The sequence below is a fragment of the Parasteatoda tepidariorum genome, chromosome 2 (genome assembly GCF_982258835.1).
Source record: "Parasteatoda tepidariorum strain Cologne lab strain chromosome 2, Ptep-v5.0, whole genome shotgun sequence".
NCBI lineage: Eukaryota > Metazoa > Arthropoda > Arachnida > Araneae > Theridiidae > Parasteatoda > Parasteatoda tepidariorum.
In genome coordinates, this window is record NC_141756.1 from 32496507 (window position 1) to 32624158 (window position 127652).

The 127652-nt window shown below is 29.0% G+C and overlaps 4 protein-coding genes across 7 annotated transcripts; 1 reads left to right on the top strand and 3 right to left on the bottom strand.

Annotated features, from left to right (window-relative positions):
• Positions 1–289: 289 nt before the first annotated feature.
• Positions 290–15755, bottom strand: Pstk (Phosphoseryl tRNA kinase). Its single transcript, XM_016065213.4, has 6 exons — positions 15482–15755; positions 13022–13271; positions 11593–11794; positions 9687–9756; positions 4885–4978; positions 290–3527 (listed from the first exon to the last, which is right to left on the bottom strand). Exons 1-6 carry the CDS (start codon positions 15656–15658, stop codon positions 3226–3228), a joined length of 1095 nt encoding a protein of 364 aa, XP_015920699.3. The 5' UTR covers positions 15659–15755; the 3' UTR covers positions 290–3225.
• A 6-nt stretch (positions 15756–15761) lies between these two features.
• Positions 15762–34942, top strand: Gpat4 (Glycerol-3-phosphate acyltransferase 4). The gene is made up of 15 exons (XM_016065212.4): positions 15762–16219; positions 18122–18206; positions 19783–19922; positions 20817–20859; positions 20972–21026; positions 22170–22235; positions 22310–22384; positions 24154–24243; positions 24327–24420; positions 26825–26940; positions 28474–28529; positions 30333–30418; positions 31351–31479; positions 31944–32023; positions 34599–34942. The coding sequence occupies exons 1-15, from the start codon at positions 16121–16123 to the stop codon at positions 34684–34686; spliced, it is 1302 nt and encodes a 433-aa protein (XP_015920698.2). The 5' UTR covers positions 15762–16120; the 3' UTR covers positions 34687–34942.
• Positions 34943–42520: 7578 nt separating this feature from the next.
• Positions 42521–111592, bottom strand: LOC107449610 (uncharacterized). Of its 4 annotated transcripts, none has more exons than XM_087157171.1 (25): positions 111466–111586; positions 108370–108425; positions 105494–105559; positions 100836–100899; positions 98791–98882; positions 97191–97308; positions 96305–96398; positions 92196–92242; positions 91894–91990; positions 87917–87954; positions 87469–87589; positions 81968–82055; positions 80287–80410; positions 75729–75785; positions 75166–75351; positions 71249–71362; positions 69397–69559; positions 66468–66552; positions 64396–64584; positions 54954–58374; positions 51809–51941; positions 49910–50032; positions 47951–48112; positions 44510–44630; positions 42521–42792 (listed from the first exon to the last, which is right to left on the bottom strand). In XM_087157171.1, exons 2-25 carry the CDS (start codon positions 108372–108374, stop codon positions 42750–42752), a joined length of 5751 nt encoding a protein of 1916 aa, XP_087013297.1. In that variant the 5' UTR covers positions 108375–108425; positions 111466–111586; the 3' UTR covers positions 42521–42749. The 4 variants fall into 4 exon arrangements, with proteins under 4 accessions (XP_087013297.1, XP_087013296.1, XP_087013299.1 ...); XM_087157170.1 differs by having other exon boundaries at positions 80287–80413; positions 111466–111578; XM_087157173.1 differs by lacking the exon at positions 108370–108425 and having other exon boundaries at positions 111466–111592.
• An 8673-nt stretch (positions 111593–120265) lies between these two features.
• LOC147814918 (uncharacterized) lies at positions 120266–125572 on the bottom strand. The gene is made up of 2 exons (XM_087156538.1): positions 124585–125572; positions 120266–124347 (listed from the first exon to the last, which is right to left on the bottom strand). Exons 1-2 carry the CDS (start codon positions 125570–125572, stop codon positions 120266–120268), a joined length of 5070 nt encoding a protein of 1689 aa, XP_087012664.1.
• Positions 125573–127652: the final 2080 nt, after the last annotated feature.

Below are 127652 nucleotides of genomic sequence, written 5' to 3' on the forward strand. Positions count from 1 at the left end.
TTCTTAATTACTTTTCATACATTTTTAAGTTATATAATACTTTATGTTGACCCAAATTCATCGTTTTCCCCCTTATCTAGCAATCGTATGAACTGGCCCCATGAAAAACAATTAATCGATTTCCTATTGTGCATATAATTTACTGCATTTTAAATTTTATAACAGATCACTGTTATTTTTATTAAGCTATGAAATTAAGTTACTATTTGTAGATACAAAAATAGAATTCATTGAGGTCTGTTATCCCCCCCTCTTCAAAAAAGATTTCTCTCTATTTAGCAAAAGGAGATTTTTTTGTAATTTTGAATTTTTATTAATATTATCAATTCCTTAGAATAACAGACAAGAAAATAGTAATTTAAATAGCATACTAACATGTACTAAAAATGTAACTCCATTCTTTTATGAATTATAACAACTTTTTATGAATTATAAAATTGTTTAACAATGATCATAATATAAACAACATTCATATGAAGTATTTTCCTTCTACATCAGAAAAATATTTTCATGGAATTTTACAAATATTTCCATTCACTAAAATGACATTTTTAAATATGAAGTCATTTATTAGCAGGACAACATTTATCGCAAGACACATTAAAAATACAATACAATTTTTTTTATTTACCTTGAAAATAATTTAATAATTACAGTCAACACTGAAATTACATATTTTATTTAGATATGATTTTCAATAATAATATGTGATACACATTCATGTGAAACTGAAAGAAAAAAAAAAAGACATCTCTTAAAGAGAATATCTTCATAAATATGACAAATAAATAAATATATTTTTTTAACAGGAAATTAAAAATAGTAATTTTTAGATTTGGGGTACATTACAGTACTGAACTTAATAGTTTCTGATGATGTTGTCACTATACACTGTCTCTATTTAAATCATATTGAAACTAGATACAAAAAATTTTCGTAAGCTCATATATTTTCAAAAAATAGATCACTATTTTTTAAAATTATTATATTATATTCATTAAATGCAATAAGAAAAACGAAATAAAGTAACAATGACATACATTAATTCAACAAGGAAAGAAGTAATTTTAATAACATTCTAAAAAAAAAAGGGGGCAACTCCTATTATTTACTTAAAAAAAATATGTTATCATCAGCCCACCTTTCTACAGTTACAAGTATTTATGAGTATTGTCTAACTCTATTTCTATATAACTGAACAGTGAAATATTTAAATACATAAGATGAGATACGTCAAAAATAAAGGAAATAAAACAAAACAAATTGGAAAAAAACAGAACAGAATGAGAGACAGAAGAGCTTACCCATGTACAGAAAAAGGCTAGATAGTAAAAACTTTATCCCCAATCGAAATTCCAAAAACTTTCTGATTAGCTAGAAAACTCACATTTCAACTGGAGCTCTGTGATTGGTGCAGAAGTAAGTTAAAATTGCTTCCTAAATAGTACCAAATTTTTAACTTCGTAAAAAAAATTTGTAAAAAATTATACACTAATTAAAGTAACAGTTTTAAAAGATACAACAGCAGTATGAACTGTGAGAATTTTGAAAAGATGGTATTTCCAGAATTTTCAGGAAATATATATATACTTTAAGCAAATAGTAAGTACAAGTTCAATCAATTAAAATGATTTCTTTTTCTCAACTTGCTGATGCATTTTTTTTTTCATTCAGCACGTAACAAGTTGCGCATGTTTAGCAGAACTACAAATTTGAGCAGTTTTGACAAATATCTGTTAAAATTTCTTTGTAGGTCAAAGCATGATCTTTTCTACAGCTACATTATTGATTGCAGACATGTGTGTTTTATTAACATATAAAATTATAATTAGTAATTTAAAAGTAAAAAATAACCCTCTAAGTATAGTTTTAATTCATAAAACTAAATGATTGAAGATAGAGTTTGATAATACAAGAAACGTTAAATGTTATGCTGTTCTAAATCTAAACAACATTACTCATTTACATTTCATGTAAACTTTATTAAATAGGGTTTGAATTAAATTTGATGGGGGGAAAAACAAAGAACTATCTATTGGGTAGCCTAAAAGAGGACAAACTGCTTGAAAAATTACTTGCAATTGTAAATGCAATTTTTACTGGTTTAATAAAATACAATTCAGTCTTTTGTAGTTGAGGCACAAATTCCTAGAGCTTTGATAATTAATTTACTCAACTTATTATTCACACAACATTAAATCCACAAGTCTGCCTATTTGTCACAGAGCTGAGGCTATTGTTTGCTTCAAACATATGTCAGTGTTCTCCCTAAGTGTTGTTTGAAGGGCTTCCTCCACTGCCTGCCCCTTAATCCTATAAATGTGCCCTCTTTGTAAAAAAAGGCACCATTATTTTTACAATGAATATTTATTCATAATCCATTTAAAAAAATTAATTCACTTCTTAAATAATAATTACACACTGGTAAAATTAGCTATGTTCATAGGTTTAATTTTGATAACTGTTACAAATATTTACTTTGATAGGATTATTCTCAACAAGTTAAATTTTTATAAGTTTCACTTTTTTCAGAAGAGGGATGTATGAATAAATTTTGCAAGAGTTTTTAAATTTTAAAATAATTTTTAAATAAATACCTTTTCTAAAAAAAAATCGCCTTTAAATGTTCAGTATGTTATAATTTTCTGATATAGAAAAAAGTTGCTTATTAATTAATCATTCTTTGTTTACTTTTTTTAAAAAAATCTTTAGACACAGAGATTGTCTTATAGCATGTATTCAATTATTTTTTAAAAACTACAAATATTTCTCTCAATGAATGAGGTTTACGTTTTGAAATATACACATAAAACAGTATAAGATGGTAATTAAAAAATTGTTGAGGATCAAATTCAGTTATTGCATAGTATTACACATTTTGATAAATTTTACGGTGGTTAAGTGAGTGCCTTTTCAAAATTTAAACTGCCTTTTTCTGTGAGAAGCACCCTGCCCTTATTAATACCTAGAGAGAACTCTGTGTATGCAAAGATATTTATTTATATGTAAGCATTTTTTTAATGAAATACTACATAGCTTTAAATTTAACCAAGTCAACACATTGTTCACATCATTTCAAAAACATGCATCTGTCTATTTGCACTTTTGTCATATTCATGCTTTTGATACGGCCCAGAGGATTGTAGTTTTTTTAAAGGTTGACAAGATATATATATATGTATAAACATAATTTTTTGTCTAGATATATATAAGAAGAATATTCACTCATCTGTTGGATGAATCATCAAGATTTAATGCTTTTAGAGTCCACAAAATATGGGATTCCTTGTCTTTGGGTGGAAAAAGAACCCCACAATCGAACAACTTTTCATTCATCACTTCTTCAAACTTTTCAGTGACAGTTTTCTCAAACTCTTCTTGAACCTTCTCTATTCCGTGTGATTTCAAATTGACCAACAGTGCTCCAGAAAATTCTATCTCACCATTTTTAATTAACGACAGCACAGTGTGGCGAACACCAGCAATGAAAGATGTGAAATTGGCCAGGTTTTCTTCTGGTATTTGGTCTACGAAAGAGAAGTTATATTTAAGAGTAAACTATCATATTAAGAAATTATACAAATAGGAAAAAATAGTCATTTTACGAAGTTTAGTAGTAGGCAAACACAATTTCAGTGATAAAAATAAATGAAATGAAAAGATACAAATAGGCTAAAGAAAAGATAAGATATAAATATGTTTATATTACCTCTATTTAATATGAAGTATTTTGTATCAAGACACAGATCCCATGCAAATTATTTTCATTTTTAAATAGTTCATTATATGATAAAATTCTATAGATAATGCAAGGTTTCATAACACCAGGCTCTATTTACTTTCAGATGAGAATTCCACAAAAGTTAAAAATGTAAAATAAGCAGAATTAAAAAAAAAAACTTTTTAAGGATCTTAATAACATTTCAAAAATTAAAAATTATTTAATGCTTTTTACGGGGAACTATAAAATTGTTCGGTATTATTAGTCGAGCAACAATGACACAGTGATTAAAGCACTAAGCGGTCATTGTGAAAGAATAAGGCTCTATTACCAGAGATGGTTCGAAGCCCAAACTTTTTACATAAATGGACACTAATTAGTCTGGGAAATAAAAGCGACCGGTTAGCAATGTTGAACCCATTACCACCAATGTCTTTGGTCTTTAAATTCTGGAGATTTAATTTCCTATGAATATTATGAGAATTTGGAAAACCAAGGACTATTACAGGAGTGCTATACTTATTGTATTGATAATATACTTAATTAGATCTGTTCACAATATTTTACAACAAATTACATTTCATCACTATTTTTTAAAGGGAGAATTAATTGGAGAAAACAAAATATTCCTAATAAAAGTTTTTAATATCATTACAGCAGCTTCACTCTTAAAGTAATGTTGAAATAAATTATTAGCGAAATATAAGTATATTTAAAGGCATCAAAACTATTGTAAAAAAAAATTAAACGATTTTTTTACATATCTAATTCTTTTGTTAACAAAAAAGCTACTAAAGAGTTAATGAAATCGTTGTAAAACCTTTGCATTAATTTAATAAACACTGTGTAATTAATAACTATTGAAAATTTCTTTTTTTAACTAAACAAATTGTTTTTTTTTCTAAACTAATATATAGAGTAATAGGTAGAGGATAAAGAACAATAACTTTTTATGTTTTAAATCTTTAAAAACCTACAGATATTTTAAATTGTATTTAAAGCAATTCTATCAGGATATGGGAGTCAAAGAAAAAAAAAACTTTAAGTCAGAGGAAAAAAATAATCCATTGAAGTAAAACTCTATCAAAATTGTAATACAAAACTATTCAATACTGTTTAAATTTACAAAAAATTATTTACAAATAAATAAATAAAGGAATGACCTCGTTTTGAAAACACTACGTTCGAAACAGACTTTCGAAGAACTTTATCAGCTTGGTGAACAACATTTTTTGAACATATGGATCGGGCTTCAATCTAAACACAATAAAATAACTTATATTCATTAAAATTATTAAGTAACATGGTAATAAATTTCACATTCTTAAAAATTTAAAAACATGAAAAATAAAACTTCTAAAAAAGTTTAGAAGAAAATCCATAATAGACATGTAAAAAAAAGTTGGATTTACCATTACAAAAAAAATTAATGCCAACAAATTTAAATTCTTAATTTATATTACACATGGCAAGGTTTTATCTAGCAGTTTACAAAAACATTGCAACAAAATTATGGTCTCCAATTTAAATTTCGAAAGCAAAATATTGGAAAATAATAAGTTCAATATTAACTAAACATATGATAAACAAATTGACAAAGTTTAAATCATTTGAATCTGACGGGGGGGGGGGGGAATTAAAAGAAAGAAATCAAAATATAGGATATTTGTCCCTTTAATTTTTGAACCAATCTTTATAAATAGATTTTAAATCTTCCCAAGTTTTTTTACTGCACCTTACTATATCACATATTATGACACATTACTTTTTTATGTTACTTGCAAAACAAATAAAAATTTCTAATTTCTAAGAAATTAGATTTTTTACCTTCAGAAAAAAAAAAATCTTATTAGATTTTCTATTAACTCATTGAAATCTGAATGATAAGTTCCTAGAGTTCTGAGAATTCTTACGCATAGCCAAGAGAATTATTGAGAAACCACTTTTAGATTTTTTAATCCAAAAAAAGTCTAATACTATCAGAAAAAAATATTTGATTGCCCAAAAGAGTTTTGTCTAAAATTTGCACATCAATAAAGAATAAAAAGAAATTATATTCATGTGTCTTGAATCTCAAAAATAATGGCAATTCTAACACATGTTGCTAGGCAAACAATTGAAAAAATTCTGTACCAAATTTAGCTCAGTGAGCATGTCATTGCCCAAATGATTACAATATGTAGAAACTGATGGAAATGGGAAAAAAAAACAATTAAACCACCTCCATCTACATAAGCAACATGAAGTTCTCGGGGATATAACAAATATTTTGGAATTAATAAACATTTGTGATAACCTATTTCGTACAATGCACGTCATATGTTAATTGATGCATGTCAATTGACTAAAAATAAAAGAAAAGAAAATTACTTCCATCAGTTTAGTTAAAAGTTAGGTATTTTTAAACATTTTCTACTTTATTTTTGAACACAATAACTTGCATTTGTGATAACTTCACCCAACTATGATTTAATGAGCATCCTGACTTAACACAATAAAACTTACATTCCTGCTATAAATGTTTTCGACTGTATCAATTTTGCCAATTTACAATGATTTTTGTGAACTTTTGCAATTGTTGTTTAGTACTGCATATTCTTTACATTTACTATGATTTACATTCTTTTAGATTAGTATTTTTAAATCTATTTTAAAAAATGTATATGAATTTAAAGAACCAATTCAATACATTATTGCATAAAACTATAAAAATAACTATAGAAATTGAAAACTTATTTAGATTCTGAAATAAAAGCTAAATAATATTAAACTTTAAACTGAAATGATGATTCACAATTTTAAAGAATGATAAATATTATTTTCAAACAAAAGTAATCCAAACATATTCTGATTTAAGAGAAACTTTTAAAAAATACTCAACCTTTTGATAATTTTTTTCTTTTTGAATCAAAAATGATGACTTCATCTGATAAAAAAATATATGATGCCAGCTTTAAGACACATTATCAGATGGCAATATACATACTGTGTCTATAGAGACAAAACATGAATATGAGAATTAATATAGGTCTAAATGAAGAACAGGTAAGCTATTTTGTTATGTATGTGCAAAACAAGAAAAAAGCACAACCTTCCTTTTTGCCCTATTCATATTGTTTTGCTTTAGTCCATTAACATATACTTTACCTATGCATTGTATACAATGACAAATACTTTTCAGGAAAGAAAAGAGTGGCCACCGCAAAAAATCCCTCACGTTTCCAAACTAATTTTATCATATTTCCGTTTTCTATCACCAGTGATATAAATTTTATTAATTTTCAGCAATGCCTTAGTCTTATACATAATATGTATTACAAAACATTTATATTTGTTATTAAAATAAAAAATTAAAAAAAACATTTAAAATATAATTATTTTTGAATAAAATATAAGACAATTTAAATGAATTAAATTTCTCTCACTTTTGGGATAGTATAAAGTGTCACTTATAGTCAGGATAAGATACGATCAATCAATAAAGTGTTACTTATAGTCAGGAAATATTATTAAATATTTCCTGATATTTCCCTAATTTTTTTAGATTGATAAAGTTTTTAATTTTACTAATGAACTTGGTAGTATGACTTAACCCGGTTCTGCTCGTTCTGTGACCACCCTAAAAGAAGAATGAAAATCAAAGAGAACAGAACAGTGTACTACTTATTTATTTGCTTTCTTGCATTGAAAAAAGTATTACTGATTGATGTCCAAAAAAAGATTTGCTGTTAGCATTTTGTGGAAAGAGTGCTTGCGGCTAAAGAGTTTTTACTCAAAATTAAAAACATTTAAATTAGAAGATAAAATTAATTTACTAATGATCATCGCAGCCGAATTTTGGGAGTTGATTCTAAGCACCATCAATTTTCATAAATCCAAATTTGTCTGCAACATGAGACAAAGGTTATTAATGTAACTATACAGATTAATCTAAATAGTACCCAAGAACTTATGAGTGGGGTGTTGTTTGGGAAATTTTAAACAAAAACTGCCATTAGACAGGGATGTGTCATTTCTGTGCTTCTATTTATCATAACTTTAGACTGGGTTTCAAAGACCACAATGAATTCTGGAAAAAGAGGTAAACGATAGGATTTCAATAATTGCTTTGAAGACTTGGAGTTCACTGACAACATTGTTCCAATGTCGTCAAGATTTAAGGACCTTCAAGAAGAAACTAAAGATCTTGAAACAATTGCTAAGAAGATTGGTCTAAACATAAATGAACAAAAAAAAACAAACTAAGTTATGAAAATAAACAGTAAGACAAATGGTAAATTATTGGTCAATTCAAAGGAAATTGAAGAGACAAATACAATATTTTTAGATACCTTGGCACAATTGTTAGTACTCTTGGTAGCACTGAGGAGGGAATATTAAGGGATTAATAGATTAAAGATAGGACTAAAAGAAGGATTAAAAAGGCACTGGACCCATTCAGATAGCTTTTTTAAGTATAGAAATCACAATGTACACAAATATAAAATTAAAAATGCAAATATTCAACACAATAGTGAATTCTGTTCTGCTATATGGCAGTGAAATTTGGATGCCAAAAAGAATGCGAGAATAACATTGACCTGGTCACCAGTTGGAAAGAGGAGGAGAGGTCGACTAATTGGTCAATGAGAGAAAGCAGAGGATGAAGGGCCTTATGCACTTTTCAGTCTAAAGGTAATGCTTATTAATCTAACATGTAGCAAAATTTGCAAGTTTGAGGTCCTTATACTTGTTTAAATTTAAGTTTAATATTATACAATGACACTAAAAAAATTGAATAAATCCTTAAACAGTTAAGCCTGTAATCAAGTAACAAAAAAAAATCTTTACTTTTTGTTTTTGGCTAAGTTCTTTCAATTGAACTTTTAAAATTTTTATTAGAAACGTTTAACAAAGGGGTCACAGTCGTTTTTCACCATTTCTTTGTTTACTTTTAAAAAAAAAGATAAAAAAATAACTTGCAGATGCTATAATAATCTGCAGTGCCTGCTGTCATGCTGTAGGGTTTCTGCAGCTGAGCTAAGAAAGTCTCATGTAAGTCACAGTCGTATCCAATCATGAGAAAGAGAGATAACATTAAAATATGGTTCTCACTCCAAATTCTCTTTTCAGAAAAGTAAGAGAGAAAATATTTTTAACCCTCCCAAACATTGAGCCTTTGGGTCAAATTGTATGGAAATTTCTTTGCTACGCACTACTCTTCCATTGAATAACAGGGAGGAAACTGTACTTTTGATGCAGGAAAGCTTGATGCTAAAAGTTCGGAAAAGCCAGAACTAACGTTCAGAGGTATGAATGCCTAAACCTGTTGTACAATTTTTACTATTTTTAAGTCATAAACTGAATTTAAATGCTTAAGATTTTTGTTGGTCCAATAATATTTCAATATTGAGAATGTGAGTTAGAGTCCCCTTGCTGGCAGGCTAACCGTGGGAGGTTCTCGTGGTCTTCCTCTCCATGTAACACAAATGCAGATTAGTTCTATCAAAAAGTCCTCCACAAAGGCAAATTTCTCCCAATGCTTGATCCAGGAGTTCCCTTGTCTTCTGCATTGTGTTCAAAATTACAAGGCTACGGAGTTGAACATTAGTAGACGTAAACCTAAAAATTGGGTCGGCTGTTCAACAATGGTTATAAAATAAAATATTGAGAATTGACAGAATGTATGTAAAAATTACATACTTGTTATTTGCTTTTTCAAAAACGGTGAAAAACTTTAATTTTGATACAAAAAATACTTGCCAGAAATTTTATGATTTATAATACAGGCTTTGATAAATGCATTGGAGAGAGATTTTTACTGAAAGATGAGAGATTATTGAATATAGATAATTTTAGCTACACATTTATAATTTCAAAAATTATATTTCTCAAAAATAAATAAAATATTTTCTATATATTTCAATGTATGTTAAAAAAATGCAGTAACTAAAATAACAGTAAGCAATGGAAAATTTTTATTAACCTTATCAGACATTATCAGCATTTCAGCAGGATTTTTAGAAGCTTCCTCCATTATGGAAATTATTGGTTTCCTGCAAACATAAAATAAATAACATAAATACCTTAGAAAAAATTTATAAATATAACAGAAAAATTATCTTTCAATGACGAAAATCTTTTAGTTAAGTTTTATAAATTGTTTTTAGTTTGTGAATGTAGATCTTAGTGAATAAAATTAAAGCAAAGCAGACACAATAGGAATGATGTCACGGAAAACAGACAGGCTATTGTTTTAGTGCTATAACGATGAATCTTCTTTAGTGTGAAAACAAAAAATAAAAGAGCAACTCAGAAAAAATTACAAATAAGTTACAATTAAAAAGAGAGAGAGAGAGAGAGAGAAGAGATACAGAAGAAAATGGTTTTTCCAAATGTGATAGGTATCAACTAAATAATTAGAATTTCAAAGGATTTCCAGAAATCCTTAAGTGTTAATTAAATTCAGCAGAAAAAAAACTCAAAACTATAAACAGTAAAGCATCATAATTTTAAAACAGGTAATTTGAGTGAAAATTTAAGAGTACTACTTTTAGTTTATTCAGAATATGCAAGATCACACTAATACAAATTCTATAATTGAGGTATTTACCGAATTTCTCACCAGAGTGATCAGGCATACCATGCCTCTTGAATTTGTACTATAAGAAATATTCTCAGTGAAAAGCTCCTTTACGTTAAAGCTATAACTGTTGACCATGAGTCTAACATTATAGATTATATCTGCAGTAAATTAATCATGTAACTCAATACTCTCTTATTTGAATTTTAAATAATTTGATGGTGATACTATATTATCACAAAATAAGTCACAACAGTTTAAATAAATTTGACTAAATAAAAATAAACTAAACTTCAATGTAATTGAATATGATCTCCCACCTGCTAATCAAATTCTTTAACTACATAATACAGTGCATTCCTGAATTCATGGACCAAACTTCGAGGGGACAAAAGACAGAAAAATGTTACCATACGCTGCCAAAGGCACCTTCTAATTGTTAACTGGCAGTTCATGTTCACTTGACCTGGTACTTTTATTTATTTAAACTATTTAATTTTATATCTTCGAATGATTTGTTTCAAAATACAAAAATCCCTGCGTCTCATTATCATTTAATGATTGGGTGGCCAACTTAGAAAATTGGTTGGTACAACAGGCAGAGAATAGGCCATGGCCATCTCTAAAACATTTCTCTATGTCATTATTCTTTTGGACGGTTCAATACCCTGGTTGCTTTAAAATCTGATTTAACATAGTCCAGTCACTGAAAATTTGCACGTCCTTTAGCTCTACTACCAATTCGCCTGTGTTTGAATATTTAATGTGTGAGGGCTAATTACATTTAAACAGCAAATGTGTTTAACAAATTTCGTTCTGTTTAACTTTAGAAATTACATTATGTCAATGTCCTTATAAATTTTCTAATTTCTGTGTTTATTCTTTTTCTCAAGAGATTGTCCTCGTTGATTCAGTCAAAAATGGTTAGCAATGGTTTCTCAGACAGCAATATTAGCTCCTTCTTCTTTTGGCAGAGTCTAAGTTTCAGGTGCTTGGACCAACATAAATAGTTTTGTAAAGTAGTTAAACATTAATAAAACGAACTATTTTTATGGCTATTTAATTAAAATTCTTAAGTATAATCATTAGAAAGAAAAAAAACATAAAATGAAGAATCACATAAAATAAAGATAATTTACAAAAATATAAATATATATCAAATGAAAGTGAACGCCAGTCCATAATAGGAAGGCATCTCTAACTGCATTCAATAAAACTTCAGGTCTCTCTAATCTAACTGTTATGTGCTAAAATAAAATTAAATCAATAAAATTCATTAAACTGTTATACACAAAAGGGAAATATTTACAAAGATTCATTTTCTAGCTTGCCTGAAGAGTTGAAAGTTAAGGAAAATTTCTCCCATTTATATTTCTCAGGTTCAGGAAATTCCATAAATGTCAGCATTCTCTTTATTTTTTCCTCAGGAATACTGTATCCTCGGCTGGCATTCCTTGAAATTGCAACATCAAGAGGACAATCCAGAAATATCAGGCAGAACCCTACATTAGCTGAAAGGAAAAATTTCACATGTTTTGTTGAACATGTTAATAGTATATAAATCTATGTTTGGGAAAATTAGATAATGCAATATTTATTTTATCTCTTTTTAAACTTTTATAAAACAAACAATGAATTTTCAAAACAGGATTAAAGACATTTTACAATTAAGCATTTTTATATGGATGAAATTTAATGCAATGAACATGCATGACATAGAAATTGGATTTTTAATTTAGAAGTTGTCCAAAACTATAATTTAAATTTTCAAGAAAATGATGAGCTTTTTTGCATGCATAAATGGTTGCAATTTTTTTCTGATACAGTAAATGGACATTTTAGTTTCAGAAAGTTGAAAAGATATATTTCAGTTGAGCGCCCTAATAAACGCAGGTGACCTATGTAAGGCTCTTTAAAGTATGTACATTGTCACAAACAGTCACATACATTGTTAAACTTTTAAATTGATCAAATGCCAAGCTATCAAGGCCAAGGGTGGGCTTCTTGGTGAATGCAAACTTCCTCAATGATTCTGTATAAATAAAGACCAAGTAAGTATTCTTGCTTCCAATGTTGATTACTTTGTTAACAGACTAATAAACTTGATTTTAGATTCATACAGACTTCTAAAATTTCTATAAAACCAGGGGTGTGCTCAGACTTTTAACAAGGATGCTATATATGTTAGGGCCACAAGTCAATTTTTATAGAATAACAAAAAAGCATGACATAAAATAGAAATAAATAACATATGATTTAAAACAAAAAGAATCAGTTTTTAATAACAAAAAAGTCCTCATCTTATTTCCCAAAGATTAATTAGCAAAACTCTGGAAGAAATTTCAAACACATTTTTAGATATACATGGTATTACACCATGTCACATATTAAAAAATAATTAAAAAAAATTGATTCAATCAATTTAAGAGTTTTCAACCACCTCTAACTGTCCTTTAAAATATAAGTTTTGTACTTTATTTTTAAAAACCAATTTTTGCAATTTGTTTTTTCAATAAAAATGAACAAAAAGATTATCTGTAAAACTTAAACTGAAATGTGTGGTTAAATTCAATTTAAAACTTAATCTAAATTGGTAGAAATTAAAAATTTCATTAAACGTGCAACATTTTCAACCAAAGCTATGGGCAAATCATCCTCATATATATCCTAAAATTAAAATAATCACTTAAAAATGAATTTCATCAAATCTCAGAAGTAATTAAGAAATGCAAATAAACCTCTCCTGGATAGCTGGAACCATTCATACCGCATACTTCTGTAGTAAAAATTATCTTCCACAAGAAAAACAAAATTGCTATTTTTTGCTAAATTTTTATTCAAATTATTCAGCTTTTCAAGCAAAAGGTGGCTCCTTTCAGTCAAAGGCCCATGTATGATGAATTTTGAATTGAGTAATGAACTGATGAAATGTTCTGCTGCCATCAGGAGATCAGCTCTAAAGTACTTCCAACCTTTCAAAGATTTCATCTAAAATAAAAAAAAATATCTTAAACATTTTTCATTTAATACAAAACTTGTATTATAACAAAAAAGAGGAGAAAATCAACAGTCAAAATTCCCACATCCTATCCTGCGGTCAATTTCACAAAATTCGGATACAGCCGAAAATTTTGTAAATTAATAACTAATTTTATAGCTTCAAATGTAAAGAAATATATGCAGATATATTTAATACAGTGTTCTCCCTAAGCATTTTCAGAAGGGTGGTAGGCCCTGTCTGCCCTTTGATCTCTACAAATGCACCCTCTCTGACTTTTCTGTAAAAACAAGCTGGTAAAGCTTTAAAAAATTTTAACTTTTTTCCCTTTCAAAAAATATAGTGATTTTTGAGCAAATTTTGTCAGAATTAGGTGATTAGCGAGTTGAAACTAGCTACAATAGTCATTAAATTGCACGAAGAAAGTTTCTCAATTTATCTGCTGTTCATGTAAACTAAAGCCGCCAAAGCGTTGAAGCGTTTCTTTAAGTTGTAAATTTTTTTAAAAAAACATGTTGAAGTCTGTCTAGAGTTGTCTATAAGTTTTACCTTCTCAGTTAGTCCCCTTTCATGATTTTTTGTTCTTTTTAGCTTTTCGCACATCAGATGCTGAGAAAACATCAATTCGTAGCAATATTTTGACACAGGTACCAATTTGGAAATCTTAACATTAATTTAATTCTTGTTTCACTTCAAACAAACATTTTAAAAACTTTTACATGGTTATGCAAGTGTATAGCAATGGTGATTATCAAGTAACAAGGTTAAAAAAAAATAAAAAAAACAGTTAAGGATAGCTATGTATGTATATATATACATATAATATATTTTAAGGGTTCTTGCAACAATAATCAAAGGGGTTCACTTGTCTCTTTCTCTGGAACCCAAAAAAGATAAAAATTATAATTTGCTTTTAAATGTTATCATCGAATTTTTTAATGATGGACATTTCCATATAAATGCATACTCGCAACAAATGTAGCTGATTAATTGTCATTAATCAATAACAATATTGACACAAATTGAATAATTAAATTTTTGTTTAACATATACAGAGGTGATTGTGAGCCCAAGTCAAAATTCCGGAAAATTTCCAAGTTAAAAAAGAAAAAAATTTAAAGTGAAAAATTAGAAAAAAATTTAATCTAGGTTTTTCTAGGAGAAGTAACTAAAATTTACAAATATGTCTTACTTTCTTGAGTTTATGATTATAACTATTTACTGATAAAAAATGTATCTGGCTCTCCCTTACAAACAAAATAAACTGTGTTTTTAAGTTCCACTTTTGAAAATTTGATTTCCGGAAACTTCTGTGATCAATGATTTTTTGAAACGTCTGGACCTTCGATCTACGGAAACTTCCGGATCACTGTTAGCGAAAAATCCGGATTTTTTCCGGAGCACAATCAGCCCTGCATATAAAAAATTAACAAAAAACTAGTTTACAACATTTTCAATTTTCATAAATAACAAAATTTTGCTTAAGAATTTCGCATCAGTTCCTAAGCTAATATAATCACTATTTTTTGGCTTCTTCTGGGTAGTGACCTACAAGTAGAATCTAAAATAAAACAAGAATAGAGATGCTTGCAAATCCGTACCTGTTTGTGGAATTTAAAACTGCTATGGTGAAAAAATTTGGCAGAGGTAGTAATATGAAAATCTCGCAAACGTGAAGGGGGTACTTTAACACTCCTTAAGAAAATTTTTGTAAGTTAAAAATTCTTTCGTTTTTTTGGCAATTGTAGTTGGTCTGATTAGGTAGTGGATACTTAAGTATTGTGCCAATTGCCACTGAGCCATATGCATTTTAAACTGGCAACTTTTTACAGAATAATAGTTTCTCATTTTTGGCGATTTGAAATAAACAAATATAAATAAATCAAGAACCAATCACATAAAGGTAAGGTCATAACCCCAAGGTGATGTCATTGAAAGCAAAGACTGCAATCATGGTAACCAGAAATCGGATTTCAGCAAAACTGAACAAAAACTATCGCCAAATCAAGGGGCAAACGATTACACACTAGAGGCACTTACAACTTTTTTTTCCCCGAAATACTCTGAAGTTTAAACCAATTCTGGTATAAAGTAAGAAAAATCTATTTCGGAGGGTATAAGCCTTTAATTCTTTTTAACCTAATATGTCACTCTAACTGTAATTCAAAGTATCTTTCTATTAATGTCAAATAAATCTCACCATTTCTGCCTGTTCTTCAATCGGGCAAAGTTCATCCAGTATTATTCTACATAGTGATTTATTAACAGAAGCTATCGAATTCGATGTGTAAAGAGCATTTTTATTTTTCTCTATAAAAGAAATTAAAGTGCTTTTACCAAAGCCTATGCCTCCAGCAATTAACGTAACACAAGACATGACAAATATGTTTATTTAACTATCTCTAATGATTTTATTGACAGCATATAGATATTTATGTGTGACCGGGGATTACTTCTGCCCAACTAAATAATGATTTTTTATTGGAACAAAAATTTAAAAGTGCAAGCTTAGAGCTTTTTAAGAGGACTTATGTCATCCATGTTGGTATTTAATCGAAAGTATCGATATATAACTTTAATATAAATCGTAATTGTAACATTCATGTCTGATGTATCTAAATAACAATACGAAAACTGCATTTTGAATATTAATTAATATACGACGTAATGATTCCATTTGAATTTTCGTATCCAAGATTGAATTTCACAAACCTTGATATCACTTGCCTTTTGCTGAGTTTTCTACATTTTCAGACGATAAACGTGTAAATTTCAATGATATTAAGGAGATGATATGCAATAGTTTCCCAACTTGACAGACTTGATAAATAATCATACGATGGTAGTCGTTGTTATTTTCGCGTTATTCATCGCATCCCTTGGGAGATCTTTAGGTTTACATGACAGTTATGCTAAACTGTTGCTGAAATTATTTGAAGTATGTCTTATTATTTCCCCCCAAAAATAATAGTATTGTGTTTGTGTGCATAACAGTATCCGCGTACTTTATCCTCCAGTATTTTTTTAAAGTGTTGATTTTATTTTCATTTTACAGCATACTAAATTAATTTGCGAACCTTTTTTTTGGATGACATTGCTTTAATTGCACGAATACCACACTTACAGAGTGACAGACCGGCTAACTTGTTACGAGTTTATTTTTGTGTTTAGCAAAATTGAGAATATATTCAATGTAACACTAGGAATAAATTTCATTATTTTAATTACAATACCTTTTTGAATTTTGTGAAAAATAAAAACTAATGTTTTACGTACGCCTTTTTCTCGCCAATACTCACAGCCATAAAAATTTATCGCGATCTTATAATGTATCAAAAAAAATTCAGTAGGAACTTTTTTTTATTCAAAAATTTAGCTTTTATAAAAATAGCGGAACAAAATATCATTTAAAATAAATCTTATGGATGGTTTTAAACTTTAAATATGGAGTGCTTTTATGTTGTCACTTAACATTTTTAGCCTGAAAGCACTATAAATATATTATTACGCAGGGTTGGCATTTCGTGTAGAAGAAACCTATTTCTTCCAGGTCACTAAAAAGGTGACGGAAAAAAAAACTGAAATGAAATGATAGAAACTGAAATAATTGTTTGCTTACCAGTATTATGTATTAATTGTTGATCAATATTGTTTAAAAATAACTAACAAATGAATAGTTTAAATTTAAAACAAATTAAATGAATGGTTCAAAAGATAGAAAATTTTTTGCATTTAAGTTTTTTAACAATAAATTATTTGTATTTTATTGAGAATATTTGAAATCTTAAGCTTATATTTTGATTTATGTAATTTTATTTTTCGGAATATATATTCAATTCTAAATATGTACTTGTGTTGTTTACAATTTACTGAATATTCTAAGTAAAGGGAAGAATTCTGTATCGCTATCTACGCTAAAATAATTGCCAAGTCTTTGCAACTTCTATACAGTGGCCAGTAAGAAACTAAAAAAAAACGTCATAGAAGGGGACTAACTCAGTTTTTTTTTTAAAATTTGCAGGATTAAAATCTATTTGGAACCTTTGTGATTGTAGTTGATGTGACAAATCACTATCCAGAAATATCCAAATGGATAGAATTATCATTATATATATATACTTAATGAAATATTAATTCAAAAGTTATTTTGTTAAAATAGTTTTCAATTTATTGAATTGGTATTGCAAATTTTTTAAGACTTATATATTTTTTAGTAATTTCAGATATCAATTTTGTTTTTATTTATATATTATTAAAAAAAAAATGGTTTGTTTAATAATAAAGTTAAGCTTAGTTTTTCTCCCTAAGTTTATAATTTTAGTAAATCCTGAAGAAACTTCAGTAGTTATCAAATTGTTAAAAAAAGAAGTTTTATGTTTGATAATGTGTTGTGTAATATAGAGTTGTATACTAATGTTTGTGTTATGTTGTAATGTTATGTGTTATATTGTATATAACGTTTGTATTTAATTAAAAATTTGCCAGTATTCTTAAAATAAGGTTAGTTAATAAAAAGAAACATATATATGCAAAAAACAATTGTAGGAATTTAATGTGCACTTTTTTTTCTTTTTTTTTTTTTTTTTGTTATTTAAGATTTAAAATACGTTAAATCATCAAAATCTGAAAAAAGAGGGATGGGTCAAAATAAGAGGAGAACCCTTGATCTACTTTCAACAAAGTTATTCTTCTATTGTAATTTGATGTAGTTGATGTTTTGTAATTTGATTACCTTTTCTTAATCATGACCTTAAATTTTCCATTAATGTATTTTTCCCCCCTTCAACAAATGAATTTCGTCATGGATTATCTGTCCATTATCTATTTTATATTTTAACAGTTTTGTCAAAAGAAAATTGAAAAAGCTGAGAAAAGAAATTTGGATGATTCAGATGAAGAAGAGGATTCATCCAACGGCAATTCAGGTATCAATTATGTTGTGTCTTCTTTTCTCACTAAAATCCAGTAACTGATTATAGTATTTATTTAAATCCTTAAATTTCTAATCATGCTAATTCTTTGACCTTAATAGCCTTTTTTCCTATTCTCTGTCTGTTTACTTTTCTATCTATCTTTGCATCAGACATGGTTTCTAGCATCCATTTGATTGCATTGCAAGTGAATTCTGATTATTCTCTGTACCTTGAAGAAAAAATACAAATGTGTACATTTTTGTTGTATTCTGTTTGTTTTGAAACAATTAAGGAGAATCTGCTAATAGTGAACTTTATATTCAAGTTTCTAAAGAAACAGTGTACATATTAATGCAACTTTGTTGTACATATATTTTACTCTGATTATTTGTAATTAAATGGTAGCGTATTAAAGTCAGAGTTTAATATTAATTTATCAAAATAAATAAATTAATGTTATAAAAGAAATCATTACTAATGTAACTGCTATGTACTTATAATATAATTAGGTTATTATGTCCAGTTATGAAAGTTCATAATTTTAACTTTGTTTATGTGCAAGTATGCACTTTTATAAATATATATGTTAAATTGTTTTGAAAATGCAGATTTGAAGCTGCAAATAATTTACATTACAATTTTCCCATTTATGCTTAATTTAGTCAGTTACCAAAGTAAAAATGATTGAGTAAATGCCTGGAGGAATATATATGGGTTCCTCTATCCTGAAAAAGCTCAATGATTTTTATTTTACTCTTATTTTTTGTCTTCTTTAATTTGTTAATTTTGTTATTCAAAGATAAGTTACTTAGAGCTAGCACTTTTGTGATTAAATTCCATATTCAATCTGATCCTTTAAAGTTAAATTTTAAATATATACTTATATAAAATAAAAAATGAAAGGAAGTAATTAATTGGTAACCCAAAAATTATTTGCCTTCACTCTCAAACATCTTGTCCCTTTTTGTTATAAATGTCCTAAAGCTTTTTTGAATATAAATAATTTAAAACAATATTCTTGAAGTAGCTGCAAATTTAGTAATAAGTATAATTAATAAATTAAAATAGCTTTTCTATTCTTGAAGTAGCTACGAATGTTGAGGAAGAAAGAAATCATCTAAGTTGTTGTAATTTGTCTTGACCTTTATGTAATTTGTCTTGACCTTTAAAATGTTAGTTCCTGATTATTCTCTTAAAGTTTAAGCTTTTTCTTTTTACCGAGTAAAAAGTTTTTTCCTTATGCTATCAAAAGGTAAATTAACATGTAGCAAAGAAAATTATGTACTTTACCATGTCATCGATGCAAGTATTGTATAGAAAAATAGTCAGCTCTTTAAAAAGTTTTTTAAAAAAAATTTGCCTGAGTTATGGTGTTCAAAAGATTGTAAAATAACGAGACCGTAATATTATGATTTCTTACTTGGGTTTATGTTTTAAGAGAAAAATGGTTGCAATTTTTCTCTTAGAAATAAATTTTGTATTCTAGGTTATGAAAGTGTTATTTCTCTTAGTATGACATCTCAATTAAGAGAAATTTACTTTCTCATTTTGGTGTTTGAAAAAACTTATTATATGATATATTATTTAGTGATATCGAGAGAAGTAAAGTTGGTGCCGGAGCCTCACCCAGAGGGTAACAATGGTCATTTGGAGGATTCTAAGCTTCCGCTAAACAGGACAGAATTTCATCTTGAGCACATTTTTGATTTTATTAAAGCTGGTGTCGAGGTGAGGAATTTTTTTTTTTACTAAAGAAAGCAAGTGTATTTATGTTATTTCATTATATTTTATCTAATGTGGGTATTAAAATGTATTCTGCTTATTTTATTACTATTTATCTATTTAAACGATCTGATAAAAGATATTTGAGTTAAAAAAATCTGCCTTTCTTAAATGACACGTTTTAGTTTGAAACAGTTAATAAAATAACTATTCTTTCAATGAGAGTATTTGAATAAGTAATGCCATCATTAGAGGCAATTAGAATATTATTGTATCATATTTCGGATCCATCTCCCTTATCAGCAAAATTCCAAAACACAATACTCCAAAACGATGTACCAAAAACACAATATAACAAAAACACAATATAACAAAAACACAAACAATGTACCAAAAACACAATACTCCTCTTTGTTTTTTTGTACTATTACTGCAGTAATCTTATTTCAGGATGCAATTTGAATAAAAGATAAAGCTTTGCAGAAAACAAATATTATGCTCGAATCTGTTTTACAAAACTTTGAATAAAATATTGTTAAGGGATGTTTCTATTTTCCATTTGGTATACAAGCTTTTAAACCTTGAAACTATTGGATAAAATTTTCTTTCAATTCTTTTTTTCCTCAAAATTTTTTTCTGAATCTATTTTTTCCCCCTTCATTTTTAAAATAAAGGGATTTTACTATATTGCTTTACCCTTCCTCTCACGACTCAGATGTTCCAGTAATAAATGAATGGTTAGTTAAGCTCAAAAGATGGAAAGATTTAATGTCAGATTCAACTATCCCTCCTACCCTGTTTCATTATAAATTTAAAATTAGATCCTGCCAACTTGTCTTCTACTTCAATTTTTTAACAATAGATTAGTCTTGCTAATTAATTTTTTTTTCTTCCTATTAGTCTGTTATTGAAGATGAAGTCACTAGCAGATTTGCTGCAGAAGGTATTGAAATATTTTGTTTTAACATTATGAAATGTATCCTAGTTATAGTACAATAAATAATCTGCTTTGAATAATAAAATTTTGTTATTCATTAGTTCTTTTTAAATTTTAGAGCTACCTGTTTGGAACCTTTTAACTAGGACTAACAAAAACTATCAATATATAAGGTAAAGTTATATCATTGGTCTCTTATTCATTTAAATTCAGCTTTTTCAAAATTCAATTTTTGTTTATTACTAATTTATTATAAAGCATGGACTGTAGACTCTTGAGTTTGTATAAATTTTTTCTAGAATATACATACGTATATACAGTAGAATCCTGATTATCCGAGTTACTGTGAACCACAACTAACTTGAATAACAGAAAAACTCTATTAAAGCAAAGAGTATAGCAAAAAGGAGGGGGGGAAAAGTAGTTATAAATGTAATATTTTTAACAAATACAAATTTATACGAGTACAACCACATACAGTTCATATTATAATTAAGAAGCTTACTTGAAAATACTTAAAGAGCATTTTTTACTTAATAAAGTCCTTAATCGATTTTTGTTTTAAATTACTTTGGCACTTTTCTGCAGCAAAATTTGGCCATTTTTTTAGGGATAAAAAAAAGTCTGTCTCTTCTTGTTCTATATATTCAATAGTACTTTCGATAGCTTTTAGTCCAATCTGTATGAGATAATTTTATATGTTGATTTTCATTGTCTTCATCATCTTCGCTAGATTCATTTTCATTATTGACGATATTAACGATCATTTCATTGGATCAAGTTGTTCAATTTCATTTTCCTGAGATAAATTCAGGAAATAATTCTCTGGAAGATAAATTCAGTTTTTTTTTCACTGTCCGTAGTTTTAAAAATAAAAAATAAACAAGATCAAAAAAATCCTTGAAATATTTTATAGCTATCGGATGAAGCTGAAACTCGGATAATCGGGACTCTGTATATATGTATGTGTTAGTGTATCTTTATATGAATTTCTTTAAATCCTATTAAAGGCAAAATATGACTAATCCCCATGTTTTATGTACCCAGTGTTTACTCATCAGACCTTAAAAAAAGTTTAAAAAAATTTTTTCTTTACTTATTTAAGAAGTAGAATGACTATCAAATGCTGAATATTTTTTATAGCTTTGAAGTCTTTTATACAATAAATTTTTAAAATCATAATTTATACACATAGGTTTGTTTGTAGTTATGTAATTTTGTAATTATTAATAATTTATTTATGACATTATTTCTGATGTTTTTAACTGTGAAAAAATAGAATTTACCTAAAACTTTATTTACATTTTAATTTTTAGTGTTCGACTAACATGCATTTGGGGCATAGGATTCTTTTTGAGATATTGTATACTTTTTCCATTACGGTAAGTGTAGATAATGGATGAATATGTTTCAATTGATATGTTTCTTGTTTTTAAACTTCATTTTTCAATTTCAGGTGTCTCATAACACTTTTTGGTGTTTGCTGGCTTCTCACTTGTACAGCCATCATAGGGTCACTTCCAGAAGGAAGGTAAAAAGCATTTTGGGATAAAAAAATGTTTCTAAATGCATTAAATTTTCATTCAGCCTATGTGTTTAAATTCATTTATGTTTTATACTTAAGTGCAATATATTTTATTTTGTATTTTTAATTATTTCATGTTTCATACAAATTAATCTATTTTATGTTTTGTCTATTGATTTAAATATTTTAAATGTTCTCAATAGTTTTTTTTTTTTAATTTAAAAAAGTTAATATTTATTTCTTTCTGGACTTCTAATTAGTTCGGTAACATAAATAATAGAGAAATTAACAACCAAGAAAATTCAGTTTTAGTTCAAGAAATCAGAATATATAAGAAATTAGCATGGTTAAATTCAAATGAAGTATTATAGGAATTAATGTTTCATTCTTCTTCTTAAGCACTAAAGCCGGTTACCGGCTAAACCCATCTTTACCCCCTCTAGATCTATTCATTGCTATATTTCTCAATTTGTTTACTCCGAAGTCCTTTAATCAAAGAATGAAACTGATTTAAGCAAATTCAGAATAAGACAAAATAAGAAAATAACATTTAAAATAATAAGAATAACATTTAAAATAATAAGTCGAAATGGAAACACGCTAAAAGCAGCTAAAACCAATTTTGTCTTATTTTAACAATTTAGAAAGTTAGAAACACAAATCAAGCAAGATAAGAATTTCTATAGATATGTATGTTAGCAAAAACAGCACTTCATCTGGAGACACACTGTCGTCAGTGGTTAAACACAAAACTGACTGTGCCCGAGGCCCCATAATAGATGAAATAAATAAGAAGAAGCAATTAAAAATTCAAAAATTGAAATGTAAATGCAGTGAAAAATTTATGATACACAAACACAAGTCAAAAGTACACAGACTTTAACCAGAGCTCATTCTAGGTATTATTATTCGAAAAGGGCATATAAAACTATTTGTCTCTCTAGTGTCTTGTGCAACTGTATTTTTGTTTCACAACTTGTGTTTTTAGATTTGAACTGGTTTTTCAAACCAATCCATGATAACATTTGTAAGCAAAGTTGATTCTATTTTTTATTTCAATTTTTTTTCATTGTTTACTATTGTACCTAATGATTTAAATTGAGCCACTTGTTTAAACTCACATTCATAAATTTTCTGTTGTTGCAAATTTGTGATTCTATTTATTATTGCAATGGATTTAGTTTTTTCATTTTTGACTGACAATCCTATGTTTTTTGCTGCTACCTCAAAATGTTTAAAGATGTTCTTTGGAATTTTATTTCAATTATTAAATTACTTGAAGTTATCAAAAGTTAGTTTTTTTTCTTCCTTTAATGACTCGTATGTGTAATAAGATTTTTATTGCACTCATGTCTTCTATTTTCATTTTCTTTCTTTTCCAAGAGGTTAGTACTTGTGTGAGAATTTTTTAATCTTTAATTACGAAAATTCAAGACCTTTATACAGCCCTAATCTTCTATTTACTTTTTCCCAATTTATTGTATTCAAATGGAGGACTTATACTCTGTCATCTGCAAGTAATTATTTATTTCATTAAAAAAAATTCTTACTCTTTTTATCCTGTTTTATAGTTAGGGCTGAATATTTTATTAGAAAAAAATTCTTCCTGCAAAATCAAGCAAACTTTTAATACTTTCCTTCATCTATCAAAAGAGAAAATGGTGCTATTGCAATGACATCCTTTTTCAAAAAGAGCAGACTTCCATAATTTCTTTTTTAAAACAAAAATGGTTTGAAAATTTGATATATATCTTATAATAAATTTAATTTTACAGGTTCAAACGATGGATCTATTATCATACGAGCATTTTGTGCTTCAGAGTTTTTTCTTGCGCTTGTTCAGCTGTTGTTACTTATCATGATAGGTATAAAGCATCTAAAAACAATTTTTTTCTCTCTCTTTAAATTGTAATGTTTGTTTAATGAATCTCTTTTGTTGATTTTACAGAGAAAATAGAGCTGTAAATGGAGGTATATGCGTTGCTAACCATACTTCTCCAATCGATGTTGTAATTCTGCATAGTGATAATAGCTACGCATTGGTAAGTTGACCATATATTCCAGTGTATATGTATACTGCTGAAAATTCAAATATGAAAATTTCTAACATTAAAAAAAAACATACACAAAATTAAGGCTGCAAATTTTCTTAAGTTAAAAATATTTCACATTTTTTCTCTGGATATCATATATTTGTCCTCAGGTAAAAATACTATGAAGAATTTCAAATAAAGATAGCACCAAAGATACTAGACTTTTGGCAAAATGTGAATCAAATGTTTAAAATCTTTCAAAAAGAGTGGAATTTTGAATTCTCTAGATGTGGGAAAAGGATTTTTTGTAGGACTCGGCAGATGAAGAGGAAATAGAATCCATTGCTGAGTCCATTGCGGATACTTATGTCAACACTGCTAACATTTTTGAATCCGACACAGATGTTCTGGAATCGTAAAGTTTGTACAAAGAGAGAGAAAAAAAACTCTGGTAAAATTACCATACAGTGTGGTAAAAATATTTCTGATTAAAAAAAAGGATAATTCTGGTATAAAAATCAAAATATATGATATTTAAACTGTTCATGTGGTAGAGGTTTCCTGGAAACTCTGGTTTTAAAAATTATAGTTCTTATTACCACACATTCAATAAAAATGCAGATCATGTAAAAATTACCTAATTTTAACACATGTAAATAAATATTTTATTAATCTACCGAAATCATTAACAAAGGGCTGCAGTCAAAATTAACATGCTTTTTTTCTGTTCCATTAGTGCCAGAAACTTTGTAAATTTTACAATATTCTGGACCATACTTTCTTTCTAAGTGTAGCTTGATGGTATGTTTTAAAAGTTTTCAATGTGTTAAAGGTTTTGAAATATCTTTGAATAAATTATCTTAACTTTTTTATTCTTAATTTTTTGTTGAATATAATTTAGAATATTGCTTCTAAACAAACTTTTCTATGCAAAGGAAATATGAGAGAAAATAAAAAATTAATTATATATAACATATTAAAAATAATTTTAGAATCTGGTAAATTGATACAGAATTATTCATATCTATTTTGTTCATAGCACATTGATATTTTATATTCAAGGAATGTCCAATTTTATTATCAGTCTATAAGTGGATCTCATCTTTTTTTAACTTTGGAAGTTTGAAAAGTCTTACACCAGTATATACAGTAGGGAACCGATTATCCGGAACGATCGGGACCATCGCTATTCCGGATAACTGATTTTTCCGGTTTTCTGAATCGCTACAAAAAGCCGTTTTTTTATTGTTAAACCCAACTAAAAAAAAATTTGAAAATCTTAAAAAGAACAAAAAACGATGAAATAATACACTAATGATTATTTTTAAAATGATGGTGTGGTAAACATCTTTCAAAAAAAGAAAGAAAAATCCTAAAATCTTATGGGGAAAAAAACATTTTTTTTTTAAATGGCGGGAAAATTTATCGAACTTCGTTCCGGTTATTTGGTTTTCCGGTTTTCTGATTTCCGGATAACGGGTTCTGTACTGTATAATAGTAAAAATATGTGTTTCTTCTAAGTCTATGTTTAATGCTAAGATATATTTGGACAACTGCTAAAATCTTTGTCCATATAGTTTTATTGCACATGATATAAGTAGAAAAGCATGACTATTTGTATTAGATATAGTTTTTTATCTCTGTGCTCGATAATTTATACTTATTACAGTAAACGTTCTACTCTTCTGAGTGCTCAAAAATGAGCCAACTCTAGATTCTTGTGTACTAAAAATCTTTATTTTCTGTATAACCTTGTTTTCAGGGAAAAAAATTCCACATCTTAATTATAAAAATTTTATCGGAATAGACATTTATTAAAATAAATAATGATAATAAAAGGGATAAAAAAAGCTGTTGTCCATAATATTAGCAAAATTAAAATTTTATTTTGTAAGATGTAGAAACAGAAAATGTTAATTGTTTATCCTGCTGAAATTACCATCCATAAAAATCTTCATTAAGCACATTTAATATCAGTTGATTAAAATAAAATTTTGCATGATTAATTTAAATTTTTTTTTTGTGTAAAACCTTTAAATAGCTGGGCCATCAATTAAATTATTTTTTCTTATTTTGGTGTAAAGTATGCCTTATGCGTTATATAAATCCAGCAAAATAAGTTATCAATATCAGATGCAGTAATCACTTTAAAAGAGAGGTTTTCTCCATTAATTTCTAAATATTTTAATGAAAATTTTGAGGCATTTTTACTTCAGTCATATTTATTTCATGTAATAACTGTTTAAGTTAATTTATTTATCCAGCTTAAGGAAAAAATATGAAGGCTCTAAAATTATGTGAACCATAAAAAAAAGGTCATAGTTTGTGAATGACTTTTTGTTAAAAATTTTTTTATTATTTTTCAATAAGTTCTTATATATGATCTGTAGAAGTGATGCTTTAATTTTTCTAGGTTGGTCAAAGTCATGGTGGTTTTCTGGGAGTTCTGCAGAGTGGATTGGGAAGAGCCACATCACACATATGGTTTGAACGGGGAGAAGTGAAAGACAGAGAACTTGTACAAAGAAGGTTTGTACACCTTTTATATTTAAAAAAAACACTTGTTCAGTTTCTGATGACAAAAGAAGGTTATACTTTTATATTGTCTGGAGTGCAATACTTTCAAAATTATATACATTATTTATTGAATATAACGAATAACAGTTTCAAGTCTTGTGGCAAATTGTAATGCATTATATTAATTGTAAAAAAAAATCTAATTTTTTTATAAACTTTAAACTTGACTTCGTTTATCATAAGTTTGTGTATGGATTATATTTGGGTTTGAGGACAGGAATATTTAGGTGAGGTAATAATATTATATTCAAATAAATTGATTTTAAGAACCATGTTGTAATCTGCAACCATAACTGCTGAAAAAGCAAGTGATAATACCACAAGGATTTACAATGAATACTAATTCAGCCTGTTGAAAGGAGATTACTCTAATGTGTTTGTTGTAATACTATTTTAGTATTAAAATCATCAAGACTAAGGGGGGGGAGAAAAAAATCCCTAGATCAATTAATCAAAATCACTTGGATTTAAGATGAAATTGGTGTGAATGGAGCACCATGTTGAAAAGTAAGTACTCAAGTGAATAATTTGATTTCGCAAGTTCTAACAATAAAGTATTAAAAAATCGTAATTTTAAAAAATTTGTTAAAATTCTTACAGTAGTTTCCAAAATAAAAATAAAAAAATGGGTGAAAAACCATTAGGATTTACCATAAAATCAAATTTATAACTTAATAGGTCTAAAACTTTGACATCTTTATTGGCTTAAGTAACATCAGACATCTTGACTTTACAGGTTAAACAGTATGCTGGGTATTTATTTTTCATTTGTAGTAGTCGGGAATGTAGGCCATTTTAAACCATCCAAGTATCCATGCAACTTTTCCAAATTTCAGGAACCTTTATTATCAGGATATTTTTATGGTGTTTAAATGTCAGTCTGTAATTAGAATGAATTCATATTTTCCATCCTAATGTGTATGTGACATTCCCTTACAACTTTCCTATCTTGTTAGGATTATATTTCTAATCATAAAATGCTATGTGATTCTGGATTGTCTAGATGTAACCAACCTGTCATTGGAAATTCTGTGTTTTAACATTTTTGCAGCTTAAAAAGCATTTCATTATTTCTTAGCAGCAAAATAACTTAAATCCTCATTGGACTTTTATTCATGAATCTTCAGTCAATAAGAGCCAATATTTTTCCATTATTGGCTTTATATAAAATTGTTAGATTAACCTAATATTTCATATCCATTATTCAGCAAATGTCATTCCTAGATTGAATTGTCAATTTCCCCCTATATTTTACAGCTTTTTTTCATCCAATATCAGTCCTATATAGAATTGTTATTGCCCAATATTTAAAAGCCATTTCAGGACCAATATTAAAAAAATCTAGCTATCTTAATATTGGTCGCCCAGTGCATGTTCTTATTGCCAATTTTGAGCCTCACTGGCTCAAGGTAAGGATTTGTCGCTAGTGTTGTTTTGTGAAATATTTAATTTAATATTGACATTGTTTAATTATAATTTTCTTAGGTTACGAGAGCACGTCGAAGATGAAACTAAACTTCCTATTCTGATCTTCCCTGAAGGTTTGTAAGATTGATTAACATTATTTTCATTTACTGTGATTATTTTTAATATTCCTTTTTTGTATTTATTTAAAACATATTTCTTAAATCTTATCGATTTTGTGAACTACTAGGTGTGAAAGTTATTTTTAATAGGGTATATTTTAATAATGTTTCATCCTTTATTTTTTTTTTGTTGATATTTTTGGTTTTAATAATTAAAAAACAAATCATAATAATTGCTGATTTTCTTCACATTTTTATAAAATTATCAAATATTTAATTTTTAAATTTTTATGGCAAGGTTGTAATCTTAAATAAAACAAGAAGTTATGAAAATAGGGAATATTTTTCCTATTTTGTTATTGTTGCTCTTCCACAAAGACAAGCAGGGCTAAATGAGGTTCATGACTTTGTACACCCTAAAAATTCCAAAACCAGCAATGTATTGTGTTAAGGTCTTTATCTGAGGAGCCCTAGACTTTCAAGAATATGATCAGGTGAAACCTACCTGGTACAAGATTCAAGGAACTTAGTAACCCCAGTATGTATGGAAGATTTCAAAGGCCCACTGAAAAAGCAGTGAGGGTGGTTTGATCCTAAGTTCCAAAGAGCCTCCGAGATTATTTACTCTGATGCCAGCTGTGTGTTGGTGGAACAAGACAGTTAGTCTTATTCATGAGTTTACTTTTGGAAAAGGCTCCAAGTAAATGAGAAGTGTAAAAGATGCTGAGTCTTCACCTGCCTGAAACAAGTTGTCTGCAATATCATTGCCTACAATGTCAGTGCGATGAATCAACTGAAAGTGAATAAAATAGGACAAAAGGCATTTCAGTTTTTTTTAATATTCAACAACATTCTCTCTGATGTTGGATCAACTGGACTGGTGTTTAAATAACACTTCTACTCTGACTGCACCCAGATTTAATTTATTTCAGGACTTACATAATTGTGTCTATGCCTTCATGTCTGGCAATAAGCTCGCTTCATAAAACCAATCTGTTTATGATTCTTTCTGTTTTTCTTCTAACCTGATGCAAATTGCATTGCCAGATCGATCATTATCCTTTTTTCCTAGTATTCTAAACTATACAACTATTTTATTTAAAAAAAAAATGTTTTTTAATTCATTGGAATAGGTGTTGCTGCTTTGTCAGTGAATCTATTTCTTCTCTCTCTGGAACAAATTTTTTTTTTCTGTGTGTATATTTTATTGATTCCACTCCCTATAGGGTTGCTAATTGTCAATCTCAGTTTATCATTCTCACGATTTCAAAGTTTAACTATTATTTTTCTTTGAGTACTGTTTTGAGAACAGAAGACTAAATGTTTAGCTAAAAAAAATGTCCTATATGTCAGACATAGTTTAACACTAAATTGTTTTTACTTTGCACTTGAATGTAAGTTTGATGAATCTATGTTTTAATTATCATTTTCTTCCTTACTCATTGCGTAATAAAAACCGGGGGTAAATAACTTGAATGTACCCTTCCCCACAAGATTTTTAAGTGTGCCTAATCTTAGACTTATTACAAAAAATGTAAAAATTAAGCAAAAAAATCTGTGGTTACATTAAGTTATTTATAATCATTAAGTTTAAATAGCAAAAATCGTAAATGCAATGGAAAGGCAGAATTTAGACAAGATACTGAAATGAAGCATTGTATGTATTTACTACATTTAAATGAACCTCATGTCTTTCTACCCGCAATGCTAGAGTGTTATTTTCGCTGCTGAGTAACACATTGCTTTAATCTGTTTCATGAAACTGTCTCTTTTGCTCATTTCATATAAGTTAATTTTAGGTTATTCATTTGTATGTAGGCACATGTATAAATAACACATCTGTGATGATGTTTAAAAAGGGGAGTTTTGAAGTTGGAGGAATTATCTACCCTGTTGCCATAAAGGTAAGAAAAAAAACTTGCTTTTTATCCAATAGTTTTTCCTTACCAGATATATTTAATTTCTTGTTAAATATTTGCTATTTAGTATAATGAAATCATTTTTCTGTCTATTTTTTCACCTTCAAAAAAGTATCTTTTTTAAGGATGAACAATTTAAGGAAATTTTTTCTATGTATTATATTTAGACGTGAATAAGTAGATATAATGCTTATGGAAGTTTTCATAATTATTTGAGCTTTATTTTCTAGAATACATTAGTTTGTATTATTTAATGTTGTAATTAACTAAAAATGCATTATTTTTAAATAAAAAAAATTAACTTCATTGAGAGAAAGTACATTGATAGCCAAAAATCAAATCTAATTTTCCAATTTTTTAATGAAAATGTTTTTTGAGATAGAATTTCGGCAAGTTATGTAGAATTTAAGAGGTAATCAGTGAGCTTTCGTGCTTAAAAATCTGAATTTGAACGCTGTGAATTAGTGACCAATATTATAAATTTAGAGGACAAATAACAGCCTTGTTAAAATTACTATTGCCTCTAAAAGTCTTTTTTAAAAAGTAATTTAAAATATTTATTCAGTGATTTAGGCAAATGGATGACGTCACATTATGAATTTATTTTCGTTCATTAATTTTTCTCTTAAGAAAAAAATATTATAAAGAAGATTAAAAAAACAAAATTAAAATTGTCTAATTTCTTAAGTAGTTATGTCTTTTTCATATATACGTATTTTTTGCCTTGCTCATTTTGAACTATGTCCATTACTTAAACACTCTTTTTTAGGTGCGTCAGGATAAAAAGCTCACTGACGTGCTTTATAGAACCAAATATGAAGAAAATCTCTTTTTTTGGGGGGGGGGGAGTTAAATTCATGTTTTAAAAGAAATGAGAACTAATAATTCGTGCATAAATGAATGAATGTCTGTTACAGTATGATGCAAGGTTTGGTGATGCTTTCTGGAACAGCAGTAAACAGAGTTACATGCAGTATTTGGTGATGATGCTCACAAGTTGGGCTGTTGTCTGTGATGTCTGGTATCTCCCTCCTATGATTAGACAGGTACTGTGCAAACACATTTTTATGTATGAGTGCCAACTTCTCCAGTTTTTACTTATCATTTTATGTTTGATTTTGTAAATTTGTTTTACAATAATTTTGGTCATGAAATTTAAACAAATATCTAATACAGCACTAAAGTCCCTTGTGAGCCTTACAAGGGTGATTGTATTTTGGATGTACCCCAGAATTCTGGGTTTTTCTTATTATCCTTCTAAGTCTTGAAACTTGGAACATGGCATGTGATTTTTTTTTTGTGGAATTCCGCCTATCTCAAGACCATTGGTTTAATGACTGCCAGTGAGAGAAAGTTAGTTTGTAAGATGACAAGAATTAAAACAATTTTCTCGTCAAATAAAATAAAATAAAAAAATTTAAATTTTTACTTCCATGTATCATATAATAAAAATTTCTTTGCTATGTATTATTTATCTTTATAAAAATTAATTGTGAATATTTATTTTCAGAAAAATGAAAGTGCCGTTGAATTTGCAAATAGAGTTAAAGCAGAAATAGCTAGGAAAGGTGGATTAGTAGACCTAATGTGGTATGAATTTTCTTAATACTAACTATTAACAATCTAAATACAATAAAACCTCCTTTAACCCTAGGGACCGAAAAAATTGTTCGTTTAGAAGAGTTGTCCGCTTACAGGAAGGGTGTTAATGTGTTTCGGGAAGGTGTAATGAAGTTTAACACAGTTAATTGTTTTTAGAATATTTTCAAAGATGTAGATATAATTAAATAATTTACAATAAGTACAATTAAATAATTATCTACAAGGATATTTATTTAAACTTTAAGAAAGATAGAAAAGAATATATAAAGAAGTTAGGTGTAAATACATAATTCTAGATGTAGCTATTGATAAATTAATATAATTTTCCTATTAGCATAGATACTCAAGTCAGACATATGATACTGAAAAGGAGCTTTCAGTCCTCAGTCGATTTCAATTATTAGGTTTAGATCCCCTTACACCTACCTATCATTTGATAGGGAACATGATTAATACCTTCTTGAAAGTTAACCTCCCTTGATTCACTGTTCAGTCATGAGGACCTATGAAGTTGATTATTCACAATTGATCAGCTATCAAGTGTCTGAATAAGTGTTTCATTTATATGAACACATCAAAGACTATCTTCAAATTGATAAGAAAATTAAAGAAATTTTCAATGGGGAAGAAGCATTGAGAGCATTTTTAAGATGTCATTTCAACTCCAGGGGTCTCATAACCTGTGTGGTCCAGATGAAAAGATCAAAAGATGCCGCTGTGCGAATTATTTCAGGAGAGCAGTATCATTTTCTGTCCTTTTTTTTACAAGGATATAGGAAAGTGACAAGAGAAAGATTGATTCGTTAGTAGTGAAATAGCTTAACAATATTTTTAGTTATGGATAAGGCAAAAAATAAACCTGTTTCAAAAACGGCTAAAAGTTGTATTTTTTTCCTTGCAATTTATAGCAGAAATAGTTTTTTTTTCTTTAATTTAGAAAAGTAGTGTCCCGTTTGAAGAAATAGAAAATAACGTTTCAGGGCCAAAATGACTGTCCGCGTCCAGTTACGGGAGTGTCCGCTTTGCGGAGAATGTACATAATGGTTTATTTATAGAAGATTACCGGGGAATTAAAAATATGTCCGTATTGAGAGGCGTCCGTTTTGCAGGAGTGTCCATAACAGGAGGTTTCACTGTATATCAAACATAAAAATGCTTAACAATCCTTCAAATGAAAGTACTAGGGATGCTAGGATTAAGCTATCAAAGTATCCATTTCAATACCTAATAAATATTAGTTTGCTGAATTCTAATTACTTAGTGTTGAGTTATGGATTAAATAATTTTTGAAATTTCTGTAAAAAATCGAGCTATATGTATATTTTTATCTTCCAAGCATTGAGCCACTAGATATGCACCACTTTCGCAATGACTAAACACTCAGAAAGTTGTACCGTAAATTATCACATTTTATATAAACTGCATTAAGTAAAATGGATTTTTGTTATGTAGTTCATTAGCATAAATTATTTTATTTATGCTAATGAATTGTGAAAAATAAAAGTTTTATCTTTCTCATAAATCTAGATATTTTAAAGGGCAACAATTATTCCCAAGTGAATTTATAAATGTTTTGTTAATTAACTTAAATTTTACATAAAGCTAAAAATTTAGATAAGTAGTAATAACTTGTTACTCAATTTAGGCATAAACTCTTGTGAATGTAGTATTTTGTTATGTTATATATTTTATTTATAATTATAATATTTTGAAAGATTTCAATATTTAGAGTTAAAAGATAAAATCAATAATAAGCAGTATTACACACTAAGTAAAGTATTATGAAATTAGTGATTCAGATTATTTTCGCTTCAATTTTAATACCTTGTAAATGGGCAGTTTTATATAAATTGTTTAAAAGAGATTTTTATGAAGTTTTTTTGTTTTTAGAATGAAGGATTTTTTTCTTTTCTATTGAAGATTAAGCTTTGGGGCAATCTTTTTATATTCAACATGCTATGTTTAATAAGACTGCCAATTAGATATAGTACTTTGAATATAAACTAAAGCATAAAAATTATTAAATTTCCCAGATCGTTTCATACCTGCTTGATCAATATTTTTAAAAGTTTTTCATTTGAATTTGCTCATAACTAACCTTAGAAAATATTTTAATTTATGTATAAGCAAATGACTGCTTAGAGCTTTGGCAGTGATCATTGTACTCATAAAGAGAAAAAAAATTTAAAAATATCCACACAAAAAATAACACTATTACAAAGTTTAAAATATTAATTATAAAGCTGTCTAAAGTTATTTTACTTTTCTTTGAAAAAAACTGTCCTGGAAGTATTTAAGCTCTATAGGATTTAGTTTTTAAGCATTTTTCAGTACTCAAGTTCAAATTTCTTAAGTTAAATTCTATTTGTAAATGTTGCATGTATAGTTAGCAGCTTTCAGTATAACTTAAGTATAAAAAAATGATACCCTGAATAAATTTTGACTTAAATCAAAATGTATGTATTGATCTACAATTTTTGTTGAGTCCAAATTATGCCCTTTAATTATATACTGATACATATGTGTTCAAATTCTAAAAGTGAATACTTGATTTCTATTCAAGGGATGGACAGTTGAAAAGAATAAAAGTGAAACAGGAGTGGATCGAGAAACAACAGGAAGAATACAGTCGGCGGCTTAAATTTGACTGAGGATCTCTCTCTTGCCATTCTTTTTCTAAAACTAGTCCCCTCCCCCCTTCCATCAAGAAACCAGCCATTTGTGTTCACGATTGTAATTTAACAACCTGATTCGTTTTGTGAATGCTGTTTATACATTGCATTTTTAACTTTAAAATGATGGACAATTTTCGTCTTTCCTGTTTAAATTATGTATGTGTGTGTTTGTAATAGTTATAACTTTTATATTTATTGCATGAAATAAATGTTTTCTGATTGGACTACAAAACACTTCCTTCGTTTAATCTTTCCTGCATGCACACTTTCTCGCCAAATATTTTTCAATTATGGTGCGACAGTGTTATGAATGCACATGCTGTTTGAATATCCAGCATTAGATCTGCAAAAACAATATACTAAAGTAGCAAAAGTTCTTTTACAGAAAACAACTCAGTGAGTCTGTTTCAAATTATATGTTTTCTTTTAAATCATACTGCTGTGAAAGGGCAGAATGTAATAAATCAGCAATTAATTTATTACTTCGAAAACAATTTATATGATAGATTAAAGATTCTAAACTACTTGGAAAAAGCGTTTCAACAATCAGATTTGACTTTAGATAAAACTGAAGATTCATAAAATTTCTAATTTCGATACACGAAATTTAAACAGCCCAAACTTAATTTCTAGTGCTTCACCAAGTCAAAACTACAGATCAAAATAGTAAAAACAGATGTTAGGTTTTAAAGAGCTTGGTCACTTTAAAGAAGCAGAACTGAAATGTGTTTTACTAGCAACCATATTTAAGTATCTTTCTGGCACTCTTACACCATGAACTAGTTTATCTATGTGGCCGAAGTGAAGTGGCAAGTCAAAAGAATGGTATCTTTATGTCCACTTTAAAGCTGCACAATGGGCTATTGGCAATGGTTTGGGAAACATTCCTGAAAATTATCTGCAGACATGCCATTATCTTCTGCAGAGGGGATGACACCCCTCCTTTAATAAGCCTGGCATTTCAGGGTAGAACATTTTAACGAAGACAGATGCTGTACACCCACAGTCCCTTCGCAGGCTGATATTAGTGATCCGCCACCGGCCAGTGATACTCGACTTCGAAGATCTATTGAGAACAGTGTCTTATGATCTGTGGATCACTGTAGGACTAATGAAAAGATGTTTTTAATGAACAGTTATTTTTAATACTAATTTTTCTCTTCGTGAAAATTATGCATAGTCAATAATTTTCTTTTTTACATCACAGTTTAAGTGTTAATTTAACTATCCAAAAACATCAGTCAGCAGTTCATAAGAAGTCTGAATCTGGTTTTACTTGAAATTATACACTTCACTGGAATGGCTGGGGAAAAAAATATTTTTACGGTTTATTACTTGTTATAATTTGATCCGACATATCTTGCTCAGTTAGCACACTTTTATGGATCTCATCATAGATTGTCACACAGTAAGGAAATATTCCCCCCAAAAGGTGTATGTACTCATTGTAAAACGTTTTGCAATGCAGAGTTCATACTCAAAAATAATTTTTTCCTGATTGTTTCAAAGAAAATTGCAGGTAAAAAATAAATTAAATATTAACATTTTGGAGTGATAAGAATAAAATCTGAACTATCTGGATTTTCTATAGGGGAGAGTTGGATAAAACGGGATAGTCGGACAAAACGGGATACGTCGCCTAGGGACTAGACTATTGCAGCAATCTAGTGGACAACGACAGAAACATGTTATTCGACCGTGATTATATCATTCTCGGTGCATCCCGTCTCGAGATTACTATTTGATAGAAAGTTGTAGGTCTCAGAACTTTTTTATTCTATTTTCTCGACATTTTCTACATTTACGTGCGTTGTTTTTTACATTGTACTGCCTACATATATGGGAATAAAATTCCGGTGAGTATTAAATTTTATTAACCATTTATTTACCAATATTTTTATATGCAGTCTATCTAATTTTCTTTTCACATTAAGGCAGCAGCCATGATTGTTTCAAAAAGTGTCGGAGTCGGACAAAACGGGACACTTATGAGTTGGATAAAACGGGATAGAGTTTTTTATGTCCCGTTTTATCCACCTATTTATATGTAGGATTATTACCTTTTAAAATAGCCATATATTAATGTAGGCCTAGGCTTTTTGAACAACTTATTTATATTAGCTATATATATTTTTGAAAAATTTAGTCTCTTTACGTAGTAATGCAAAATTTGTTTATTAACGTTCATTATTAAGCATTTTATTTTCGACTCTAGGATTTCACATTTTCTTTAGAACTAATTGTAATGTATTTCTCTGATGAAGACTTAAGCTTTTTTATATATAAACTTCTTAATTTTCTGGATTGCTCAATTCTATCTACATAAAAGGAATTCTTCTCATTGTTTACTGAAGAATTTAAATACTTGATTATTAGAGTCTCTCAGGGATGTTGCGACAACAATGGAGTGAATTAGAAATAAAAGTGAATTAGACATGGAAGAAAAGTAAAGGATGATTAAACTACAAAAAAGAGCCAAGAGAATTGAAGAAAAAGCTGCTAAGAAATCTCTCTTAAGAGCACAAGGCACATCTCGACAACGAAAATTGCGGAAATAAGCCTTCATGTTTGAAAACTCATAGTCTTTAAAAACAAATGTAGCATCATATTTTTTTGTGTACTTATCTATAAAACAACAATCTATATAAAAATGTTTGAACAGTAAAATCCCATGAATATAGTTTATAGAAATATTGCTTCGCAGTTCTCTGTCAGTTAATTATGCTTTTCACTTAGTTTTATGCAAAAAATTAAACATTGTAAATCCTATCCCGTTTTATCCAACCCAGGTATGCTAAAACGGGATATGTAAGAGTTCGCAAATTAATTTTTTTTTCTATTTCACTGTCATTAAAATTAGTTTAAAATATGTTTTTTGTGTGCTTCCATAAATGTTGTAGCTCCAAAAAAAATAATGTATGGTTTTTCTTAACAGATATTCCGTAGTAAATAAAAACAATAATGGTATCCCGTTTTGTCCAACTCTCCCCTACATGAAAAAAAAAAAATAAAAATTCTCCCCAAATGCAATGCCTTAAAAGAATTATGATAAACTGGGGAAAAGCTCAGATTTCTATAAAACTTTTTAAAGGTAAATGAAAACAGAAAAGAAAATACTTTGTACTTACAGGGATGAGATTTTTCCCGCTAATTTCCGCTGAAATTTTTTTTTTGCCCAAGTTAAAATATTTTATGAGGAATTTAATTTTCTGCGGAGCAAAATTATTGAAGTCCTTATTCCTCTCTCTAAAGCAAGGATGGGCAAACTTTTTGGGTCGTGGGCCAAAAATCTAGAAAAAAAAGTTTGGTGGGCCGAGTAAAAACTTCTGAAATAAAATAAAGTCAATTCATCATTGAGTGCATGTCACTCTACATCAACTTTGCGTTTTTTAGTTGCCATTTTGGGATAAAAAATGTTTACAAATAACTCAAAAAGGCAGTAGCCATTTTATACATTTAATAATTTCACCATTATTTACAATGACGTTGTATGTGTGTAACCTTTCCATACGCAGTAAATTAAGTTAGAACTAGAGCCGGCAAAAAAATCCGTTCGTTGGAACTTAAAACGCGTAGTCAGTCTCATGTGAAGTACAATTCACCTATATTAGATTCCATATGTCTGCTCCTCGAGAAAGACAAATACTAGTTGGAGCTAATCTACAGCTATTCTATAAAGAACTTTTGCTTTCAACATTTTACCAGTTAAAGCTGTTTGTGCTAACTATTTTGATTAATTTATGTTTTGTAGAACAAAAATAGAGAAAGTGAAAAGGTCATCAGTACTTTGTTAAAAAAGAAATCAACAAAAATAGTTTTAAACAAAGTAGATATATTCGCCACTGATCGGCTAGTTAAAATTCTGTCCGTGGGCCGGATAAAATCTTCCGGCGGGCCACAGTTGGCCCGCGGGCCGTAGTTTCCCCATCTCTGCTCTAAAGTGTCTCTAAGAATCATTTCCTTGGGATAAAACTGGTTGGATAAGATTTTTTTTGTCTCTCGAATTTCAGCCTTTTTATCAAAAACTATGATTCTCTAAAAGTTTCGTTTTTTTTTTTATAATAAATATCCCACTTTTCTTTTAAAATTCAGCCGTTGAAGTAAAATAATTATATTTATTTACGATTTTCAAAGCTAAACAGAAAATTCAAACTACGTCCTAGCTGCTAACCCCTCCGCATTTTTACTTATATTAGCTATTTTCTCCGATTTCACGCACAGAAAGTAAGATTTTCCGTATTTTTTATCCGTCGGCGGGATAGCTCGTATTTTCGTAATTCAGACGTCGCTGCTTCTTGAATTCTGGCGTGAAAACAAACAAAAAAAGAGAACAAAAACAATACAAACAAGCCTTTTAGAAATCCCAAGTCCAGACTCAGCAAATATCTCGATTTTTATTCATGCGATTTTAATATCAATCATCGATTTTCGTATTTACCCGATTTAAAAGTTGCGCATTGCGATTCTTATTTACGCTATTTAAATATCGTACATTATGATTCTTATTTACGAGATTAAAAAATCCAATATCGTGTTTTGTATTTATGCATTTTTAAAATCTCGATTTTATTATCAAACATCGATTTTCGTATTTACCTGATTTAAAAATTGAACGTTGCGATTCTTATTCAGGCGATTTCAATATTGTATATTGCGATTCTTATTTACGAGATTTAAAAAACCAATATCGCGATTTGTATTTACGAGCTTTTAAAACCCTATGAATGTAGCAATTCGTATTCACGCGAGCTTAAAATCCAATGTCGTGATTCGTTTTTGCGGTTGTAATATCGCGCGATTTAAAAATTATGCATCGTGATCTAAAAATTACGCATCATGATTTGTATTTTCGCATTTTTTAAATTCGATGTAGAGTTTCATATTTACGTTATTTAAAAGCCTCATATCGAGATTTATAATTACATGGTTTACAAGTTTAAAAATCGCACTTTTTTTGTCAAATTTTTTTTATATATATATATATTTTTTTGATTTCCTCTTTTTTACTTTCTGACTACTCTCATCCCTGTACTTAGTTATAATTTGTTTAAACGATTCTGTACTTACAAAAATTTTAATTGTAATTAATCTAAATTATAGCCACTGTATTTACTAAATAATGTGAATAACCAATCAAATGTGATAGGTCCACTCAATCCATACTTTTTAAAAATCTTATGAGAATATTGAGTTTTTTTTTTTCTTTCTTAAAATAATTTAACAGTACAGAATAATCTCAAATCACAGATCTAATAAGATAAACAAGAAAACTTAATTACATTGTACAATTAGTGGATGGTTCCTCAGGGAAAAACATTTTAACTTTTTTCTGGAAACTAATTTTCCTTGACTTTTGACAATTTTCCTGATATTTCAGAAGTGTAGGAACTCTGTTCTTAGTGATAGGACCCATAAAAGCAAAAAGTGAGTTTTCTAAATAGGAAAAAAAAAATTAACAATTCATACACTATGGTTCAAAATTTTCTAACATGTTTCTCTGATAACTGATCAGAATTTATTTTTGTTGTACGAATACAACCAGTAGGTTAAATATGAAAAATATTTTGTAAAAAGGAAAAATACTATTTCACTTTAAAAAAACTGTTAGAATTACATGTTTAACAACTTAAGTGAACAATGTTGTTTAATATCGTAAGTTAAGTATGGTTTTTGTCATCCTGCCAAAGCATAGATGTAGGCCTGAAAAAATCAAAAATTCTTTGGCAGCAGTGATTGAACACATGACTGCAGGGGGTTTAAAATTCTGAATTACCTCTTGATTCTAAGAAACTCAGAAATAACCAAGTAGGAATACTAAATTATAGCAATGCTTTTGTACTCCCCTAATGCAGACCTGGTAACATAGTAGAAAAGTTTTCAGAAACAATGATTAAAAACAGCATGAGTTAGGATAACAATTTCAGAGGTACAAAGTGAAATCAAATATAATTCTATAAATAAATTCAAAAACCAAATAAGTAGTACTTTTTAATATAGTATTGAAACTGTAAAATTAATAATTCTTCAATCATATTTAGACTATTTTTGATTATTAAATCATGTTTAAATTAACCTTAGAGAGTTAATATAAAATAAACAGAACTACAGTCACATATCAAAGAACTTATTTAGTTATATTTTATCAAGATTTATGAAATCAGCATCTGTAACAGACACAACTTCAATAAAGTGAAATATCAAAAAGAGGACTCGAAAAAGGCGTCAAGGCGAAACGTTAAGGATTCACACCTTACTGCAGAAGAAAAAAGACAATTTTATTTATCAATTAGAAAATTCTATACTGAAGTGCTTTCTCACATTTAAAAAAAAAAATTTGCTTTTACCAATGAGGTTAATAAACACTGTGAAACTGCAAATATAACAATTCGGCATGAAGCAAAATTTGCTCCTTTTGAATATTTTCTTTCTGTTTTCTATTTCAGAGAAGAAAAGAAGCTAAATTGAACAGAAGTTTGCTATGTATCAGATATTCACTTAGTGAAGCAGTTCTATCAGTTGGATGCTGTAAAGCAGCTTGGACTCTTATCTGGTTTAGTGGTACAAAAAGTACAAAGCAAAACCATCAAAAATGCAGGCTATGCTTTTATTGCCTCGCAGCAATGTTGCTTGTGAGTGTGTATTTTCCATAGCTAATTTAACAGATCTTAGGTTTGGCTTTGCCAACTTTTGGAGGCACTTTTATTTGAGAAGATGAGTTAAGTTAATGAAATATGCTGCTAAGATGCATCGTTAGCAGCATATAAGTTATTCTGCCCTGTTTCAGTTAAACTTTTGAACATTTCTCTCAAAAATAATCAAATCTCCAAATACGCGCATAAACAACGGACCTCCGTGGTCTGCGATAACAGGAAAATATGGGGAATTAAAAGATTCACAAAGAGAGATTCTGCTATTATTACTTTGATTGGTAGATCCCAAAAACATTTCTTTAATGCTTCTATACTGGAGGAAGAAGCAACGCCATTTGTGCAATAGCACAATCCTTCCATATGCTGTATGCAATAATTTTGAGGTCTATGCGCAATTGAAAAATTGCAACATACATGATGGAACGAGCAGATGGGTATAGTGGTACGAGTAAATACAGGATATTCTACTAAATATTCTTTCCAAAACATCTGTGAATGCTTTTTGGAAGACATGACCCGATTCAAATCAACAACTAGGACTAGCGCCAGGCAAACAAAAAAGTAAACTCGGCAGGTTTGGGAGAAACATTTGTCACTCTCACCGTAGTTAGAAAGGTGTTGCCACTTTTCAGAAGCTGCACAAGTTAAGTGACGTCAGCAGTATACGTAACAGTAAGAGTGCCGAAACAAAAACATTATTCACAATTGGGAGGGGAAAGTACTAACTGTGAAAGCCCACTGGAATATGATTTTGTGACATCATCAGCAAAAATTAGCAGTCTGATTTATTTTCTGGACAAAATTAATATCTTTGCAGAGTACACTGGAATTTCAGAAGATCCTTTGGAAATTCCAGGGTAGTTACCAGCTGTGCTCTAAATGCAGTTTAAAATATTCTTAAATTACATTTTTTTATCGTAACAAAAAAATAGTATAAAAATAAACATTGAATCAAAATTTTTAAAAATATAAAATAAAATTATTACAAATTAAAGATTTTTCTAGAGTAGTTCATTTTTTTTTTCAAACTAGAATCCATAAAAATGTTTGAAAATCTAGACTTCAGATGTAACTATTTAAAAAGTAGTAAGCTACCAGGTTTAACATATAAATAAAATATTTAAAAAAAACTAAATAAAATATCAGACAATCCACACAAAAAACATTTATAGATTTATTACATACAACAGTACAACAAATTCGAGTTTTTCTTAATTTATACAAGTCTAAATGCAAAACTGTAAATGGAAATGTTGTAAAATGAACACATACAAAATAATTTGTGCATATCCAAATTGGTATTTTGTTTTTGATGATATTGGCCCAAGATGCTTAACACAACAGAAAATGAAAAATGCTCCAAATGAATTCGATGAACGGTGTCCTATTTTATGAGGTAATCAGATTCCTCTCCTTGAGGTGCTCAGTGATACTAGAAGAAGAAAACAAATATTAACAGGGGAAATAGAGATACAAAATTTGTAAATTTTATGTTTAAAAAAAAGTGTCAAGATATCAATTTAAATACCATACTTGTTTCATATTTAATACAATTTATTTAAAAATTTATGACTAAATTAGCTACCAATGAAGAATATCACACCTTTATAATAACTTATTTAAGAAAAACTTAGTTCTTATAAGAATCCCCAATTTAGATTTTAAAATCGTGTGAATATGAAATGTGACTTGAATTTTATAAAACACTTAAGTACAATTCATGATATTCAAGTGAATACGAATCAGGTTGCATGGTACCAATTTGATATTGTATAATTTTTTGAAAATTAGATCTTTTGGGGATTGAAAGGAAAAAAAGAGATTTGTCTAATAATGAGAGAAGTTATCTAACAGGAATTTGAGAAAAATAAAATCTTTCAGGACAATAGATACAGGGCAAAATTACCGTGGAATGAAAATGTGGAAAAAATTAGAAAATACTTATGAAATCGCAAAGGACTGCCTTGAAAAATTAGTTAAGAGATTTGAGAAAGATAAGGAATTATACGGTCGGTACAAGGATGTATTAACGAATCAGATTTGCTAGGGGATAGTTGAACCCATTGAAGTAAATAAAAGGGTTGAAACGAAAAGAGAATGAATTAAAGACAATGGTCATTGAAGTTGAAGCTATTATAAACTTCAGGCCATTGATGTTTGTCTACAGCAATATTGAAGAGCCTGAGCATTAACACCTGGGCATTTCCTCATAAGCAGGCTTGTTGCTTTCCCTTCTTCAGCTTCAATTCGATTAATTTTTCCCAAGTCCAATTTGAAACACAGAAAAAACACTTTAGAAAGAATATGGAGAAAATGGCAATCTTAGTATCGATTAGAACAGAGAATTGCCTGCCAGTCAATGTGATCCAAGCAGTGTCTTGAACCAACAGAAAACTCAACCGTCCTAGTGTATGACAAAAAACTTCAACTCATGTGGAAAATGAGTAACACCCTCAGCATACATCCTTGACGTGATGGAAAGACTCGAGACTTGCAATATTAGACTTTCTATTGGAACTACTCTGAAATGACCAGCTCAACTGTTATATCCTGTTGAACTCTAAAACAATGCAAAGGGACCTAGTTAACTGTTTATATAAGGATCCTTTGGGGCTGGAGGATGAAGCAGATTGACTTTTATTCTTTCGCCCAAGAGAGGGCTCCCTGAACTTTAATGTTTACTTCTTTGAAGACTGCAAGAAGATTTTGCCCCGATTGTTATTTTCCACTAGTTTATGTGTTAAATGTCATCCTTGTCAAATAAAATGACATCCTTGTCAAATAATGTCCTAAAATGACTTATCTGGATTATTACAAGTAAATAGTAACAATCTCCAAAATAGAAATGAACCAGGTTATATAGAATTTTTATACCTACATTTCTTTACGGGCAATTGAGAGGATACACTTGCCAAATCAGTAACTTAAAAAAATTTTGATAAAATATCCGTGTGAGCATCTATTTTCCAGCAAGTAAGGTTAGTTATTTACTTTAACTCTATTTTACTAACACTAGAAAGCAGCAGACATTAAATTTTTTTTTATTTACATAATTAAAAGGTAAGTTATACTTAATAAAATATTATGCAAAAAAAAGAGCTATTATTCATAAAAAGAGATGATTGTGTGAGCGGAAGGGCTATACTCACAGACTTATCTCGACTTGCATATCTTCTCCTACTTTAGTTGCAATTCCACTCAGACACTGCATGGTGAATTTTTTTATCTCTTCCTCTATTCTATTTGAATCAGTTTCCTCATAATTGTAACCTGCATGAACCAAATATATATATATATATATATATATTAAATTCTTATGACAGAATATATTAAAGTAAAATAATTCTGAAGGTACTAAGTAATAATTTTAAAAATTATAAAATAGTTTCTTCAACTAAAACTTTATCAAAACAAATGATTAACAACAAATTGGATCATAAAAGTTTGACTCTTCTAAAATTCGCTGTTCGAGGAACTATTTAATCAATTTGAATTAAATTATGCCATATAAAGTTACATTTTTAAAATTATTTAAACATTTGTATACACCTTACAGTTCAAACATTTTTTTAACTATTATTAAATAAAATAGTATAAATAAATAATTATTAAAAAATATTTTTTTTTTGCATAATTAACTATGGATGCATGAATTTTATAATTAAATGCAAAAAATAAAATTAAGGGGTTTTAAGTTTTGACTTCTCTCCTGACCAAATTATATTTGAAATAAAACTTTAACATTGAAAATCTCAGCTTTCTATTGTACAAGTCATCTGTCTTACAATACAAAAAAGAAATATATTAAGTCTATTAAAAACACTCCATTAATATAAGTCATCTTATTTAAAACAGGAAAACAAGTAAAAATGAAAAAAAAACTGGCTTCTCCACGTGTCTTTCAGGTCATAAATTAACAAAATTTAGAACTTAGCAAATAAGTGTAAAATTATTTCTAATAATGGATAGTAAAACATACAACCTTAGATAATTCCTTATAAAATCTATTAAAATTTACCCCAAAACTTTGTCGAAAAATAATTTTTTAAATAAGTAATACTGTTTGTCTACGATAGGTACTCTGACTGCCACAAAGTCTACGGCAGTCTGGTGCTATGGAAACAAGAAGAGGGCATTTTAGGGAGGGTAGCTTCGATGATAGCTTGTATGGGTAGTAGTATACCATTGGCTGACTCAGCCACCAGTAGGCGACTTATTTAATCTGATTCAAGAACTTTTTTAAGATTCGCATGAATATTTCTTTCTTACTTAAAATAATTCTCTCTATTCAATCGGTTGTTATTTTTTAAATACAAAGGAAAAAAAGGGAACAAATTCTGACATTAAGGTTTTTTTAATGTTACTTTTTAATTTTACGATATTTATTATGAATGTTCATTGATTGTTAGATGGTTTAATTTCTAAACTTGCACATTTTTTAAAGCAGTTAATTGCTTTTATAACTTGAATTTTCTGGAAAAAGTGAAGAGCTTAAACTTAATAACTCTGATTTTAAAAGGAGATAAAACTTTTGTTGAAAATAAAAATAGTTCACGTTATCTGTGCCGGAGAAATATTAAATATCTTTGTTTTTATTATTAATTTTTAAATATTTATTTATTTATTTTTTCTTTTTTTTTGCTTAAATTACGTTTTCTTATTCATATTTTATTGTAACCTGTATAGTTTTTTTCACTATTTATTAAAAACAGTTTTTATTAGCAAATTTATTTATTTCTTAACAACCAATTTACTATGTATGATAAATTTATAGATGAGTTATTTATGAATAAAACATTGAGCTGCTTTAAACAATTTTATACAATTTCCATACATATCCTATTTATCAATCGTTATTCATAGAAATAACAATTTCAATTTGTCATTGTATTTGGACAAATAGTATCGATGAAAATCAGAAGAGAGCTGAAGAGAGCATTTGTCGAATTCATCCAGATAAGCAAGTCCACTAAATTTCCTTCTCCTGCTTTTTCCGGGAGTGCGCAACACACCGTCTTCTCCTAAACAAGAAACTTCTCTTTTAATTTTTCTAAGTGTGAAGTCTGACACTCCAGTAGCCAGACATGCTCTTTGAGCTGGTTGTTGGAGCTTCATTAGCAAAAAACTCAAACACATTGTGCACAATTTTACGTGCTTGTGATTTCAAAACTTCACCTTTTTTAAATTTAAAAGGCATTTCTCAATATTCAAAAAAGTTAAAAAGAGGAAAAATAAAATAAAAAAATAATAAAAAAAATTAATAACACAAATAAATTTGTTGATTTTTTTCTCTAAAACAGAAGCTTTTGAAAAAGAGAAAAGATTAAAAAAAGGAATCGAACGCTGTAAACGATGTTTCAGGCGCGAATGCTCATTTCTCATCACTCTAGGGCTAATACAATAGACCGAAGAAAGAAGTCTCCTTTTCTCCCACCGAAACCAGTCATAAAGAGGAACCCCGCACCCCTACTTGAAATAATCATACCTCGTTACCATAGTCACCGACACCCCTCCAGACAAATGTCTTTCAGAGTACCTATCGTAACAAAGAGTACTATGCCAAATATTTGCTACATCTCTAATTAAGATTGAGTCCTAGTATGCTTTTTGCACAATATATGTAGAGATATACTTGTACTTTTTTAAGTCTTTCTCAATTGTAGAAGAAAAATGCATTATTTGATTACTTTCTGACAGAATTAAATAGCCTAAAAATCTAAATTAAATATGAAATTATCTATATAAACATTTTCACAATTTTCATTTAACAATTAGTACTGAAAGAATTGGATTTATTACTTAATATGTAATATTGAAATATGTTCTACTAGATTTAAAATCAATGCTAATACAATTGTATGCATATATTTTTCTTTCAATTTTTAAGTTAATAATGAAATAAGTAAAATATTTTGGCATTATTTGTGTCATTGTAGTTATTCCTTAATTAACAGAATTTAATGTAACACTACTTTCAATTAGGAAATTAGAAGTTTTTGTCAATTTTACCATGATTTATTCTATTATTCCAGCAAGAATAAAAAACCAAGCTACAAATCATAGAGCGTTTTAAAAAATTTAAACAAAATTCTCTAAATTCCATAATTTGAACTTTAAACCGTTTGATGCAAACCCGGTCCCATGAACCTCAAACCATCAAGATGCTACAGTATACTTTGTAGAACCTATCAATGTGAAAATGGTACAGAACAAAACAAAACAAAAACGTTTTTAAAATCTGATGAATCAGTACAGAGGAAGGTGTGATTGACCACATATAAACTAGTTCAGTGGTCTAATGAAGCCAGGGCAAAGTTAATTTACTTTATCTTGGCTCCAAAACAATTAAACAGGACTCGCGTTTTTGTAGTTTTCCTTTCCAAGTTACACAAATGTGGGTCAGTTCCACCAGAAAGTCATTCACAAAAGCAAATTTCTCCCAATACTTGATCCAGAAATTGCCTTGTCTACTGGATTGAGTTTAAAATTATAAGGTTATAGAATTGAACGTTAGTAGTCGCAAACTCAAGATTTATTCGGCTGTTCAGCGACGGTTATAATAATTAAAATATAAAAAAATAACACAATACCAGTGAGAAGGCAAGGGTGAGTTTGTACTTCTAAAGACATGAATGCATTTGTCATCCTTCTCATGTCTTTGATGGAAATCTCCTCTGAATTCCCAAAATCCACATACAGAACTTCATAGTTTGGAGCATAGTCATTCACAATAAGTGCTCTGTACCAAGCATCTGCAAGAAAACAATAAAAACATGAATACAAGCAATTTAAAAACCAACAATAATAACTGACTCTTAATGATTGTACAAAAGGATATAAAAATCTCAGCTATGGAGAAAACGAAAGAAATCAAGTAGGCTTTACAAAATATTATAGTTTTCATAATAAATATTGCAGACTAGACTACAAATTTTATATATTTAACAAAACAGGGTTCATACTCTAAATTCCTGGAGAAAAAAGTTTCCTGAGTTTTCCCTGACTCTTGGGAGCTAGGAATTCATATATTGGAGTCCTGGTAGAATAATTTCCCTTCAGACCTACAATAAGAGTCGAGCAATTTTTTTGTGTGCACCTATGGCAGGACTCTGCGATAGTGATAATTCAAAGCTGTCAAGTTGAAAATTCGTCCACCTACCTCTTCTACTTCTATGTCGAGGGTACATTTTTTTTTCTCGACGCCCTGATAACACAGATGTGTCAACCAAGCAAAATTAACATTCGGGAGTTCCCCTAACAAAAATTCTGATTTCAGAAAAGGAAAAAAATTTTAAGATATGCGACATTTGATATTTCTAATAAATTCTAAGTAAAAAATTTTTTTTAAATATAGGAATGCAAAAAATTTTACACACTAAAAGGAAACAAATTATGGAAGAAATTAAAACTTTAATCAAGTATGCTTTTGTTTAAAAAAATTTTTTTAATATTAAATGGAAATAAAATTCCCTTATAACTGAATCGTCATCAATGGTAAAATAAATTTTCTTGTTACTTTATAAAAATTTCACTGCTTCTTCGTACTTTTGCCCCTTTATATGCCTCAACACGTCATTCTTGCCTCCGTGAACAATTAATATATCACATGCACAATCCATTTTGAAAAAATATATAAAGACAAAATGAATAATGAAAATCACTTTGGTTTAGTAAACAAACTAGTTAACAGCAGTTTGTCATCAACGGTTTAGAAAAGAAGAAAATAAGAACAATTGACTAATTTCAATAAATGTGGCTTGCATTATTCTTTGAAAATAATACTCATAATTTACAAGTAATAAATGATACTTAATTTAGGAGTAAGCAAAAAACAATCTTAAAAATTCAATTTAACAGATACTTTTTTCAAAAAGTTTCATAATCTTAGGAAATTTTATAAAATATACGGGGAGAAAAAAAAAGAACTTTCAATAAAACCAGTAGACAAGAAAAAAGTAGCAAGATCTGCTAGCCAACTGGAAAATCTATTAGTATTGGGAGCTATGAAAAGAGAGGCAAAATTGTAGAGATTTTTTTTCATTCCTTACAAATATTAAAAAATACAATTCAAACTCCACAAGCCATTTTCAATGCATTTAGTTAAAAAAGATTAAAATTAAAAAGCAATTGATAAAAATAATTTCCGTTAGTTTCCTGAGTAAAATTTTAACATAAAATCCAACACAAACACAAAATAATAATAATAAAATAAAAATAAGTTGCAAACATCAGTTGTTTGATAATAAAAAAGAAGAGAGATCAAAAACTCAATATATTACAAAATGGAAATGTCAGATATTTCAATTTTAAAAAAAAACTTATTTGTTTCTCTAACAAAGTATAATTATGAAGATTGCAAGTTACTGATGAAGCAAGTTACGAAGATTGCAAGTTAGCAAGCATACCATACATAAAATTGATGAAATTGAAAAGTATAACTCAAAAGACAAGATGGTTTGTTTATTCTTAACAAACTTGGCAAATATGATATTTAATTTACTTAAATCTATGCATTATGCATTTAAAAAATAATTCAAGACATATATTACCTTCATATTTTGCTAAGACTATTTCACCTTCCACTGGAGGATCACCTTCGTAAGAGGAAATATCAGTAAGTTCATTGCAGTATTTGGTAATTTCTTGAAATAAATCCGTTAAGGCAGTCAAATCTAAAAAATATATAAAAATTACAAACAAGAATATTATTTTGGCAATTTAAAATACTAAGAAACTGTATAACACAAAACTAGAACATAATATTTAATATGAATATGTATCATAATATTGGATTTTAAAAATTTGTGAACATTAATCACGATCTTGGTATTAAAAAAAGTGTGAATACAAATTTCCTTATTGGATTTCTAAATTGTGCGAATATGAATCATAATGTGCAATATTTAAATCAGGTAAATATGAAAACTGATGTTTGATATTAAAATCGTGTGAATAAGATTCGCGACACAAGTGGATTCCAATGCAGTTCCAGATATCCATAGTGGTGATAATCTGGTGAATCAAAAGTTACAAAACATCATTTCAGATTACGGAAGTCCGTTAAAAAAAATTTGCTTTGAATTATGAGTTTTTGATTTATTGAAGATCGTGAACCAATGGTCTTGAGGTAAGCGGAATTCTACTATATTCACAAAAAATCTCCATTTAAAAGGAGATAAAATATCACTTAAACTGATTTTTTAATAAATACTATATGCAGTAATTTCTATTTAAGTTACATTTTTAGGCTTCGTAGAGGGCCAAAGAAAAAAAAAATATATCAGGAAATTCTTTTAGTAACAGACTACTTAAGAAATAGTTATAATTTGCCCTATTTAAGTATAACAAAGGCAATATGTATCACAAAACAATAAAATATACTATTTTTGATTTTAGTATTACATTAACAAAAGAAAGATTTAACAATACATTTATAAATGAAGCACTGAACAACTCATAATAGTTTGAAAGAAATACACAGACAAATTTTTCTTTATAATAATGTTGCATAAAGAAATAAACAGTATTAATTACTAGTTAATATTTCTACTTACTAAAATTTATCAACTAAAATTAAAATTACTAAAATTTATCTAAATTTGTAATAAAGTTCAAAATTTTCATAATTAAATAAGTAAGGATTTAATAACATCGAAACGTGAGCACGATAATTATGCTGCTCAACATTCTGATAGAAAAGTGACTTAGTGGAAGATTTCTAAACTCAAGATTAAAAAATTTTATATCATTTCTGCATTGGAATCTATCATTTCTGAAAGATCAATAATTGTGAAATTGCAAAACTTCTTCCAACAAGACTTGATATAGCATTTGCTGAAATAATAAATAAATGTATAACCCCTGAATTAAACACCATAAAAAGTTGATAAGACAAATTAATTCATTGAACTTAGTATTCTTCGATTAAATGACTAAATTCTCAATAAGTCTGGCATAACAAATCCTACGAGTAAGGCTATTTGTCTAAACCAATCTTTACTAGCATTATTAATTAAAATAAAAATATATTGGACCTAAAATCCCAAACTTTTCGTTCTACAAATTTGAATTTGTATTGCTAGTAAATGGAATCTTCCTTAGACATACAAAAATCAGAAATAGCAGGACAAAATAATTTTCTTCAGGAAAATCAGAACTACGAACCCTGCCTCAATCTTGTGTTAGTAAACTGTTCAACTGTTATTTATTGAACTCTTTATTTAAATCTATTTTCACAAACAGGATTTAATATTCCATATAATGTTGTAAGATTCAATATCGTTAAATTTTTAATGAGAGTTTCCCTAAGTTAACGTAATTCGTTTTCAGCTACTATATAAAGAGCATAATAATTTTTTAGTTGGATAAAAAAAAAAAAAACATATATTTATAACTAACAGTACCAAACAGAAACTTTTTAATAAAATAAAAATTTATGAGGTTCTTACTTGCTTCGCTGAATGGAGCACAAAACACAATTTGAGGTGAAACTACAGTGTGTATGATAATGTCCTGCTCACCAATTGGGAAAGGCACAGGTTTCATGTCACCATAATTAAACTTCTGAGCAGAAACATTTATCTAGGTAGTATAAATAATATATTAATAAAAGGGTATATTATGAAATCTTTTAAAAAATATAGCAAATCTTCGAAAATGGATTTGCGCAAGGTAATGATATTATCCGACACGTTGGTTAACAAGGGACACACAATTAAATTAGCAGAGGTTCCTATTCAAAAAGTACATTTCAGTCTCCACCCAGGAGAATGGTGGCTTGAAGGCAATTGTCCGGTATGGTTCACCGATGGGTCAAGGAATTGGTTTCAAATCAGGGGTAGGTGTTTACTACTCCAACGATGGTACCAAACTTCACTTTCCTTTTGGTAGTCATGGCACTGTTTTTCACACTGAAGTCTGTGCTATCATTGTCTGCTGCAGGTGGTGCATTAAAGGGGTTATCTAAATATACCTATTCACATATGCTCTCTAAGAGTCAAGTTGCTCTTCTATGACTACCAAGGTGTAAATTCAGCTCTCATTTAGTGTAGGAGGGCTTCTCAGTCTTTTGTGACCTTTCTACTCATAACAAGGTATACCTAAATTAGAAGTAGCTGACGAAGTAGCACAGGTTTGCTCCAGTGCAATTTCCTGGGGCCCTGAACCAGCTTTGGGAATTTCTTCAACATTATTCAGGGCATCTATATTCAAGCTCTATGGCAAAATTGTCCATGAGCAATGGCGCAACCCTGATGGTCAGAGAAGAGCTAAATTGTGACTGTCCTAGCGTGTGTCAAAAAGAGCTTAAGCTAAACAGGAACAGTTTGAGGAAGATCATTGGTCTTCTCACTGAACACTGCTCCCTCAGGAGGCACCTATACATAGTGGGTATTAAATCTGTTTTGCTTTGTTGAGGTTGTCATCATTAGGAGGAGACTCAATCAGCTGTAGATCAATTATTATATTGAATGAAGGTTAGCTATTACTAAGAAGTGTATATAACAGGGCTTCCACTTAATTTTAAAAGAAAAAGAAAATCACCTTTTCCAGGTATTTCAATGTAAATCCAGATCATATGTTATCCATACTATGAGATTTTTGATCTGACAATTTTGACTTTTTTTTTTTTATTTGTTATGTGATTTATCAGATTTTGTGAGCAAAAATATCATTGAATAAGGATGGAAACATGGAAAAATTTTTACTTAAATGTGGAATTTTTATAGCAAATAATTATAATAAATGTTAGAATTATTTAAATTGAACCTCAATAACTGATTACTGGGATCGACAATTCTAAGACAGGTTATTTTGCAGGTTAGTGTAGGTATTTTCCATGTTTTTGTAATAAATAAATAAAAAAAAACATGCAATTTTCCCAGCTTTTTTTAGTGAAAATAAAATTCTATGACAATTCCAGGTTTTCATGATCCGTGGGAACCCTGTTCAAACTATTTTCATTATCATTGTGGTACAAAATTGAAGGAATAAAATGCAGGAGAGAGAATCAAATCATGAAGTGTTAAACTATGAAACTGCTACACAAATAAATAGAAATGTTATCTTATTTTAGCAGTTATAGATTGAAAGCTAAACTCTGTAGTTATATAAAATTCAACAATATATTTTCCATATCATAAATTAAACATTAATCACAAATTAAGTAACGAAAATAGTTCTTTAAATTATTTATTATATAAAATATACAAATTAAATTAAAAAATATTTTTATAAATATATTAAACTTATGTTAGTCGGTTCAAAATGTCATTACTTATTAAACTATTAATTGGAATCTTTTCTTACAAGTAGTCAATATATATAGTCATAGACTTAATATTCTGTTTACAATAAATCAGTTACAATGAATCAATTTAATCGGAACTAAATACTTATAAATGAAGTGTTTCATTAAATTTGAAAAAACATTAAAAAAATAATCATTTTGAGAACCCCTAGTTCAGGGATGGCGAACTAATGGCACGCGACACAATATTTTGGGCACTCCACCGATCACAATTGTTGTTACACTATGAAGAATATGCAACAATTAAATTAAAATTCACAAAAAATAAACAAAATAATAAACAATATTAATAAAAAAATTAAAAATTAATGCTAAAAAAACAATTAATAACCATAAATTAATAATTAAAATTCACAAAAAATAAACAAAATAATAAACAATATTAATAAAAAAATTAAAAATTAATGCTAAAAAAACAATTAATAACCATAAAAAACAAGCTAACAATAAATAACTAGCAAAAAAAAATTAACAGTCCTGCTTAAACTAACATCTTCAACCTAATATAAGTTATTTGTCATCTAATCTGCAACAACAGAAGTCACACTAATGTTACTTGAAAGTTGAATTATGCGTATAACTGAGATATTGCAAAATGTATTTTTTTCAATGTAAATAAAGAGTTTTAAGTTGATAGTATTTAGTATTATTATTTTCTCAATAATCAAGAAGTCAAAATTATTTGACGGCACGTCTATGACCTCATTAAGCAATTTTTTTTAGAGAAAATGGCACATTGGTGTATAAAGGTTCGCCACCCCTGCCCTAGTTTGTCATTGTTAAAATTCTGCAATCATTGAATTATTATTTACTATAACTAAGATTTTTAAACTAGCATTGAGTTTTGAACTTCAATATCTACTTAACACATTCAAAATTACTTAAAGAGTTGTAGTAGCCCAGTGATTAGAGAATTGGACTCCGATACAGATGTACCAGTCGTTTCTGGAATCCTCCCCCCAAGACCCATCTCGTACATGCAATATACATGTTCGTAAAGTCTTGTGGTGGGTTGCTGAGCAGAACCATGGGTACAAGCAAGCATCTGGAGAAAAGTTCCTTCTCCTTTAGATCTATGTCTAAATTGAAGAAATGGCCTCATAATTGAGATCCCCTCTGCAGAGAATCAAAATTGTGATGGCATGTCTTCAATCATCCTCAAGGATGTTTCCCAGACAGTTGCTAATAGCCCATTGTGCAGCTCTAGTGCAACGTTAATTAAATATCTATCCACTTCAAAATTACTTACACAATTTATATTAAAAATAATAAATATTCAAATTTACCTCTTTACACAGTGGTTGAATTTGTTGAACAGTTTCAAGAATTAATTCAACAACTTGAGGTTCATTACTCTCTGGTAAGTTTTTAGCCAGTACTGTATACTCTTGTTCTAATTCAATAGCTGCTGTTAAGTTAGGAATTTTAACGCCTCTGCAGAGAGGAGGATATTTAAAAAGCTTATCACTAAAGTACTGCATTTTTTCTTTGGAAACAACTTCACTGTTGCCATAGTCAATAAAGATAACTTTAAACATATCACTGGATATCACTTCTTCCACACTACAACGATATTGTATGTTATCGAGGCTACACCGAGCAACCAGCAGTTCCCCAACTTTGGGTTTGTGAATAATACCCAAGGAACAGGTTTGCACTTCTTGGGACAGTTCCTTCAATAATGGAAACTGATCAACAACTTGTACAAAAAAGACATCTCTATCACAATGGCAAAACCTAACTTTTATCGGAGTTTGCATTGGCAGATACAGTTTTTCAAGCGAGTGTAAAGTGTATTGAGTTACAACTCGAACCAGAGGAACATTATCTATTTTTGACTCAACTTGTACCACATACTCTTTTCCAATTTGAAATTGCGTATCAGAATTTATTAAAACTTTAATGTTAAAAAGGGGAAATGAATTGAATTGTTCAGACATGTAGCAGACATCAGAATAAGGAACATCTTCTGAAGTGCCTTTGTCAACAAATAAAACTCTGCAAAACCCTGGTCTAACATTTGTCACTTGAATGCAACCACGAGACCAGTTTTTATCGGCACCTTTTACAATTACAATTTCATCCACTACTGGAGCATCAAAAATCTCCTCGCCTTTAAATTCCTTTAATAATCTGTTCATTTCATTCATTCTATCAATATCTGAATTCTTTATCAAAAAGTAATATTTTTCACAGGAATTATGACAATTTACGAGTGTTAAATTTTCCTCTAACGTACAAGATTTAATACTGCTTATAGGAACAAACTTTACAGATGGCCGCACTTTTACAATTTGGATGTTATCAGACGCTGTACCAATGCACTTGACTGTGTACCTGGAGTCTATAGATAAGCATGTTGTGTATTTATTCAAATCACTTAGTTTAATTGGAATACTGAGCATAGGAAGAGAAGCATATATTGGAAGTAAATAACAAACATGTTTTTTGTTGACTTCCTCTGTGCTGCCATAATCAACAAAAAAGACTTTTAACAAATCATTCCCGCAATCCTTTTTTATAATTCCTCGATACCATAAACCATCCTTTGATTTAGCACATATAACCTCTCCTACTTTAGGTGAATGCTGTACAGCATCCAGATTTTCAGGATTCTGCAAACTGGTCATCATTTCTTTGAGAGAATCCTCATCGGACACTTTTTGAACATAATATAAATCACTTTCTTTGTAACAAACAGCCACTTCTGTGGGCAAATCGGACAATAATTGTGTAGGTATGGAAGTAAAGATCGGCTTTTTATCTTCCAGCTCTACAATTTTGACCAGCTGTATGCCTTCGTCAGATAACTCCACTGCCTGAACATGGAATGTGGTTGCTCCGTTTTCTACAAGCTTCTGCAATTTTTCTGGGTTAGAAAATCTAACAGGAATGGAAAATATTGGAAATGAATTAATTTCGGAGGGTAAAATTCTCATATTTTCAATACTTATTGTTTCTGTGTTACCGTAATCGATAAAGCAAATTTTACACGAACTTGAAGACGGGCAAACCTCTTCGACGGATCCTCGGTACCAAATGTCATCAGTAAATTTGGCACACACAACACAGCCGACATCTGGCAATTTACTCAGAGACTCAAATGCTGCAGCAGATAGCAATTTTGCTTCTAAAGATTTGATTCTCTCCTGCTCGCAAACAAGCCAGCAATAGTAGATTTCTTCTTCTATGTAACACAAAGAAACCTCAACTGTTTTATTTAACGGAATTAGTTGCTTCTCTAAACTAGATATTTTTACCCTTGAAGAAACTTCTGATGTTTGGATACTATCATCTGATCTACCAACATTCAAAATTTTTACTAACTGAGCTCCAGGTGACTCTTCTATCACTTCAACTTGGTACTTTACTTGCGCTTGCATTTGGGACACGCTAACATTTTGTGGAATAACTGAGATACCAAAAATTGGAAACTTAAAAAATTCTTCAGATAAGTCTTTAAGATTTTGAACATCTACAATTTCCTGATTGCCAAAATCAATGAAGGTGGCAAGATATTGATTGTTTTGCAAGTCCTTGTCAATCGATGCTCGATACCATAACCCGTCAGTAAAAAGAGCACAATAGACGTTATTTATTAATATTTCTTTTGCAGGAGGCATAGCAGCAACAGCAGAATTCATATTGTTGTCCAAATCTCTGATTTGCTGGGCATCTTCTATCTGCTGAACATAGACAACATTTTTTTCTGTGTGAAAAACCATAACTTCACATTTTTTTCCTTCAGGTAGCTTCTGTTGTGATAGGGATGCTTTTGTAGGAACAAATTTCTTCTTCAAGAAGTCTGTCACAGGTTTCTCGTTCTGATAGAGCATAATTTTAACAGGCGATGATGACTTATCAATTATCTTCATTTCCCAACACTCACTTGTTAACTTTGGAATCAATTCTTTTAAATCTTCATCATTAACTATAGGCAATGAAGTGCAAATAACTAACTTATGCAAAGAAAGGTTTGTAGGTAGAGCTCTCATTTCTTCCTCCACGACCCAATCTTCATTTCCAAAATCTACAAAGAATACTTTGTACTTTTTCCCTTTTTTTCCAATCACTTCACCTCGATACCAATTGCCATCTTCCTTGAACTTGCAACAAACTATTTCATTTTTGATAGGGGTATATTTATCAGATATATTTGAAGAACAGTGTTTATATAACTGCTTCATCAAAGCTTCAAGCTTAGATTCATTTTCTAGTAATTGAATGAATATTTTTGATGCACCACCACCAATAAAAACTACTTTTACCTGATATTTAATACTATCATCAAAAGGCATATCAGCAACAAGATCACTTTTGATTCTTTTCTCAGGAAGTTTTGTAGGCTTTGCTTGACCAATGACATGGTACCAAGGGAAGCAATCCAGATATATCTCGCAATTCTTATGGAGGAAAGAAAGTTTAGTCGAGTTATCGTCTGATTTATTTACACAGACACTAACAGTTTTAGTAAACACAGACTTGAACTCCTCTTGAGAAATAGAATTAGGTTTTGAGCAACACACCACATAGCAACACTTGCTCCACAATTCTGGAGTCAATTCACATAACTTTGAAATCTCTTCTTCATTTCCATAGTCTATGAAATGAACGAGGAATTTATCACGCATCCTTTTCAAAACAACACAACGATAAAACTCATTAAATTTAAGAGATAGACCAGCAACTACATCTCCTTCTTCAGCACTGAAAAACAAATAGAAAAAAAAACATGTTAACACTAGACTAAGGTGATAAACGAATGTTTAATTAGTTACAAATATAATAATTTATAATGAAAAGAAAGGGGTCAATTTTATAGCTTTGCTTTGTTTATCAGTTAAGTGCACGTTTAGAAAATTTAACATCCAAACAAAGTCTGATTCAAGCAGATAGTTCATTAGAAATGCCTCCTCAAAGCAGAAGCAGGTTGACTATGCCAAAACCAAAGAAAACATTTGATAATACTGCTCAAGTTTAACAAGCCATGATGGCTGAGTAGTTAAAAACATACTGCAATTAGGACTGGGCTATAAATCGATATATCGTGACATATCGTCCTACATCGGCAGGCTGATACAGCGACTTTCGCTCCAGACGATGCATCAGAAATCTGATTTAAGCCATTGAGTAAAGAAGACGAATGATATATGATATAGTGATACAAGGCACGCAAGGATCTCTTACGTTATGATGTTGAGACGGCATTGATTGATGAGCCGTCTTTCCAGACGATGCATCAGAAATCTGATTTAAGCCATTGAGTAAAGAAGACGAACAATATACGATATAGTGATACAAGGCACGCAAGAATCTCTTACGTTATGATGTTGAGACGGCATTGATTGATGAGCCGTCTTTCCAGACGATGCATCAGAAATCTGATTTAAGCCGTTGAGTAAAGAAGACGAACGATATAGCGATACAAGGCACGCAAGGATCTCTTATGTTATGATGTTGAGACGGCCTTGATTGATGAGCCAGAAAATCAAAATCAGTTCTGAGAACATATATCGTGATCTCCCATGTTCGTTTTTTCGCCTCATAGTTTTTTTTCCCTTTTTCTTTGTCGCGACTTGATATCGTTTCTTGTATATTATTTTCAGTGGGACTGACTTTGAGATCGCCATCGTTACCTTGTTCTGAACGTAATCTATTATTGAAAAGAATATATAAAGAAGTGTTTCTTAATTAATTAGGTAAAATATTCTTTTTTAAACAAAACTTTTTATTTTATTTTTAAATGTGAAAATTAATTTTGATATTATATGTTTAAGTAATTTTTTGCATTATTGAATTTATTACAATCGGAAATCTAATTTAAGGTGCCCATTAAGAATTAAATTACAAAGTAATTAAATTTGTTAGGCAATTTTTTACTTTATTTTAATTTATTAAAAACTTTTTGGATAAAATTTCCAATAATTTAATGAGTTTTTATTACTGATTTTAAATTTATAAATTTTAGTTGTTTTTGTTTTTATAAATAAAATTATAACAAAACTAGTTTTTCCTCTTTTGGATTTGGACATAAGTCAATCAACTTTGTTTATTCCAAAAAATTAGCAAGGTTTGCGACTTCTTTTTTTTTTCTTTTTAAAATCATTTAGCACTTTGTTTTATTAAAGAGTATAATCGTGTTTTTTAATTTTCTTTCAATATTGTTAGTTAAATATATTATCGAATATCATAATTCTTTTGTTTTTATTTTCAAGAAATTAAACCTTACTTTGTTTTTTCGTTCAGAATTCGATAATTATTCAATTTAACTTAATTATTTATGTGAAATAATAATGACAAAAAATAGGGTTGTCTTAAAAGCGCTTTTTCAAAAATTTATTAAGCACTTTATTTTAAGCCTGCAAATAATTTTTAACGAACTTATTTTCTTTCTATAGGTAAATATTATAGTTATATATATATATAGGTAAATATTATCGTTAGGTAAATATTATAATGATGAATTTCAATTTTTTTTTCATTATTTATTTTTAAGCTAAGAAATCTATTGTTATTTGCACGATCATTCTTAGAAAATATAACATTAATATCTTTCCTTAGCAGAACATATATATCTTCAAATTCATAAATTGATTTAAATCAATCTGAGTATGAAGTTTTGATAGAAACCCTACTTTCTGTGCCTTACAAGTAAATGCAATTCAAAAATACTACATCGCTGTATCGCGATGCAAAACTGACGATGCATCGAGATAAAAAATTTCTTATATCGCCCAGTCCTAACAACAATCATTGTAAAAAACTGGGACTTCATCCTGGCACAGCTGGCTTGTGAAGTAAAGGCAGTCAAAAGCAATTCTGAGCACATTGACACAATTATGTTGTTAATGACGTAATTGTGAGGCTTTAACAGTCATGCCCTTCCCTGGCTCACAACAGGCTGTTAGGGGCACAGTTAGGGTTTTTAATATAATTCTCCATGAAAATAGCGGTAGTAGCTTTACATATAAAAAATAGTAGCCTAAATAGTCTCCTCAATTGAAAAGAACAAACCTGGAATCACAATGGAACTGAACGCAACAAAAGACTATTTTTAAATCAATCCTTTACAAAAGATCATCACTGAAATTCTCATGTCATCATAATAATATTAATTAAAAACATTGGAAAAACATGTTAAAATGGAAGAAAAAAGAAAAGGAGGACAACATGGACTTTAGATGGACAACAGAATTGAACATGCCAAAAATTGATAACTCAAATTTAAAATTTTAAAATTCCCATACCATAACCACATTATATTAAAAATATCAGAGCTAAAAAACCTATGTGGAAAATGCAGAAAAAAACTAATATGAAAAGGCACAAAATTTAGATGAAATCCTTCTAAACTGAAAACATCAAAAAGAAACAATGTGAAGAAAAAAAGATGAGTGGAAGTGCACAAAAAATTCATAATAAATAATGAAAACAAATAGTTGTTACTTAAATCTCAAATTCACATACCGTAATGACATCACACTATAAAAATGTCAGAATTTGAAAAACAACGTAAGAACAATTGAGAAACGACGCAGATTTACATAAAAATTTAGAGAGTGAAAATAACTGAAATTTAAAACTAATGTTGTAATATAGCAATTATTTTAAAATTAACATCTCAAGACCTCCCAAACATCTCAGACCTGCCAAAAGAAATTATCAAATTATAAAGTATATTGAAATGGATGAATAATTGACAGGAAAACGACAAGGATTTACCATGGAATAGTAGTGAATCAAGAACATCTAATAGTGGCAAGTGAAACTTGAATATTGTTAAACTTGAACACCATAGTCACTCAAGGTAAAAAAGAAGTAGCAAATAGTTACTTTTAAGTCACCAGAGGAAACCTTATACAGCTTTTGATATATTCATACATTAAATTCAAGATAGAACATCTGTTAAGTTATGATAAGCTTAGTTTTCAACATTATTTACACCTCATTTCTTGTGATCTTGTATGTGATATGCAATTATTATTATTATAATTTCATATCTGATTTATAAAAAAATGAATTGTGTGAGGTTACCCTGATTATATTTAAAAAAAAAATAATTACAAAAAATAATGCAATATCTTAAAAAAAAAAAAAAACATTACATATCTATGAAAAAAACATCAGAAAAATCTTAAAAGTATGAATAACTTAGTATTATTCATCAATACTATTATAAAACTAATATCAAAGCCTCCACTGATGCTAGTATTAAAAAATAGCACACATAGAGTATCCTTAAAAATAAATAATAGTATCCCCTAATAATAAAAGTAGCATATAATGTTAAAAAGAACTAAAGAAAGAAAAGATAATATACAGAGTGTATCAAATTTGATAATATACTCAGTATATTATGATAATATACAGAGCAAAGATAACAGACCACAACATTAAAGACTAACGTTAATAGGTTTTTATAGGGAAATTATCACAAATGAAAACAAAAAGGTATACACATAAGGAGTCAATAAATCTTATTTAACTGGAGAAAAACAAAAAACCCTCATTGAAATCTGGCAAACTACTATACAGGAAGGCCACTCTCATAAACAAGATTTGTTTGATTGCATTAAAAAACATAAGATTAAAAGAGGCAATTTTTTTAGTAGCACCTTTGAATTTCACCCTTCAATTAAGCCTGCTTTGATGTCTGCCTTTTTCTACTGAACTGAAATCTGTCAGATTCCAATAGCGTTTTTGTTCATTTCTCACTTAAATATTAATCTGTAGACCCCCACCACATGTGTTGCATAGTTTTCTCGTTTAATAAAGAATTGAAGATTACATATTATGGGCGGTCTTTTTACAATAGATATTATAATATTAATAATCATTCAAGACAAAGTTCACAAAATGCCGTCCAGTTTGAATAAGAAATATTATACATTTACACTAATTCCCTCATAAATTAAAGCAGTTTTTTACTAGTTTTCACATTATATATTAATAAGCTGTTAATGATTAATGTTATTATGATTGAATTTTGAACTCGTTACACACTTGATTTTAATAAGTTCCATTGTATTCCGATTTCGTTTCGAGTTTATTATTAGTATTTTTTTTCGGCAATTATTTTTCTTTTTCCAACCATTTCCATACCTTTTTTTTTCCAAGCTTGAAATTTGATACCTGAGTATTTTATTAATTGCAATGCACCCCAGTTATCTTTTAGTTTTTTAATCCATTTCAGACATTAAAAAAAAATTTGGCATTTATTTACCATTTTTCAACCTATTCCACATGGTTTTCATCATTTCAATATTTCAAAAATGATAATAGGACACTTGAGTTTCGAATAAGAGTAACCACTTTCCATCTCACTTGACTTCCAGCATAATTCTGTAGAGTTTAAAAATGATTTTTGGAAAATAATTTATTGTTTTGTGAGCCGTTTCCACATCATTTATAATCAGGGTTAAAAAAAACAGAGTTTTTCTAGAAAAACCCAACCCGGGTGGGTTTTTCTGGGTTTTATTGGGCTTCTCTGGGTTCTATTGGGCTTTTCTGAGTGCTTCATGTTTTAATGGGGGTTTTTTCAAAAGAGAGGGCAGGGATAGGTACCTTATTTTAAAATTAATAGTTAAGTTTAATTTTAAAAATTGACTTAACATATAGGTAATTAATAATTTAAATTGGTGCAAAAGTCTGAAAAAAGTTTCTTCTGACATCACGATACAAAATTTTATATGTACTCACATACATCACACATTTGAAACTTATTTTTACACAGGATTACTTTTAATTTATATTTTAATCTTAAAAAATATTTAAGGAATTTTTTTTATTTGCATAGAAAGCTAATCAATGGCACTGAATAATCAATTGGCGTACAGTCAAATCTAGCCAGCAAGGTGACTCTCCAGTCTCCAACACAATTAGTTTTTTCATTATAGGTATTTTTTTAGGCTAGACTACATATATATTTCAATAGAATAGCTCTTTAATATAACAGAGGATAAAAAAGAAATCAATCTTAGTAAAAACCACTTTAGGGTGGGTTTTACTGGGTTTTTCAGAGTGGGTTTTACCCAGTAAAACCCACCCAGGTTTTACTGGGTAGGTGGGTTTTTTTGCAACCCTATTCATAATATGTCTTCAGACACATTCAGTTCATTAAGATTATGCAAAAAATTCATGTCATTTCTTGAATGTTTTTCAGCAGTTATTTATCAAAAATCTTTTCACCATTTTCATCAATCACCATTTTTCTGCAAATAGTAATTTTTCAGATAAGGTATATATATTTTTTTTATTAAAAAAAAGGGTTTGAAAAAATTTACTGTTAGATTAAAAAAAAACTCCAAAACAGCCAACATAAACTGAAACAATTGGACACTTTTTGTTAAAATAATTTGAAATTCTCATAAAATTGATAATAGCATCTTAAAATACTTATTCAAAGAATAGAGTTAAGAACTTTTCATTAAACTTTAATAGTGTGTTTGAAATTGAACAATTTTGTAGAAAGGTGTTTAAATAAAGAAAAATGAAAATTCTTTGAAAAAGTTCCTAAAATTCAAATCTTTCTAGATTAATTCCTTTTTCTTCTGGTTTTTTAATTAACAATTTCATTTCATCTGAGTGTAAACTGATTTTTTTAAAACTATTTTGAAACCCACTAAGTTTTCCGAGGTCAATGATCCCCAATTAAATATTCAGCACATCAAATGAGAATAAAAGCAAAGAAGTAAAATATTTAAGTAAATAAACAATGTGTGAACTTACCATAGACTGCAATCTTTAGTGTCGAGGGACTTAAAAATGCGATCCAGTTCTTCTATGCTTTTCTGTGCCCCACTTCCATTATCCAATATTCCCCAGAATTGATTCTCAGAGAATTCAAGTCCCAGTATTGCAACCTTATCTCCATTCTTCAGGGAAGACCAAACAGAAGGAATGGATGGCTGTTTTGACCTGTCAATAAAGTTCATTTATATATAACCTGACATATAACTCAATGAGGAAAAAATAAATGTAATTCCACAATGTAACAACATAATGATGCAAGGCCATAGTTACAAGGTAAAGATTTATAATACTGAAAGTGCGAAGAGTTTTTACAACGATGCCAACTTTTCAAACAAGCTGTCAGTAATCAGAAATACAATAACACAAAACATATACAGTTATTGTTCATAAAATTCCACTTGGCATTATTTTAAGGAGTATATAAGGAGCATTCCACACTGGTATATAATATCAATAAATTTATACAAGAATTTACAATTAAGTAATAAAAAATAAACATTTAGATAAAGGTACTAAATGAAAAATTACATTGAAATTTTATATTTCATCATGAAATTAAATTGCTTGCTTGAAATCAATGTTCTAGTTTTTAGGTTTAATTAGAATTAGCTCTTAATGTCTTTTTATCTTCTTATATTTGAACCACAAAAAATTATTAGCTCACATTTCAGATTTTCTTTCTTCTTTTCCTTGCAATCAGAAGAGAATATAAGGTTTCAGAATAGAATTTTGGAAAGGGAGAAGATGAGTTTTTTTATCACAGAGGTGATTGTGAGCCCAACTCAAATATCTTGAAAATTTCTTGAGTAAAATCATTAATGACCCTTTTCAAAAAATTAATGTCTTTATAAATTGAAATCAGCATAATATATGAATAATAATGTATAAGTTTAATGAATGATTACGTATAAGTTTACTTTTATCTTACAAATCTCATTTATTATTCTGCCAAAAAAATATTTACAAGTGAAAGAGATTCCAAGTATAAATTCTAGTTCTAATATTTTTAAATAAAATACACAAAAATTTTTATAAATAAATGTGATTGATAATTTCTTGAAACTTCAGGATCTTGGATTTCTGGAAATATCCAGATCGCGTTTAGCGAAAAATCCGGAATTTTTTCCGAGCACAATCATCTCTGCTATCAAATCATTTCGTTTCTGCATTCATTGTTTTTAAAATTGTTAAATAGTAAAAGAAATTAACATAGGTTAGTTGTCAACAAGATTAGTAGTTACGAGGGGAAAACATATTCTTAAAGACTGTAATTTTTATTACTTAACCAACTGTAGGATCGTAATCTTAAGAATGAAATCATAATAATTACAGAAAAATTTTGATAGTTGGCACCTCTGTAATACTAATACATACATTTAGAGCAAAATAAAGCATTACTTTAAAAATGGTAATGAATTACATTATATATATATAAATCAAAGTTGAGACAAAAGTAACTATAACTGATAAAATGCCACTGAAGTGAGGTCATTTTGGTCATTGCTTAATTATGTAAAAAGTATGTTTCTTTCCTTGAATAAAGGATTATATTTAAACAAGGGCTTATTACTTTGTATATTTCTTACAAAAAATCAAAAGGTGTAAAGAAGTTAATGATTGATAGTGTATATTTAATACAAAAAACTTGCCCTCCATAAAAAGCTGCCACCTAACTTAAGTTTTTTGGGAAAAATGTCTTCTAGTGGAAGATAAGTTAATGTTTTAATCTGCTATTTTTCATTTTTCTAAACTTGATTTAAAGTTATTTTCCGCACCACTATAAACAAATGTTTTGAAAGTTTATTTAAAATGCCATTTTTTTCAGCTGGCTTGTGGTGAGATTTTTGAAATGTCGGCAAAGTTACTAAAAATTCAGAAAGCTTTAGTTTTTAATTATCTATCACTTTTCAAAATGTTCTGCTAAAAACATAGTTGTTGGCAGGCCCGTCTATGAAATAAAAGGAAATTATACTGCCTAATATTTATTTTAGAAACAGCAATGAATTATACAATCATTTAAAAGAATGTAAAAAAAAAGGAAAAATTACCCAGCAGAATCAACAGCGCTTTCCTTTACTTCAACTGTTGAGAGGTTTGGGTTTAACACAGATAAAATTGAATATAGTGATAAACCTAAAAGTATAACATAAATATAAATATATAGCTGTTCAGAATTTCATTTTATATTTGTGTTAATACAACAGCGCCCTCTGCTAAGGAACACCTTTATTGGTCATTTGAAACTCAATTCTCCTGCTAGCCAGTTGTGGCTGCAAGATTCTCAATGGAGCTTACTATAGTGAAAGCTATTTGTAAATATGTATATAGATTACTAATTAAAAATTTCATAGCCATTACTATATTTGCCATTACTATATTAATTTACATAGTAAACCAGTGTAGTTTGATGTATACAGGGGTAGCAGCAAAGTTTTTTAAAATTTTAGGATAATTTTAGGAACTTTTTTCAAAAAATTTTAGGTAAATTTTAGGGGTAATATGTGATTTTGCTAGGATAAAAACAGATCACACGGTAGTTTATTACATAACAGAAGATTATTACAATTCATCCACACATATCATAAATAATTGCAAGCCATAAAATAAAGCTCTGAAATTTATTAAGTCATGAAAGAAATCTCTAAAGTGTAAAAATGAAATTTCAACTTTACATATTACCTATCAGAAATTAAGTGCATAATTCAGGAACAGGCAAAAGTGAGAATAAATCAAGAGAAAAAATAAATTAACACCAACTTGGATTTTCATTTAATTTTTACCTTCTTAATCAAAACTTTATTATTACCCTTTACCCTACTTTATTAAGAAAAACTATTCTGTGATATTATTAGATTTCAAATCAGCAATTTATATTAGAAGTTAGAGAAAAACAAATTAATTATGATCATTTTTCTAATATATTCTTGATATGATTTGTGAGATTCTTTTACTGCCCTCAATAGTGTTGTGGTCATCTTCAACACTCCTCCATAATTTCGAATGGTATTTTTGATTAGTCTAAGAGACATAATAGTATTCTCATGGTGACTCACATTAAGCATTGCTTTATTTATCGAAAAACCTCTCTCAGGATCAGAATTCCCACGTGGCAAAATTAAAACAGTTTTAATTAATGTAGTTAAATTCTTATATTTTAGATTATTGCTCTTTTATTTATATTTAGCCTATAACTCTAATTTTTTAGGAGCACCAACAAAATTTTATCAGATTTTTAGGAATTTTAGGGTTTGCACATAGTTTTAGGAATTTTATGAATTTTAGGGGGAATGCGACCCCTGTGTATAAAACAATAACAAAAAATTATAAATTCATAAAATACTATTTATAATTAGTGACAAGCTCATGTATGTTCTGCTAGTCAGAGACAACTAAAATGTTACGACTCAAATCACACAAAAATAAAAATCATGCAATAAAACAATACACTTAGTACCAAACTAAAACCAATTTTTAAAATTGAATGATAAACAAGGCAAAATTAGCTTTCATTGTATATTTCTGTGTCGTTTATAACTGATAATTAAAATGGGTCAATTTTTTATTTTTTTAAATTGTATATAGTAGTTATGCATTTTATATAACCCTTTGATACAAATGGGACATGCCTGTCTCTTTTATATATTTTTCTAATGCTCATATTACAAGCAAACAAATATTCTTGTATTTTTATTAATAAAAAAACAGTGTAATTACAAGAAAAATCTGTTAAGATTATCAGAAGTATATTTCTAATAAAATATTTTTTTAAAAAGTAGTTAGAATTATTTTTTTCTCATTCATAATCATTATCAATAACTGATTTTGAAAATTAAATTTCAATGAAGAATAACTTTTTTTAGATATAAATAACTGCAGAACCGTGTTAATCGTAAAAATTTTATCTTTAGCAAAAGGAGAAAGGAAAAAAATGGTGTGTGATGCTATATTTTATAACTATAAATTATTAAAATGCTAAATATATTTTTCACCTATTTTGACCTAAATTAATGCAAAATAATGAAAAAAAGTATGAAATTTATATTTGATAAAATTTTGTGTTGAAGAGTTGAGATTACTTCAACCCATTTAATAAAATTAATTAGCTATATTTAGCAAATTTTATTTTAAGAAATGCATGATAAAACCTTTTCTGTTAAGATTATATTTCAGTAATTCCCACTCAATTTAAAAAAAAAAAATTCAAGAACTTTTCAATGATTTTCAAGGACCTATTTGGTATTACAGTTACATGCTTAAGTACATGTCAACCAAATTTTTAAATTACGTAGAAGCAGAAATTGTAATTTTTAAAGCAGAAAGCTTTTTCGACAACAAGAAAAAATATTTATTAAATTTATCAGTTAATAATACAAGCATAGTAAATAATTGATAAAGTTGGTGTGAATGTATGGTTATTAAAATAAAAATACCATTTTATATAAATAGATATAGTACTTATTTACTTAATTATTTTTTGCAAGTGAATATCTAACTAATAGTTAAAAAGTACACATAAATCAATAGAAGTAATAGAGCATTGCAAAAAATAAGAAAAAATACTGATTTTCTTTTTTTTTTTGTACTGACTGACTTTTGACTTCCATATTATTTCTAATCTGTGACATTTCAATGCATTTAATTTTTTCTTAAATAAGACACAGAAATTTATACTTAAAAAAAAGGAAGTGACAAATTAGTCTTAAGGCTCACTGGGCTGAAAAGTTGAGAAACTCTCCTTCAGAATTTATAATATAGACAACATACTAATAAAAACTATATAAAGTTCCTGTTAAAATGTATTTCATAAACAGTAACTTAAAAAAGCTATAAAGGTTTAATCGTAAAAAGTAACAAAATATACTCAATAGGTACAAAGTGGACTAAGGCAAAGTATTTTTTTTTTTACATTAATAAAAGAGGTATTTAAATTTTTAAAAAAGATGCTGATGAAGGGGGGGAAACACAAAATTGTATTACCATCATATGAGAGATTGACTACATAGGTATCATTTCCAAGGACCTTGAGAGCACGAGCTGAGTAAGACTTATTGGCAAATTGCTTCTGGAAATATTCAGTGTCATCTTCACTCCAGGCAATGTCCTTCTCTTCCCCAATATCCCCTAATTTACACTGTATGGCCTACGGAAAATAATTTATTTTATTATACAAAGCAATAAATTACTACCAGAGAATACTTCTATTTTTTTATCATTTTGTGCATAAAAAGAGCAAATTCAGATGTACTGTTCAGATGTTTAAGCAGTTATTTAAAGTTGAAATCAGTGTTATCAACAAAAAAAAATCTTAAGTAATTTCAGTCCTTTATCAATATACAAAGAATGAAATAAGTTTGGGCGAAATTAAAAAAAAACTTATTTTATAATTTAGATTATAAAATAACATTGATTATGCAAAATTAACATGCTAGAATGTTTTAAAAAAATCCACATTTTTTACTTTTCTTAAACTTAATTACATTAAAGTTTTTTTTGAAAAACCAGCGCAACCTTTTCATGGTGCATAATCAGGGCTTAATCCAGGTTTTCAATCCTAGTACCTATTTTTGTGAAAAAAAAATTTTTTGTGAAAAATTTTTTTATATTTGTGAAAATTAAGTATTGATAAAAAAAAAAACAATTTTTTTTTTGTAACAAAACTTGAATTGTTTTGCTCTTCAATCATTGGTTCCGTAGCATTTTTAATACACTGTGCCTCGTTATCAACTGTGACGGTTTTTTCAGACGGCGACTGTTGTGACGGTTTCTCCTCAGTTTTTTCAGACTGAAAATTTTTTTTAATTGATTTCGTTCCTATACTATCGATCGTGCGTAAACGCTTCATATAATAATCGCTATTCCGTGAGCCACCTGCTCCACTTAAATTTCTTCCTCGCTTCATTATAAAAACTTTTCATAAATCTTGTTAAAAAATACGAATAGAACACGTTTTACGCTAAATCATAACAAAAACACTTGTCTGGGAAAATGAGTTGAGTTGTTTTCGCACTGGCTCAATTTAGCCGGTTGCCTAGTATATAAACTTCACCACTCACTCCGATTGAATGGCGTATTTAGGAGAAGTGACGTCAGCATATCAAGCCTGTTTTCGAGCTAGTGCGGTTGCGCGGAACGCCGTCCGATGGCGTACCATACGGCGTTCACTGTGAATCCACTTTTCCGTGAACCGCTCGGAAAACTATTCAGCACTTTAATTCCTTCTAACTTTCTTTTTTATTTTCGTGAAGATGCGTTTTTTTTTTCAAAGTTTGTTGAAGTACTGATTTTTTTTTTGTGAAGGTACCGATTTTTTTTTTTAATTTTGTGAAAGTACCGAAAAACGGTACCAAAATCGCCCTGGATTAAGCCCTGATAATATAATTAATAATATAATTTTATAACAATAATAAGTATAATTTCATATAATTTAACTTTTTATGCTCATTTATCCAGAATGTAACAAAATGATCGAAATTCAAGTCACAATTAACACATTACATGAAAAGGGGAGTCAACACAAGAAAATCTGAAAAAGGCATCCAAATCCAAAGCTTCAATCTCAAATTTTATTCCATTTTGCCATTCCCAGCAATTTTAATAAAAATTTACAGGAAGCATTTGTACTCTCACTATAATTTTTGAGAGTGATAATTCAAACAGATGTATGAAATCTAAGCCTAGATGTATGAAATCTAAGTCTAGATGCATAATTGAGAACTCTGGATGAGGACTTTCTCTTAGCTATGCAATGGTAAAATTTTGCTTGGTAGGAAAGTTCTTCTACAGATTCACTCAAGTAGCTACAACATTAAGTTAATAAATAAAAAAGTACCTGGTAAGGAATTTCTTTGAAAGTATTTGGAAGAAGGAACAGTTGATTTATCTGAACTGTAGCTGTGTTCCCATAATCTAGAAACTGGACTGAAGCTGTTTTATCACCATTTACCTGTTCATCAATTTATAAAGATTTAATAAAGAAAAAAATTATATATAACACATATATAAGCTCAGTAGAATCTCAATTATCTAAAGTAGTACCAATATTGTAAAATCAATTTCTTTGAATTACAGTGAATTCATAGAATCAATGTATCCAGGGTTGACACAGAAAAAAAATGGACGAAATAGTTGCTTTTAGTAGCCTAAAGCATGAAAATAGTTGCCGAAAACTGTGAAAATAGTTGCCTAAATGAGATCAAAAATTCATCAAAAATATGACTAAAATTTTGTTAATGACTTAATTGTCATATACCATGATCCATTTAGTCAAGTTGGTGGTAAAAATGATAATTTTTATATAAACGTTAATGTTCTAGCCCAATTTTCCCTATTATCAATAATTTATCTAGGAAATATATATATATATATACATATATATATTGTGAAAAGTGATTACTCAAATTCCAAATTCATGCATCTAAATATCGTATTGAAATTTTTTCTAAATCATGCGGAATTTCAAAGCCATTGAAACGGCGACCGAGAAACGAAAACAAAGGAATCTGCAGATTGAAGGAATTAAAAAGCGAAGACTCTAATTTGCAATTAAAAATTTTTCAACATATGTTATTTTTTAAGAACAAAAGTTCAGTGTGTTCAAAAACTATCATGGGCTGCAGATTTTAAATCCAATTCCTGCTAAAAAAAACATCGAGTACAGAAAAGTCTCCCAATAGTCTCCTCTTCCTAAAAATGGTTGCTTTTTCAGCCTTTTCAGGCAAAAAAAAGTTGCCATAGTCGCCTCATGCCAAAAATAGTAGCAAATAGTTGCATTTTAGTCACTTGTGGCAATCCTGTGTATCTCATTTTTCATTTAGTATTTAGACATAACTATCACTTTGAATATTACATGAAATCAACAACCACATTTAGTTATAAACAATTTTCAAAATAAAAAAACCAAAATAAAAAGAAATGAAATTTATCTTAACATCTAGATGGCAGTACCAAAACATCTGCATTATTTATCAACTACAAAACAAATCCAATAAATCTAAAATATATCAGTTTCATTCGGATCAGTACTAAGTTTTGAGCAACGGTTAATTAGGATTTAGTTCAAAAGAACCAGTAACAGTCTGATTTATGAACATACACTCTGCCATGCAATAGACAGGGTTTATAATAAAAAAGGTGACATTGTTCTCCAACTTTACAAGGTTTTCCAAGTCAATTTTCATAAAATTCCAGGTTGAAAAAAAAATTATATTAAATACTAAAATTTTATAAACATTATAACATTGTGTATGTTAATGACTTTTAGAGATTGTAAAGAATTTAATTACAAAATATAACTAAAAGTAAATTTGATATGTACCAGAATCTGAATGATTTAAATTAAATTATTAAAACAAGTGATTAAAATAGTTGGATTCTCTGAAAAATAAAATGATTGATTTAAAACCAATATTTAAGAGAATTTGTGATGTTTTGGATTTTGAGCAATGAGAGCAAAACATATAATTTCTTTAAAGTAATAAAAAAAAAATGTTCTTAAGCCAAAAGATCTAGCACTTTCAAACATATAGCAATTACTGTAAAAGGAAGACAGTGATAGAATCACTGTAAAAGGAAGACTGTAATAGAATCACTATAATAGAATTCACAAGAAACAGATATGCAAAAATTTTAGGTACTTGTGCTCAGAAAACCTCAAGTCTCTATTTTACCTTATTTTTCTGTATTAAGAGTCACAATGTATAAAGTGTTATCAGAATTGATGCTTTAAAAAATCATATTTAATTTTCAATCTTTAATACCAAAAATATCTGTTTTCCATATTACCCGAACAGTTAAGATGTTTTTTAAATTAAGCAGAAAAGGAACAAATGCATAAAATCACATTACAAATGCAAATTAGAGAATAGCCCCAGTTAAATTTTCATTAAGCATTGAATTCAATATAATAGAATCATTATGTGTACTTAAATAAGTAAAAATTACAAAGTTGAGAAATTTATTATGTGCATAAAAATAAGCTTTGAATTAAAAATGTTTAATGTCCAGTTAATTAGTTATAGTGCGCAATATTTCTTCAAACAGAAAGTTTTAAAAAAAATCTAATTCAACATTTATGTCAAAATTAGATTAGTAAATGGCTCCTCTCCTCAATTCACCATATTGATAATTCTGTGATCAATAAATCATGACTATAATTCATCTTCAAAAAAATTAAATATTTTAAAATGAGACATTTAAATTACATAAGATGTTTTTGCACGTACTTGAAATATTAGGATATAGATATATCATTAAAATCTTGATAGTAATTTTTTTCCTTCATGAAACAACTCAAAAATACAAAAATTTCTAAAAATCACCAAAACAGTAAGATAGACAAGAAGTCTTAAATACTTTTTGTAATTAGTTAATGATGATCAAACATTGCTAATTGGGAGTTTTAATTGAATTTTATCTTCATATATCAAAAGAAGTGATAAATCACAAAATGATGAAGCTCTGGATATTGACTGTCTTGGACTGACTTAAAAAAATTAATTAGTGAATGATCAAGAATTGTGGCTCTCATCTATAACTAAAACAGTGCACTAAAACCATCAGCTTTCCAGTGACGCTACTGTAAAGGGTTGGAATCCTCACTGCAAAATAAACTGCAATTTTTTTTTTGATGAAGAAATGGGAATTTTACTTTGTTCCCTTCATTCAAATCAATTTCTGAAGGCAGGAGATGCAACCAGATGTTCAGAGTCAATTGTGTAGGATTGGTACATCTGCACTGTACCAGGGTTTTTAAAATATCAATCTTAGAATATGAAGACAGAAGTTTTGAATAAATTAAATTGCACAAATTGAATTGCCGTTTCTTATTTTCAGAAATGCTAAAGCATAAAAAAAGAATCTCAATCTACTAAACGATTGTCTGTTCGGCAATTTAACTATTATGCGCCACAAAAGTGTGAAATATCAAGTTTTTATGCAAGGTTTAATAAGGTGAAAAATTACCTGAGAATTCCAGGTTTTGAATAAAATTACTTTTTACACTGATATTTCACTGACTTTTTTGTCGAATCTCATATTTTCTGACAATATTCCCAATTAATTCAATACACTCATCATGTATACTCAAATATGTAAACTTACTAAACTGGAAAATTTATAACACGCATAAAATTTATTATGTGCATGTGTAGAAATTTATTACATACAGGTTATGTACCAATCCTGAATAGATCAACAAGAGCAAAAAAGAAAAAAAATTAGTAAAAATTTAGACTTTTATATATTTAGCAATTTTGTATGTTAAGTAACTTATTGCAAAAAAAAAATAATAAATAAATTTAGTATTATCAGTTTTATGAGATTTCATTTTAACATTCATTCATGCTACTAAAGTTAGAAGTTGCTTCATTTGCAACTCATTTTCTACACCATTTCATTATATTTTAATAATGTATCTCTTTAAACTCCAATATTATAGAAGATTTAATGCAAATACTTACTCTAAAATAAATAATAAATTTATGGTCTGCATTCATTATAGTTTAGAGAGGAAATCTTTTCTAAATATTTTGTTAAAAATTATAAAACATGCGCTTTGTTTCATCATTGTTATGAATTTCATATAATACTTTTTTTTAATTAAGAGTTTAAAAGCATACACTGTATTATTAAGGAACAATTAAGTAAAGCAAGTATATGAAGAACCCAAAATGAATACACTTAGAGATTCTACTATAGACAATAATTATAAAATAGATGAATGAAAATTGAGATAAAGAAACATCTCACCTCCAATACAGCCACGCGTTTGCAGGAGCCACGCTGATTAACACAATAAACGTGACTCAAATCGTATGACGATGGCGTTTGCTTCACAAACAAAGCGAGATCTCTTTCCATCTGCGATAGACGATCTGGAGCAGTGGAAGGCTGAATCCAAAGCTTAGACGGATTAATAAAATGACTCACGTTCACCTGTTTAGTATAAAAATTAAGTAAACATTGATTTTTTTAAAACTGTTTAAATATTTCTTTTAAACAAGGTTAACCATTCATCAGTAAATTCTACAATCATAAAACACAAATTTATTAATATAATTCTTACTTAATAAAGTACAAAATAGACTTGCTTTAACACATAAATAGATATAGTGCAATTTTAAAAGAATGTTTTAAAAAAGTCTGGTAAAATAAATAAAATATTTACAGATCAATTTACATGCACAACAAGAAGAATGAGCTATCCTAATAATTTTCTTAAAAATTAATAGAAAAAAATTTGTACACCATTTTAAAAATATTAGCTATGTGTTGAAACAGCTTTAATAATTACAGAAATTTTAAATTATAACCTTTATATGCTTATCCTTAGGTAAGGCTTCTGTCTTAATGTCTTTGACTTTAACAACCTGAAAAAAAAAGAATATACTTCAAAATATATATTACCAATTTCCTTAATTAAAATATTATATCGTAGAGAAAAAGACAATTTTTTTTTATGACAAATAGAAAAGAAACTACAACTTTTAATTCTAATTGAAACACGGATAGTAAATTCAGTAATTTAAACAAAAAATACCCATATAAAAACAATGAAAATCTCAGAATCAGAAAACAAAAGCCTAAGCTAATGATTGTAACAAAATATAAAAAATGCTGACAGTCATGCTCTGCAAAGATATGAAATTGTCATAATCAAATTCTAAGTTGCTTAAAATGTCAAGCCTAACGATAGCAGTATCAGAAGCCAAAAAACTGTGAAGATATCAAATAATAGAGAGTTTGAGCATTTCAATTAATAGAGAGTTTGAGTATTCATCTCCTTTACAAGATGCTAAATATTGTTAAAAGCAGTTGATAGTATACATTTTCATAAGAATAAGTACTATCATAATATCTAATAGAGTACAAAAATGAAAAACAATAAAAAATAAGTGCTCAGAACATTTTATTATATATATGCAAGAGTGTAAAATATGCTGCATCATATTAAAAGGGTGTGGGGAAATTTAGGTACTCTCAGGGAAAATCTTTTGACCTAATTTAAAAAAAAAAAAAAATTTAATATTTGTCGTAAAAATGTGCCACTTTACAAAATTCTACCCTATAAATGTAATATAAAATTATTCAAGCAGAAAAATATCTTACAAGATTGATAACACACAAAGCTCTTATGTCAATTAGCTTGAATTCATTAAATTTATGAGTGGGGTTTTAAATTGAGTTTTATAAATTACGACTATTTCAACACATTTTGATTTTAATTATTTTTAAACGCCTACGCTGATTTATTTATGAATTGTATAAAATCGAATGATTTTTTTTCTTTTGTTAGAAAAAAATTATTATCAAAAATTTTTACAATATACATACTTTAATTTCTAAATATATTTCGTAAAATTTATTGTAACTTTAAAAAGCATAATTTAGGGATTAATTTCCCGCAAGAATAAAAACTGTATTCTGGGAAAATATTAGGCCTCAGAGAATTTTCCGCACTTCAGCATAAAATGTACAGACCAATCACGGAAATATGAAAGTGATATTAGGAGATCCAAATTTTTTACCCCTTTTTTTTCTTAACTAAGAACCAATTTTTCAGATTGTGGTGATTTCTCATACTTTCAAGCCCAACTCTAAAATCTGTCAACAAATTTATGTTTAATTGGAGAAAATACAATTCTGTGACAAAGTTTATAACTTAAAATAAGGTTTTGCTCAAGTTAATCTAAATACAGGGTTGCCACAGTAAAAGAATGAACTAAATAGTTGCTTTCAGTAGCCTAAAATATGAAAATAGTTGCCTAAATAAAAAATTTTCAATAATATGACTAAAATTTTGTTAAACAATTTAATTGTCATATACAGTGCAGAACCCGTTATCCGGAAATCAGTAAACCGGAACACCAAAAAACCGGAATGAAATTCGATACATTTTCCCGACATTTTTTTTTTTTAAATGTTTTTTTTCCTCATAAGATTTTAGAATTTTTCTTTCTTTTTTGAAAGATGTTTACCTTACCATCATTTTGGAAATAATCATTAGTGTATTACTTAGTTTTTTCAAGATTATTTCCATTTTTTTTTTTTTTTAGTTGGGCTTAACAATAAAAAAAAACGGCTTTTTGTAGCGATTCAGAAAACCGGAAAAATCAGTTATCCGGAATAGTGATGGTCCCGATCGTTCCGGATAATCGGTTCTCTACTGTACTACGATCCATTTAGTCAAGTTGGTGGCAAATATCATAATTTTTATATATTAGTTTTAGACCTGTACACCTGACATACCAGAAATTCCCTATTTAGTAATCAAAAATAGAAGGTTGACTTATACACCGAGATATATGGTAGATGAAAATCTGATTATTAAACCAAAATAAGTAATTAAGATTTTTATCATTTCATGGTAGTGGTGGAGCTAACTGATGAAAAAAAAATCTTTATTTCCAAGCATGGGTGCAAGTTGGAAAAAAGGCCAAGACTGAAAATTTTTTGACTGAAATACCTAACATACACAATACCCCCTCCACATATGCAAACTATCTAAGAAAGCTTTACCATAATACATCAAGTTTAAATACTGTACAAAAAATATTTATTCATCTGTCTTTTGATAAAATACAGGCATGAAAGTGGACAAAAATAAAAAAAAAGCTGAACTTTTACAAAGCAGGTCACTGGGAGGACGGGGGGAGGGGGTGCTCTATATGATACTGAGAATTATAAAAGCAACTTTTAACTATGCTGGGAGATTCTTATTTAATATTTAAAGTGGCAGAAGCATTTAGACAGTTAACTTCAAATTTTTCCGAAATAGAATTTTAAAATTTTGACTACCATATCAGGGGTCTGTCCAGACATTTTGTGAAAGGTCCGTTTTTCGTGAAATTATGAAAAAATTACTTGCATTCTTTCAACCAGGGTCCGCTTTAATGAATTTGTGCAAATAGGGTCCGTTATTGCAAAAAAAATTTTTTTCAAGGAGTTTTTAAATTGTAAATGGATACAAGATTATGCTCAACACTGTAAAATTATAATTAAAAAAATTAAATTTTAAAAAATAAACAACAATTGCTGCTTTTAAATTAGAGATGCAACATACAAATATTTAGTATTTAGCCTATACTGCTGAAAGCAGAATTTTAATTTCGGACGTATAATGGAAGAATCGTCTGCCGAAGACAAAACTTAATTAGTTCACATCCATCTTTCTTGTTTTCTGCCCTGGAAAGGGTTTATTCGATTAACAAAATAATAATGAAGACAAACAAATTTGTGAAGGGTACGATTAAAAGAAAAATCATTTTGTGAAGGGTCCGTTTTTAAGTTAAAATATTTTGTGAAGGGGCCGTTTTTATGAAAAGATATTTTGTGAAGGGTCCGTTTTTATGAAAAGATATTTTGTGAAGGATAACGGACCCAAATTTCTTCTACACAGACCCCTGCATATCAAAAAAAATTAAGCAATTCTAGGAAGGCACAACTATTAAATTGCTTACTAATGAAAAATATACCACATCTTTGCAGTAACTAATTCAAGAAAAAACTTACTTCTACTTCTTTAAAGAATCGCGATATTGGATTTTAAAATCGCGTGAATATGAGTCGCGATATTGGATTTTAAAATCGCGGGAATATGAATCGTGATATTGCATTTTAAATTTTTGTGAATATGAATCGCGATTTTGGATTTTAAAATCGCGTGAATATGAATCGTGCGGTTGGATTTTAAAAACACAAAAATACAAATCACGATATTGGATTTTAAAATCGCGTGAATATGAATCGCGATTTCGGATTATAAAATCGCGTGAATATGAATCGCGATTTCGGATTATAAAATCGCGTGAATATGAATCGCGATTTTGGATTATAAAATCACTTGAATATGAATTCTGAGGTTGGATTTTAAAATCGCGTGAACATGAATAGCGATATTGAATTTTATAATTGCGTGAATAAGAATCGCGATTTTGGATATTAAAATCACGTGAATATGAATCGCGCTGTTGGATTTTAAAAACACGAAAGTACAAATTGCGGCATTGAACTTTTAAATCGCATAATTAAGAATCACAATGCAGAATTTTTAGATCACGTGAATACGAATCGCAATGAGTAATTTTTAAATAGCGTACAAATACAAAAAACGATACAACTGCGTGATAATGAATCGAAATATTGGATTCATAAAATGCGTGAATACAAATTGTGATGTTGGATTTTTGAACTCGCGAGAATACAAATCGCGATATTGGGTTTTAAAAACGCTTAAACACAAATCGCGATATTGGATACTTAAATTGGGTGAATAGGAATTGCTAGTACGAGTTTTAAATAGCGTAAAAAAAAATCGCAGCACGTAACTTTTAAATTAGTTAAATACGAAAATCTATGATTGATATTAAAATCGTCTGATTAAAAATCGCGATTTTAGCGATTCCGGCGCAGTTCCTAACATTTAAAATTCGGAAAATCAGCCTAACAAAAGAAATCAAATAACGGTGGTCAGAAACTAAACGCGTAGACTCCTTTCCACTCTATAGCGGAAGTCGCGGCAATCCAACTATCGTTCGGGCGGCTTGGGTTCTTTAATTGAACTCTCCAAAAATTTTAGTTTTTGGAACATGGTCGAAAATTTTAAAAATTGGGAGAAAAAAGCGGATTTCAGCGAAAGTCTTTCTTCCCTGTAAAATAACAACAAAGAAAGTCGACCAATAACGTAGACCTAAAAAATATTTTTATGAACAGAAAAAAAAAAATTTCCTATTTCCGTCTTCGAGTCAGTCTTGTTTCTGTCCGCGGACACTTTCGAAAGACGGAAATCCGTCCTGGGGACGGAAGACTTGCACCCATGTTTCCAAGCATACTGAAGAGAAGTTAACATTATAAAATGCAATGCACACTTACTTGTAAAACAGGCTGTTTGTTGACAGTTTTTGGTACAGCAAATTTAGAAGGCAGAGATTTCTTTTCACTGTCAGAGCCGCTACTTTCAGATACGTAGCTGCTGTCTCGAGACCTTTTATGAGAACTATTAGAAACAATTTGAAAAAAATAATGAAAGCTTAATTAATATAATTAAGAAAGTTCAATCTTATTAGATTATAAAAATTTTGTTTATGGCAATTTTTGCAGATTAAGTGTTTGTTCTGAAAATTTACTTCATACAAATTTGTACAAATGTAAAAGAAAGAAAAATTGCAAAATCAAAAATATTAAAAATAAAGATTATTATTTGAGAAACCTAATTAGTACCGATTACCTTAATTTAATACTGTATAAGCAATTTAAGTAACAAAATATATTTTCTTAAAGTTAATATTTGGGATATCTCTTTTTTTAAATTTCCATTTATTTCTTAAGTTATACATCTTGAACATATATCTGCACTTATATAAAGAAGTTAGTAATACATGTGAGAATCAGATATATTTCTTCCAAATCAGGATCTATGATTACAGCCTTCTGAGGCCAAAGTTGGCAAAAATCATGATAGTTTACAGTATTTGCGATATGCTGCCCCCCACCTCCAAAAAAATAAAACAAATTGTGTATTTCAGTGGTACAGAAACAAATAAACCTAAAAATCTGCCATCTACTAAGTGTATTTGATTCTTTAAAAAAAATGTCTTAACACTAAGCAAAGTATTTGGTTCACAAAACTTTTGCTTTTCTAAATCATAAACAGGCTCCCAATAGTTTTCCTAAATAAGAAAGAAACCATAACAGAAAAAGAGAAGATCAATATTTGTTAAAAGGGACTGCCCAAAAAGGGAACCAAATGTTTTTCTATTAATATCACTTTTATTAAAAAAATAATGGCTCTCGTTGATATAAGAAAACTCTTCAACTGCTCAGTTAAAAGTTAAGGAATTTTATTTTTTAAACCACTTAATTAGTCATAACAAGTCACAGAAAATGGGGAGAGAAATAATTACAGAATACAAAAACCAATCTCTTTATATCACTAACATTTAATTACATAAGTAAAATAATTCAAAAGAAAAAAAAAAGAGTCTGTAATAAATTTTCTTAAATGTAGATATATTTTATACAAAATTGAGAAAAATATGTTGCAAATTAAGAAAGACAGAAAAGAAAAAAATTTGAAGAAAAACAAGTTTATTTACTTAGTTTAATTCTTTAAAAACCACAATTTAAAAAGATTAAGCATGGATATTTATTTTTAAAAAAATCACCAGTTAGTTAATAAGCCCTCAACTTATAATTTTTGTTAAAATTTGTATTAAGATTAGACTTTTGAAATTTAAGTAGAGTTTCAATAATTTCCCAAAAATATGATTATTGTACTGCTTTTTTATTGTTTATTATAAATTCTCAAACTGTCTCTCTACAAAAACATTTTTGAAGAAGTTTTAAAAAGACTTTTGAAGAAGTTTTTAAAAGAGGCCAGCATTAAAAATATAAATGCTGGCTACTGATGAGGTCATTTCTTAATTCTGCCAGACACTCCCTACTTATATTTTATAAATGCTGCACCCTAGCAAAGTGCAAAAGTAATATCTTTTACTTGTCTGCACCTATCTGCATGAAAAGATAAGGGATTATATTTAAATTAAATTCTTACTTGCATGAAAGCTTATGTTTTGGCCAATCTTCCACTTGACATTTGGATGAGCAATATGGCCCTTTACATGTAGCACAGGAAAATTTTCCTAAAATACAAAAATACAATATGAAAACACTCTTTTTGCTTTTATCATTTTGAAATCAAAAATATAACATTTAAATACAATTCCTAACATTTTTCTATTCAAAGTAAATTTCAAATAAAATAAAATTAAAATATGCTGACTTATGTTCTTAAGCTTTAATCAACATGTTTTTTATGAGCTTTTAAGTAATATGAAAAAAGAAAATGGACTTAACAATGAAATTTTGATAACTTAAAGCTGTATTCAAAATAAAAAAATCAACAATAAAAATTAACTTTCTTATGTCTCTGTCCTTATTTTTTTCAAACATAATTAAAAGTGAAAAACCCTTAAAATTTATGTGGAAAAAATAAATACGAAGATATTATTTTATATACCATACATGTTTCATATTTAACCTAATTTATATAGTTAAACTGCCTACTAATGAAGAATATCACACCTTTATAGTAACTAATTTACAAAAAACTTTTAACAAGAATTACGATATTGGATTTAAAGTTCTTGTGAATGTAAATCATGATATTATATTTTAAAAATACAAATTGGAATATGGAATTTTAAAATTGTGTAAATACAAATTACAATGTATAATTTTTAGACCATGTGAATACGAAAAACCATGTTTGATATTAAACTTCTGTGTATGTGAATCACAATATAGGATTTTAAAAATATAAAAATACAAATTGCAACATGGAAGTTTTAAATTCTGAATAATGTTTGATATTGCAAATACAAAGTAATTGAATGAATACAAATGTTTGAATAAAAATTGCAATATTGGATCCTAAAAATGTGTGACACAGACTTAATTTCTGCAAGTATCTTTTACATAGTAGCTTTTACAAACAAAAAGAGAGAGCGAAAAACCAGAAATTACGAGGTACAGGTATTAGTTGTGAGGTATTAGTTCATGAGCAATTTATTAATAACTGTTAAGATTTGACCATTTTTATAAATGCTAATAATGAAAAGAATTTATTTTGATTATTACATAAACAGCATTTGTAATCTAATTGAAAAAGGTACAATCAAAGAAATTTCAATAAAGTTTTAAAATCCAGTTATTTTTCCTCAAATTTTATAACGATAAGCTCATTTTGAACTAGGCACTCTAGGATTTCTACAATTCTGATTTCCACTACTTCCATCATATTCAAAGTCTATTGTTTAAAGTCTTTAACTACGAACATGGGTGCAAGTTGGAAAAAAGGCCAAGACTAAAAATTTTTTGACTGAAATACCTAACATACACAATATCCCCTCGACATATGCAAACTATCTAAGAAAGCTTTACCATAATACATCAAGTTTAAATACTGTACAAAAAATATTTATTCATCTGTCTTTTGATAATATACAGGTATGAAAGTGGACAAAAATAAAAAAAGCTGAACTTTTACAAAGCATGTCACTGGGAGGAAGGGGGGGAGGGGTGCTCTATATGATACTGAGAATTATAAAAGCAACTTTTAACTATGCTGGGAGATTCTTATTTAATATTTAAAGTGGGAGAAGCATTTAGACAGTTAACTTCAAATTTTTCCGAAATAGAATTTTAAAATTTTGACTACCATATCAAAAAAAATGAAGCAATTATAGGAAGGCACAACTATTAAATTGCTTACTAATGAAAAATATACCACATCTTTACAGTAACTAATTCAAGAAAAAACTTACTTCTACTTCTTTGAAGAATCGCGATATTGGATTTTAAAATCGCGTGAATATGAGTCGCGGTATTGGATTTTAAAATCGCGGGAATGTGAATCGCGATTTTGGATTTTAAAATCGCGTGAATATGAATCGTGCGGTTGGATTTTAAAATCGCGTAAATATGAATCAAGCTGTTGGATTTTAAAAACACGAAAATACAAATCACGATATTGGATTTTAAAATTGCGTGAATATGAATCGCGATTTTGGATTATCAAATCGCGTGAATATGAATCACGATTTATGATTATAAAATCGCGTGAATATGAATCGCGATTTTGGATTATAAAATCACTTGAATATGAATTCTGAGGTTGCATTTTAAAATCGCGTGAACATGAATCGCGATATTGAATTTTATAATTGCGCGAATAAGAATCGCTATTTTGGTTTTTAAAATCACGTGAATATGAATCGCGCTGTTGGATTTTAAAAACACGAAAGTACAAATTGCTGTATTGAATCTTTAAATCGCGTAATTAAGAATCACGATGCAGAATTTTTAGATCACGTGAATACAAATCGCAATTTTTAAATAGTGTACAAATACGAAAAACGATATCTGATATTACAACTGCGTGATAATGAATCAAAATATTGGATTTAAAAATGAGTGAATACGAATCACGACGTTGTATTTAAACTCGCGAGAATACAAATAGCGATATTGGGTTTTAAAATCGCTTAAATAAAAATTATGATATTGAATTTTTAAATCGCGTAATTAAGAATAACGATGCATAATTTTTAGATCAGGTCAAAACGAATCGCAATGAGTAAATTTTAAATAGCGTACAAATACGAAAACCGATACAACTGCGTGATAATGAATCGAAATATTGGATTCTAAAATGCGTGAATACGTATTGTGACTTTGGATTTTAAACTCGCGAGAATACAAATCGCGATATTGGGTTTTAAAAACGCTTAAACACAAATCGCGATATTGGATTTTAAATTGAGTGAATAGGAATTGCTAGTATGAGTTTCAAATAGCGTAAAAAAAAATCGCAGCATGTAACTTTTAAATCAGTTAAATACGAAAATCGATGATTGATATTAAAATTGTCTGATCAAACATCGCGATTTTAGCGATTCCGGCGCAGTTCCTAACATTTAAAATTCGGAAAATCAGCCAAACAAAAGAAATCAAATAACGGTGGTCAGAAACGAAACGCTTAGACTCCTTTCCACTCTATAGCGGAAGTCGCGGTAATCCAACTATCGTTCAGGCGACTAGAGTTCTTTAATTTAACTCTTCAAAAATTTTAGTTTTTGGAACATGGTCGGAAATTTTAAAAATTGGGAGAAAAAAGCGGATTTCCGCGGAAGTCTTTCATCCCTGTAAAATAACAACAAAGAAAGTAGACCAATAACGTAGACCTAAAAAATATTTTTAAGGACAGAAATTTTTTTTTCCTATTTCCGTCTTCGAGTCAGTCTTGTTTCCGTCTTACTTCCGTCCGCGGACACTTTCGAAAGACGGAAATCCGTCCTGGGGACGGAAGACTTGCACCCATGACTACGAATTTTCAACACGTTTTTAGATTCCTATTACTTTTAATACTATTCAATTTTGACCATTCTTGGACAGTTATAACAGCAAACATTCACATAGGTTTAAAAATGACGATATTTTTAAAACCATTACTCTTGAACATGATTATTAAACATGAGAATTGAGATATTTGATTATTAACATAAGAAGTAAATTTAAAGTATGGATTTTTGAAATTAGAACATACATCTCAGGGCAGTAAGGCAGAAAATACAGCAGAAATGTAAAAAGCTTATGTAAAATGCAGAATAATTAGTAGCTATTTAACAATGCTAGAATATATTTCCCAGAACCCTCCAGGATACTATGTCAGGACCAATATCAGGTGTTCCATCAGTGATAATAGAAGAGTTTTTTTTTAAAGAGAGAGAGAGAAATCACCACAAAAATTCGTAATTTAATTTTTCTTTCAATATTATTAAAACTAACCATTTTGTAGATTGTAGTGAAATTTGAAGGGGGAAAATGAGGTTTCATTTGAAATATTTAAAATTTTTCTTCTTAAGTCTATATAGTATCTAAATTGACTGTTGAATAAAGCTTAAGGAAAACGCTCATATACTGAATTTATCATGAATTCAATATGAACTAAAGATGAAAGATTAATGTACAATGGAAAGATTTAATCTACAAATTTAAAAAAATTACATGAAGCCTAAGTCAATTTCAATCCAATGCAATCTTAAAAGAGTATATAATTAGTTTCAGAACATAATTGAAATACATAAAAAAAAAAATTCCAAGGACAAACAGGTTGCCCTAATTGAAGGCAGGGGTCTGTCTAGATTTTTCTGAGAGGTACCTATTTTGTGAAAATTTAGTCCTAATTTGTGAAAATTATAAATTATATCAAAAAAATCAACACAAAAATATGGATTTATCCTTTCTTAAGGGATACTAAAATAAAATTTTAAGAAAGAGTCTTTTGTGAAGGTTCCACTAAAGGGCCCTGTGGCAGAATTACGGCGACATTGTTGCAGAACGTTACAGAGTTTTTGCAGAAAATTTTTTCATTTGGGATTGGAAACATTTTGATTTTCCTCTCTACGAAAAATGTTTTTTTTCCCCTGCAGAATTTTTTTTCAAATATACCTTTCTTGCGCATCAGAGAGGAAAGATGAAAATCATGATGAATTCTCATTTGAGATTTTAACAAAATCGGTAATAACTGTCATCAGCTAGAATTTCAAATTAATAATATAAAATAAAAAATTCAGAAATCGCAATAGTAGAAATGATATTTCTTTCATTTTGGAACGCCATGTTTTACATACACATATTTTAGTATCTCTTTTTTAAAAGAGTCCTATTTGCGTGATTTTGTCGTTGATCTTTATTTTGGTAGTTACGTACGGTTTTTATGATTTTTTAATTTATTATCATTTAAATTATTTACGAATTTCAATTTGCGTGATGATTTAAAAAATTCGAATGAGAAAATAATCAGTGCATTTCTCCGGCATCAAAATGCGAAAATATCACCTATAATATTAGAATTTATAAAATATTACTTTTACAATTAAAAATTTTTTTATACATTTTTAGTCTATACTTTCTTCTGTAAACTCGACGGTTCTCTTAGTGTTAGGGAAGTTTGTCGCAGGAAGCCGGAAAAAATTCTGCCACAGGGCTAAACGGTAGTAAATTTGGCCTGGACAGACCCCTGGAAGGTATGTTAGTATGCTCTCTAAATATGTTGAATGCATCTTAATTCAGATATAAAGTTAATTTAACTGAATTATATAACAACTAAAGCTTTATTATAACTGTAGTTTTAATAGTTTGGAAAGTCTTCATTTAAATGATAATAAACAATTATTTTGTTTCGGAAGTAAAAGTTTTCATAAATTTGTTATAGTATCCACTTTGTTAAAAAGTTAGAAAAGCTTAAAAACCTGTAGGACTTTTTTTCACTTTTAACACAACTGTTTTTTTTTCTTTCAAACAGAAACCTTACATTACTTTAAGGGAAAATTTATACACATTGGGGTCAAAAATGACCTCTAAAGGTGAAGAATAGTTTAGATATACACTCAACCTTATACCTTACTAAGACGGTAAAGTCTTGATGAAATGTTCTAACTTTCTCACATAAAATGAAATTGAAAGTGTAGTGAAATAAAATATTTTACATACCAACATTATCACAACATAAACATTTCAGAAATGGGTTTTCAACCAGTTGTGGGAGGTCTGATGGAGGTAAAGAAATAATTTCAGAAGATCGCTTTTGACCATCCAATACTACTCTTAGACGCTTTGAAAAGAAAAAACATACTATAAGACTTCACAAAATAATTTTAAATAAATGCAACAAGGGTGAACCTCATAAAAATATTATTTAGAAAAAAATAATTATCTGTAATTATCTTGTTATCATATACTATATATATCAACTCCTATATCATTAATTTTTTTAAATTTTATGCAATTGTGAATCTTAAAAAGATGATTTAAATGAAACAATTGGAAAATAAATGCTATGATTACTTTTTAAAGGAAATAGTTAAGTGAAATTTAAGAAAATCAGTTCATATACTGATATACACATGAAAGCACAGTATTGAATTAAGGAATTACTTACTGGGAATTTCGAGTCATTACTAAAAAGGTTTCCACGACCTAAAGAAAAGAAACTTTTTATTTAACAATTGATACAAAAATGTCAAATGATATATAGAAAGAACATGAGTAATTATTTGAGTTTATACCTTTTAATGTTTATCCTACAGCTGAAAATGCAGCTGAAAATGATACATTTTGCAAATAGTATAAATTAAAGGTTGCTTTTAGTAATAATTGTATAGAAAGGTATTATATATAAATATAGATATATTACCTTGAAAAAGAATTTTATACAAAAGTCTTGAAAATGAATTTTAACATGCTGCAATAATAAAGCAAATCTTAAACTTATTTATGAAAGAAGTGGGAGTCATTGTTTTTCTTTAATATTTATTACATCATGTTTTTCTTATATATATCATATTTCTCATGTCATTCATATATTTCTTATGTATCATCAGCAATCAAAATAAAGATAAAACTAATTTTATAAAATTTAAATGTGACTTCCAAAATGTTATGCAGAAAATATCACATATCATATGAAATGAGATTAATTACAAAATGAATTACAATTTTCAATATTAAACAAATAAGTTTGAAAAAAATATGTATATCTTGAAAGTGATGCTATATTATAGATATATTTCAAAATATCATTACACAAGGACATATATGTGAAATTAGAAAACTTATATCTATTTAAACACTTAAAAATTTTGTATGTAATACCTACAAGCCTATTCATCACATAAATCATTAATAGTTTTCCCAATATGTTTGAAAAAATGAAAAAAATAGAATTATATTAAATTTTTTATTAGTTTTCCAAATTCAGTGAAATTTTAGTACATAATGTAATAATTATAAACCTAAGAGACTCGAACTGAGCAGTAAACGCAATTAGCCCTACAACTCTTCATAAATGTATAGCTTATGTAAATTTGGTTTTTGTACAAACTTTTCATTCAAATGACGCTAAAACAGCTTTAAAAAAATAAATAATGCCAGATCAAAAGTTCAACGTACAGATTCTGAAATCTTGGAAAATCATAAATAATTTATTAAACTGTTGAAATTTTATTTTCAAAGGAAATTAAAAAGAAAACAGTTTTCTTTGCCCAGAAAGCAAAGAAAACAGTTGTTCCTCTTGGTTGCTTAGCAATGGAGAAACACATTGTTCTGTCTTCTTGTCATTCACTCAGTTTCTTTATGGTTGTTTTAAATTATCTTTATTGTGACCCAATTTTTACGAAATTTTGTCCCCCTCCCCTACTTTAAGGGTCAGAATTCCAAATATGTTAAAAAAAAGTTTTATCAGAGAAAGTATGCTTTTGTGTCTGATTATAGCTTAATTAATAGTTAGCACTAATTAATTACAGGGGTAGCAGCAAAGTTTTTTAAAATTTTAGGGTAATTTTAGGAACTTTTTTCAAAAAATTTTAGGTAAATTTTAGGAGTAATATATGATTTTGCTAGGATAAAAACAGATCACACGGTAGTTTATTACATAACAGAAGATTATTACAATTCATCCACACATATCATAAATAATTGCAAGCCATAAAATAAAGCTCTGAAATTTATTAAGTCAAGAATGAAATCTCTAAAGCGTAAAAATGAAATTTCAACTTTACATATTACCTATCAGAAATTAAGTGCATAATTCAGGAACAGGCAAAAGTGAGAATAAATCAAGAGAAAAAATAAATTAACACCAACTTGGATTTTTATTTCATTTTTACCTTCTTAATCAAAACTTTATTACTACCCTTTACCTCACTTTATCAAGAAAAACTATTGTGTGATATTATTAGATTTCAAATCAGCAATTTATATTAGAAGTTAGAGAAAAACAAATTAATCATGATCATTTTTCAAATATATTCTTGATATGATTTGTGAGATTCTTTTACTGCCCTCAATAGTGTTGTGGTGATCTTCACCACTCCTCCATAATTTCGAATGGTATCTTTGATTAGTCTAAGAGACATAATAGTATTCTCATGGTGACTCACATTAAGCATTGCTTTATTTATCGAAAAACCTCTCTCAGGATCAGAATTCCCATGTGGCAAAATTAAAACAGTTTTAATTAATGTAGTTAAATTCTTATATTTTAGATTATTGCTTTTTTATTTATATTTAGCCTATAACTCTAATTTTTTAGGAACACCAACAAAATTTTATCAGATTTTTAGGAATTTTAGGGTTTGCACATACTTTTAGAAATTTTATGAATTTTAGGGGGAATGCGACCCCTGTAATTAGCATATTTGAAATCACCCCTAGGAACCATTAAGATTGACATTTAGTTCGTGAAAACCTGATCATCAGAACAAAAGTTATTCAGAGTGATATCTTCTCTTTTTTTATTTGCGGACTGTACCTGTGCAATAACAGGAGCAATGCACTTGGAAATAGTTTCCAGTTAAACAACTGAAGTATTTTACTTACTTACATCAAGGTGAAGACTTAGCTCTGTTATTTATTCAGGCAATGCTCCAACATTCAAATGAGCAGAATTTGACTCGAAAAGAAAGAAAAAAAACACGGACTATGTTTAGCAGTTAAGAAATAAGCAAGTTTTATTCCTCAAAAGGAATAGCGTGGAAATTCATTTATTGAAAATCATTCTTAGGAAATTTCTGAGGAAATAATTTTCAACTAGTGAAGAACTAGAAACAGTTCCGTGTGAAATTGAAGCTTTGATCAACTCTAGACCCATTATGTATGTGACTACAGGCTCGCCAGAAACTTTTCCTCGTACATCATCCCATGTGCAGCTTGGAACACAACGATTGATAAGTTTACCATCTTTCTAATTATCAGGGAATGACTGTATGATCGAAAAATATTGGTTAAAAAAAATACCGAGAGAGGCTGTTAAATCAATTTTAAGGGAAATTGAGAAAGACTATCTTTTTAATTTAAGAGCTGTCAATTATGTCAATCTAGATAAAGGTAATAGCAGTTTTTAGGTAAATGATATTGTTTCAATGCAAGACGAAATTCCAAGAAGTGAGAAGTAAAAATTGAGGAAACATTTCAAGAACGTGAAAACAAAATAAGAGCATGTGCTTTGAAACCTGAAATGTCAATAATCAAATGTCCCATAAATTTATTACATAATTTAGGAGTGAACAATTAACTTAATTTGAACATTTTATTTGAAGTTAAGTATTGTAATTATAAATTTTTTAACACTCTATTTGAAATTTAAATTCACATTTATTATTATTGGAACATTTTATCTTGCAATATTGCTTAATTGAAAAAACAATTCGCATAAGAAATAATTTGCATCCTAAAAATTGTTTGATTATTATTCATATGATAATTTAATTACCTTACTTGATACTTTATTTATTTAAATTTTAATAATTCCATAGATAAAGAAGTGTTTTAGCAAGTAGTTTGAACTAATGTTAGCAAAAAATATTATTTTAGGAATTAGATTAACATTACTGAGTTATAATCTTTATAGAATTGTTCATTAAGTATAAAAAAGTAAATTTTTTTTTTTTTAAAGTATAGCTACTTTAAATTTGAGAAATATATATGGGATAAATATTTCTCAAAACAAACAGATGGTGCTCAGTGCAGTAATGTAAATGTGAATTATTATTCAGAATCCTCTCTGAGAAAATAGCATTAACATCATTCCTTTTTTTTTCTATTATTATTAAATGTATTTTCTGTTGAAGGCATTTTGTAATGATATGAACCCCAAGATTAGGTAATTTACAGTAAACGATTTTATTAATACAGTAAAATAAAATTTTCATTCAATCCAAAAACTAAAAATCTAAAAAATTCTTCCAAAACAATAGTTTAAATAACACAAACCCTGACTTTTTCATTTGTTATAACAATTTTTATCATTTAAGATATTGATTCATCCAGATATTTGAGATTTATAGAGCCTTATTGAAAATTGCATCTGACACAGAAAATAAAAATTTGCAAAATGAATTTTAAATTGCACACATTTACCTTTACCACCCAAGGAAGGAACAGGATCAGAAGTAGTTGACAGAGGTTTCTTTTTTGAATGTGAATCAAATGAAGAAGAGTCATTTTGAAGGTCAACCTAAAATATGGACAGAATTCAAATGATAAACGGTAAGCTCTGTCTAAGATAGTTAATTTCTTATTAGGCATTTTTTTATTTGTTTAAATGAAAAAATATATGCTATGTTATTTAAAACAGTTTGTTGAATAAGAAGCAAAATATTTTAAAAATTGACATACACACAAAAATGTAGTATTGAATTAAGAAATTATATTATACTTACCGGAGATTTTGAGAACTTTAAGGCATTACTAAGAAAACTTCCACGACCTAAATGATAATAAATTTCTTACTTAACATCTGATACAAAAATATCATATGAAACGTAAATAAAATACTATAACCAGTAATTATTTTAATTTACACAATTTAATGTTCATCCAAAAAAATATTAACATAAGAAAATATGTTTACAAATGTGTTTAATAGTTGAAATCATTCAAATAATCTAACTGTAAATGATAGGATGTTATTCAAAGCATTTGTATAACTAAAACATGTAATTCAACTAAATACATATACATCTTACAGCAGATACTTTCACTAGGACTTTAGGAAATAACAAAAAATTTAAATACAATAAGCTAATAGCCAACTTAATCTTTACATACAGGGTTCATGCTCTACTTTAGAAATAAAATTCAAGTACTTTTCAAGGACTTTTTAAGACTTATTATAAAATTATCAAGGACTTAAATTTTAGTAAAAGATAGACTAAAATTTTACATTTTAAACTAAAATGTTTTGACGATAATAGTTAGTTGACAGTCGATAATAGCAGTACTGAAAAATAAGACTTCCATTGCTCTCTTGATTTCAGAAAGTGATCTAAGTATAAAAAAAGCAAGGGTGATTGGCATCAAGTCAAGAATAAAATTCATGATTCATAAAAACGTTCAGATTTGAATTTTGCACAAGGCCTATTTTAAGCTAGGTATACAACCTCTGAATAAGCAAAAATTCAGGCAGGACGGAGGGAATGTTCTATATAATACTGCGATATCAATTAGATATTTAAAAACAACTCTGCCGGGAGATTTTTATTTAATATTTAAAGTGGCAGAAGCATTTAGACAGTGAAATTTAAATTGCTCTTAAATACACTGCTGGACAATTGCTAAGGACGGATAACACTATCATCCATAGCAACCACAAAATGAAGGGAAGCAAAATGTGGAAAATTAGAATAAGTGCGGGATATAGTAAGAAGGGGTATGCGTATGTAAATTTTTTTGTCCACGTTTGTTCATCACGTGATAGCGCTGATAAGAGCTTTAAAGGTTTTGACGCGTTGTGGAGAGTTGTTGTTTCAAGTCAAATTTTTACAGGAAAGATTTAGTTGACGAACTTGAAATTTTCGGCATGTCTTCCCGATATTACTTAGATGATTTTAAGCGTGGCCGAATTATTGGAAAGATCGAAGAAGGGCGAAAAATAAGAGACGTTGCCAGGGAGTTCGACATCGCTGACGGTGTTGTTTAACGGCTGTGGAAATCTTTTAAAACTACTGGAATGTGTAGTAAGCGGCAAGGGGGAGGTCGTGTTAGAAGTAAGAAGCCTGCTGAAGACAGATACATCGTCCTATCAGTAAAAAGAAACAGGCGCACCACAGCTCAGCAGGTGGCAAATCAGTTTCTTGCTACCACAGGAAAGCAGATCTCCCGAAAAACTGTTGCCAGACGTTTGAGGGGAGGAGGACTATACACCCGCAGACCTGTTGTGTGCGTCCCATTGACCAGACAGCACCGTACTGCACGTTTGCAATGGTGTCGTGAGCATCACAATTGGACTGAACAGGACTAGGCATGCGTACTCTTCTCAGATGAAAGTAGATTCAGTCTGTCATCGGATTGTAGACGCCAACAGATCTGGCGCGAGAGTGGTACTGGTTATCGTCCAGAAAATATTCAGGAAAGGGACTGATATCCGACATGCAGGGTCATGGTGTGGGCCAGCATCATGATCAATAGCCGCACGCGCCTACATGCGGTTGCGAATGGGACTATGACGGGCCAACGATACTTTGATGAAGTTCTACTTCCTCATGTTCGTCTTTTCCGAGGTGCTGTCGGTGATAAATTTGTTTTTATGGGCGACAACGCAACATGTCATCGAACACTCGCTGTTCAGAATTGTTTAGACAGTGAGGGTATTCAACGCCTCGTATGGCCATCACGTTCTCTGGATCTAAACCACATTGAAAATGTTTGAGATGCTTTGGGGAGGCAATTTGCTGGTTGAAACTATCCTCCGACAAACAAGAACACCCTCATCCGTGCACTGACAGAGGAATGGGATAAATTGCCTCAACAGCTGCTGGATAATGTTGTGCGAAGTATGATACGACCTGTAGAATGTTGCATCACACTCCACGGTGGACATCTCCCGTACTGACACCTTTCTTCAAGTTGCCTGCAGATATTTAAATGCATTGTTCCATTATTCCGTACGCAGCATCAAATGAACATTTTTTTTCTTTCAGATGTTTCATAGCTTTTGTACTTTCCAGAACAATGAATGTTCTTTATTCTAATGTCTGAACAGTGTGGCAACTATACTTTATCCTACTAGGACTCATGTCTCTCTTAATGTTATGCTACATTGCAATTTGTGATCCGTCCTTAGCAATTGTCCAGCAGTGTATAATTTTGAAATTTTGACCACTTTTCTATTAAAGAAAATTAATCAATTATTGGATGTTGCGGCTTAATTATCATTTTAAATTTATTACCAGTCAACCATTTTAAATTGAATCAGTTGCCAACTTTCACCTCAATATCTTCTGATAGATTCTTACTAACAATTTTGGTCACTTTGTTTTAATTAACCACCCATACTTGAATTAATTTTTTTTCAGTAGCATCAATCATACGCACTTGACATGGTCACATGAACACGAATCGTAACGAGTAGTTTTCAAATAGAGTATAAATATGAAAATCGATGTTTAATATTACAACATCGATGTTTGATATTGCAACATTGATGCTTGATATTGCAAAATGCGTGAATACGAATAGCGACATTGGATTTTAAACTTGCGGAAAAAATAATCACGATATTGGGGTTTAAAAATGCTTAGGTACAAATCGCGATATTAGATTTTTAAATTGCTTTAATGGGAATTGCAAGTACAATTTTTGAATCATGCGAAAACGAATCGCAATACATAGCTTTTAAATCAGTTTAATATGAAGATCGATGATTGATATTAAAACTGCCTGAATAAGAATCGAGATTTTGTCAGAATCTGGAGTAGTGCCCAATATTTAAAATTCCTAAAATCAGCCAAACATACATAAAATCTTAAAATCATACAGTACGTGTCATCATCTGAAAGGCGGGAAAGTCATTCTCTCACACTTACGTGCGTCAAAAAGTTAAACACAGAAATGCTGGAAATAGGGCTGTTTTCCTGAGTTTTCGATACTTTTTAAGGCCATTTTGAGTTTTTCAAGGATTTAATACCATTTTCAAGTACTTCTAGGGGCCCTTGAAAATCAAAATGAAATTCAAGTACTTTTCAAGGTTTTTTCAAGGCCGCGGGAACCCTGTACATAAAAAGAAAAGGTATCTTATACTAATCCCTCAAAAAATAAATTTTAGATTAAAATAAATTTGAAAAAATTAAATAAAAAAGCTGGTAAAAAACCATTTAAATTACTCATACAAAAAACATTTTATATTAGCAGTGATAACAAGAATGACAACAATTTTCTAATATATTTTATTCATTTCTCAGCATATTCATTTATGGATTCACTATGAAGGATTTTGATTTAGTTTTTAACAGGATTTTCAACCCACCCAAAAACACAAGAATAAGGTAGGAAAATCTAAATTATTAATATCAGCAGAAAAAGACTGAACAAAATTTTAGCCATTTTTTCAATTTATTTATTAATTAATTGAACTATACTATGGTGAAATAGTTCTTTTTTAGCTAATATTATTCTCTCAAAATAAAAATTAAAACCCCAAAAGATGGGTTTAAAGTGTCTATGTGCCTTTTAAACAAAATACCAGTTTTTTTTAAACCCTAGTTATCAGTTAAAATACTGTTGTTGAATTAAGGAACTGATTTATGGCATGGTTAACAGATTAAAACTGTTAAAAAAATAAGTTTAATTATTAAATATTAAAAATGTATTATCGCAATTCCAAGAGGAGAGTCAAAGCTCAAATTCGTATGAAGGAATAGATGTAATAAGAATTTATTTTATTCTAATATTTATAATGGTTGCATACTTTACAGTTAGTTTTGTGAATAAATGAATAGTACAAAAAAAGAGAAAAAATACATAAAATTAATTTTAAATTTTGCACACCTACCTTTATTACCCAGGGACGGAACTTCATCAGAAACGGATGACTGAGGTGGCATTCTTGAATGTGAACCAGATGATGAGTCACTTTGGTTGTCACCCTAAAAAATTTTAAAAAAACTCAGATTACAATAAACAGTAAAGTTCAGTTAATAAATAGGCTGGTACAATTTTCTCTTAGACAGTTTCCCAATCATACAAACTTTATAAACACAACAGACATCAACAATCAGGAAAGCTTTCACAAATACATTTAAATCTGATTAAAGTACAAATTTCAAACCATGATAAAATACTGGATAATATGAAATTAGCATTAACTTATGTTGCTTTCAATAAACGTCGACACAATTAATTATTTTATTGATCACAGAGAAACTAATTCTAAATACATAATTCCAAGAGTAATTCAAAAACTGTTATAAAAACTTGTAAAATAAACAGTAGTGATGTAGTTAGTTGTGTTGGTTATGCACTTACTTCATTTTAACATAAAAAAGAAAAACAAGAAATTGTAGCTTAAATATTTAAAAACAAAGATATAAAACAGAAAACAGCATTTTTCTGCGACCCCAATATTATACTTACGTTTCCTAGTCACAGAAGAGGAGTTAATGTAAAAGCCTTTTATTAATACCAGAATGAAAACATGGTACTACATTAAAATTAAAGCAATTTAATTATTTTAATTCATTATTTAATCATTTTCCCAGGAAAGTTTTCTTTATAACTAAAATCGTTCCCTTTTGAAGCAAAAATTAAACCAAAAAAGTGTTAAACTATGTAACATTATAAAAAATGAAAACAATAAAACCAACTCAGATTGGGTTTTAAAAAAAAGGTGTTAAACACAGTTTTAGAGTCAATGGATTAAACTAAAAACTAATTTCTACCCTTATCCTTGAGTGCTTCTTCTTGTGAGCATAAGTCATCTCCATATTCAATGGGGGTTTCTTATTCATTCGATGCATAACTTCTGCAGCATCCTTAGCAAACTTGAATGCAACCAAGCTAGAGAAAAAAATATTGAAAACTTATTTTAAAATTAGTTTTAATAACAATTCAAAAGTTTCATTCCTTTAATAAAAAAAATATTAATAATGACTGGGTATCTCTTACATTGACAGCCCCTCAAAATAAAATAAGCACTAAATGTCTTTACTAAGAATAAAGAATATCCTATATTCTTTCTTCAAGTTTAATATCAATGCAGTTAATTATTAATGCACTTTAAATAATTAACAAAATTGCAAATAATAAAATAAGACTTTCAATAACTATTGATCTAATGATAGGATTTATGCAGGGTACTAACAATGTCATTTTTATAATTACTACCAAGGAAAAAGAACTATTTTTAATTGAAATATAACAGAAGGAATTGACAGAAAATATTAATTCTAGACAAACACGTAATTTTTGCATTTATATATTTTCTTAACGCTGCTTCAGAATTTTTTTTAATTATTTATCATTTTTTGCTAGTAAATAGTATATATCAAGGATGGCGAACCAATGATACGCGACACAATATTTTGGGCACGCCACTGACCACAATTGTTATTGCACTATGAATTGTTATTACACAAATGTTACACTATGAAGCATATCTAACAATTAAATCAAAATTCACAAAAAAAATAATAATAAACAATTATTAATAAAAAAATTTACAATTAATGCTTAAAAAACAAATAATAACCATAAAAAACAAGCTAACAATAAATTACTAGCAAAAATCAACAGTCCTGCTGAAACTAATATCTTATATAAGTTATTTGTCATTTAATCTGCAATAACAGAAGTCCCACTGATACTACTTTAAGTTGAATTACGCGTATAACTAAGACATTGCAAAATGTATTTTCTTTTCAATGCGAATAAAGAGTTTTGAGTTGATAGTATTTAGTATTATTATTTGCCCAATAATAATGAAGTCAAAATTATTTGACGGCACATCTGTGATTTCATTAAACAACTTTTTAGAAAAAATGGCACGTTGGTGTATAAAGTTTCGCCACCCCTGGTATATATGATTGTACATTCATAAAAATTCTATAATTCTCAATAAGCAAAAAAAAAAATTTCACTAAAAGCATATCTCATTGTGTTTTCATTTTAAACAAAAAAAAATCGATGACTTTTTTTTTAATGAAAAAATGAAGTGATTAAAATTATTGAAAGAGAATAAAGATAATGAACAAATAAAATATAATAGCACAAAAACTGACAAACTATAATTTCGATTCAATAAACAAGATCTCTTCTCAGAGTTGAAACACGGGTATCAAGGAAGGTTCTTGCTTAATTGAACCGAAAATATAGCATGTGCAGGGTTGGTTGATTTAAATCGTGATTTAAATCAACGAACATAAAGTATACTCTTTCTTTTTTTGAATTGAAACTACTGGTTTTAATTACTTTATTTCGAATAACAACATGGATGTTAATAATCATAAAGTCATTTTTAAAGTGAAAGAAATTTAGTTTTACCCTGTAGTAAAATCTGAATTGGGCCTGGGCGGGTAAAGCCTGCTCCTGAGAACTGTACGGCCATTTTCAGACATCAAAGCTATAAAAGCCTCCTAAAAATATATAAAAAAAAAAACATTTTAAAACAGGTAATAGATACTTCATTTAATACACTTGCAATGATTTTATCTTAAGTCTTTACAGCGTTAACTTAGACAGGTGATAGTAGGTAGAAGAAATTATCCGATTTTTCTTTTCGCAACAGGTAGTTTTTCTTTTTTTAAGTTCTTAATTTTTTTTTTTTCCTTTTTGCAAACAAAAGATAAATTAAAGAATGTTGTTTTCATGCACAAAACAAATATTGATCAAAAATTTATCACTGAAATGCATGTCCTAGAAGTGATAATGTTGTAATAATGTCAGAATTTTATAAACAATGAGAAAATCGATTGCATTAACAGCAAAAAAGAAAAGATTGAAACAGGGATCTGTGAAGGTAACAAGAGCATTCAAAAGTACGTTTCAAAGTTAGCATTCAAAGTTAGCAAAGAGCAGAAATTTATTGATTTTATTTTTAAACATAGAATTCTGCAAATATATCACGAATAACCACCATTCAATCCACGTAAAAAAAAGTTTTTAAAAAGCATAATGTGATATAACAACTGTTATCCAAATGAAAAGAAACATTGTTACGCAAGATTGAAAGATTCTACTGAAAATATATGGACCTTCTATTTTTAAAAGAAAGATTCTAAGAAAAATATATATGAACTAATCAATCATAGAGACTTGTGGATAATTAAGAGTAATTTAGAGTTAAACAGCTCTTAAGAAAAAGAGTAAATATAATAACAAAAATAAATCAAATTTCTCGGTCACTTGGAGCGAATAAGTGATGAAACAGCATTGAAGAAAATCTATATAGGAAGACTAGAGTCAAGGAGAAATCTTGGACATCCCGGTAAAAAATGGCTGTAATATGAGATAGAGGGAGATTTGAAAATTAAAAAGTGCAAGATAAAGATCAAACATATGGGAGAATGAAGCCAGGAGACCAAGATCTTCCATGGACTGTAGAGCCCAAGAGTAAGAAGGTACCAATTCACTTTAAAATAGACTATTGCATTATGAGATGAGATAAAAAAGAGACTACTTTATCTTGTGGCGTAACTACCACTACAAAAGTTTAACATCATTCACTAGTATATAAAGCATGCTAACTTGATTCTATCATGAGGTACCTTTTGATAGATGACGGTTTGTATTGTCGATTAACTCCGCCCCCACATTGGTGACCTTCGAACGTGATTTGCTCACGCAAGTAACGCCCACTTCGCAATCTCTTAACGGTTACGCCTACTTCGATGGATAGTCCACATTGAACAGTTGACTTGCTATTTGTGAATGCATCATTCACCTCCTGCACTGTTGCTTCTCAGTCTCGTCTCGAACACACAACGTCTACACTCTCAACGCCTGCATACTCTCGACTGCTAATGGCAACACAGGAGCGACTTCGATTGTGATGTTAATACACCTCTCACATTCAGCACTCAAAAAATCCGGAGACACTCTCCCGGTCTTTCACAAGTACATCAACTAGTGAGATCTGTTCATCGAATCTTATCCCTGATAAAATTCTGGTGGGGGAGTACTGTGGCGTAACTACCACTACAAAAGTTTAACATCATTCACTAGTATATAAAGCATGCTAACTTGATTCTATCATGAGGTACCTTTTGATAGATGACGGTTTGTATTGTCGATTAACTCCGCCCCCACAATCTCAATGTTTATATATATATTTCATTTTTTGAAGTAACCATTCTTTTCTTTTTCTTTTTAAGTATCCATGTAAAGATAAACCTAATGTTTACTATATTTTTAATCAAGTTATCAGAATTAGGTGTGAGACAGTAATTAAATCCCTAAAGATATCTTTTAGAAAATATCAGTTACCAATAGCAATAATTACATCTACAGCAGTCAATAGAGTAAAGTCCCAATTTAAATAAAAATTTAAAAAATAAATATTAAAAAAAAAAACAGAAATATCTACTTACTTCTGAAAGTGTGGCAGGAACATGTTTTATGTACAAGCTGCATTCATCTAACTCTTCAGTAGCACTATTAGAATGAAAATAACAAAAATTAAAATATTTTTCCTGAAATTCCAATTATTTAAAAAAAAAAGATCATCGAAGAAACAACAGATGAATAATGTAAATATTTCTTAACAAATGTAATCATAAATGCCTTGAAGGTACAGTTAGAGGTCGACTATCCAGAATGTACAAGAATAGACAAATTTCGTAAACTTGAATGTGGAAGATCTAGGTTTTTCACATCATAGTTGAACTTCCATAATCCATTGTTCCAGAATTTCCCCCCCCCCTCGCGTGTATAAACTTGTTTTATAGGTCCCGTCACAAATGCTAATTTTATAATGTTAAAAAACACCCTTTTTGATCATGTAAGAAATTGGAAGACTCCTGCTACAATCATTCTGAAGAAATGTTACAGAAATTTGTAAAAAGATTAGAACTTATTTCGTTTTGAGAAGAAAAACTAACCCCTGATACTAATGAAGAATTGTTTAAGTTTGGGTAAACCTCTTTTAACATGTTTGATGTTTTTGCATCAGTTGATGAAAATGTTGAAGCTTGTGGTCTGATATGTTGACTGAAAAAAAGGTTGCAGAAATTAAAGAACACGTGATACCGATCAGGTAGGTACAAAACCAAAATCAGTGCCAACCCTTGTTGAAAGGCTCAATGCCTTTGAAACAATAGGAAACTCTCTGCATTTACTCTTTAAAAAAAATAAGAGCAATCTATATCAAATGCTGAAAATTTATTGTTTATAAGAAGAGTTGAACTAAGTAGGTTAAGAAGTTTTTATTAGGAAATTAAAGATTTTTAAATACAGTAGGGAACCGATTATCCGGAACGATCGGGACCATCGCTATTCCGGACAACTGATTTTTCCGGTTTTCTGAATCGCTACAAAAAGCCGTTTTTTTTAATTGTTAAACCCAACTAAAAAAAATAATTTTTGGAAATAATCTTAAAAAGAAGAAAAAACGAAGTAATACACTAATGATTATTTCCAAAATGATAGTAAGGTAAACATCTTTCCAGAAAGAAAGAAAAATCCTAAGATCTTATGAGGAAAAAAAAAAATTTTCTTCTTAAAATGGTGGGAAAATTTATCGAATTTCGTTCCGGTTTTTTGGTTTTCCGGTTTTCTGATTTCCGGATAACGGGTTCTGTACTGTATTTTGTTACAATTAATGATTTTCTAGTGTATTTAGGTTTTTATGGGGATAAAGGACAGTGAGTGATATTCAAAATAGTTTCTCAATGATCTTAAAATAAAAAAGCAATTTATATTATGCCTATTTTTTGGTTATTTTTGTGATATTGAACATTCTTGGATTGTTATTGATGCTAATGTCATCAGTTAAAAGATTTATGATAGTGGAATATTCTAAATTTCAGGTGAATTCTTTTACATTTATTTTTTTAGGGAATTTTATTCATTTATTATTAATTTTATGCTGAGTGGTAATAAAACAGTTGCCTAATATACTTATTATTTTTTATTTATAAAATGTCAAAATGTTTGAAACATTAAATTTATCAAAAATTTGTGCTGATGTGTATGGGTAATGATTCAATATTGATCTGAAATATTTTTATTTATGAAATATCAAAAAAAGTGTTTGTTACATTAAATTTACTTGAAATGTGTGTAGATGCATTACAAAATTGTTGTCTTAGGTCCCGGTAGCAGAATTTGCATGGCAAATCTGCAGCACTATCTTCGTAAATCTAAATTTGACTATGACCTTAACACATATTGAAAGAGATTATTGCATAAATTAAGCTTAATTTAAAATAAAGGCAGCAAAATTTAGAAATATAAGGTTTTTAATAATTATATGCAACTTTGGTTTAAATAAAATTAAATGGAATGAATCCTTAAATCACTAATCAAGTAACACGAAGAAATAAAATGTTTATTTTTCGTTGTAATTCACTCTTTTAACTTATAATGGAATAAATTTATATGTTAGATAGAAATCTCAGCAACTTTCTCTCCTTTTTTCTTTTTAAAAATAAAAGAAAGAAAACTTAGATAAAAAAAATAAGCTACAGATGCAATGATAATTTGCGGCGCACGCTGCAGTGCTGGAAGGTTTCTACTACCGCGTCTAAGGATAATGACTTGATATAGATCTGCAGTATTTTTCATTTATGAATGATAATTTTGTGCTAAAAGTGTCTAAATTAGGTTTAATTTTAATTTGATGGTTACTGATGTTTTTTAAAGGTTAAGCACTACTGCGCAGTAAACTCTACACTGATGTTTTAAAGTTAAATGCCGCTCCCCTTGTATAACCTACACTCTACCTAGTGTTTTTCTTCTTTTTTTTTTATGTTTGAAGTGCTATTGCTCAATAAACATTTGCCTAGAATATTCTTCACTGAAGTCACTTTTTCAAAAACTGATAATTTTAAAAGATCAAAAAACTGTTGTTATTGTACAAAAAATGTAAAAAGTACAAGAGTGAAATAGAGTAATTTTTTAGAACAGTTACAAATAAATATTGATATATATTCCATTTTCTTAAAAAAATAATAAAATACACTTAGGATGCATTTTTGATGCAAAATGTAGTAACTAGTAGACAATTTTTTGACCACTATTAACATAATTACAAACTTTTACACATTTTTGCATAAAATTTTATTTTTACATTTAAAGTGGTATTAAAATTTAAAGTGATTTTGACCACCATTACATGTAAATGGATTGATATTTATAATAGTGCAAAATATTGGGTTGGAGGGGGAAAGTTCTGTCGTCAATCGATAGTGATGTTTTGCAATCCATGTTGGAAAATAATCCACATTTAACAAGTCGAGAAATTGCAGAAGGGTTTGGCATTCATCATACAACTGTTGGAGATCACATCAAATCTCTTGGGTTTATGTTAAAGCAAAGTGTTTGGGTTCCACATGAAATAACGGAAAAGAATTTGTCTGATCGTGTAAGAATGTGTTCATCACATCTGATTAGACACAATGTGGAGCCGTATTTGGACAGACTGGTTACTGGAGATGAAAAGTGGATTCTTTACGAGAATATTAAGAGAAAAAAATCCTACTGCAAACCAGGAACATCATCAGCAACAGTTCCAAAACCAAGTATCCATCAACGAAAAGTACTGCTTTGTTTGTGGTGGGAAAGGAAAGGTCCAGTGTACTACAAGTTGCAGAAACAGGGAAAAACCATCAACGCGGATCTGTACTGCAATGAGCTAGATAAATTGAATGCAGCTATCAAAGAAAAAAGGCCAACATTAGCGTCCAGAAAGGGAATAGTGTTACACCACGATAATGCTCGCCCGCATTCTGCAATGGTGACACTACAAAAACTGAATGCGTTGGGATGGGAAATCCTTAGTCACCCACCGTATTCACCTGATATTGCACCATCCGATTGTTATTTCTTCAGATCTCTGCAAAATTATCTAACGGGTAAAAAATTCAAGTCTTTTGTAAGTGTTTCTAAGGCAGTTGCTGACTATTTCAATTCTACAGACGAGAACTTCTACAAAACAGGAATTCACAGGTTACCTGAAAGATGGCAACAGGTTGTAACAAATAACGAAGCATATAAAATTGATTAATATTAAACGCATATGTTTATAAATGAATTCAAATATTTTCTTTAAAATACGACAGAACTTTCCCTCCAACCCAATAGTTTTATGATGATACTTATGAACTCTGAGCAAAATGAAAGATATTAGAGCCTCTAATAATAATTCAATCTTTTACTTTATCGCCACTGGAGAAAATCCTCCTTGAAAAATTAAAAGTTGGCAGGTATACATTAGTAAAATTTAGATGCCCTGGAGTCAGTGGTGACCATTAACTTTGCCTTATGGCACATGAGCCTCAAATTTATCAACATAGAAATTTATAAAATGACTAAATTCCCAAAAAGTATAAATTAATGAATTCTGAGGATGAGACTAATTGTTTAAACCATGCATATAATTAGAGGACTATCCTCAAGTTTGAACTAATGAATTTTGTGATTTTTACTAACATTATTAATTAAAATTTTAAATTTTTTAATGATTTATGACAAGAATTTAAAATCCTTACTTGAAATTCAAAAAATAGATACAAATATTAGGCAGAGACACAAAAATTAGGAATATCAGGATAAAAAGCTTAAAATCAGGACAAGATACTTTTTATGAGGAAAATCAGGAATACCAGAATGAACCCTGCCTCAGCTAAGTGTTATTAAATCAGTGTTATGAATTAATGCATATGAAAAAGATATTCTCTCTTCTTAACTATAAAAAATTAAAAAAAGACTGTCTAATTTTCAACTCTTTGAATGGAAACATGGAAATTTCAGATTTAATTTTGTGAACTCAATTACTAATCCTATTTTATTACTTTTATTCATATTATACATTATTCACTTTCCATGTGTATTTTTAAAGGATTTATACTCAATTTTAAATCTGGATTTACCTTAAAAAGAAAAAAAAAGAAAGAAAGAAATATAGAAGCTCTGGGCTCCAAGGGTGCATATTTTTGAAAGTGAAGTAGAATTACAGAACATAACAAGCCACAGGAAAAAATAAAATAAATAAATAAAATAAAATTGTATAAAATTTAATTTAAATTACCTGTTGTAAGAGTTGAATTTCGGACAAGCAAAATCATCAGCCATTGGATTCCAATTGTCTAATTCACTGTTATAAAAAAAAAAAGAATAAATGAATAAACACGGGATTATGAATATTGAAGTTTTTGAAAACAAATGTCATGACTATGATTATTTAAAAAAATTTAAATGAAATTCAAAATAAAATTTAGAACAAATCTGACTATTAAATTTATACAATACTCTATTAACTATAATTTTAAACAATACTCCATAATTGTAAATTTATGAAGGGGGCTGAAGAAAAAAAATGAGGTCAAAGATGAAGGGAGAAAAAAAAATATAACTTATAACACTTACATATATGTATTCTTTAGCAAACAAAAACAAAAGTAAAGGCACACTCTATTACAACAAGCCCCCATTTATCGAAGAAATTTGAAACAGTTGACACCAGTTATATGTTTAGTGGACCATAGCTTTTAACGAGTGAACTCCGATTTTAGTGAACAATATTTTTAAAATTCATAAAATTTATTAGTTTTCCCCCTCCCCAAGTCAGCTAATCCCTACTAAGAAAAATTCGTTTAACATTCTGAAACCAACTGAAAATTAGTAATTAGTCACAAAGCTTTTTTTAAACAAAATTATGTTTTTCCGGCAATGGGTCTTAATTGAAAAACAAAAACAAGGGGATAATTAGACAGATCAATGCAAATTAACTATTTTATTGTGCACAATACACAAAAAGGTATAATTTAAATAGAATATCAATAATTTAATATGTTTGAATGAACTTTAATGTTCTTTTCAATAAACCTGTTTTCTATAAGCATTTTGTTACAACGAGCAAATTTTGTGGTCCCTTCGCCTTTGTTTTAACTGAGTTTAACTGTACTTGAAAGCAATTTTGCAAATCAGATAAATATACCCCTGTTTTTTAATCATAAAAATATTCTGCATCTGAATTAAAAAGGCACAAATATGAATTGCAGATTTTAGATTAATATACTTTATGTTCTAGTGTATACATTGACTTACTATTTAAAACTACTGTACAGCAAATTTCTGGTATCCAGGAAGTACAAGTAAATGTAGGAGTAATGTCGTGAGGGAACAGGAGGGCACGTGCCCAGCCCAATAATTTTTTCAAAATTTCAGAACTTTTTTTATAGTATTACTTTAAATAAACATCAAAAAACTATTTTTAATTTAATAAAAAATTGATAACCTTAGAAAATTTATTAATAATTTAGCGAAATAATTCTATATCACCTTTTGACGTAAGTGGTATCTTAAAAAGGCATTCAATGATTTTTTTAATATTATTTTGGTCATTATTTAACAATTTTAATGTTGAAATCAGTAGGTATTAATGAGGTTTATAAATGTGGCTATTATTAATTTAGTTAAATTTATGCACAATATATATTTCTTTAATTAAAAAAAATTTTCTACTAACATAGTATAGTGTAATATTTTTTAGGACCTATTTATTTTTTTTAACTGTCAAACGATTTCAGCATCCTTTAGATTTTTTTTTTGCTTTACAGCATTAAAAAACTTTCAGCTTGCTCAGAATTTTAAATTTTTATTCAAATTTGTTTTAAGCATAAATTTTCAGGTAAAATGACAAAATAGTTTCGTGAAATAGTCTTATAGTTTTTAACCAATAGGTTTTTATCTAAGTTAGATCCTAAGTTCTATTATCATACGAAATTTTGCTGCTTACTTCGAAAAAATGCACCTTTGCTTTTGTTGATCACAGTCTATCATGTTGCTTATTTTCCATCTTATCATAACGATTAAGATCAACATTTAGAGTTATCAGTAAAGTCAAAATTAATTGAACTTCATTTCATTTTTTCCCAGAGTTCTCCCTAAGCGCTTTTAGAAAGGCGGCCCGCCCTGCCTGCCCTTTGATCCCCATCAATGCGCCCTCTTTGCTCTTTCTCTAAAAATGAGTCGCCATCCCTTGAAAACACTGTTTTTATTTATATTCCATATTGAAAAAAATTTATATATTGTTTAGATAATAACTACACACTGGTAAAATAATCTGATTAGTTTTATAAATAGTTACTTTTATGATTATTCTCAACTCGTTAAATTCTTTTAAGCATCTCCTTTTTTGGGGGGAGAGGATATATTTATATATTTTGAATGATTTTAAAAATATTCTTAAATAAATAAATTTTTTTTAGGGAAAGAAATGCACCGTATATGTTCATTTTCTCATAATTCTCAATGTAAATAATAGAAAAAAGTTGTTTTTCAATTAATCATTTTTTTTTGTTTACTTTTTTTGAAGAAAAAAATAAGCACAGAAATTGTCTTATAGTTTGCTTTTTTTATTTTTATAAACCACGACTTTGTTTCTTATTTCGATATGTTTAAGATGTTTCGTATTGTTTATGATGATATCTCATATTATTTATGAGTGTATTTATAATATTATAATAAATACACTCATAAAATAGTATAAGAGGGTAATTTAAAAAACATTGAGGATCAAATTCAGCAATTACATAATATTACACATTTTCATACATTTTTCGGTGTAAAGTGAGTGCCCCTTCAAAACCCTGCCTCTTTTTATTTCCTCGGGAGAACTCTGTTTTTTCCTAACATCTTGCAAAAAACTTATTAACTTTTTGCTATTTGTTGTTTTGTTAGTTATTCATAGATGGAGAAATAGCTTATACATGACATTTAAAAATGAATAAAGTTGGTGGGCCTGAATAAAGTCGAATGAATTAAGTCGGTGGAACTTACTGCGGCCTGAAAACGGATTGTGAAAATAAAAATAACTTAATCATGGTAAAATAAAGAGTGGAAAAATACTTTTTTTAATGTTATAATCATTAATATTAAAACAAATAGCTTCCTTTACATTACCTCATAGTTAAAAGGGTTAGTCCACTTTAGAAGGAGTAGGCAAGAAGGGGAAAAAACTACAAAAAAAAACAACAAGAGTTGTTGATAAAATAAACATGTTAATCAAAATATTCAAGAAGTTTACAATCTAAGTTATGAGAATCCTTGAACAAAAAACAATCGAAATATTTAAAATTAAATGTAAAAGATAGATTCTCGAAAAATCTTAAAATAACATTTTTATAATTTGAACAATATCTGAAATCATTAGGGGTATATTAGTCTGAGACCTTAAAATCTATTTAAAACTATCATTGAAATAATATTCAGAGATCTGTGGGTTCACTGACCATAATAGGGGATAAACTCATTCAGTTTCTCACAATGATAACAGCAAGAAACTAGGGTGAATTCTTTCGACTGCTTGGTTTCGCATATGAAATCTTCTCTATATATGGCACGATTGCAAGTACATGACCTTGACCAACAGTATTTTCAGTTGCTTTATCCAGTTATAAAGGAACAGAGCAAATGTGAAGTTTCAATACCTAGCTATGCCTGAAGGACATGACTGGGAAATTTATCTGGTGGCCACTAGAGATAAATTTATTTTTCTTAACCTCTTACCTGCCGAGTAAAATTTACGTGATTCACTTCCCAGTGCCACTGTTTTTCGTTCAAGTGCGCTTTGATATGCGGTGCTCTGGTGGGGGGGAAAAGATGCAACCGTCGCAATTTAAAAACAGTTTACTTTCACAAAAGTAGAAAAAGGAAAAAAAGAAAATATAAAACTTAAATTAAAGAATAAAAATTCAATAAAAAATATGTTAAAACTAAGCTGTTGTATGATAAATCCTGAAACATGGTTGGGCACATAAACCAACATCACAGTCATTGCACTGATAGCGGGATTCACAGCGAATAAACACGGGAAACAAAAGCGAAAGAATAAACCCAACCTTACTCATATAGAAACACACAAGCAATAAATACGATATCACTTTTCCAACACATCCCTTTCCCATTCCCCCGAAATTGGTAATACATTTGCAAACCCCTTCAAAGTCATTTCACTACATTCTGAAGTCGGGGTGTAGTTCTATTTATAGCAGCGGAATGCAGAGCATCGGAAAAGCGTATATATACGCCTGCGGCAATCAACGCATCATCTGGCCGAGACGTATATATACGCCCGCGGCAGCTAGGGGGTTAATAAAAGGAAAAATAATAATTAAAAAATGACAAAGGAAGATATACAGACTCGGATAAAAGGAAAAACTTTCGACAAGCACAAAACCTCAACAAAAAATTTTTATAAATAGGAATTTTGACGTTTGATTTTTAAACTGCATGAATATGATTTTCGATGAATATTTTTTAATTCTTTAAACACAAGTCATAATCGTGGCTTTAAAAGAGTAATAAGTATTTTACTTTAAATATGAATCATTGTAAGTTCAAATCAAGTCAATGTAATTTTAAAGCGTGCATGTGTAGTTAAGAAAGAGCATAAAAAGAAATTTCTTTCTCTCAAAAATTCAATAAAAGCATACTTCCTTTGAAAAGGCAAATATTTCTTAATTATTTAAATGAAAAATAGTAGGAAAAACTCATCCTTAATATCAGGATACCTAAACATCAAAGCCAATGACATAATAGCTGAAAAACTGTGGTCGATCAAATCAGAGAAAAATATTCTCATATTAATCATTGCCAAACCTGCGAGTCAGAATAAGGGTACTCTGACAGTGGTTTTTTTCTTTTCTTTTTAGTAATACTAAAAAATTCTCCATCATGGGGAGTAATTTTTTGTAATATATTATGCATATTTGAATATATAATAGGCACAGATTTTGGATTTTATTTTTTCTTAATCGCTTTTAAATTTCTGTATCAGAATGAGATACAATCTGGAAAATCACACATCCAAAACAAAGATAAATATTAAGGTCAGAATCTCTCCAACACTAATGCTCTCAGCGGGGTAAAATAATCGTCAAGTCTTGGCAACTTCCAGGCAGCGATGCAAGGAACTAAAAAAAAACATCACAGAAAAGGACCAACTCAAAATGTATAACTGAAGCCATTCCCAGGCAAATATCAACAAGTTTTTTTCCTTGAAATTTGCAAGTTTAAAATGTATACTGAACACGATACTGAAACATCCTCTCAGCTTTTTTCATTCTTTATCTTTCATTATTCAAGCTTTCTAACTTTTTTTTATCTTATGCATTTGATTTGCTTTTTTCAATCTCTATTTTTTCAGATTAATCTTATCCTTCAATCATTGCCATATTTTTTCTTTAAATTGTTTGTAAAACTTTTTTATTCTTTTTTTTGGAAATATCATTTTGATAGCTAAGTAAAAAATTTTTATTCCTTTTATTAATAGCTATAAATGCCAAAAAAATAATCTATCCATACATCGTTTGGATTTATGGTTTTATGGTATACATCTTTGGATTTATGGAAAATTGACAAAAATAAAGTAAGCCTAAAACTGACTACTCTAATTCGAAATTCGGGTATCATAATATCGTATTAAAAATATTACTTTTTTTAAAAACCATGCGAAATTTTGAAATATAGTTGAAAAAGAAACAACATTGATTTAAAATAGAATACATGCAAGTTGAGTGCACTAAAGAGTGATAACTCAAATGATTCAAAATCTGTGAATTTTATTTAATTTTAAAGAAGAAAAAAGTGTTCAGAAGCTCCCACGAGCCGCAGATCAACAATTTAAGAAGAAAATTTTCTTTTTCATATATATAATACTAATTATATCCCCCCTGGCAAAAGTCAACGTGTTTTTCTTTTTAAAAAAAAAACAATTTGCAAGTATAAAATCTATTTGGCATCGTGGCAATTGTAGTTGGTGCGACAGATCATAATAGAGAAATATCCCCCATACGATACAAAAACTATAAACAAAAATGAACACAAGAAAGCATAGAGAGCAAATATTATTAGCTCATTGTCTGCAAATTTATCCGCGAACTTTTCAAAACACACGTTTCTTCAGATTCTACGGTATCATAATAAATATATATATATAAATACATGTTTAAAAATTTATTACATTTTCAGCAAAAAAAATAATTACAATAGACTTACCAACACTAAATTATGTTTAAGATTTAACTAACATCGCAAATATCCTGAAATTTTAAGTTTACAAAGACAAAACAATATAAGAAACATGCTTTAAATGTTTTGCGAACAGTTGTTGCCATATGTAATAAACAGTAACTTTCCTCCGGTTTGATTTTGCTAACCAAAACAGTTTATAGATGGCGCATATCGCAAAGTAGTAGGTAAATACTTTAAACATCACACTAAAGCTGCACCTGAGTAGGGCAAAAATGTAATCGATTACATTTTTTTGATTACAGTAATCAATTACTTGTAATCATGATTACAAGATAGCATAACTATGATTGCAGCTGTAATCGTGATTACAACAAACAATTACAGTAATCAATTACTTGTAATCGTGATTCCAAGTAATAACAACTGTATACTATATGCAAATACATTATGTAAGAATGTAGAATGTATGGGGTCGAAATGAAGAGTAAAACAAAAAAAAATTATAGACATATGAAGAAAAAAAAAAGGGGGGAATAATAAGCAAAAAAATAACAAACAACAGTTTAAAAAAAAAAAAAAGGATGAAATTTTATTTAAAAAACCGGAAAAAAAAGATATAAACTTTTCTTCAGCCCACACGATTATATCCGCTTTCTTCGTGTTTTCAAGTATTTATTTATTTATTATATATATATATATATATATATATATATATATATATATATATATATATATATATATATATATATATATATATATATATATATATATATATATATATATATATATGAAAGGGTAGCAGTTCATGGTGAGTGATGTTAGGCCACGCAGATAGCAGTTGGAAGGCAAAAAATATTTTATTAGCTTCACTTAGTATATTTAAGACATTTTCTAGCAAAGGCGGAGCTCAAAATCGCACTCAAAAACTGTGTGCTTAAGTTTTTATCTTAGGGAAAGTAGCAAAGGAATTCCCCTCTATTTTGTTATATTTGAGGGGAAAAGGGAAGTGATAAGGATTACTATTGGTTTATGAAAGAAATCTAGCGTTTCCCACACAGAGCATAGGGAGATATGTCCTGCTCTTAATTAAATGCATAGTTGAGCCAAAAATAGATTTAAGAACAGGATGTGGCTTTTAAAAGTGTGAGAAAGAATTTGGAATAGAATAATTAATTAGGAATAAAGTAGGAGTTGTTTCATAGCAAAGAAACTAACATAAAAAGATTAATAAAAGCTTTTTATGTTACATCCCCCCTCGCCGAAAAATTTTGACTAATATCTAAAAATTTTTAAAATTATCCCTTTGCAAAACTTTTCTTATGATGACACAATTAAAAAATTTAATACTAATATTTGTAATATCAACAAGATATAAAGTAACATGAATTATAATGAAAAAAAAACACATTTGCACACTATGTAAAAAAAAATTTCATACATTGTTAGAGGAAGAAAAAAAAATTTGAAGTAGCGCTACTATCGAAATGAAGTGTTAGATCTCCATTTTCAAAAATTTTTTGTGATTAAGTTTTTTCAGTCCTTCTTTATAATCACAGTAAATAAAGTTATTCCTCATACTAACACAATTAAAATAAACTTTTCACTTAAGACAAGAAAATCTATAAAAATTTCCTAAAAGATGTAAATATTCATATTCAATAACAAGAAAGATACAAAAATATGAAAATGCAAGTGATATGAGATATAAAAATACAAATTGACACTTTTTATCAAAAAAATTTTCAATATAAAATGTAAAAAAATTTTTGACACAATGGTCTTTAATCTGAAGTTTAAGACTTCAGTATTTTTATTTCAATGAGATAATAAAAAGTTTGACACTTGGTCTTTAATCTGAAGTTTAAAAAAAAGGGGGTCCACATGTTCCATTGAACTATGTGTATTATTGTCGTATTTGGTATTTAATTTTATTTTCATGAAACAAAAAAAAATTGACACTGGTAAATTTGATGGTTATTTTACCCTTTGAGGTTCAACTTTTATTGTCTCTATATACTATTTATTTTTTGCAAAAATATCTGAAAAATTTCATAAAATTCCTGAAGCTGGACATTTTTTTCATCATCTTGAATTTGCATAATTCCGTCAACATGATTTTGACAATGCGGCCCCACATTAACACAATCAGTCTCAAGAACACTTGGAAATTCAAGATTTTTTCAGTTTTGCTATTTAAATCTTTATATTTAGTCCATCTTTTGTTTTATTTTTCTTTAAACTCACTTTGTTAACATTTTTCTTTTTACTATTCTTTTTTTTTATGCCCAAATTTTTATTTTCTTCCTTTCTTTTTGTTTTTCTTAGATTTGAAACTTTTTTCTTTTCTATCTTTCTTTTTTGGTACTATTATTGCAAACATTAACCAGGATTTCAGGGGGAAAAAATGTGTGAGAACAAATTGCTTTTACAATCAGAAAAGGTGATCAGTCTTCTCAGAATTTACATTACAACCCGCTTAACACAATTCATTATTAATTGAAATCCAAAACAAAACTTTCAAATTCAATATGGTATTAGGTAAATCAGTTTTTTAAAATTTGACTGACCTAGCTATTTTCCTTATTTTTAATTTGAAGTGCAAGTTAGGTTAATTTGCAAATTACTTTTTGTTTGTTTTCATTTATCTTTTTTTTTCTTTTGGACACATAACTTTTCGAAAATATTTGTTGGGTTTATTTTTAAAGTACCACCTGTGTTAGTATTTAACATGATAGTTTTCTTAGTCACCTTCGGGTAGTTGTTACTTTTATTATTTTTATTTTGAATGTATTTTGCGTGTATCCGGATACTATTCATTCTCAATTCGTGATTTAGTCACTTTATGTTGGATTTGACTCTTTCTCTTATAAACTTGATCTGTTAATGGGATTGCCTGAACCTTCATTTAAAATTTAATTTTGAAAAATTTTGTATTGATTTTCAAAATTATTTGTTGCACTATTTTTTATTACCATCTTTAATTTGTAATTTTTTCCACTCCGCATTGAAATAACCAAAATAAATTTTCATAATTAAATATAACATTTAGAAGGAAAAAAATTTAAATTTATGAATAGCACATATTTTGCTTTTTTAAACACCATAATTAAATAAAAATTTAAATTTTACTTCTACAATCAATATAATATACACTGTGATATATAATGCAATATAAAAAGTGATTCCTTAAATAATAATTAAAACTATAATCATACTGAATCAAAAGTGAAAAAAAAAATATGTGATAGCACTAAAATTTAATATCATTATTTAATTTAAACAAATAATATGATGAACCATTGAATAATAGCATCAATAAATGGAACTATTATCAAAATATAAATATTAATAGATAAATATAATATTACCGGAATAAATATTTGGAACAATAAACATAAAATTATATGTTCCTATTTCAATATATGAGCGTAAATGATTCAAAAGTATTCACGTTTAAAAACTTAAACTTTTGAGAGTAAATACCAATCACATCTGTAATTAATCACCAATAAATCACTTCTAATATTAGATGAATCACGCGCACACGCGAGCGGAATCATAGCTACCACTTGAGATCACATTTTTGGTCATCTTCCGTTCAAGGAAACACAGAACACTCGAGAAAATCGCCAGAAAACGAAATCAATTCGATCATATGCTGAACCTTTATCAATCCTCAATGAGACCGACAAGCAGCAAGCAAGTAGGGCAACACAGCAAGCACTTGCTGTAAATCCGCAAGAAGCTAATTGTTGATGGTAACACACGGTAGGCGAAAACGAAACCAAAACAGCGAAGACATCAATTCTTTAACGGCGATTCCGGTACAACGGTGTAGAGGCAACGTCTGGACCCATTATGAAGGAAAGTCCCGAAATTCTCATTCTTTTAGTCAGGATATCTATTTCACGAGCAACGCCGGCATCTCCTAAAACTTCATTCGATTATTTTCTTTCCTTTTATATTTATATATTTTTTACTTATTTGAAAAAAGCATTTTCTTTTTAATGGAGCCAGTGAAAAAAAAAAGTGCCAAACCAACTGCAAAATTTATCTATCCTGCCGGCTTGAAAGGGTAGCAGTCATGGTGAGTGATGTTAGGCCACGCAGATAGCAGTTGGAAGGCAAAAAATATTTTATTAACTTCACTTAGTATATTTAAGACATTTTCTAGCAAAGGCGGAGCTCAAAATCGCACTCAAAAACTGTGTGCTTAAGTTTTTATCTTAGGGAAAGTAGCAAAGGAATTTCCCTCTATTTTGTTATATTTGAGGGGAAAAGGGAAGTGATAAGGATTACTATTGGTTTATGAAAGAAATCTAGCGTTTCCCACACAGAGCATAGGGAGATATGTCCTGCTCTTAATTAAATGCATAGTTGAGCCAAAAATAGATTTAAGAACAGGATGTGGCTTTTAAAAGTGTGAGAAAGAATTTGGAATAGAATAATTAATTAGGAATAAAGTAGGAGTTGTTTCATAGCAAAGAAACTAACATAAAAAGATTAATAAAAGCTTTTTATGTTACATATATATATATATATATATATATATATATATATATATATATATATATATATATATATATATATATATATATATATATATATATATATATATATATATATATATATATTCTCTATACTATCTGCCCTTCAGATGCCTGTATAACCTAGGTCATTCTCCAGGTGGGCATTGAAAAAAAAACGTGCAATATTCATAATTATATCGCAATATACTTAATTCAATACGTATGCTTAGTACACATAATTACGCATTTATGATACATACGCATATTTGTTAGTTTGTATCGAAATGCAATGTTTTATATGTTCATATACACAGACAATATATGTATGAACGTATATGAAAATAATGTTTATACGCATGCATGCATTTATGTACTTAAGTACATACATTTTATAAATTTGCGATAATAGCACGTATATACAATATACGTGTGTATATACAATGTACGTATTTGCGTATAATATATAAGAATGTTGTTTAAAGGTACACTATATGTACACAATTGCGTAAAAAAAATGTATGTATGTTTTCATGTACATTTACATCTACATAGATATCTGATATGCATTCGCAACGTATGCACCTGTATAACTGTTTACTTTGTTAATACATATGCACGTGTAATCTATGGCTGTACGAAAAAATGGTTATATGCACAATGTACATCAACATATACGTATACATAATTACATGTAATGTATAAATACATGTGTGCATTTGACGATATGTAATTATAATATACACATACATTGTGCATCCACTAAAAAAAAATTATATAAGTAAAGTTATTAAAGTTTGTTTTAAAATTTATTCTAAGACATATAGAACTCGATCTTATATTTTTGGAAAGCAAACGAAAATCTCATTTTAATTTCCTAAATATTATTTTCACAAATAGAATTAACCGCTTTTGTACCATCTAAAAATTTCAATGAACTAATATATTTTGTTACAAAAAAATTTATTTGTAGAGTCAAACATTTAATGAAAATACCTTAAAATTATTTTTTATTCAAACTGTTTTAAAATGATATAGAATAATTAAAGTTGAAAATTAATTCTAGATATTGTTTAAATTTATTATATTAATATTGTACTAATTTTAGATATCGTTACTTGAGTCGCTATCAGTCAATTTACAAGCATTTTATTTATTACATTGTATACGTATATTTAGACACAAATGTATTATACATATGTATATACATTCATTGGATATACATATATTGTATATGTATGTATACGAACATACAGTATATGTACTTATGTATACATGTAATGCATGTACGTATGTACAATATTTCTACATGCATTTATACATTGTACGTGAATATATATTACATATTGATATGCATACATGGAACATACGGGTATTGTACATATGTGGATACATTTATTGAACTTACATACATTGTACATATTGCATATATTGGGATAACATGTATGTACTCATGTAAAGTTTGTACAAAAGATTTATACCCAATATATGCATGCACATATGTACAATATACGTACATTATAAGAACATTATATGTACACTGCATCATATGTACACTATATGAGCTTATATTTGTACAGTATATGTATATACATTTGTACATGTAATCATATATTTTGATTACTTTTAATCATAATTATCTGTAATCGTTTTTGTTGTGATTACTTGTAATCGCAATCACTTGGAATCATTACATGATTATAGTTGTAATAAAAATTTTGGTAACTTGAAATCAAGATTGAAGGTAATTGATTACTGTGTTCAATTATTCTAGTCATGATTACAAGAAATTGATTACTGTATCTGAAAAATGCAATCAATTACATTTTTGCTGTACTCTGATGTAATCAATTATTATGATTACTTGTAATCGCGAGTACCTGTAATCGTGATGACAAGAAATTAATTACAAAGCAGTAATTTTCTGTTGCAATTACAATTACAGTTGTAATCGATTACTGTAATCGAGACCAACTCTGAGCTGCAAAATGTGCTACTTTTGATGGTCTCGCGAGCGTCCCTGAGGACTGTCCGAATACATGACAAAAGGGTTGACCCAAGTATGTCAACTCTATTGACATGAATCACAATTTGTGAAGCCACATCCTCATTTTGGACATAGATCTGAAGGGGTAGGAAATTTTCCCCAGATTTCTGCACTCAGAGACCAACCACAGAACTTTCGATTCCAGGGATTTTACGAGCACTTATTTAGCATGTATTCGGTGGGTCCTTGTGGAATAAAGAATCAAACCCCGGAACAGAGTCAGAATATCTAAATACTGAGCAACTACGGACCGAATCATGAAATGAGAAGACCTCATATTTAGAAAATGGTTGTAAGACAAACTTTTCAAGCAAGAACGAATCGCATTGACGTGCAATCGAGCTTCAGTGGTTTAAAAATTATTTTAACTCGATTACTATTTAATATTTTAAAAATTAAAGAAAATCTTTGAATGTTTGTTTTTCTTTTTCGGAAAATTTTATAGCTAGTTTTTAAACATTATTACAAATTACAGAGACCCTTCCTGCCTTAAAGACGGTTTTGTAGTCATAGTCATGTGCCTCAACCTGTGATAGTCTAGGTCAGAGATGGCGAACCAATGGCACGCGTGCCATTTATGGCACGCGACACAATATTTTGGGCACACCACCGATCACAATTGTTGTTACACTATGAATTGTTATTACACAAATGTTATTACACTATGAAGCATATGTAACAATTAAATTAAAATTCAAAAAAAACAAACAAAATAATAAACAATTATTAATAAAAAAATTAAAAATTAATACTAAAAAAACAATTAATAACCGCAAAAAACAAGCTAACAGTAAATAACTAGCAAAAAAAATCAACAGTCCTGCTTAAACTAACATCTTACAACCTAATATAAGTTATTGGTCATCTAATCTGCAACAACAGAAGTCACACTGATATTACTTTAAGTTGAATTACGTGTATAACTGAGACATTGCAAAATATTATATATATTTTTTTCAATGTAAATAAAGAGTTTTGAGTATTTAGTATTATTTTCCCAATAATGACGAAGTCAAAATTATTTGACGGCACGCTGATGACCTCATTAAGCAATTTTTTAGAGAAATGGCACGTTGGTGTAATAAGGTTCGCCACCCCTGGTCTAGGTAATATAGCGAATATAGTGCCAGCGGTCTAAATCCATTGTTGCTTGAAACTAGATCTTTTTTAACGTTAACACTACAAGGGCGTGATTTCTCCATAAATCAGTGGAGATGACCATTAGCTAACCTATATTATCAACTTTCAATTCTTCTCTAATAGAAACGGTATAAGTGCGAGAGGGAAATTTTACAGAGTTAGTTCTTGCGTCTATGAATTTAGAAACTTCTTGGAAAGGAAAACTGTTGTTTGTCACTAAACATCGATTGTTTATCAGTTTCTCTCCTCTCTTTATATTGTTCTAAATACTTAAAGAATCATTCCCACAAAAAAAAAAAAAAAAAAAATCTTTATCTTGCAGTCTTCTTTCCTTCAGCACATCATATTAAATCATGGAAAATTTATTGAAGAACATGCAATTTAACTCTCAATAAAATATAATAATCTCAATAAGTCATGAAAATATAAATATTCTTTACATTTAAAAAGTTATAAGAATATCTTGTAGGAATAGTAATTTTTTTAGTGCAAAATAAGTTCCTCTTATGTTTAGGTTAAATGATTTTAATATACAGATTTAAATTTTTATAAATCTATACACACTTTTATACATTGTATATAAATTGCTTTTTCAAATACCTCCTCGAGTGCTTAGATTTCTATTTTTAAGAGATCCAATCGAAAAGTTTACCACAAGCATTTGCATGCCTTTGAATTTGACTCAGGAAAATCACTTTTCATAGTTTTTATAACGAATACTAAACAAAGACTTCTAATGATTCAATATATATCAACAAGGAATCTTACCTTGTTTCGGCTTCTTGTCTTGCCTTCACCTAGTATTCTCTTCCAAGGTCTTGGGCTGTAGATAACTAATTACACTTAGGCTGAAAAATACTTCGCACAAGACGTTTAAGAATTAAATTTAATAATTAAGCATGATAAAAAAGGGAAAGCTATATACAGATGAAATGAGTTGTACGTTGTTCATTACAAATTCTAAGCTAGACCACGCTCGTGGAGAAAAAGTTCGTAATTGAATGTTTCTGTATTTGTCCGCTAGGGGGGGATCGAGGCATTCTCAACACTCCCCTCCTTGAGTTCAGTATAGTGACTAACTGAACTAAAAAAAAAGGAAAAAGTCACAGCATCAGGGTTCAAATCGATCAGGAACACGCACTTGTCTTCCAGCACGAGTTTGCAGAGGCGCACTATGAGGTGGAGCTTGCTTCTTTAGTTGTTCCGTCAATTTTTCTTCAGTTGTTTTGTTGACTTCAAGAGGACAAAGTTTTTTCAAAGGACGGATTATGATTCCGGATTTGGTTCGCAACTTAGCAGTTCTGGCATGTCCATCTTTACTTGGCAAAATCTTTAAAATACGCCCGAGAGGCCACTGAATTCTGCTTACATTGTCAGTCCAAATTATCACAATGTCCCCAACTTGCAGAGCTTCTGAAGTTTTGGTCTTGGAAGAAGTTTCTCGAAGTTGACCAAGATATTCCATTCTGAATCTCTTTCGAAGATTTTGACAGATTTCATTTCTGTATGCAAACCGTTTTTTAAATTTTTCTTGATCTAAAATATCGAAATCTGCAACACCCACTTGTCTTATTTCTTGTAGGAACATCATAGGTGTTATCGGTGATAGCTCCTCTGCATCATCGGACACATAAGTCAGGGGGCGTGAATTCATTACACTCTCACAGTCACAGAGAACTGTTACCATTTCCTCGTAATTCAACGATGTTCTACCCAGAACCTTTCTTAGGATTCTCTTCATCATGCCAATTAAACGTTCCCAAAATCCCCCATACCAAGGGGCAGACGGGGGAATGAAATTCCAGGTAATTGATGACAGATTGGATTCAGTCTTTAGCTTTTCCCAATCAATGCTTTTTAGAAGGTTCTGTGTTCCAACGAAATTAGTTCCATTATCTGTGTAGACAACTGACGGTCTTCCCCTTCGTGAGATAAATCTTCTAAGTCCCAAAATTAAGTTTTCAGTAGAGAGGGATGATAAGAGTTCTAAGTGAACAGCCCGAAATATAGCACAAGTCACCATCAAGATCCAAGTTTTTTGACCATCTTTCAGAATGAGGGGACCAGCCAGGTCAGCACCTACAATTTCAAAGATTGCCGCATCCTTCACTCTATCTGCTGGCAAAAGACCATCTGGTACATTGGGAGGTTTAGAATGAAAACGTTTGCAGATGACACAAGATTTTATGGCATTTCTTATAGTTTTTCGACTTTTCAAGATCCAAAATTCTTCACGTAATGTAGACATCAGTAATTGAATTCCACAATGTCCTAATTGCTTATGTTTCCAATAAATCAGGTTTTTAACCACAGTATAATCTGAGGGAAGAACTATTGGAAGACGGAAATTAAAATCATCTTCTCTCATAAATACCTTAGTTTTAATTCTGATCAGTCCTTCATCATCAATAATTGTTTTCAAAGAATTCAGTCTCTTATTTCCATCGTTGGCAAAAGCATCCTTTTGGACACATTTCAGAATTATTTTCTCAGCATTTTTCAATTCTTTATTGTTGAGTTCTCCAATGGTTCTGTCATTTTCTCTTTTCTTTGAATTTTCAGTGAATCGAAAAATCCATCCGGTTACTCTCAACAATTTCAAATAAGATGAGTACTTGTTGTAAAATTTTTCACTCTCCTTTACGTTAGTAGCAGTAACTATAGTCTTTCTTTTTTCTGCATTGATTGTATCGATATTTGGCAATATTTCGCTCTTTGGCCACCTTTCTTCAGGTTCTTTTAGAAAATCAGGACCATTCCACCATTCAGACTGCAGAAGATTTTTTGCTGAGCAACCACGTGATGGTAAGTCAGCGATGTTTTTATTTCCAGGAACAAATTTCCATGAATTCGGGCAAGATAATCTTCGGATTTCTCTGACTCTATTTTCCACAAATGTACCCCATGGTACGTCAGTTCTAATCCAATATAAGGTATCCATGGAGTCGGTCCAGTAGTGAGTTTCAACATCTTCGAGTTTCAGATCTTTTTTGACGGATTCTGCTAACCTTGCTCCAATGCAACATGCCAAAAGCTCTAGACGAGGGATAGTTATGTTCTTTAACGGAGCTACTCGGGATCGAGCCTGGACTAACTGACAGGTTACATCGCTCTCAACTTTAACTCTAAGGAAAACACAGGTGGCATAGGATTTTTTGCAAGCATCGCAGAAAACATGCAAAGATATACTTCCTGAATGGAGTGTGAACTCACTCAATCTTCGGGGTATTTTCACGTTTTGCAGTTCAAAAAGTTGATTTTTCCACTTATGAAACTCTTTAACAATATTATCAGGCAACTTACAGTCCCATGAAACTTTGATTTTCCAGCATTCTTGTAAAATTATCTTCGGAATCAAGGTTAATGGTGCAGTAAATCCAATTGGATCAAAAAGCTTGTGAGCTAATGAGAGAATACTTCTTTTCGTTACAGGTTCATCCCTAAATTCCAATTTTCTTAAATCACAAGTTAAAGTATCTTCTTCTGTATTCCATAGCAAGCCTAGCACAGGTACTTCTTTTATATTCAAAGTTTCAAATGGAAATTCGTCCTTTTCAGCAATGCTAGTGGAATATCTGTTGTTACACCATCCTCTAAGATCAAATTTGGCTGATGCGAGTAGTTTACAAGATTCATTTCGAAAATAGTCCAGTTCTTGAGGAGAATCGACACTGGTGACGCAGTTGTCCACATACATCGAGTTCTTAAGTTTAGTGGCTAGATCTTTAAGATGCGCAGGGGCTTGTTCTAAGTGATAGTCTAGAGTTGCAGCTAAAAGAAACGGGCTACAGTTTATCCCAAAAACAACCCTGCAATGACGATAAATGATCTTTTTTCTATGATCTCCTTCTTTCCACCATATGAAACGCAAATAGTCTCTGTCCCGCTCATCTAATGATATTTGCAAAAATGCTTTCCGAATATCAGCGATGACTCCTATTTTTCCAACCCTGAAGCGATTCAAAACTGAGGGAATTAATTCAATTAAATTAGGGCCTTTTTCAATACAGTCATTAATGGAAACAGAGTTTCGAGTGCGAGCAGAGCCGTCAAAAACGGGTCTACATTTCGTAGTAGATTGTTCTTTAAATACAGCCCTATGTGGTAAATAACTAACATTCGATGTTGAAGAGGCTTCAGGTTCGCCGACTCTCTCAATAATCCCTTCAGATTCCCATTCATCAAAAACCCTTTCATAATCTTCAAGTTTGTCAATTGATTTTAAAGACCTTATCGTGTTCTTTAATCTTTTTTCTGCCAAGGATTTATTATCGGCAAGAGGTATGTGTCCATCTAACCATGGAAGGCAAACTTTATACCTCCCGTCATGATCCTTCGTTACAGTTTCTTCAAAGTGTTTCAGGGCAAGATCCTGTAATTCTTCTCTAGATCGTTTTTCACAAGGATCAACTATTCCCAATGTATCTAAATCCCATAAATCTGTGATTTTTGCATCATTAACATGAAGGGATAGAACCAAAAGCGAACTATCAAATTTATCATGATTGGTTGACTTTCCCATTACAGTCCACCCTAGATTGGTCTTTACTGCCACTAATCCACAAGAGAGATGTTCTATACGATCTGTTATAAGCTTTCTTGCAACGTCAGCCCCCAATAGTAAATGTATTTCGTTCAAATTCCTTTCATGTAAACATTCCTTACTTTTTGGGGAAATATCACTCAAAAATATACCCTTTGACTCTAGATCTTTTAGCAACTCAAAATTATTAGCCCTGGGAATATTCGTACAGATTTTCTTTTGATCCATAGCAACTAACTCACAACTATATTTTCTATCGATACTACTTAACTGCAAAGCGAATCGATTATGCAATTCTGTTGATTGAGATCCTCCAAAAAGTCCATGAGTAATTTCTTCCTCACCCAATTTTTCTAATCCCATTCTTTCAGCTACAAATTTACTAATGTAACTCTTTTGACTGCCTGAATCATAAATTCCCCGGATAAAGTGTTCTTTACCTTTATTGTGTATACGAACAATCAATGTTTGCAAATATACAGTTTCAGATGATGTTTGATTCGTTAGTACATTATCTTCAGAATTAGGACTATTTTTATCTTTAATATCATGGTCAAACTTAGAAAAGCATAAGACAGTTTGATGTTTACCTTGGCATCTACTGCACACAACCTTAAAACGGCAAAAGCGTGCAATATGGCCTTTATTTTCTAAACATTTAAAACAAATCCCCTTCTTTAACAAAATATCTTTTTTCTCTTCAACGGATAAATTATTAGCATATTCACATACGGAACTCTCATGTTTTGAGGAGTCGCAAAAACCGCATAATTTTTTATTCATGTTTTCATTTATTTCAGAAGAGATTAATTCTGAAGCGGAAATGAATTTATTTTTATTTTCTGATTTATTATATTTGAATCGAGTATCGGGAATGTTTTGCTTACGGCTGGTAGAAAATGATTCAGAGAAGCGGCGGGGTCGAAGGTCATCCGCATGATTCATTATTGCAGATCGTTCTCTAGAATTTAACTCCTTCGAGAGAAAGCTCAAAAGTTCTTTTATATCTGATTCAGTTTCACTTTCCCGTCTGTTATATTCTAAGACTAAATCAGGCGGTAAAATTTTAATGAGAATGGGGCATAAAACACTTCCGTAATTTTTACAGACTAATCCTAAAGATTCTAAACTTCTTATTTGGGTATTAATGTTATCATAAAATTTTCGGAAAGAAATTACATCTCGTGAGTTCTTTAATGGTTGCATATTTATGATATTATTCATGTGGGCGTTAATAAGAATATCTGTTCGAGCAAATCTTTCTTTCAATAATTTGACTGCCGTGTCATATGTTTCTTCAGAAATAGAAAAACCTTCTATTGTATTCAGGGCAGTTCCACCCAAATGAGCTTTTAAGTAATTAAACTTATCAATTTTATCGAGAGTGTCATTTTTATGAATGGCCGACTCAAAACTGTTCCAAAATGTCAGCCATTGTTTAAACTCGCCGTAAAATTTGGGAATGCTTAATTTGGGGAGTTTAATTCGAATACTTTCTTTTTGTTCACTTTTATAATTTGTAGACTCATCAAGTTCTAAGGATTCCTTATTTTTAGATTTTTCAATCGATATGGTTTCGTTTAATTCCTGAATTTTCTTGGTAGTGCGGAATTTACAACGAACAACTTTTTCACTGTACTCTTCTGATTTCGAAAATTCGTCTTCAAACTCATCTGGTGTAAACAAAACTTCTAATTCTTTGTTAATCGATTCAAGTGATTCATTTTTGTTTAGAAGAAAATGCAAACACTCTTCTAAAACACTGATATCTGACACTTCTGTTTTAAGTTCATTTTCTAATACATTCAGTGCTTTAGTAACAGACGATCTAAGCAAACCTCTTTTTTTCTTTAAAATTGTTACCCGTTCCTCCATTGTTTATTTTTTCAATTTAGTGCTAATTTATATTTTTCAGTTCAATTGAATAAGTGTTCAAATTAAAAAAGTTAACTAAACTACGTCCCAGCAGGGGATGCCATATAACGAATACTAAACAAAGACTTCTAATGATTCAATATATATCAACAAGGAATCTTACCTTGTTTCGGCTTCTTGTCTTGCCTTCACCTAGTATTCTCTTCCAAGGTCTTGGGCTGTAGATAACTAATTACACTTAGGCTGAAAAATACTTCGCACAAGACGTTTAAGAATTAAATTTAATAATTAAGCATGATAAAAAAGGGAAAGCTATATACAGATGAAATGAGTTGTACGTTGTTCATTACAAATTCTAAGCTAGACCACGCTCGTGGAGAAAAAGTTCGTAATTGAATGTTTCTGTATTTGTCCGCTAGGGGGGGATCGAGGCATTCTCAACAGTTTTAATCCATAAAAGTCAACAGTCTAACAGGTGTTGACAATTAAACATGATGGCACGTATGTGGGCGATTCCACGAAAAGTGGTCCTGAGTGACTAAATTTTCAAAATTATCGTAAAATCAAAAATGACACAATTTCGGAATTTAGAAGATGTACATTTTTTAATAGTTAAGATAGTTTTTTGAATTACAAAAAATATTTATGTGAATTCTAACAAAAGGTGGAACACTATGAATTTTAACAGGAGTTCTCTTCTTTGTTATGTTATATTCCAATGGAGTTCTTAAAATATTAAAGAGCAATAAAATAGTTTTTAGTAATAAATATAACTATTTTACTCTTTTATCATTGTTTAATGTATTTTTTTAATTTGGCCTAAATTTTTTTGCTTGTTTGAAAGTCGATTAATCAAGATAGTCTAATTTCCCAGTAACACACGTAACATAATTTTGCATTTTTTTCTGTAAAAACTTTAGTAAAAAAGAAAATTTAAAAATTTTTTGTTTTATAAACTAAGAAGGCAAGATATGCAACGGAAAAAATTCTCGAATTAAAACTGCCAATAGTAAAAATTTTATAATTAATTTTATTCAAGATAACACACGTAACGAAAAGTTACGCGCGTTACTGTTATGTGTGTTAGAGGTACTTATACACTTCAATTATTTATTTATTTTCAATAAAAGATTAAAATCATGTTCGGACACTTTTTATAACCGCCGCGCAACTTCAATGCCACAAATACGGAATTGTAAGATTGTGGTTTTTTGTAAAATCAGGTCGGTATAAGCATTAATAAAAAAACAGCATAATAAGACGATAATTTTGAAACTTTTGGAAATTGTTTTCCCAAACTTCTATTTGTTATACGTTTATGTTTAAGTAGAATATTTCGACTGCATTTGCTAGATTATTATAAAATGGATAAGCTAAAAATAGTGTCCTTATCTGGATTTAAAAGAATAAGAAGATGAAGAAAAAAAGAAAAAAGAAAGATTCTGCACTTCAAAGGAAAGAAAATAAGGAAATAATGAAAGTTAGACTTGAACTTTCAAAACAGATTGATAATGATGTAAAAGGTTCACCACTAAGTATTTCAGATGAACTTAATTATTAATAAATGGATTTTCTTCAAAAGTTCGATTGTTTATACTATGCTTGTATTGGAACAAGAGCTGGTTCTCTGGATTATTATGGGGAAAAACGGGCAATAAAACGAAAGAACTATCTAACAATGTTTCTAAGAGAGGCTTATACTGATTTTTGTCAGTTGCATCCTAAACATTGTTTAATTTTCCATATTTAGTGCTTTATGACTAAAAAATTTATTGCTACTGTAAAACTTAGAATCAAAACAAATATCATGAAATTTTTATTCTTTAACTGGAAGGCTAAAATTAAGTTTATGACAATACATGGTGATGGTAGAAGTATTTATGTATATAAAGTAAAAGAAATTTTGGATCTAATTGTTGAAAGGGTGCTTCTGATACTTACAAAAATTTCTCATTGCTTGTTATAGGTTTCTAACCATCATTTATTGTAGTTTGGTAACGATGAGAAAAAGATGACAATAGCTCACAATAAAATATATATAATGGCAAATGTGCAAGAAGAATGTTTTGAAATAACTCTT

Coding starts and splice junctions, on each gene's coding strand:
- Gpat4 (XM_016065212.4), top strand. CDS start 16,121: ATGGTAGTCGTTGTTATTTTCGCGTTATTCATCGCATCCCTTGGGAGA. Junction 24,421..26,824: donor GTGATAATAGCTACGCATTG/GTAAGTTGACCA, acceptor TAATTTTTCTAG/GTTGGTCAAAGTCATGGTGG. Junction 28,530..30,332: donor TATTCTGATCTTCCCTGAAG/GTTTGTAAGATT, acceptor ATTTGTATGTAG/GCACATGTATAAATAACACA.
- LOC147814918 (XM_087156538.1), bottom strand. CDS start 125,572: ATGGAGGAACGGGTAACAATTTTAAAGAAAAAAAGAGGTTTGCTTAGA. Junction 124,348..124,584: donor TGAATCATTTTCTACCAGCC/GTAAGCAAAACA, acceptor TTAAATGTTTAG/AAAATAAAGGCCATATTGCA.
- LOC107449610 (XM_087157170.1), bottom strand. Junction 75,786..80,286: donor ACAAACAGCCTGTTTTACAA/GTAAGTGTGCAT, acceptor TTTTTTTTTCAG/GTTGTTAAAGTCAAAGACAT. Junction 44,631..47,950: donor TCACCCTTGCCTTCTCACTG/GTATTGTGTTAT, acceptor TGGTTCATGCAG/GTTACAATTATGAGGAAACT.
- Pstk (XM_016065213.4), bottom strand. CDS start 15,658: ATGTCTTGTGTTACGTTAATTGCTGGAGGCATAGGCTTTGGTAAAAGC. Junction 13,272..15,481: donor TTGAAGAACAGGCAGAAATG/GTGAGATTTATT, acceptor TTTTTATTTTAG/ATGAAATCTTTGAAAGGTTG. Junction 9,757..11,592: donor AAGCTAGAAAATGAATCTTT/GTAAATATTTCC, acceptor TTATGTTTGCAG/GAAACCAATAATTTCCATAA.